At 39.1% G+C, this 138,565-nt stretch overlaps 12 protein-coding genes and 1 pseudogene across 23 annotated transcripts; 2 read left to right on the forward strand and 11 right to left on the reverse strand.

The window, feature by feature from the left end:
• The first annotated feature begins 1,915 nt into the window (after window positions 1–1,915).
• Window positions 1,916–17,131, forward strand: LOC309712833 (immunoglobulin kappa light chain-like). Its single transcript, XM_082543980.1, has 6 exons — window positions 1,916–1,992; window positions 14,488–14,820; window positions 14,937–15,281; window positions 15,627–15,749; window positions 16,412–16,482; window positions 16,630–17,131. The coding sequence occupies exons 1-6, from the start codon at window positions 1,950–1,952 to the stop codon at window positions 16,744–16,746; spliced, it is 1,032 nt and encodes a 343-aa protein (XP_082400106.1). The 5' UTR covers window positions 1,916–1,949; the 3' UTR covers window positions 16,747–17,131.
• LOC309715663 lies at window positions 3,023–8,377 on the reverse strand (annotated as a pseudogene). The gene is made up of 6 exons (XR_014280895.1): window positions 8,335–8,377; window positions 7,462–7,782; window positions 7,024–7,382; window positions 6,766–6,894; window positions 6,632–6,675; window positions 3,023–3,067 (listed from the first exon to the last, which is right to left on the reverse strand). The product of XR_014280895.1 is annotated as an uncharacterized misc_RNA (transcript).
• A 2,963-nt stretch (window positions 17,132–20,094) lies between the features above and the next one.
• On the reverse strand, window positions 20,095–91,460 carry LOC309712848 (signal-regulatory protein beta-2-like). Of its 2 annotated transcripts, XM_082543996.1 has the most exons (6): window positions 91,148–91,460; window positions 90,681–91,001; window positions 90,243–90,602; window positions 89,938–90,054; window positions 89,355–89,404; window positions 87,721–88,289 (listed from the first exon to the last, which is right to left on the reverse strand). In XM_082543996.1, the coding sequence occupies exons 1-6, from the start codon at window positions 91,188–91,190 to the stop codon at window positions 88,173–88,175; spliced, it is 1,008 nt and encodes a 335-aa protein (XP_082400122.1). In that variant the 5' UTR covers window positions 91,191–91,460; the 3' UTR covers window positions 87,721–88,172. The 2 variants fall into 2 exon arrangements, with proteins under 2 accessions (XP_082400123.1, XP_082400122.1); XM_082543997.1 differs by lacking the exons at window positions 87,721–88,289; window positions 89,355–89,404; window positions 89,938–90,054; window positions 91,148–91,460 and adding exons at window positions 20,095–20,883; window positions 20,988–21,031; window positions 21,122–21,250 and having other exon boundaries at window positions 90,243–90,764.
• On the reverse strand, window positions 29,083–30,818 carry LOC309712838 (uncharacterized protein). 2 transcript variants are annotated; one of them, XM_082543982.1, is made up of 6 exons: window positions 30,767–30,818; window positions 30,319–30,627; window positions 29,765–30,112; window positions 29,468–29,608; window positions 29,322–29,377; window positions 29,083–29,243 (listed from the first exon to the last, which is right to left on the reverse strand). In XM_082543982.1, the coding sequence occupies exons 1-6, from the start codon at window positions 30,807–30,809 to the stop codon at window positions 29,115–29,117; spliced, it is 1,026 nt and encodes a 341-aa protein (XP_082400108.1). In that variant the 5' UTR covers window positions 30,810–30,818; the 3' UTR covers window positions 29,083–29,114. The 2 variants fall into 2 exon arrangements, with proteins under 2 accessions (XP_082400108.1, XP_082400109.1); XM_082543983.1 differs by lacking the exon at window positions 29,468–29,608.
• LOC309713716 (uncharacterized protein) lies at window positions 40,520–44,079 on the forward strand. 3 transcript variants are annotated; one of them, XR_014278653.1, is made up of 6 exons: window positions 40,520–40,678; window positions 40,839–41,171; window positions 41,280–41,624; window positions 42,499–42,527; window positions 42,933–42,997; window positions 43,705–44,079. XR_014278653.1 is itself a non-coding variant. In XM_082545524.1 (6 exons), exons 1-6 carry the CDS (start codon window positions 40,636–40,638, stop codon window positions 43,840–43,842), a joined length of 1,041 nt encoding a protein of 346 aa, XP_082401650.1. In that variant the 5' UTR covers window positions 40,520–40,635; the 3' UTR covers window positions 43,843–44,079. The 3 variants fall into 3 exon arrangements, 2 of the variants coding, with proteins under 2 accessions (XP_082401650.1, XP_082401651.1); XM_082545524.1 differs by having other exon boundaries at window positions 42,411–42,527; XM_082545525.1 differs by lacking the exon at window positions 42,499–42,527.
• Window positions 46,116–48,713, reverse strand: LOC309712920 (signal-regulatory protein beta-2-like). Of its 2 annotated transcripts, none has more exons than XM_082544127.1 (6): window positions 48,554–48,713; window positions 48,172–48,495; window positions 47,724–48,080; window positions 47,510–47,626; window positions 47,130–47,170; window positions 46,116–47,040 (listed from the first exon to the last, which is right to left on the reverse strand). In XM_082544127.1, the coding sequence occupies exons 1-6, from the start codon at window positions 48,594–48,596 to the stop codon at window positions 46,924–46,926; spliced, it is 999 nt and encodes a 332-aa protein (XP_082400253.1). In that variant the 5' UTR covers window positions 48,597–48,713; the 3' UTR covers window positions 46,116–46,923. The 2 variants fall into 2 exon arrangements, 1 of the variants encoding a protein (XP_082400253.1); XR_014278454.1 differs by having other exon boundaries at window positions 47,012–47,040; window positions 47,510–47,621.
• On the reverse strand, window positions 57,825–61,827 carry LOC309712777 (uncharacterized protein). The gene is made up of 6 exons (XM_082543844.1): window positions 60,952–61,827; window positions 60,487–60,819; window positions 59,869–60,222; window positions 59,666–59,791; window positions 59,366–59,421; window positions 57,825–59,277 (listed from the first exon to the last, which is right to left on the reverse strand). The coding sequence occupies exons 1-6, from the start codon at window positions 60,992–60,994 to the stop codon at window positions 59,092–59,094; spliced, it is 1,098 nt and encodes a 365-aa protein (XP_082399970.1). The 5' UTR covers window positions 60,995–61,827; the 3' UTR covers window positions 57,825–59,091.
• Window positions 69,543–71,453, reverse strand: LOC309713025 (uncharacterized protein). 2 transcript variants are annotated; one of them, XM_082544353.1, is made up of 5 exons: window positions 71,394–71,453; window positions 71,283–71,301; window positions 70,374–70,721; window positions 69,936–69,991; window positions 69,543–69,846 (listed from the first exon to the last, which is right to left on the reverse strand). In XM_082544353.1, the coding sequence occupies exons 2-5, from the start codon at window positions 71,296–71,298 to the stop codon at window positions 69,724–69,726; spliced, it is 543 nt and encodes a 180-aa protein (XP_082400479.1). In that variant the 5' UTR covers window positions 71,299–71,301; window positions 71,394–71,453; the 3' UTR covers window positions 69,543–69,723. The 2 variants fall into 2 exon arrangements, 1 of the variants encoding a protein (XP_082400479.1); XR_014278463.1 differs by lacking the exons at window positions 70,374–70,721; window positions 71,283–71,301; window positions 71,394–71,453 and adding an exon at window positions 70,082–70,176.
• Window positions 77,940–87,753, reverse strand: LOC309715671 (uncharacterized protein; the record flags this gene model as incomplete). Its single annotated transcript, XM_082548967.1, has 7 exons — window positions 77,940–78,585; window positions 78,677–78,714; window positions 78,816–78,947; window positions 79,074–79,427; window positions 79,547–79,876; window positions 86,730–86,823; window positions 87,679–87,753. The coding sequence occupies 7 exons, from the start codon at window positions 87,751–87,753 to the stop codon at window positions 78,451–78,453; spliced, it is 1,158 nt and encodes a 385-aa protein (XP_082405093.1). The 3' UTR covers window positions 77,940–78,450.
• Window positions 91,461–94,556: 3,096 nt separating the features above from the next.
• LOC309712893 (uncharacterized protein) lies at window positions 94,557–96,961 on the reverse strand. Of its 2 annotated transcripts, XM_082544061.1 has the most exons (6): window positions 96,739–96,961; window positions 96,293–96,613; window positions 95,855–96,214; window positions 95,145–95,261; window positions 94,834–94,883; window positions 94,557–94,741 (listed from the first exon to the last, which is right to left on the reverse strand). In XM_082544061.1, exons 1-6 carry the CDS (start codon window positions 96,779–96,781, stop codon window positions 94,625–94,627), a joined length of 1,008 nt encoding a protein of 335 aa, XP_082400187.1. In that variant the 5' UTR covers window positions 96,782–96,961; the 3' UTR covers window positions 94,557–94,624. The 2 variants fall into 2 exon arrangements, with proteins under 2 accessions (XP_082400187.1, XP_082400188.1); XM_082544062.1 differs by lacking the exon at window positions 95,145–95,261.
• A 3,603-nt stretch (window positions 96,962–100,564) lies between these two features.
• On the reverse strand, window positions 100,565–107,780 carry LOC309716084 (uncharacterized protein; the record flags this gene model as incomplete). Its single annotated transcript, XM_082549682.1, has 9 exons — window positions 100,565–100,711; window positions 100,792–100,847; window positions 101,116–101,241; window positions 101,323–101,655; window positions 101,920–102,249; window positions 102,371–102,423; window positions 105,853–105,931; window positions 106,500–106,863; window positions 107,703–107,780. 9 exons carry the CDS (start codon window positions 107,778–107,780, stop codon window positions 100,586–100,588), a joined length of 1,545 nt encoding a protein of 514 aa, XP_082405808.1. The 3' UTR covers window positions 100,565–100,585.
• Window positions 107,781–117,817: 10,037 nt separating this feature from the next.
• Window positions 117,818–119,625, reverse strand: LOC309712787 (uncharacterized protein). Of its 2 annotated transcripts, none has more exons than XM_082543875.1 (6): window positions 119,537–119,625; window positions 119,125–119,454; window positions 118,659–119,012; window positions 118,419–118,550; window positions 118,249–118,286; window positions 117,818–118,144 (listed from the first exon to the last, which is right to left on the reverse strand). In XM_082543875.1, the coding sequence occupies exons 1-6, from the start codon at window positions 119,577–119,579 to the stop codon at window positions 118,022–118,024; spliced, it is 1,020 nt and encodes a 339-aa protein (XP_082400001.1). In that variant the 5' UTR covers window positions 119,580–119,625; the 3' UTR covers window positions 117,818–118,021. The 2 variants fall into 2 exon arrangements, with proteins under 2 accessions (XP_082400001.1, XP_082400000.1); XM_082543874.1 differs by having other exon boundaries at window positions 118,249–118,331.
• Window positions 119,626–133,476: 13,851 nt separating this feature from the next.
• LOC309712900 (uncharacterized protein) lies at window positions 133,477–135,189 on the reverse strand. Of its 3 annotated transcripts, none has more exons than XM_082544087.1 (6): window positions 135,116–135,189; window positions 134,693–135,001; window positions 134,169–134,504; window positions 133,859–133,981; window positions 133,711–133,766; window positions 133,477–133,625 (listed from the first exon to the last, which is right to left on the reverse strand). In XM_082544087.1, exons 1-6 carry the CDS (start codon window positions 135,156–135,158, stop codon window positions 133,503–133,505), a joined length of 990 nt encoding a protein of 329 aa, XP_082400213.1. In that variant the 5' UTR covers window positions 135,159–135,189; the 3' UTR covers window positions 133,477–133,502. The 3 variants fall into 3 exon arrangements, with proteins under 3 accessions (XP_082400213.1, XP_082400212.1, XP_082400211.1); XM_082544086.1 differs by having other exon boundaries at window positions 133,859–133,984; XM_082544085.1 differs by having other exon boundaries at window positions 134,157–134,504.
• Between the last annotated feature and the right edge of the window lie 3,376 nt (window positions 135,190–138,565).

The raw sequence follows: 138,565 nt of genomic DNA on the forward strand, positions 1-138,565 counted from the left end.
GGAGGGCCTTTAGAAAGTGCTGTGAGACCAGCAAGAACCTTTATTCATCCTTTTTAAAATCAAGAGATCGGCTGTTTTAGTGTAATAAAAACCCATTTATCCATCTAAGGTCGTGGCGGACACATGTACAATTGTAATATATACAGTTCTTTAACAGAACTGCAGTCTGTCATCAAGTTCCTGTCTTTATCTTCTAGCACTTTACCTTTGCTTGATACCATATCCAAATGATAGCAGAATTAGGACATGGTATGCAGCCAAAGATAAAGAGGCTAGTTTCACAGAAGATATTTAAGACGGTAAAACCTTAAATATAATGCTGTCTCACATTACTAATTGCAGTAATGTTTCCATTGTGCTTATAATGCTATGACAAAGCATGTAAAAGATTGGTAGCTATAACTTGGGATACTATGAGTGATTAAGTGCTAAGTATTGAGACAGATTGGTGTCCAAAATATGATAAATTCTGTCAAGCATTTGGAATCAGTATTATTATAGTACAATAATCTTTTGTGTGTGAAAACTGACACAAATTTCCATTTTTCCCCCCAAATTTAAAGGGACAATGCTGTTTAGGCTACTGGTACTGGCTCTAGTCTAGTTCTAACAACACAGGGACACAAGAAAAAAACGTGTGCATATTCAACCAATGTGAAATTGTTAATTTGTTTGCTGCATTTTGAAGATGTATTAAGATGTGAAATCAGAAGACTGGATTGAGCTTAACTGTCACTGTGAAAAGTACCCCACACCAGTCTGCATATAAGTAACCTAAGCAGGAAGAGACACACAAAACCAGCATACAGAGTTGGGGAGGTGGTTGAAATAACACCCTTCATTCTCCTTAGTCACCTCAGAGGACTGTTTCATGGTGTCACAAACAAATACAATGACTTGAAAAAGCTGAGAAGTTTCTTACTTCTTAGGTCTGTTCTGAGGAAACCGCTTCAGAGGTTGGTCAGAGGCCTTCCACACCCTTCATTTGTGAGTGTGGCAGTTGAATGTATCTTTGAATCACTGAAATGTTAGATGAAAACACTTTCACATCAGACATTCAGACTATAAGCACGGATTGTATTTCTAACATGATTCGGTTAAACATGAGAAAGCTGTCATACACTTTGGCAACCTAATACTTGTACAGTTAGAATACAGTGATGTATATTATTGGCAGTTGACACATATAAAGCTCTGTTTCTACTGTGCCTACAAGCCTTCCCTAAAACCCACAGGTGGTGTAGCTCTCAAAATATCTCTTTTCTGTATCATTTGAAATTAAAAATGTTCCTAAATATTTATAATATTTAAAGTTAGGTCATTACTATTTTAATTGATCAACCTAATTTTCTAAACTCTGGTAAACTGGAACATTTTAGTTTATGACATAAAATAGCTTGCATCATAAGAGTGAGGTCTGTCTGATTTACAAACACGATGAAGCTAAAACAAATTCCCAGAGCTTGTGCTGGGATTATGATTGTTCTAGGATGCCCTCTGGATCCAGTGGAGGTGGTGAATGTCAGGAGATCGCTGGCTAAGCTGTCATCGCTGTTGGACCACATCTCCCACCCCATGCAGGAGATTCTGACAGCACTGAGCAGCTCCTTCAGTGGCTGCAGCACCCACGATGTGGGATGGAGGGATTCTGCAGGTTCTTTCTTCCAACTGCTGTCATCTTATCGTATCTTATCAACAAGAATTTCAGTCATACTTTAAATATTCAGAATAAATAAACTGATAATTGCTTTCACACGTCTACCAAACGCTACTAAGAAACAAATACATCTGTTACCAAATGAAAAGATAAAACATGTTTCCTAAACAGGAGGAAGGTCATTTCCTATATTTTCACTGACTTCTGCTCTGAAAATATTCATCACCTTGCGACTAAAACTTCCATTTGGGCAAGAGGAGCTCATAGTGTGCGATAAGAGCGCTGCACCACAATGACCGCACAACTGACTGCTTTGATTCTTCTTTGTACACCATGTAAGTACATTTCTTTGCTAGAGAGAAAAGCATGATAGTAAACTGTTGTTTGTACTGCACTGCGCATCTTTACTAAGGCTGTTTATTAATGTTTGTAACAATAATTGCTTTGATTTGTCATTTTGTTAACTGTAATTTTTCTTTCTTTAGTCCTGATTCTGGCTGCTGACCTTCTTCCACCGATTTCTTTGACTGCTGTTGAACCTGGTGACAATGTCACTTTAGTGTGTAATGTCTCTGGGATGGAATTTAAATTTTTCTACTGGCATAAACAGCCTCTTGGACATATGGTCCAAAATGTTGCCAAAGTCATCCGTGGCCAAAGCACTATTTCTGAGGAATTCAAGGATTCACGTTTCACAGTTATAAAAAAGGCATCTCAGTATTTTTTAACTATCAGAAATGTCAGTAAAGAGGATGAAGCAACATATTTCTGTCACACTGGAACAGATTATGCTCCTAAATTCAGTGGTGGCACATTCTTGGCTGTGAATGGTAAAATGTTTTTCTTTTTCTGCCGATCTCACAGATCACACTCAAAGTTTTAATGAATTTAAAATAGTTTACATTGTGAATGTGTCTTAATTGAGGGCGACCATGGCTCAGGGGGTTGGGAAGCGTATCTGTAATCGGAAGGTCGCCGGTTCGATCCCCGGGCTCTCTGTCCTGGTCGTTGTGTCCTTGGGCAAGACACTTTACCCTGCCACCTACTGGTGTTGGCCAGAGGGGCCGATGGCGCGATATGGCAACCTCGCTTCTGTCAGTCTGCAGCTGTGGCTACAACCGTAGCTGCCTCCACCAGTGTGTGTGAATGCGAGAGTGAATGAATAGTGGCATTGTAAAGTGCTTTGGGTGCCTTGAAAAGCGCTATATAAATCCAATCCATTATTATTATTAATTCACAGATCACATTCACCATTCATCTGTCTATGTGAAACAAAGTCAACAGAAGGCATCAGTTCATCTGGGAGACTCAGTAACATTAAATTGTTCTCTTTTCTCTAACAACAATGAAAAATCAGTCCAATGTTTAGATGAGCACAGAGTGTACTGGTTCAGAGTTCAGAGTTTCAACCTGTTGACAAGGCAACGTTGGATCAATCAAATAATTTGGTAAATGTGTGCCACTTTAAAATTAATCGAGCTGTGTACTATAGTTTTTTTTTAAATGCCATATTAGAGATGGTCTCAAATGATACATTTAGACAAAAACAAAAGCTCTAATCTATAAAATATAAATAACACTTAGGTATGTGAACATTTTGCAGAATGACAAAGACAGGACAACCAACTTTGCAGCACTGCGTTTCTCCACAAAAAGAAAGAACAGAAGAGTGTACACAGTGTGTACTCTGTTCTCAAAGCAGATAATTACACCTAATGCCCTTTCTAATGTATGAGCAGTCCTTGAGTACCAGACATAGTATATTTATAAGTTATTAGCATTTAATAATAGCTGCAGCCTCACAGAAATAGAAAATAATTTTGTTTTTGTTTTCTTGTGAGAGAGCGCTAGCCTTTCAGTTTGGTAATTAATCACCCCAACTTACTTGGTACATTTATGCATGTCATTAATATTTATATTTTGTGTTTGTATTGTATTTGTAAATGTGTATTTTTGTATTACTTTCTCATATAGGAAAACTGATTGTAGGCTACTTCAGTGTGTCTGTATGTGAGTTACATTTTTGTTGAACTTCTATTGAGTTTTATGTTTCTGGATTGATTTGATTTCTAGCTTTCCACAGTGTTTCACTGACTTCTCCTCCTGTTTTGACTCTGTGTTAATGTCTTGGTACTACTGTATCCCCAAGTCTGTTAATGTCTGTTTTCTCTAAAGGTGGGTTTTGCTTTTTGCTGTGTGATTGTCCCATTATTTTCACCTGCAATTCTTCTTACCTGTATCCTGGCCCTTTTTGATAATAACATGGTGATAGCAGAGCTCAGTAACAAAGGGTTAATAATTATTGTCTTTACAACATTAATGAATCCAAGTGTTGTACAGGGCCAAAAACAAGAGCAATAATCACTAAATAGCAAATGCATTTAGAAATATAGTAATATTTTAATATAGTAACAATTTAGTTAAAAGAAGAGTAATACAACAACATTATAGCTTTATTTTTTCACATTTCAAGCTTTTTCAGCTGCTTATAATTAGCATCGTATAATGTTTTGATATGCTGAACTGAAAAGTCTTTAGGTAAGATGTGAAAAATATAGTGAAATCTCATGTTCCTGGGGAGTTTGAGGCGTAAGCAAGAAGTCTATTTTAAACTGTTCCAATGACGTTGGTTTACAGTTTCTTAGATTTATTTAATAAATGTAAGCAATCTTCTGCTCCTGAGAGCAGTCAGGAGCCAGGTCAAATGACAATATGAGAGCCGCTTATTCTGTTCCTCAGTTCAAAGTAAGGTTGCATTGGTGCCGCCCTATAAACGACAATAGTGACAAATATAGTGCTGGACTGGTGGGGCAGACAGTTTGGTCTCTTGACTCAAGAGCAGTGGTTGATACCCCAGGGAAGCCTCAAACTGGGTACAAACCAGTGGCAAAGGAGGTCAGGGAATTACGGGCATGCTCAACCCTGGCCAGGTGCAAGCTCCAGGTGCACAGATAAGTCTAGCTTCTGGTTCACCGTCTCCTCTCGGTCTGCCCTTTAGTCTACCTGTGGAAACCAGAAGTGAAGACCATCATTCCACCTCTCTTCTCAGGTGGAGAGCTGGCCTAGCTTTTCCTTACTATCCCACCTTTGGGTGGAGTTCATGCTTTCTTAAGCTTCTTGACTTTTAGACATCACACATATTCAGCATTCACTCATCAGCTTGCAATATTTAAAGACTGGCTCATGCTTCCACTTTATGGCAGATTGTTGCATTCTCTAGTGATCGGTGGGTCCTCTGATGTTTTCTTCTTGTATCCATTTATTTTAAAATATTTTGAAATACATCTTGAATACCGTTGCTGGTCTTTCTGATTCAAAACATTTCAGTGGACTTTTGTCCATAGAAACTAAATGTCAAGCTGAAATCGGGTCCTTTGTATACCATGTAAGTGGATTTGTTTTCTAGTAGAAAAATCATGATGTTCTTTGTACTGTGCTAAGATGTACTGCTATGTATTAATCCTTGTATTATTTGTCTCTTATTGGTCCTCTTATTTGTCTTTCCTCTGAAGCACTGATTCACACTGCAGAGGTTCCTTAGACGATCTTTTTGACTTGGCAAAATTATTGTATCTGATGAATTCATTCACATTTCAGAATGAGAAAAGAAGCATCTCAATATTTTTTACTATCATAAAAATCAGTAAAGAGAATAAAGCAGAATATTTCTGTCAAATGGGGGTTGGGTATTCACATGTATTTAGCAATGACACATTCTTGACTGTGAAAGTTAATATTTATCTTTTTTGAACATCTTTTTTAAATTAATTAAAAAAGAGATGTTAATACAATTATCTTAATTCACAGATCAAACAATTTCTGTGCCCAAGTTTGATTCATGTTGCCTCAGTCTGGTTTTTGCTGCACTCCTGCAACAGACCTTCATCTTTTGTTCATTCATTCTGAGTCTGTATTTGGGTCCTAACTCCACTACATTGTTCACTATGACTATTTCAATGTTAATGACATAGATTCTAAAATATCCAGCCCTGGTGATGACAAATGTTTAGAAAACTGCCAAATGAAGTTGGACAATACTGTATTTGCACTAGAAGGTGTTCTATTTATTAATTACATTTAAATTACATTTATTAATTGTGTTAATGTTGAGAAATACAATAACCATAAGAATAAGGACATTATGTTACAACAAAGTCCCAAAAATATAGTAAAGACAATGATGCCAAATGATAAATTACATCCACTGTTGATTATTGCTTTATCCTGTCTATACCAGACAGTGCAATGATCAAAATCACTTATTTTACGGATGTTGGAATCTTTAATCTTCTCTGATGTTTCCCCTGTTTGAATACATCAGTAATTTCCAGTTACTCTTTGATTGTGGTTACAATACTTTTCTTTCTTTTTTACTTATTCATGGTGATATCATCATGTAAATCATAAAATAGAAACAGAAAAATACAGTTGGGGTAGATTGCATATTCACTATATAATAACAAACAATAATAATCCCCTGATTTCATAGCTTTCTGTTTTTGACATTTTAACTTCAATGGGTATGTGCCAGTGTAGTATGCACCCTAATTACCTGAGTATCCAGGCAAAACTAGGAATGTTGGTATTCAGGACTGATCTTGACATGTATGCAAGTATGTACATTTTCAATTTAAATACATCTAGACATTAATAATAATGCCTATGGAAAGACAATACATAAAAACCTATTAGCTCCAAATTAACAGCAAAAAAAGTTTATTTCATTCCAAAGGATGGTAAATAGACCTAATCGAGCCCAAAAGCCTTGACAGCCATGTAGATCTGCCGCTGTTTTGCTGCCTTTGGATCTGTTCTTTTACTTCTTTCAGCTTCCATCATGGTAAAGACAACAGCAGAGAAAATCCATGTGTCTTTATTTAGGGAAAATACAGCCATTAAAATATTAGATATATCATAACTTAAAAAATAAACAGAAAAAAATTATGAAAATAATTTTAGCTTTAAGTACTGTACCTGTTGCCCTTTCTGACAACTAAAGTTTTTCTGCAGGACTGCAACTTAATTATGAAACACAGAGGAAACAGTTAATAAAAATGTAAGATTTATATGCTTTTATTACACAAAGAACTACAACCAATTTAAATTACCTTTGGAATGATCACTGTTGTTTATCTTGATTGTGTATATGAGGACAGCAGTAACAATCAGACTTACAACCAAGACAGCAAAGATCAAAAAAAGAGCTCTACTGGCTTTCTGTGACCACACACTGCTTTCTGCAGTCACATTAAAATAAAAGATAAAAGGAAAATATGAGATTAGTGTGTAATAAAAAGGCTCATGGTTACTTGTAAAAGTGCAAGTTCACATATATTTTACATTTGATAGACCAATGATAACGTTACCTCGAGTATCCAGTGTAATTCCATTTCCAAATAATATCTCCCCACATGTGGCCACAGCACAGTAGTAAGTCCCAGCATCAGAGGAGCTGACATTCTTAGAGAAGTGATAAGACACCTCTCCTGTGAGTCAGATTTTTTCTCACATTCATTATAGCTATTTGTGTCAGTGTAGATGATGTTTGGATAAATATTATTTAATCCAGTTCTGAACCAGAGAATATTGAGACCTCCTGGACATGTCTTGTTCTCAGAGTCAGAGAAGACTGAACACTGAAGAGTCATTGTGTCTCCTGGATGGACTGGATTCGATTCTATCAGCAACTGACTGACTGCATAGTTTGATGTCCTCTGAGTGTTTCCTGTGCAATTACAAAGACATTCTTCAAAACATGCTTAGAAAAAAATGCCAAAGTTTGTCAAAATAGGTTGGCCTATTACCTTTTACTAACAAATACGTCCCACTCCATGTAGTTCCAATCCATTCTGTGTTTGTACAGTGATAGAGTCCCTCATCCTCTTGAACTGTCTTTAAAATGGTCAAGCTGGTAAAATTCTTACCATCGTATACTCCAAATCTTAAGCTCGAAAATCCAGGACCAAAATCAGCTGTAGATTTATACAGTGCAACTATTAATTTAAGAGTATCCCCGACACTCTGCTTGTACCAGTTGACTCCTCTAATGCTGAGCTCTTTGGGAATAGCACATGTTAAGGTTGCTGGTTCACCAAGCTGAACAGTTTCAACTGGAACCAGAGAATCTGAATTAAGGAAAAGATAGAAAGATAGAAAGAATTACAAGCTTTGTAAAAGTAGGGCTTTTTTTTCCTTCTATAAACAAACTCCATTTAACTCCAATCCTTTCTGTGTTTGCACAGTGATAGATTCCCTCATCATCTTGATCTGCTTTCAAAATGGTCAGGCTGGCAAAATCATCACCTATGTCAAATTTCAAACTAGTAAATTCAGGACCAAAAGTAGGTTCTGTAGATTTGAATACTGTCACTATTAACGTCAGTTTTCCCAAAGCTCTGCTTGTACCAGTGGACTCCTCTACTGCTGAGCTCTTTGGGTATAGCACATGTTATAGTCGCTGGTTCACCAAGCTGAACAGTTTTCACTGGAACTACAGTATCTGAATTAAGAGAAAGCAGAAAAAAAAGTAACTTGAAGAGAAAAAAAGAAAAAAACAAATATTGTTTGATGTGGTAACCTATTAGTGCAAAACTACTTTAACAACAATTTATACATACCTATTTGACAGGTAAATACTTAAGAACATTTTTGACATTTTTTTTTTAAAAAGCACTTACATCCTTGGTGAAGAAAAAACAATGTAATCCATAAGATGATCATCGTGACAGTGTTTTCTCTTGGGGACCTTACCCGTATTTCAGTGAATGGAGGAGGTAAGATGATTGTTTTAAGTCAGACAGTATCTGATTGGTTAACACACAATAGATTCAAAAGTACATTTCCTGTCACATTTGTCACCTCTCTTTCATCTTTTGTTACAACTGTCCGTTTTTGTAACAATAGCGCTGTTGCCTCTATGGGATTGTTATTCTTGTCCTTAACCCTTAGGCACTCAAACAGGACTAAGCTCAGTCACTACTGCTATTTGTGGCATGAAGTGCAAGGTACACATATACAGACCCTTTCCAAAAAATTTGAATATCATGGAAAAGTTTATTTATTTCCATACTTCTATTCAAAATGTTAAACTTTCATAAATTATAGATTCAGGGCCCACAACTTAAATGATTTCAAGTATTTAGTTGTGTATTTGTACATAATCTGGGCTTCCAGTTTATAAAACCCACAAAAACAGGAATTCAAAAAATTAGAATACTGTAGAAAACATCAGCGCAGCGCATGAATGTTTTAAATTGAGTGTCACAAACAACTCATTTACTAAACTCAAAGCACCTGCACAGGTTTTCCCAGGTGTCATTAAATTGCTTCACTTTGGTTCAGTTGTCTCAGTTAGGTTCAATATATGGGGAAGACTGCAGACTTGACAACTGTCCAGAGGAGCATCATTGATACCCTCCATAGGATGGGTAAGCTACAAAAGTTCATAGCTAAAGAGGCTGGCTGTGCACAGAGTGCTGTGTCCAAGCATATCAATGGAAAGTCTAGTGGAAGGGCAAAATGTGGCAGGAGAAGATGCACCAGAAGAAGAGATGACTGTGGCCTTCAGTGGATTTTCAAACAGAGAAGATTCAAGAATCTGGCAGAGATCCAGAAAGAGTGGAATGAGGCTGGAGTCACAGCTTCAAAAGCCACCACATTCAGACGGCTCTTGGAGATGGACTACAATTGTATTGTTCCTCAGGTCAAACCACTTCTGAGACTGAGCCAATGTTGGTAGCAACTCAACTGGGCCAAGGAGAAAGACTGGACTGTTGGCCAGTGGTCCAAGGTCCTCTTTCCTGATTAAAGTGTGCCTTTCATTTGGCAATCAAGGTCCAAGGGTTTGGAGGAAGACGGGTGAGGAACAGAAACCAAGCTGGTGGAGGTCCAGTGTGAAATATCCACAGTCAGTCATGATTTGGGGTGCAATGTATAGTGCAGGTGTTGGTAAACTCTGCTTTCTTAAATCAAAGGTAAGCCAAGGTAAGCCATACAGACTTGGTGTAGGTTCCCCTGGGTATAGCCTGCGTTATGAAGTCTGGTTAGTAGCATTGTCTTGTTCTAACTGCTTTAGACAATATATCACCTTCTTCCTGTAAACACTTCCTGGGTCTCATTTCAGGGGCTCATAAGTATTTTTGTTACTGAGCAGTGACAAAATTTTCTCATGATAGTCTTTCTGGTTTAGCAAAACTGTGCACCTATCCTTGTCTGCCAGAAGGACAGTGTTGGGGAGTAACGGAATACACGTACCGCCGTTAAGTATTTAAAATACAAAATATGAGTAACTGTATTTCGCTACAGTTACTGTTTAACAGGTGGTGTTCAGAATACAGTTAATTTGTTGAAATATAGGGATTACACAGCGGTCTTTTCCTGTTTCATATGTTAAGCTGTCCCCTCTTTTTTTTGGTAATTCCACGCCGGTGGAAACCCACAAAACACACATTAAGAGGCTCAAATGCCTGGGTCTCAATCTGGCGTCCCATGTCACCCCTACTTGCGGCCCGCATAATAAAGTGAAGAAATATCTTTAAAAGATTATTTTTCAAAAAAATTTTTAATATGAGGGCAATAGGTAGAGTGTTACAGGCATTTCCCTAAAGAATGTAGCCTAATGGGCAGTGTAGCCCAGTTGTAAGTAAGCTATTATGACTCGACTGTACACTGTGTTTGTGTTTTTCTCTAAACAATAAGTTCCGTTGGAGCAGCCTCTCAACGCCTCTCTCTGTCTCTCGCAAGAAAAGTCAACCCAGACAACAAAGTGAAGTTAGTTTTCGGCTACGAGCCGACACAAACCTGACGGATTAGCCAGAGGTCCCTTTACTACCGTTCGGAGCCGCAGACCTGTTTTATATATGCACAGAATAGTTTTCTATACGAGATCGCTGCAAAAAGTGCAGCTTTACCCAATGTCCACCTACTGTTACTCATTTTATATTAAGATTTAAAAATCTAGTTGGTATTGGTATGGCAAGTATCTTTCAGTAATATTAATAATCACTCAGCAATAGTACATTCATGTAGTGGTAAAAAATTCGATAATATATTAAGTAATCCAAAGTATTCAGAATACGTTACTCTCACTGAGTACCGCAACGGAATACGTTACAAAATACATTTTGGGGCATGCAATCTGTAATCTGTAGTGGAATACATTTTAAAAGTAACCTTCCCAACACTGGTCGTCTGGAAGATTTTTTTTGGTTGGAGGCCCTTAATTGAAGAGCTCATTTGCACACTCATACCACAAACTATACTTAGGGAATCTACGCTAAGTCACAACACCTTGGATTTTGTTGGGAAGGTGAGAGATGTCATTATATAGGCAGATCAAACAATGGTCTCGTACAATGTTACATCTCGCTTCACTTGTGTTCCAGTCACTGAAGCTTTGGAGGTAGTTCATAACCGATACAGATGACCCTAACCCAGGGGTCGGCAACCTGCGGCTCCGGAGCCGCATGCGGCTCTTTAGTCCTTATAGTGCAGCTCCGCGTGGTTTGGGAAAATAAATTAGAAGCATTTAGCTGAAGTTTATTTTATTTATGTTAGTTCTTTTTTAACTTGTAGTTCTAAATTGGAAGATTATTGTGATATTGAAATACAAAAAATAAAATTATATTCTATTATTTTTTCATCGCTCAAAGTAAGCGTCACACTCGCGGAAGCCGGTATACCTGCCGAAACGCCGTGCATTTATCGAGACTTTCAACCCCAGGTAGGTCAATTATGGATCTTCGGATCCATATTATGTCAGCAGCTGTTCTCCACCGTGAACTATGTTAGAAACAAACACCGCTCACGCCTCACAGACGACAGCTTACAGTCCTGCGTAAAGATGAAAGTGACTTCGTACAGACCCGATCTGCAGACGCTGTGCGCAGAGGTTCAGGAGCAGAAGTTCCATTGTAAACACATCACGGCAGACCCGACGATGTTTCCATGAACACGGTTGCTGACGCATACAGCCGGCTGTAGCTTTTCAGCTCACAGCCTGACACATACCAACACAACAGCACAGACGTAAAGGCGGCGAGGCATGATTGCGGGTGCCGCTCAGGTGTGTCCCCCTCCCCTGCAGCGGCGCTGCAGACCACGCCCCGCCACACCCATTAACCAGGTAAAATACATATTTAGGCAGAATTTTGTAAATATCTATTTTTCATTTTTTAGCAGAATAGAGCTTTTTTTCAAATTATTTTTTTTAAAAGTCAGGTCAAGGCTCCAAAAGCCCAAAGGCGATATAAGGGTGGCGGCTCACAACAGTTTTTGTTTGCTACGTGGATCATTTTAGTTCAGCTGGGTGTCTTTCCTTTTGTTATATTTCTTTAAGAGTTCAAAAAGTGTTAATTGCATAAATAAAATGTAATTTTCTCTGTAGCACTTCATGGATTTCATAAGCAACACACCTTAGTTGTTCAAACAAGGCATAAAGGTAAAAAACAATATATACAGTGTTATCTTCATATTAGATGTCAAAAAGTATTTGCGGCTCCCAGTGTTTTCTTTTGCGTGGAAACCGGGTCCAAATGGTTCTTTCGATGTTAAAGGTTGCTGACCCCTGCCCTAACCCTGGATCCAACTCCATCATCAAGTTTGCAGATGACACCACGGTGATTGGTCTCATCAGTGACAATGCTGAGTCTGGCTACAGGGAAGAAGTAATGCAACTAGCTATGTGGTGTGCTGACAATGACCTGCTTCTGAATACCAGCAAAATCAAAGAGATCATTGTGGACTTGAGGAGAGAGAAGAGAGACACCCATCCCATGCCCCCATCTACGTAAATGGCACAGCTGTTGAAACGGGTCTCCAGCTTCAAGTTCTTGGGGACGCACATCTCTGAGAATCTGTCCTGGTCAACTAACACCTCCAGCCTGGTCGAGAAGGCACATCAGTGCCTGTTTTTTCTTGAGAGCACTGAAGAAGAACCACCTGTCTACTGACATACTGGGTAACGTCTACCACTGTGCGATAGAAAGCATCCTGACCAGCTGTGTTGCTGACTGCAAGGCACTGCAGCGGGTGGTGAAAACATCTACAACAACCTGCATGACCTGTGGCAAATAAATAGGTCGTATAGTTTAATCAAATAGTTCGCTGTAATTTCCTAGTACAGTTCTGTGTCTGGCCTGTGGTCAGATCTTACACAAACAGCTACAAGCAAGAAAGCTAACGATTGTAAAATATCTTTTCAAACAGGACACCGATAACTTGATTATTCTTTTCACATGTTCTTCATCTCCTTTTAGTACTTCGTACATCCTTTTTGTGCACAACATTACTTGCACCTGAAACACACAAAGACAAAAATAGCCATGGTTGATGCATGATGGAAACTTAAGCATTGCTGTGGTTGGGCTTTCAAACAGGGGTGTGAATACAAACAGGGTTTCTTCTTGTCTCTTTCAATCTCAGGTATCTGATCTTGAAACACTGTGTCATTTGTTTGTTTGTTTTGTTTGCTGTTGTTTTTAAAGGGAAATGATAATACTATAGTTTTAATGTGACTAGTTTTTATATCAGAACAAACATCTGGAGTTGTTAAAGCCTATGTGAGAAACAGACACCAACACTCAGACCTGTTCAGTCATGCTGTGACTGATTTCAGTAACACTGTGGTTTGTTTTTGTTTGTTTTCATTGGTAATTGCAAGGAAACCAGGGGAGGTGCTCATGATTCACTTGTACTACTCTGGTCTCTCTTTTTTTTCTTTTTTTCACAAGATTACAAGAGTATATTTGTTTTGACCGCCTCCCCTAAGATTGTCAGAATGTGTTAACTTAGTACAATAATAGATTTTTAGCCCATTCAAATTAACGGTACATAAAACTTCATGATGTGTCCTGTTCTGAGGAAACAGCTTCAGTAGGGTTGGTCAAAGGCCCACCACAGCCTTCATCTATGAGTGTTGCAGCTGAATGTGACTTCCTTGTTGTTCTCTCTTTTTTATGTAGCCATTATTTTATATTATTATCATAAAAAGCCAATGAAAAGACACCTGTATTCCATGTTTTGATGTTATTTTTAAGAAAAAACTAAATTCTAAGTTTCAATGGTAAAAAATCTTGTATCTTGCACCTTGGTGACAAATACACAGTTAGTGTCCTCTGTCTCTCAAATACTGTACATGCTTTCTTTGTGGTTTTTCCCTAAAACCTACAGAATGTACGATGTAGCTCTCAATTTCCCCTAAATACTCAGGAAAAGTCAGCTCTACCTATATTGATACACTTCATTTTCTAAATCCTGGTTAACCAGAAAGATATTAAGCTATGATCAAATAAAAAGTTTGCATCATAAATCTGATGTGTATCTGATTTACAAAGAAACATCATGAAGCTACTACTCTAAGTAAAATACTGCTATAAAAAGATTCCCAGAGCTTGTGCTGAGAATGGCACATAAGACTTTCTGACACATTTTAAGTGGTTATCAAAGTAGTTACTCCGAAAGAAAAACCTCTTAGATCCAGTGATAATATACACAATGTTCCCGAAATGGGAGAAAGGCCATTTCCTACATTTCAGCCAATCATTGATTTCTGCTTGTCAAACCTTCGTCACCTTGTGATGGCTGTACGCCTCCTATTTGAGCAAGAGAAGATCAGTAGAGAGCAACAAGAGTGCTGCACCACAATGATCATAACACTGGCTGCTTTGATTCTTCTTTGTACACCATGGAAGTGCAATTCATTGCTCGTGAGAAAAACATGAAGAGCATGTTTGTACTACACCGTGGTACACATTTACTGTTGCTGGATATTTATCTAACAGTATTTACATCGATTTTGTCATTTTGTTAATTGCATTTTTTTTCTTCTTCAGCTGTGACTCAAACTTCAGAGGTTCCTCAGTTGATCTCTTTGACTGTTGTTGACCTTGGTGACAATGTTACTTTTGGCTGTGAAGTCTCTGAGAAGGAGTTAAAATCCTTACACTGGTATAAACAGTCTCTGGGACACTTGCCCCAAAGTGTTGCTTCTGTTATTCTGGACAAAATAACTTCAACTGATGCATTTAAAGATTCACGTTTCACATTGAACAAAGATATATTTACTATCAGAAATGTCAGCAAAGAGGATGAAGCAACATATTTCTGTCAAATGCGAACCACATATTCACAGATGTTCAGCAGTGGCACATTCTTGGCTGTGAAAGGTAAGATGCTACCAATGGCACTAAAACTGTTATGTTCAGTGAACAGTTAAATCACTCGCACAAAGAATAAAATCTATTATTAATTGTTTAGGTTACAAATCTGACTTAATTTACAGATTACAACCAGCAGGAATCAATCTACATGAAACAAGTTCCAAAGAAAGAGTCTGTTCTGATCGGAGACTCGTTGGCTCTCCAGTGTTCACTTCTCTCCACGAGCAAAGAAAAAGCATTCCAATGTCCAGATGAACACAGAGTGTACTGGTTGAGAGCTGGATCTGAAAGTTTTACTCCAAGCATCATTTACACTCACATGGACAGCAGGGATGAGGCTCTGAAGAGAAACTGTGTCTACAGTCTATCAAAAACGATACAGGACTACTCTGATGCTGGGACTTATTACTGTGCTGTGGTCACATGTGGAAAGATCCTGTTTGGTGAAGGAACTAAAGTAGAGATAAGTATGTATTAACATTTGTATTTAATTCCATCTCGCATTGAACCATTTAGCCTGGCTAATGGGAAGAGCTGAAGTCAAAACAACAATGTTTTATTGAGATATTTTCTGTCTTAATCATGTTTTATGCAAACCACTGAACATAAATGACACTATGCAAAATAAATAGACTTGTTTTCCTTATATAATGATTCATTTATAATTGCGATAATTAAAATCTGACAACTTTTCATTGGCTAAAATCAATGAACTTTGACTTTTGTAGCTATTGACTACTTATAATTTATGTGTTTTAATTTATCCTATTGATCCTAAATGTACATAATGCTTTATTTTATTGTTTTTCCAGAGTCAGTATCAGGATTTGGGTTGTTTGTTCTTGTGCTTGCAGTATTCTTGACCAGCAGCATGATTTTGATCCCCATTCTTGTTTTCTACAGCAATCAAAGGAATGCTTGTCAACGCTGCACAGGTTGGAAATGTTAACAAATACTGATAAATTAGTGCTTTTTTGAATTTTTTTGAATGATTACCATATGTAGTATGTGTGACAGAGCAGCTACTTCACTGACTGTGTGCAGCAAACATAGATACTCAGACATGTGCATATACAAATACAAGCACAACACAGACTTTGCAACTTAATTTCCATGTGCATTAGAGTGTTTGGCATCATTATCATGCTGGAGAAAAATTATATATTCATTGCAAATCAGATTTTTTCCAGATGATATTTTATGGTTTATTCTTAATTCCTTTTAATTTTGACGAGAGCCTCAATAACACTGCCTTAAGTGTGTCAGGCCTTTTATTTATTAAGGATGTGACTTGCAGATGCTGTCAATCTGCTGTACACATGTTTTAGGCCTCTCACTTCATCTTTTGAAGTTAGTTAAACTAGATTAAGTTAAAACAATCTACAGTTCACTCCCCTTTCTCCTACGTATTTCCATACTCTACAGCTGACATCTGGACCAAACACCTTCATTTGAACATGCTTTACATAAGTTAACCTCTTTTTTGATTAGCTCTTTAATTTTTCTTTATATTTTCTGTCATACTGTCACAATTTCAGTACATTAATTGCAGTTATTATATGTACACATACTGAGAATGGATTTCTTTTTTTGAAAGGAAAAATGACTGGCTCCCATCATATTGGCAAGTCAACAGTGGATCAATCAAATTCCATACATACGTTTCTGGTAAATATGTGGCACAATAAAGCAATTAACCTTTTATTTTAATAATGTCATATCATGCAGCGATAAATAATAAATAATAAAAAATGAAAAGAACATCAACTCTGACCTCCAAAATTTCAGCAACACTAACATATGAATATTTTGCAGAATGACAAAGACACTGCAACCAGCTGTGCAGAACTGGGTTTCTCCAGAAAAATAAAAATGAGAAGAGCAAACACAGAGTGTGTGTACTCTGTACTCAAAGCAGATAATCACACCTAACACCCTCTCCAGGGCAGCGCAGGGCCGATGCAGCGACACACTCATTTCAAAGTTATCAGCATTTATTTCCTTGCTGCTTCGTTTTTTCTTAGCAACATACTTTCTTGTGGGAAACTCAATTTGTTAAGAAATCACCGCAGCTTGCTTGTCACTATTTTTGCCATCACCATATCTCCGTTATCATAGTTATTGATTTTATTTTGCTGCCATAAAAAATATATTTTTTGTATTAGTTACATAGAACAGCTTCTGCAGGCTACTTCAGTCTGTCTGTGAAATCAGTTTTTGCTTATCGTGGTCCGAGAGTTTTCGAGTATAGTTTTAAATATATCATAGGAGTTTATGTTTTGATTTAACTTTTAGATTCCTTTTTTGAATTCTTTATAATTCCAACAGTGGCTTTGATTTCTTGTAATATTGTTGAATTGTTTTTTTCTAACTTCAAATATTACGTTTTTGTTTTGCAATTATGTTTTTTGGTTCAGATTTTCATTGTTATTCTATGGATTTTAAATTTGGGGGATATATTTGGCGAAGCTTTTATGTTTCTTTTTTTATTTGATTTATTATAATTTTCAACAGTGGATTAATTTCTCTTCCTGTCTTGTTTTTATGCCAATGTCTTGGTTCTTCTGTATCAACTAGTCTGACCTGATTAAACTGATAATCACCATCTTATAATATTCGTCTTATATTATTTCCCCTTAAGCTTGAATCATACTTGGTTAGTTCGAAGTAATGAGGATGTCTAAAGTTTCTGTATAGCAACAATATTTTCTGGCACAACTTCACCTACTTTTAAGGTGCATGGAGAAGAAAAGGACCTGATGAGAAGACTCCAGTGGAAACGCGTTGGTCACTTAATAACGCTTTTCCTTTATACTTTAAGTGTCTCTAAAGTTTCTGTATATGCAGCTCTGACTGAGTGAATTTAATCATAGGTTGTGGTATCTAAAATTTTAATATTTTTAACAGCTGAAGAACAACTTGAAATGACAGAATGTGAATCATCTGTTAAACTTAAAAGAGGTACTGTGCATTGATCAAAAACAGTAGTTTTGCTAATACAGTGGTAAATGGCCTGTATTTATATAGCGCCTTACTAGTCCCTAAGGACCCCAAAGCGCTTTACATATCCAGTCATCCACCCATTCACGCACACATTCACACACTGGTGAATGTGTTGGGGAGTAGTGGAATACATGTACTGGCATTACCTGTATAAAATACAAAATATGAGTAACTGTATTCTGTTACAGTTACTGCTTAAATAGTTAATAACTAGAATACAGTCACTTTGTTAAAATAAATGCATTACACTGCGGTCTTTTCCTGTTTCATATGTTAGGCTATCCCATCTCTATCCCCTCTCTGATTTTGGTAATTCCACGCTTTGCTGGAAACCCAAACATCAAATCCTATGTTTTGACCCTGTGCGACCCACAACCGATCATGGTGTGACAGTGTGAACGGCACAAATCCGATATTTTCAAATCCGATCTGGGTCACTTTCGTATGTGGTACTGAATCCGATACATATCCGATGTTTTAGAAAGCGACTGCTGTTTGAATGATCATGTCGCATTAAATCCGTCTTTTACGTCACCGACACAAGACAGACGCCAATTATCAGCGCCGGAGAAGCGTCCGAGAAGACATCATGAACGCTTCCTGGCCATCCAGTGAAACTGTTGGGAAGACAACGTTGGAGAAACGTGAACATTTTATTTGTACTGTATAATCTGCAGATTCTGACAGAAACCTGAAGCTATCCTTTGAAGCAGCGCTCCTCTTACACAGCAATAAGGATCATTATTAGGTTATTTACATTATTATTTAAATAACAAAATAATTTAAAGCAAAAATTGGGAAACGTAAAGTCCGAAGTCTTTATATTAAGGTCCATCAGTCAAACAATACTGTTGCTCTGGGTCTAAACAGAGCGCGTTGTGTGTGACGTCTTCTTTTGCGCATGCGGCCGCTTTGAGCGTTCACACTAGAGCGCGTTGCATGGGCACTGATTGGTTTTCTATTGCCTATTTGCAGGGAGTAAAGGTGCCCTTTATTTGCAAGGTGCGCCTGCTGCTTGCCACACAGGGAGGAGAGGGGCGGGACGGCGGGAGATTTTCTGGCTGAAGCAGCAATTACTCCATCTGGAGAGCAGAATGTCGTAAAATCGCTGAAATCTCTCTCTCAACGCATTTCGGGCAGTTTGTCTGAAGTTTGTCCGTTCTGCGCTCCGGATAGGTTGATTCCGTTAAAAATTTTAATCGCATTAATCGTGATGACGCCGTTAACGCGTTAACACTGACTGCCCTAAAACAAACACAAAAACTTAAGAAATGATGATATAGACTTATAATTTGCACACATGTGTTTTCTAAATTCTATCACACACATCTATGCAAAAAGTGAGCGCGAGGGGCCCTCGGTGCGCCTGCTGCTGTGCTGAAGTCTCACACACAACCTGTCGAAAGGGGAGGGGGCGGGCTGCTTCCAAGTAGTGCACATTTCATTCATAATATTGTCACTCCAAGCCCATTTTGTATTAATTATTTTTCCTGGGTTGTGTGAAATCCCAGAAAAAAACCTTATACAAGGTATATGTCTATTAGTCTATTAGTCCATGTTGTGGGGTTGGGTGATACTAGAGTGCAAAATTACTGATGGAAAATTGACAGAGGGAGAGGGAGTGTTCGCCCAGGGTACCAAACATGCTAGGACTGTCCCTGAATGTAAGAAATGCAAATGTAAAGATTGTGAAATGTAAGTCATTACAGGTCATGATGTAATCACCGGGGATTGCTATGCAATGAGAGTTTTAAAAAAAAGGAAAACGAGAAAATGACCACAAGATTGTATGTACGCTGCTGTTGGATGAGACTCTTATAGTGAGCAGGAAAATGTAATGATCTGTCCTTCATCTGTCCATTTTAATATTAAGGAGAGCATTACTCATGAAATGTACACAAATAATGAATACAGCAGTTAGTTAGCCCTGAGTCAGTGTGGCGACCTCTCCAGAGTGTACCACACCTCTTGCTCTGTGATAGCTGCGATAGGCTTCAGCCCCCCAGTAACCTTAATATGGATAAGAGAAAGAGAATGGACAGATAGTAGTATTTTTCAAAGGAACAAATGATTAACATCTTAAATCACTGTAAGAAAAATATTATAAAACCTCATTAACTCCTATCTTTTACTTTCAAATGCTAAAGGAATTTTAGTGATGAAAAATGTTTACAAAGCTGCAAAGCGAAGTTGAACAATAACAAGATTTGATAGAAGGTGTTTTATTTAATAATGTTGACAAACACAGTAACATTGAGAATAGGATTTTAGGACAATTCATTACAACTAGACTGCAAAATGATAAAGACAATGATGTACTATGATGCTTTCCTTTTAACCCTCATTGTTCTACATTTCTTTCTTCTGAGACACAAATCAACACTATGCACTGATCACAATCACCTTTTTTCTTAGCTTGAAATCTGTAAACTTCTCTCATGTGTGGTTTCCCTGTTTGAATACATCAGCACCTTCCTGTTAGTCTTTAGTTTCAGCTACAGTACTTTTCTTATACGTATTCACCCTTTACTTATTTCTCCAAGATTTTATCATCATACATCATAAAAATGAAATTTAAAAAATGCAGTTGGTACAGATTTAATTTGCATATTTACTACATAATTACCAAGAATGATAATCCCTTGCTTTCACAGATGTCTGTTTGTTTTTATTTTAATGGGTATGTGCTTATTTGGTATGCACCCTAACTATCTGAACCTCATACACTCCAGACTAAACCAGGAACGCTGCTGTTCAGGGCGGATCTTTACATGCATACAAACATGTACATTTTAATTATTAAGTTGCGATCAATCAAAGTGCATTTAAACATGCTGATAATAATATGTACACAAAGCCACATTATAAAAAGAAACAATTAGCTCTAAGCAAACATAAAGAAGATTATTTCATACCAAGGCATCATATATAGACCTAATCCAGCCCAAGATTCTTGGCAGCCATATAGATCTGCTGCCTCGTCACTGCGTTTGCACTCTTTGTTATACTTCTGTCAACTTCTATCGTGGTAAAGACAACAGCAGAAAACATCCATGTGTCCTCATTCTGGGAAAATGCAGTGCATAAAAAAAATTAGAAACATTAAAAAGAAACTTAAATAAGAAACATGTTATATTTTTTAAGAATATTCTCAGCTTTAATTGCTTTACCTGCTGTTTTTTCTCATCACTAAAGATTTTCTGCAGGTCAGCAGCTTGATTGTGGAAAATACGGATAACAATGGATAAAACTCAAGATTTATATGCTTTTAATTAAAAAGAGAATTATGATTAACTTCAATTACCTTTGGGATGATCACTGTTGTTTATCTTGATTGTGTAAATGAGGACAGCAATAACAATCAGACTTATAACCACGACAGCGCAGAGCAAGAAAACAACTCTACTAGCTGTCTGTGACCACACACTGCTGTCTGCAATCATATTAAAAAGAAAAGGAAAAGATGAGATGAGATGAATGCCAAAGTGCCATTTGTGACATTTTTTCTAATTAATAGAGTAATGATAACATTACCTTGAATAACCACAGTAGTTCCACTTCCAAATAATATCTCCCCACATGTGGCCACAGCACAGTAGTAAGTCCCAGCATCAGAGGAGCTGACGTTCTTAGAGAAGTGAAAAACACATGTCTTCTGATGGTCAGATCTTTTCTCACATTCATTACTTCTGTTTTTGTCAGTGTAGATGATGTTTGGAAGAGATTTATCTGATCCCTCTCTGACCCAGAGAATATTGAGATCTCCTGGACATGTCTTGTTGTCAGAGTCAGAGAAGACTGAACACTGGAGCGTCATTGTGTCTCCTGGATTTGATTCTATCAGTAACTGACTGACTGCATAGTTTGATGTCCTCTGAGCTTTTCCTGTGTAATACAAATCACATTCTCCAAAACATGCACAGAAAAATGTGAACATTTTTAAAAGTAGATTGGCTTATTACCTGTAACTAACAAATATATTCCACCCCATGTAGTTCCAATCCATTCTGTGTTTGTACAATGATAGTGACCCTCATCCTCTTGAACTGTCTCCAAAATGATCAGGCTGCTAAAATTTGCATCATTATTTATCCGAAATCTTGAGCTCAAAAATCCAGGACTAAAATCAGCTTCAGACTGAATCAGAGTAACTATTAATTTAAGAGTATCCCCGACGCTCTGCTTGTACCATTTGAGTCCCCTAACGCTGAGCTCTTTGGGAATAGTGCATGTCAAGGTTGCTGGTTCACCAAGCTGAACAGTTTTAACTGGAACCAGAGAATCTGAAATAAGAGAAATAACATTTTGTTTGACATTGTAACTTTCCAATGTAAAACTCTTTTATTCTGTATATGTCTATTTGACATGAAAATCCTTAACTAAGAACATTTTTAGACAAAATAAAAATGCACTTACATCCTTGGTGAAAAAAAAACAATGTAACCCAAAAGACGATCATCTTGGCTCTGCTTTTTGTTGGGGACCGTACTGGTATTTCAATGAGTGAAGGAGGTGGAATGATCGTTTTAGGTCAGTAAAATGCACCTGATTGGCTAACACAGAATAGATTCAAAAGTACATTTCCTGTTACATCTACGTCTGTGCTTTGTAAAACATATCACCTCTCTTTCATCTTCTATTGTGTTGGACTCTGGTTTTTAACACTGCCAACATGGTAACTATTTGTGTTCTTCGATCTTGAAATAGCTATAATGTGTCACACTGTACATTTCAGGGAAAATTTGTAGATTGAATATTGGCCAGGGGGACACGACATTTTACCACCTGTAGAGCTAAAGAGCAGGCTGAACAATGGAGATTTATAGTCTTCAAAAAACAGAATATTTGGCCATTTTTGTAGCAAATTTCATGAGAAACAATCCAGGATTATTCACATATTTTTACTCTGTATTCACAACGTCAATTTTTTGTTGTTGTTGTTTGTTATTAATGTATTTGAAATGATATACCACTTTTCTCAGCTTACTGACCAACACACTTTTAACCACACATTCATAAAGCACAGAATATACAGTTCTGCTCTCAGCATCACTCCTGACACTGTAGTAATCCATTTGTATGTGTGCTGCTCCACTCCTCCCCAATTTAAAAGGAAGACACAAGAAGCAACTTATCCTAAAACAGAGAATGGGCATCTTTCAGTGTAGAACCACCACCACTCGTAATTTTCATTCATACCCAATTACCCTTGGCTTCAATCCTAGGTGTGTAAAGATTTAAAGGCCACTAACCTTGAAACCTTCTATCATTTAGCTGTAACGTGAAATTTTGTCCTTACAGTTTATAAACAGAATAATTGACAAATAGCAGCCGAGTCCAAATCCTAACTGAAACTAGGCTGGAATTTATTTATTTCTTGTAATGAAAGCCCTGGTCTTTTACACAGACCAGGCGTTGGTTGTTTAACAAAAACCAAGCCATAATAAAATGGCTGGCATAATATGCAAGAACAATACAGTCTGGAAGTCCAGAGGTCAAAATGGGACATGCCCCTGATAATGACCAAGCTAGGATTCTGTGGGACTTCCAATTAAAGACAGACAAGCTGTTGATGGCTAACCAACTGGAACAGGAGTGGTGGACAAGCAGAGGAAGACGGCCGTAGCGATAGCTGTAGCTGCACCGAATGACAGCAACATCAGGAAAAAGGAACATGAGTAGTACCGAGAGTTGGGAGGAGAACTCCAGAAGATGTGGAGGGTAAAGGTAACAGTGGTCCCAGTGGTAATCTGAGCACTTGGTGCAGTGATCCCCCAAGCTAGGCAAGTGGCTCCAGTAGATCCTACGAACACCGTCCGAAATCTCTGTCTAGAAGAGCGCAGTCGTAGGAACAGCAAAGATACTGCGCAGGACCCTCAAGCACCCAGGCCTCTGTTAGAGGAGTCAAAGGGCAAGACCGCCCACAGGAGCGAGAGGGTAATTGTTTTATATATATATGTTTGTAAGTGTGTTAATAGAGGGTTTATAAATACATGTTTCATATTGTAATTCATGTTTAATTCAGTTGTTAGTATTTTATGTGACCTCACCAAAGTGATAAGAATTTTTTGCCTTATGAAGCATTTATAAATAAAATTAAAATGACTCAAGACTCAAAAAAAGCCTCAGCCATCTTCACATCAGAAAAATGACACTAAAATGACAATACAGAACAGACAAATATTTATTTCCAGATGCAAACATGACCAATCTCAGGTTTGCAAATTATTAAATGTATGTAGGACCAGAGTCGAAGTCTTTAAGAAGAGTTTAAGAGAGAACAGTACACCGAGCAAGTGGAGCCACAGAGTAGCTTCACTTAAATGTACGGCAGCTTCTTCATTTATAATAAAATATGAATGTTATCACAAAACAACAGTGGACATTTCAAAGATCTTCATAAATAACTGCAAATACCATAAACAAAGTTGCCACCATATTTAAATGATAATTGAGGAAATAAATGTTAGTTCATTCATGAGGTTCAACTTTCCTCTCATTTGTAATCTGTTAGGTAGCTTTAGTAAGATGAACGTGGCTTTATGACCAAGCAGAGGCACGATATTTGTTGTCCTGCAGTGAGTTCTGTTGTCAGATGGAGCCAGTCTACAGAGCATATGGTACAACTGGTCTGTGGGCTACTCTTGTCTGTGGTTTTGCTGGTAAGTCAGCAAGCCACAGAGAAGCGCAAAATTATAACAAATACAGAGGTGAAACTGAGTGTTAAAACCTATGAAAAGTGTCCCCTCTCTGCTCTATTCCAGACCACTTGTCTGGAATATTCGGCAGTCACTTACGTAATCCGCTTCCAGTAACATTCAGTCAGGATCCTGGAGGAATCACTGCACGCGCACGGTGGGTGAACCCCCTGTCCGACCGGAATCACAGGATTCTGGTCAGACAGGACTATAAAACCACCATGTCAGTAACCAGTAAGGTTCAGTTCTAAAGTGCTTCTGAAATAAACTAAGTAGTCAGGCTGTGTTTTCAAATAGGTGAACTCTACTGGGTGATCTTCTCCTCCGTACAATGAAAACTCAGAGCAGTTTGTCGGGATAAGGAGGTGATCAGATTAATTAAATATTATTAAAATAAATATTATTCATATCAATCTTAATATTACTATTAATAATACAATTTTATGAAGTCATCCAGATTCACAAGGTTGAGGTGGTTCTGGCATTTGACAAGGATGCCTGCTGGGCACCTCCTGGGTGAGTTGTTCCAGGCATGTCCCATCGGGAGAGGCCCCAGGGCAGACCCAGGACACGCTGGAGAGATTATATCTCTCGGCTGGCCTGAAAATGCCTTGGTGTCCCCCCGGACAAGCTGGGGAAGGTGGCTGGGGAGATGCTGCTGCCCCTGCGACCCGGCCCCGGATAAGCGAAAGAAGACAGATGGATGGATGGATAGATGCTGATTAATCTAAAGAAATGGAAACAAATTATGTGTTTTTGAGACAGACTGCTAGTAACAAAATGTCTAAAGACACAATTTAATTTTAAATACACTTAGTCATTGAGGGCTAGCAGGAGGGACTATGCGCTTACCTGCTGCTCCTTGGCAGGTAGCTCCATGCCCTCCTGGGTTTTAAATGCACCTTAGAACACATATGCATCAACACTACAATGAGCGGGTGGAGGGAGGTTTGGAGTCTTCTCCCACCCCCATTCTCTGCGGCCTGCTGGAGCGGGGGGGCTAGTAGGAGGAGTTGGCCGTCCGACTGCGGTCTGGGGTGTGGGGCCTCCCTGCTGCTGCGGAGTCGGGGTGGTCTGCCTCTCCCCACCGCAGGGAAAAGGGTAACACCACCTGGGTCTGGGTGCAATTCCCCCCTCCAGGGGCAAGGGTACCTAGACCCGGTTTGTAGAGTACGCTTGGGGAGTGTGATTGTGTGTACAGCGTCTCTTTATGTCTGTCTCCACGTTGGTTGAGTGTGGAGTGAGTGCATATGAGAGCATGAGGGTGGGAATGGATGTTTGTGTCTGTGTGTGCCTGTATGTCTGTGTCTATATGTCAGGTTGGGTATCAGACGCCACCTCTCTGGGGACACCTCAGGCCCTCCAAGGTTTGGAGGCCTATCTCCACCCACCACCACTTCCCCTGCCGGTGGCGGACTCCCTCAGGTGTCGGTGTGTTGGTGGTTCTTTGTGTCTGGGGGTGGGCGTCCGGGTACACACCGGCTCACTCCTTGGCGGCCGCTTGTCGGGGCCTGGGGCCTGGGGCTCGCTCGGGCCCCTTTGGAGGTGGGGTGCCCCCGGCCTCTCGGCCTAGGGCTCGGTCACTCAGGCGCAGCTGGGGGCCGGCGGAGCTCACGGGCGCGTCACTGCAACCCCCCCTGGCTTCTGCTCCGCGGCTGCTGAGTGAGCCCTCATCTGGGACTCTCCTCAGCTCTTACTGGAACAGTGGCGCGGCTGCCCCTCTGTTGGTCTTCCATGGTCTCTTGTGTTCTGGGGGCCTCTGGATGTCTGGAGTTTTGATCTCCTCCATACCCGCTTCACACCCTGGAGGATGGGGCTGTGGCCCCCCCACACTCCCTAGCAGATCATTACATGGAGAAACCTTTGGAATGCAAGCATGCTGATCCACACAGGTATGCACACATGGGTATTCACAGACGCGGACTAAAGCTTTCTTGGCTGCTGCCTCAAAGCACACTGTGCGCTGTCTATCTTGCGTGCTGCACAATATCGTTTATTACTTAGTAAATACTGATATCTATGACTAGCTAGTTTATTGTGATGGTGCTTTGTTTTCTCTATTATTATGTTGCTCTTTGTTGTTTGCTGTCTCCTCTGTTTGTTTGTTTGTTTGTTTGTTTGTTTGTTTTTTCTCCATACAGGTGACCCAGGAGTTTTTTTTTTTTTTTTTTTGTCTCTTCCCCCCCCTTCTCACCGTCTCTTCTCCCCTTGGGTTTTCTTTCTTTCTCTCCCCCTCTCTCTCTCATTCATTCCCCCTGTCCTATTTATTAAAAAAAAAAAAAAAAAAAAATGACAAAGGATGAACTGAAGCTCTGCCATCACGTAATGTCGCATACTGCTGTTTCTGATGTCATTTAAAAAAAAGAAAAAAAAAAAAAAAAAAAAAAAAAAAAGACACAATTTAAAATTCATTCATCAAAATAATATTTTATTGTTTATCAGTAAGTATTGTATTTGCAAAGGTGGGGTAATGGGTGGCATTACTGGAGGCATTACATAGTTAATTAGCTTTTTGCTCTATAGAGTATAGATTGCTGAGCAGAAGTCAAAATAACCACATGCCCCAGAACCAACAAGTACCTGCATCCCAGGAAGGGGTAGAACTGTCCAGTGGAGAGTGGTGACCAGAGATGGGCAGTAACGCGTTACGCGTTACTGTAATCTGATTACTTTTTTCAAGTAACGAGTAAAGTAAGGGATTACTATTGCAAAAACGGTAATTAGATTACTTTCCCGTAGGAACGCTGCATTACTGTTTTACTAAAACCATGATTTTTTGCGAGAATGTCTCACGACAGTGACGTAAGCGAGTGCGCCGTTAGTGACAACAGCTGTGTGCAGATCAACAATGGATCACATATCGATTGTGGGAGAGAGTATGAGCGTGCAGCGTTTAAAGCGTGGAAGTACTGACCTTACTTTGAGTTTGATTCCATAAAAAGTGACAAAAACATTAGTGTCCGCTGTGCGTGGGAAGAAAACTTCTTTTTACAGCGAAAAAACCCCTAAACTTCCAAACAAGCACCGAGTAGCTACGACGTAATGGGAAACTCACAGAGAAACTCGCGGATTCTTCCACTGACCGCGGCACACCTGCACCAGGGTAAACCTCCGCCTACCGCAGTCCTGCTTTACAGGTGAAAATAGAGCAACAGGACCGCTGAGTCTTTGACTTTATTTATTTTCTGCTGTGTTTTACTTGCATCTATTTGAAAGACTGAGTGTAAACACAAAAAATATTTTATTTTATGTGCTGGAATGTGCAGAAAATAGGTTTAAATGTTAAACTAATTTATTCAAGTCAGAGAATGTTGCATATAATTAAATTTTTGCTTGATGCATAAAGTTAAAAGATTAAAACTGATAAAACAAGTTAAAAAAAGAGACTTTTCCATTTGATTACATTTTGTATGATGGATTATGTAGAAAAAGTAGAACTGGGCTGAAAGATCTATCGCTTTATCACCTATTCAGGTTGTAAATCGTGTTTTTAAAAAGTAACTAAGTATCTAAGTAATTAATTACTTTTGAAAATAAGTAATCAGTAAAGTAACAGGATTACTTTTTTGGGGAAGTAATCAGTAATTAGTTACTGATTACTTTTTTCAAGTAACTTGACCAACACTGGTGGTGACCATCTCCCACAAGGATCAAGGTTCAACAAGCCCCAGACTGGGACTCATTCTTCCCTTTTTGTCACTATGTAACAAAACTTGGTTTATATCACTTTATGGAATTCCAGTTATTTTGACTGTTGTCGAAGTCTGATTACTGTGATTTTAAAATTGGGTATAACCATAATGACTGACAGAAACTTAAATAAAACCATCAGGCCCCACCTCTGACTGATACTGTACTTGTAGCTGCTGCCTTTTTCCCCCAAGGTACAGCCACAGCATCCAGCACAGATGGGTCACACACTTGATTTTGCGTAGTTTTTATATTGGATACCCTTCCTGACAAAATGCTCCCATTTATCAGGGTTTAGAACAAGCAGAAAGGGTACACTAGCTTATGACCCATGAAGCGTTTTTGTTTCTTGAATTATTATACTATGAAGCCACTAGGCCTTACCTCTGGAGTAAGGAAAGTCGGCAAGTTTTTACTTATTTCAGAGTAGCCTAGACTAACTGAGTTATTGTCAAAATTTAAGTTTATTAAATTAAATTTAAGTTCATAGCTAAAAATATACACATACAAGAAAAAATGCCACACTGACTCTGTTTTAAGAAATTTAATTAAATAATTAGTGACTTTCTTGTACTGTTGATATTTTGTGTTATATTTTTGTATTAAACTTTATTTACTATCAAACAGGAAACTGTATATCCACTGTAACCACTTTTATATTCGTGAAAATAATGTATTCATGTGGATTACAGAGAAACACATCAATATACTAAATAATATTAAAGAACACAACAACACAGACTAAAACCATTCATAGATGGGATTCATACTGTTTTCATCTCTAAAATAGCTTAATAATATACTTTTTAGTCTTTGCACATAAACTGGAAATACAGTGTCAAAAATATACAAATAATTACATTTCTAACAAAAGTGAAATATATGTCCACATCCATGATGCTATAGAGCTTAATCCAGCTCAAGAGCCTTGACATCAGTGTAGATGCTCTCTTCCTCTGCAGGTTTTGTATCCTTTGTCCCCGATTTGCTCGCTTTTTTAAAAGTTGGTGCCGAATAAAACAACAAGTCCTCATCTGTCTGAGGAAGCAGCACATGTTAATATTTACACAGGTAAACATGCTGGAAGCTTATGGCTCTGTTTGTCCTTATAATTACCTGCTGATTTTCCTGGTCACCACTTGAAATTACATTTGTTTGCAGGGCAACTGCATCTGTATTGTCATTAAAAAAAAAAAGCAGTAAAATTAGGTTATATTTTCCTAGTATTGATTGCTTGATGTGATGGGAGTGACTTTGCTTACCATTAGAATATACATATGAACTCTTCTTTAGCTTCTTGATTGAATAAACTAGACAGGCTATAACAATCAGGCTTATTGCCAAAGCGACACACAACAGATAGAGAATTGTATTGTCCTTCTTTGAGCAGCTTTTCTTGACTGCTGACATAAAAAAAAGAAATAATGAAAGTTAACAGTAATTAAAATTGTTACCAAAAGTATTTTTTTAGGCATTATAGAATAGATAAAAAAACTAAAATGTAACAAAATGCACAAATCCTCTAATTGCTCCATTATATAAAAATACTACTCAATTACCTTCAGCATCGCCTGTTGTTTTATTTCGAGAAAAAGATTCCACACATGTGGCCACAGCACAGTAATACGTCTGAGAATCAGAAGAGCTGAAGTTTCTGAAGTAGCTGTAGAAACATGTTTTTGTGGAGAGTGCCTCTGAGTTCCTTTCATATTCATCTCCACCATTCACATGAGTATAATTAGAGCCCGGGTTAGATTGATGTGGTTCTGCGCTCAAACAGAACACGTTGTCATCTACTGGACATGTTTTATTCTGGAAGTCATGGAGGACCAAACACTGAAGATTGACTGTGTGTTCCTGATGGACAGAATCAGGTGGAGGAGCTGTAGTGAAAGGAGGCTCAGGTCCTAAGTAATTATAAAGAATGTGCAAAATCACTTGTTATTTTAGCAAAATTCAATAAAAAGCTTTGCCTTTTTTTTATATTAACTATTTGGTGTTCGCATGGTGGTACGCCTATTCATACCTCCATGCACAAATGAGCAAACAATCAATGTAAATTTACAAATTTTACAGGAATCTACAAACATTCTTCAGGTTTTTGTCTACTTACCTTCAACTTTTAAGTAGGTTCCATTCAAAAATGTTAGTTCTCTATTTGCTGTTTTCATACAGATGTAAACTCCTGTATCACTCTGCTGTGCTTTTGTAATATACAGATCAAATATTCCAGGATCTGTTACAGTTCTAATGCGCTGATCAGCACTCTGAGAGCTAAATGATCTTCCTAAGATTTTAGGAAAGTCTCCAGAAACAAGCTTGATCCAAAACAAGGTTCCTATATCTCTACGGGGGCATGTCAGGTTAATATTCTCCCCAACGTAAACAGTCTTTGTCTCGAAAGTCTGTTCATCTGAGCAACCTGACCAAAAACAAAAAACAAAAAGGGAAAAAAATCAGTCCACTCAGTCATCATTAATTTTGTTTGTCCTTTTAAATTTCTTAAATTTCATTACTTTAAATATATATTTGCAGTAAATATTATCTCTCCATATACTTACGACCAACATTGAGTATCAGGAATAAATAAAACATAACCCTCATTTCTGGTGTTTTGACTTGATACTGCTGTAATAAAAACGTAATTTAAATGATCCATCTAAATATAATCATATGAAGTGGGAGGAAACACTTTCAGTGCAGTCTGATTGGCTTCTCGTTTCGTTGGTTTTTCACTGCATTACCGTAGTGGAAACAATATGAACCATCTTTCCAACCTAAGCACATGAAACAACACCAAATGTAGGTTGTGTCATTTCATATTTAAGACTTGTTGTGGGTTTCTCAAAATGAAACTTACAGAAAGAATACATGAAAGCATAATTTTGACTCTCAGCTGGAAAGAAATGTGCAAAAACATTTTTTATAACTTTCATATTGAAATTCACATTGATATTGAAACTAAAGAGCCACAATTATATTTCCAAGTGAAACACATGAACATTTTAAGACCCAAAGACTAAAAATTAACAACATTTTAAATCATTAATAAAAGTTATTGTTTGATTATTGATTACAGGTTTTGCAGATTGAAATTGTCTGCAAAAAACATGTTTTCTAGTCTAATTAAGGTTAACAATACATGTTGATTATGCCTAGCTAAACAGCCAAATAAAGTTGTGATCCATTGGAATTTGATCAATATTGCACCTGATTGTTGTGGTAATTAACATTCACATGTTATTTAAGAAACCAACAGAAGAAAACTAATTACAGAAAACGGTTTAGTCTACTTGCTAGATTGTTTGAGAGGTGTATCCCTGCTGCATAAAGAAATTGAAATATCACACAAATAACATGGAAAATAATTTCATGATGCAGGCTCGGTCATCCAGTTAAGGAAGTGGTAGTGAAGGACATAATGTTTTCAGTGGGAGAAACGGTGAAACATTTCTCATTTAAATTTAAAATATTTTGAAAATACTGCATAAGTGTAATTTTTGATCATATGAAAAATGACACTTAAAAAGGGAAACTACAAATTCCTACAAATTCCTGAGAACTCCCAAAGAAAAGACAGATCTAATGAACATTTTAAGCACCTATTTAAAGCTTAAAAAACTACTGAAAAGAGTTCGTGATAAGCTTGTTTTAATTTTCAGAACAAAAAAAGTTCTTTCCATTGTTGTAATGGAAAAAACATTAAGAAATATAACTTTATGTTTTCAACTATCATTGAACAGCATAACCAGAATCAGTGACACAGAATCTCATCTGCATCCTGATCGTCAAAGTTCATAGTTTATTGTAATGTGTGAACTACAGAAAGAACGCCCCGCCTTCCTAATGTGTGAGCCAACCAATAAGACCACACCCTCCACAATGATGACAGGATATAAGTGCAATGCAACGTGTGGTGTTACGTCTCATCTAGGGGGTTGTGACCCATGAAAAAGCATCAATTTTTCCCAAGTTTCAGGCAGCAATAGAACCAACTTATCAACAATAAATATATGTTATATTTATTATCAACAGATTTAAAACCACAGGCATTTAGCATAATGTTAGAGTGAACTAAGGCCAAACTTACAAACAAATACTGATATAAAAAATAAGATACTTATGAGAAATGGCCTAGTGAGCCGTGCCAAGCTTGAAGTCAAAGTTTTCTTTGCAACAAAAATATCTATATTTTATGGTTATGTTACAAGTTTTGATTCACATTGGCTGGACGTACCACATTTTCATTAATTTTCCTGTTTATTTACAGCATGTTTTAAACAAGATATAGATTCTCTGTTTGGGGAATATGTTATCTCCAACTGGGGTTTTCGATCTTGGCTCCTTATGTAGGGTATGGTCTTCAGGCTACACCCTACATAAGGAGCCTTTTAATAATCTGCAAGTTGTAGATTGACCACACCTCTTCACACACCCCCGTTCTCTGTTAGCTATTGTGGTGGAGGGGCTGGGAGGAGGAGTTGGCCATCCGATTGGGGTCTGGGATGCAGGGCCTTCGTGCTACTATCTGGTCTCCACCCCAGGGAAAAGGGTAACAACTCCTCGGTCTAGGTCTGGGGGTGGCCGTGCCTGGACCTGGGGTCTAGAGTAAGTTTGGGGACTGTGATTTTGTGTACAGTGTCCATTTGTGTCTGTCTCTACGTAGGGTGAGTGCCGAGTGTTTGTTTTCTGTGTGTGCCTGCTTGTCTGTGTCTGTATGTCAGGTCAGGTCTTAGACTCCTAGATCTCCCCTCACCACACTCCCTGTGTTGGTGGTTCTTGGTGTCCGGGGCTGGGCGCTCAGGTATGTACTGGCTCACTCCCGGTGGCTGCTTGGCAGGGCCTGGCACCTGTTGCTTGGTCAGTCCACTCTGGCACAGCTGGCTGCCAGCAGAGCCTGTGGGCACATCGCTGCAGTCCGCTCAGGCTTCTGCTCCATGGCTGCTGGCTGACCCATCGTCTGGGGCTCTCCTCAGCTCTTTCCAAGAGGGTGTCACGGATGCCCCTCCGATGGTTGTCCTTGGGTTCTCGCACTCTGGGGTTCTGAATGTCTGGGGCTCCTCCATACCTGCTTCATGCCCTGGGGGACAAGGCCATTGCTCCCCACACCCTCAGACCATTACCTGAAGAAACCTTTTGAATGCAAGCACGCTCATCCACACAGGTGTGCACACAGGTGTACACATGCATGGGTGTTCACAAACACAAACTACACCTTTCTTGGCTGCTATCTCAAAGCACATTGTGCGCTGTCGGTCTTGCGTGCTGCACAAAAATGTTCAATATTTAGTATTTACTGTTATTTACACTTAGCTAGATTTTTGCAATGGTTTTGTGTTTATTATGTTGCTCTCTTCTTTGCTTGTTTTCTCTTTTTTTCTTCTTCTTCTCTCAACAGTTGATCCAGGTGATTTTTTTTGGTAAGTGCTTCTCACTGTCCCTCTTTCCCTCTGTTTTTCTTTCCCCCCCCTCTCTGTCTTTCTTTCTCCCTTTCCTATACCCCAGTCATGTCTGGCCCGTCTGTAACAACTGAAAATAAAATAAAATAAACAAATAATAATAACAAAGGTCAAACAAAAGGACCAATACGGCAAGACTGTGATGATCCACTTGGTAAAGTAAATCTGTTGGGTATCTTTGTTGGCCTACAGATAATAATTCTGACTGCTAAAGAACCAAATGGGAAGGCAAAAAAAAAAAGATTGACAACACCAATCACAGCTGGGCAGCTGCACGTTTTACTTCTCTTACTACACAGGTCTTTGCGTAAAAGAAGGGAAACACCTGTTGCACAAAATGACAAATATGACAGCTGTGGCAAAGCAATATTTCAAGACATTACATTAATTTCATTTTGTGCCTAAAACAAGCTATAAACATCAAGAACAGGTAGGGAAGAGTAAGGGTTGACTTGGCTGCTAGGGGTCAGCTAATATGAGTAATACTGAAAAATATTGAATTGAACCTTTTGTTTTTAACTGAAAATAGACTGATGTTGCACTGGCTAACAACTCTGATTAGTGAGACTTTAACACAAGTCGCTTGTGTGTTAAACCAAAAATAAAAATTGTAAGACACCTGAACCCACTGTAGTCTGTCTTACCTTCTCTTTAATGTGTCAGAGAAATGAAAGCAACAGGGTTAAAACTACCACTGAAAAGCAGTCCACTAAAAATAGCATTAAAATGACCCAAATTGTGTGTGTCAGTTTCAAGCAGAACTATTGTACACCTAGTGACAAAAAAAAAGTCAAAATTGCTGCAGTCTGTGTCAGAGTAGGATATTGTGCTCAGTGTTCTGGTCTGTTAGTGGTCTAATCAGGGTCAACGTATTGTGGACCACAAGCCAATACATGTTGGTCTGACAAAGATGTTCTTAATATGGTAGCACAAAACCACAATGTCACTGGTTCAAGTTCAGCCTGGGCTAGAGATCAATGTGTTGCATGTCACAGCCCCCTCTCTGAGGCCACATTTCCTGTCTGTTGCTTCACTGTTCATGCCTGCAACGAGAGAAAAAAAACTGCACAGTGCAAGCAGCGCTGGAGTTTTGTCAAGCAATAAATGAGTAATTCCCTGAAACAATGCTGTGCCCAGCTTCTGTACATGTGATATATTCATGTGTATATACTAAAGGGTAAGGATTTGAGAAGTAAATATTACCTTTTAAAGTTAAATAGCTGTGTTTTTTTCTCTAGAAATGTTTTGTCGCTCTTTGCATAACCTGCATAACATAACCTGCCTGGTGTTTGCCTTTGTGTGCAAACACAAAGGCAAACACAAAGTCACAGTAGTTACTGACAAACAAACAAAGCATGGAAACTTGAGCATTTCTGTGGTCGGGCTTTCAAAGACAGGTGTGAATGCGAAGGGGCTTTTCTTCCTGTGTCACTCTCTTGGTTTTGCAGCACTGTTTTATCAATTTGATGTATAACAAAAGCAGCTCTTGTTGGAAGAGTTAAAGAGGAAAGGACACACACTTACCTGGTCAAACTATGACTGTTCTAATCACACTTTTGTGTTGTGTGTTTCTTAAGGCTATCAATGAAAGATGGGAGGTGATAATGAATTGTCCCTGCCCTTTATAGCAAGGGCAGGACTTTTTAAATGTTTCGCAAATCATTACCTATAGGTTGAAACCCTTGATACATCATCAGAATCAGAATAATTTATTAATCCCAGAGGAAATTATGTAAACGTGTGTAAAGTGTGTATAAAGTGTGTACTACATGCATAGATGACAGCTTGTTCAAATTAATGATGAATGAAGTTAGTTAAACATTTAAATGCAGTTGTATGAACAGTGCATATAGATTGTATTTTATGATAGATCAGTAAGGTTGCAATTGTGTGTGGTTTTAAAGCACAAACAATGTTTGCAATTTAAAAGGCAAGAAAGAAAATAAAATCAAGTCAGATGTTTAAGCTAAGAGTACCCTGCTGAAGCCTTGCAGCTCTCCTCTCACTTCACATCCTGTTGAAACTCACATTGAGGGGATTGTTCTGAGTAAACAGCTTCAGGTTGGTCAAAGGGTGGAGAAATGGCCCACCACAACCTTTATCGGTGTAGCTGTTGCGTGGAGCTTTGCTTTGCTTGCTCTTCTCATGAGAAAAACGAAGGCTTTCTATCTTTATGCTGTTAGACCAGTGAGAACAACTGGATTGCTTCAACAATGTATAATACTGTGCTTTTATTTCCAATTTTTAGAAGGTTTTGGTGGACACATACATAACATTATGACATTTGCATATGGCAAGAAACCAAAAATAAAAAAGGTTATTTTCATAATACTGGTGAGGCAGGTGTTACAAAGACCAAGTCTTTATTTTCCTTACAGTCTAACAATGGACGACACAAAAAGATCAGCACCACTTTGTAAAAAGAGAGAAGCAAGTATACACATTCATTGACGAGGTAAAGTTAAATTGTTGGAATTTTTATGGTATTGTCAAGGTTCTGGGTCATTTTGACCCAGCGTTTTCACTTTCCGTACCCGGACCGTGACAGGTATACTGTAACAGAAAGAAGTGATAGCAGGATAGGGTTGCAAGTGGAGGAGTGAGCAGAGGAAAATCTGACAATTATGCAATTTTATGTTTAAAATCATAATAATAATAATAATAATAAAAACAGTTCAAAAGGTTTTGCTTTGTATGTCAAATGTCTTTTATGAATTCATAGTTGATTTCTCTAGTAAAAGAAAAGGGTGAAGTAGATTCAGAGTAGCAGCCGCCAGGCCTATCAGAAGTCCTGTTGTCAAGGCACCAATCAGCTCCTGAGTCAACCAATGTCAAGCACTCCCCAGAGACTTCTGTTCCTCTGCCTGAGCCTACCTTCTTGGTTACTGCCTCTTTTGCATGAGCTAGTCACCCCTGAAACTGGCTATCTTCCAGTCTGCTAGTGGAGCTCTGTATCTGCTGGTCCCCTGTCTAACCTCCAGAGAGGCCCTGCATCATTCATTGCTGGCCACCTTCTCATCCACAAAAGGGTTTCTGCTTCCAGCTGTCCACCTTGCTTCATCTTCGGAAACCTCTTTAACCTCTTCAGGATTTAATTTATGTTAATACAAGTAAATATACTGTCCTAGGAAAAATGTGTGTAGGATAAGAAATACAGAAAGTGTTGTGTTTGCAACATTTCAGAGATGCATAACGATAAAAGAGCCAATTCAGAAGATTAGATTCAACGTTATTGTCAAAGAACAGTTACAAACTTCATATTATCAATGATAACCCGCCCAGTCTGCTTAAGCAGGAAGAAACACATGCAGCAACGTACAGAGTTGGGGAGGTGGTTGTGGTCTCCATCCACTATACTCACTTCACAACACTATTCTCAGTGTTACAAAACTACGTTTACTGAAAGTGATGAGAACTTTTGACTCAAGTGAGGCACATGTACCAGTGTAACACACAAATGTTATATGAACTTGGGTGAAAAAAACAAAACAAACCTAAAAATAAATAAGACAGCTGGTCTTAAGTCTGCTGATGATTAGACCTTTGACACATAAATATTCCATGCAATTCAATCAATTAGTTTACTGTAATTTTCCTGTCAGCATGTGGTCACATCGTGTACAGCTGCATACAGAAAAAAAACTTTTGCATATTTTAAAGCATAGCACCAATAATCAATTATTATTTTGTTTTGTTAGCTAAGACAAGTAGATTTTATACATGGAAACTTAAGCACTGCTGTGGTTGGGCTTTCAAACAAGGTCATGAATGCAAAGGGGCTTTCCTTCCAGCTACTTTTATCTATTTTAGGAAGCTGCCATAACACTACACCATGTATAACTCATATTCATATCAAAACAGGAGCTGTCAGATGTTATGAGATAAAGGGACATGTGCACACATTCAGATCTGCTTGGTCATTCTGTGATCTAACTGTGGTAGGGTGTTTTTCATTGGCAGTTATAAAGAAGTGAGGGGAGGCGCTCATCATTCACTGGTCCCAGAGCAGGCTTTTCAAATGATTTGATAAATTAAAAACAAAAAAGTACGTTTGACATCCTTACCAATTTACCAATGCCCATCACGTAACACAGTGATGGACGTTCAGCCTGTCTAAATCAACAGCTACTGAAACAGTTATATTACATGAATAAAATTTGTATTAAAATCATACTATATATTACTTTATTGCAGATGCAGCAGGTGCTGGTTTTGATTTTGTTTAATCATTAGAAAGACAGACACAGTTTTTCAGTGTACATAGGCAGGATAACAAGTTTAAACTAACATAACATAAAATCAGCCCTGCTTAAGTGCTTTGTAGCTCTTCTCTCACTTTATGTCTCATAGTGGCTCATAGAGAGATCTGTGCTGGGTAAACAGCTTCAGTGATTGGCCACTGAAGAAATGGCCTATCACAAGTGTTGTTTTTGTCAGTGAAGCTGTTGAATGTTACTTTGCTTTTTGTTGTCTTGACTTGTGGAGACAACTGAAGCCATAGCTGGAAAATATTGTCACAAAGAAATTCAGACTTAAAACAAATTAGTCTTTAACATTAATTATAGTTAAAAGCTGAAAATGTGCCATGCTCTTGAATTTACTGACAAATTAGCAAGGGGACGTTGTGCCTCTGCATGAATTTCTTGTTAGCTGTTACCTTAAGATTTGACATGGGCATTTCAGAAAATAATGAGGATGTGAGAAAAAAGTTCTGATATGTACATATGAAGCTCTAGCTCAGTGACTAATAACACTTTTATGTGTGCTTTTTTAATATGACAAAGAGCTTTTTTTTCTAATAGTTAGCAGAAATAATTACAAAATCAAGAAATTAAAGAAATTACTTTGTTTAAAAGTCAGGCAAAATTACTCTATGGTTGATCTATGATTTAAGTAAATACTTACTTATTATATTCCAAGAAAACCATAAAGCATTATTTACGCTACCGTTTAGGTGTGCAGACCTGACAACGTTTCTCGTTTGTCAGGTCTGGTTTAAAAACACCAAACTGCTGACAGCAACCCACTCCACTCATAGAATTTTAATGACACTTAAACAATCAAAACGCTAATGTTACAGTAGTTTGATCCATCTGTTGGGGTCATACTCAAAATAAAGTAATGTATTATATATTAATTGTTACTTTTATTAAAAGTAATGCAGTACTTTATTTAATATCTAATATAATATCTAAGAATGCTATTCATTACACATTACTTTTGTGTTACACCATAACATGTATATCAGGGGTCCCCAACCCCCGGCTACAGATGTGTCGTTTGGTACAGTTGAGGCTCGGGTGTGAAATTTATGGTTTTCAGGGTTTTTATCGTTAACTGGGTTTACCTGGGTCTTTTCACGTGCTGTAGTTGTGTGTCTTATTTTGAAAGAAATGTTTACGTGTTACCATGGTGACCAGAGAGCATTAAGAAACAGAGAGGAAATGCTTCTCCTGAAATGTGCCAACTCTCAATGTTGTTGGTGCAACATTTTAAAAAGGTTTTGCAGCTTGAATTCGTGTTTATTATAATATTTACAAAATACCACAGTTCTTGTCTTGGTCGTATCATTTTATTTTGTTGTATTTATCCGTGACACCTTAAAGGCCGGTCCATGAAAATACTGTCTGTCATTAAACCGGATCGGTGCCGCAAAAAGGACCGCTGATGTATATGACATGAAATACCACAGACCCACCCATTAACAGCAGCAATAGGGTGAGGGATACCTCATAGGGACATGGATAGAATGTTTATTTTAGTGTTTATGTAGGAACAAGAGACTAAGAACACAAAGCAAAGTTGAAAACCAGTCCAAAAAGAAGAAAAAGAAGTGATCACCATAGTTACTCTATAATAGAAACATACAGGAGAAATGGAGGCTACAATTCTAGAAGCTTTAATGCTCACCACTGTTTCCTTTACCTGCTAGAGCGAATGACTGAGCTTAGTAATCCAAGAAGGCTCAAATCATTGATTTCAATCCAAGAAATCAGTGAAGTTTTGTTTAGAGAAGCAAGCATACTGTGAAAAAGTGGTTGCTCCTCACTTTTTCACATAGGGCCAAGTAGGTTTCGATTTTTTTCTCCACTTAAATAATGAACGCCTTCATTTAGAAACTGCATTTTGTGTTTAATATCGTTGAATATTTCAAGTTTTTTTTACTGATCTGAAACACATAAGTTTGACAAACATAAAAACAATTGGAAATCCGGAAGGGTGACAAGAACTTTTTCCACCCTACTGTATCTCAGTTTGTGGTGTCTAATAAAATTGTTTGATCACAGGTGGATATCTGGCCTAATTGAGCAAATATAGTCAGAAAGCTTCTTGTTTAGGGCTTAACACAGGTACAACAGGGTTGTGTGTACCTTAAGAAGTGAAACTAAAGTAAGAAAACTCACCGTGAACTAATTCTAATCTGTTTTTAAGTGATCATAAACAGTTTGCACGGTCAGACATGACCCTACATCAACTGCAGGTATATTCATGATTTTTATAGAAAAATCGTGAAATTAAAGAAGTGAAAATGATTTTGTGAAACTTTTGCATCTTTGTATCCTTATATTTGTGCTGGTAGACACAACAAAAATCATCATTTAAATACTAATACAAAGTGGCAAAGTAGTATCTTCTGATGTTAAAGATTTACAGAGCTTGTGACTAACAATAATCAACTAATAATTACAGAAACAATAACTTCCTTAATAAGTGCCTTAATAAACACACTGAGAACTGATAACACACTGCTACCAGAAGGTACTAAGAAAGACATACTTTTATGTCATTTGATATAAGACGTCTTTTATCAAATGAAAATTGATCAAAGGTTTGCTGAATGGGGGAGGGGTAATTTCCTACATTTCAGCCAATCACTGATTTCTGCTTTGGAAACCTTTATAACCTTGTGACTAAACCTTCCATATGGGCAAGATGAGATCAGTAGCGTGAGACTAGAGTGCTGCACCACGATGATTGTGAGAATAACAGCTTTGGTTCTTCTTTGCGCACCAGGTAAGTGCAAAATATGATGGGAGACATCTGCTTGCACTGCACTGTTCGTGAAACCCATCGTGCATCTCAGTGATGGCTGTGTAACAACCTTTCTAATGTAATAGCATTGATTATGTCCATTTGTGTTGTAACTCTGTTGTTATTTGTCTTTCTTCTTCAGCTGTGATTCAAACTACAGAGGTTCCTCAGTTGATCTCTTTGACTGTTGTTGACCTTGGTGACAATGTTACTTTTGGCTGTGAGGTCTCTGAGAAGGAGTTCAAATCCTTACACTGGTATAAACAGTCTCTGGGACACTTGCCCCAAAGTGTTGCTTCTGTTATTCTTGACAAAATAACTTTATCTGATGCATTTAAAGATTCACGTTTCACATTGAACAAAGATATATTTACTATCAGAAATGTCAGCAAAGAGGATGAAGCAACATATTTCTGTCAAACGCGGACCACATATACACAGATGTTCAGCAATGGCACATTCTTGGCTGTGAAAGGTAATATGTTTCCCTTTTTGTACCAATGTCTGAACAGTTCAGTGATACTGACGCAAATCAGTTTAATCAATTACAAAAAGTTTATATTACATCTGCCTTAATTCACAGATCACAATCATCAGAAATCTGTCTACGTGAAACAAAATCCAGAGAAAGAGTCTGTTCGTCTGGGAGACTCTGTGACACTCGAATGTTCAGTTCTCTCCAAGAACAAAGAAAAAGCACTCCAATGTCCAGATGACCACAGAGCGTACTGGTTCAGAGCTGGATCTGAAAGTTTTGCTCCAAACATCATTTACCCTCTCGTGAACAACAGTGATGAAGCTCTTAAGAGACGATGTGTCTACAGCCTGACCAAAACGATACAGAACTCCTCCGATATCGGGACTTACTACTGTGCTGTTGTGACATGTGGGGAGATCCTGCTGGGTGAAGGAACTAAGGTGGAGACACGTATGTATCTGTATTTGTCTTTAAATCTTAAATTATCTTGCATTAAAGTATAAAACACTTACTAAGAGATCAGAAACATCAGACTAAGTACTGTAATGCAATGTTATTAATTCCATGCAGCACAATGCTTGGGATATTCTCTAAATATCACACTTTATTCAAGTTACATAGTACAGACAAATGTAATGCACCACTGCTCGTTTCATCTAGCCTTCCAGAACTCTAATCTTTGAGTTATCTAAGATTAATGGTTTAATCTTAATAGTTATCATTTCACTTTAATTGCCACAAGTACATAAAACAAAAAAACAAAGCACACTCCATGCAGTGTGCCTTCATAAACATTTGTGAAACACCAGATTGTTCTTACAAACTTGTTGAATTCAAGCATGGTACTGTAATAGGATGCCACAGTGACAACAGTTCGTGAAATTTCTTTCCTCCTACATGCTCCAGTATAAATGTTTTTATTGCAGTGGAAGTAACAAAGCCTCAAAGTGGCAAACCACATAAAGTTACAGTGTGGGGTTGTTGAGTGTTGAGAAGCATAGTGCATAGTGCATAAAAGTCACCAATGCTTTGCAGACTCAATAGATGTTCCAAACTTCCGCAAGCACTAACAGTAGCACAAATACTGTGCTATGAATACAAATACTCATCATAAGCTGTCTCTAGCTCTACAAAAATAGAATATTGTTCGTTATAAGAACGTTTCTGCAACAACTGATAAATTCCATGATCACATATTAAATTAAACAGTCTCTCTCTCTCTTTTAACTAATGTAGGACCAGGATTGGGCCCTGTTGTCCTTATTCTTGGAGTTCTGCTAGGTTGTTGCATTTCTGTGATTGTGCTTCTTCTTTTGTACCCCAGAGGGATAAATGTTTGTCAGCATTGCACAGGTGGGTTTATCATAACTGCGTGTGTGTGCGTGTGTGTGTGTGTGTGTAAAGATATATTTTTAAACTAAAATTATGTTTAAGATCCAAATATTTGTTTCACTTTATCATACCAGGAAGACAACAAGAACACAGGATTACAATAAAAATAAATCACTGCATTTATATAACCTTGTTACACAATTCTTGTGTGAGTAAACACTCAGTGGAACACTTGTAGTCATCTTCTTCCCTTTGTGTTTTCCTATGTTTCACTTTGTAGTAGTAGATGTGTGTTTGAAATGCAAAAGTTGTCATATCACAACATTGTATTGCAAAAATAAATACTAAAGATCCACTGCTTAAAACTTCTGTTTTAATGTTACCACACTATTATTCCAATCATATCCCCAAATCGTATTGCTTTAGGGGAAATACGTGGGACCAATCATGCTGGATGTGATGTGTCAAATGTGGGCCAATCAAATGATTTGGTAAATATGCTTTTACTATATATTCTGCAGCATGGTTTTGGAAAAGAGATTAGCAATTTCATACCCACAACATATAATAAAGATATCACAATGTCTTGTTAAATTTGTTACAATACAAAGTGCTGGAATAAAGTTAATTGGTGCACATACAGTTAGTTTTACAAATGAAATTGTAGAATTATTTACGGGATTAATAGAACAAACCAAACCCGTACCATTAGAGATGGAGGCTTTAGAACTGAACATCTTAACTGTGTTGACTGTATTTTTAATCTAGTGTCACCTGAAGACCTGAAAATCACCAGCCTCCAATATTGATTTTCTGACTCGTCCCTTTACATTGAGAAACATTATTTGGAAGTTATTCCACAATTTGTAGACCTATTTCTTTTGCAGATTGGTGAAACTGCCCATCTTTACTTCTGAGAGACTTTAATTAAAGCTGAAAATATGCACTTACTTGATTTAAAATCCACTTTGATGGAAGTAAAATTACTGAAAAATTTCATTGCCCAAAAACTTATTGACCCAACCAAATATAAATGCTGATTAAAAATTCGAAGATATATTGCAAAATATTAGAATAATCTTACACGTTTTTTTTAAATAATAGTAGATATATTGCACATATGTAATTTCTGACTATTCCAATAATCTTACTTGAGTTGAAGTTGATGACATAAATTCTAAAATACCTGTAATTTCAGATGATGACTGATGCTACAGTCCATTACTCCTCAGTGAGAGTAAACAGAGTGAACAGGAAGAGGAGAGAGTCAACACAAGACTGTGTGTATGCTGCTGTTAGACAAGATTCCCACACTCAGCGGCAACCATCAGCATAAGCCAAGAAGGGCAGGAGTTGTAGTCCTTTAATAGACGCTGTGGCCTTTCAAATATGTGTTAAAATAAACAATTCCAATAAAAGTGTTTTTTTTTTCTAAAAAACAAACAAACATGTTGTTCAGCTGATTCTATGGAAACACAACCTCTGGTTACTTTTATTGACTGCAACATAAGCTATGGTAGTATTTTTGGGCCCAACAAAACATGTTGTATAATTCACATTTGGTATACCCAAATAATTGTGTAAAAATATCAAACTAAATAAATTCCATTGGCGCATTAAAGTGTTGAGTGGATTTCTATGATTCTGAAATCACGTTTTTTCTGATCGGGGGGCGGCCATCTGCTGCGACCGGTTGGGGTGACAGAAGGAAAACAGGATAAGACATGCTGTGGAAGAGAGACGGAGAATTATAACAGGTGTGATTCAATGCGGAGAGGTTTATTAACACATAGTGAGTGAGAAAGGTGACTGGAAGGAAAAACTCAATGCATCATGGCCAGTAGCAGCTTTTGATACGGGTGACACGGGCGGTTTCCCGGAGTGGCATCGTGGTTCGCTGCCCCGACATCAGCCAGCGCATTTTGGGAATGGCATAGGCACCGATCGGTTTTCTATCGCCCATGCTGGGAGTAAGGGCGCCCTCCGTTTGCCAAACTGGAAGCTGGTTCCACAGAAGAGGAGCCTGAAAACTGAAGGCTCTGCCTCCCATTCTACTTTTAAATACTCTAGGAACAACAAGTAGGCCTGCAGTGTGAGAGCGAAGTGCTCTAATAGGGTGATATGGTACCACAAGGTCATTAAGATAAGATGGGGCCTGATTATTTAAGACCTTGTATGTGAGGAGCAGGATTTTGAATTCAATTCTAGATTAAACAGGAAGCCAATGAAGAAGAAATATGCTCTCTCTTTCTAGTCTTTATCTGAATTAAGAAGCAGAAAGTTAGCGGCCATCCAGGTCTTTATGTCTTTAAGACATTCCTGCAGTTTAACTAATTGGTGTGTGTTATCTGGCTTCATAGACAGATAGAGTTGGGTGTCATCTGCATATCAGTGAAATTATACCTATACTATCAGTGAAATTGTATATGTCTTCTAATGATACTGCCTAAGGGAAGCATGTATAATGTAAACAGAATTGGTCCTAGCACTGAACCCTGTGGAACTCCATAATTAACCTCAGTGTGTGAAGAGGACTCCCCATTTACATGTACAAATTGGAGTCTATTAGATAGATATGATACAAACCACTGCAGCGCAGTACCTGTAATACCTACAGCATGTTCTAATCGCTCTAATAGGATATTATGGTCGACAGTATCGAACGCTGCACTGAGGTCTAGCAGGACAAGCACAGAGATGAGTCCACTGTCAGAGGCCATAAGAAGATCATTTGTAACCTTCACTAAAGCTGTTTCTGTGCTGTGCTGAGCTCTGAAACCTGACTGAAACTCTTCAAATAAGCCATTCCTCTGCAGATGATCTGTTCACTGTTTGACAACTATTCTTTCAAGGATGTTTGATATGAAAGGAAGGTTGGAGATTGGCCTATAATTAGCTAAGACAGCTGGGTCTAGAGATGCTTTTTGAGTAAAGGTTTAACTACAGCCAGCTTGAAGGCCTGTGGTACATAGCCGATTATTAGAGATAGGTTGATCATATTTAAGATCGAAGCATTAATTAATGGCAGGACTTCTTTGAGCAGTTTTGTAGGAATGGGGTCTAAAAGACACGTTGATGGTTTGGAGAGTGTTTTCACATGGACAGGTGTACAAACAGATACTCACAGACACGCACTAAGCAGATTCTTAGTGTTTCTTCTCTCTCTCCCTTTCTCTATCCCTCTCTTTCTCCTCTATTTTTCTCTCCCTCTCCTTTTGTTGACTGGCCTGCAGGATTCCCCAACCTTATAAACAATATTTTGGCATACTGACCGAAACTAGCACCATTGATTAACTGATTGACAATGAGCTATGAGATCAGTTTTGCTGAAATGCAAACTCATTATCATCGATCAGCTGTCGTGAGTACCATTCACAGAGTGTTGGGGAATGGCTACAGTCACAGCATTGTAAGATAGTGAAAGCTGTACCCTGGGCCTCCTCCTCCTGTTTCATAGGAATGAAACAAAAATCATGTCAGGGGTAACCAAATTGTTGTGTTCAGAATTTTTGGAAGGAATCTCAGGAGAAAGGTTGGTCTTTTAAAAAAATAATTTACTTTGCTTTTGGCAGTTGAAATTACAAGTTTACACGGCACTGTGGACCTCTATGTGAACCAGCAGCATGTTTTACAAAAAGGATGACCCTCAAGTGGGCTGTACAACATTATATAGTGAGACAAAAACATAGATTATAGCAGCCATCTTCCTCCCGCACGGAGATGGCAGTCTTGGTGTCTGCTCCAAATCATCCTCGTATTTCCGTGACCTCATCTGGTATCTGCTCTCTCGTCTGTAAGAGAAAGAAAAGCAAAACACCTCTCTGCCTAGCCTTGTTAATCTAATGTTAATATCCATTGTTCTTCTAGCGATTCAAAGTTGGTTTAGAATATCATGTTCGGGACTCTCTGACCCAGAGTCTTATTCTAATCATAATCTATGTGTGTAAGCATATTTGCAGTTACCTCTCCGCACTGTAAGTAATTCCCTACAATATATAAGTCCGGAAAGTCACGCCGTATGAAGATTTTGACCTTCAAAAGACTAACTGACACATTTAGAAATTCATTCCTTGCCTGTAGTGGCCCAACACACACACACACACACACACACACACACACACACACACACACACACACACAAACAAAAAACACCTGCATCAATCAACATAGTATTTTAATCACAGAAAGCATGACTAGCTATTACAGTCAAAAATCACATATGCAAAGTAGAAATGAAAAAAAAAAATCTAAATTTCCGGTCTTTAAAGGCCATATACTGTCACTGATGAAACAATTCAACTGTTCACAAGGAATATTTTGTAAGAAAAAAAAATAACAACACAAAAGAATCACAAATATAGGGTCTGATGTCAGGTTCAATTTAAATTTCGGGAAATCCTAAACACTGTCATTGGCATCAGCGTTTAACTTGAGAGTAAACACTATCCTCAGCAAACTCAGTCTTCCTCTTTCCCCTTGTTTTTCTTTCAGAGAAATGCAGTGCAGCATAGTTTAGTTCTTCATCAGCTTCACTCTGTGTATTATTTTAAAAAGTAGTGATATAGTGATATCAAGTTGTTTTTGACAAATATTAACTGAATAACAATAATTTTAATTACTTACACAATCATGTACTGCTCGCTTTGAGGTCTTTTTTGCAGTATCTGATATAGCAAAGCAAATTACATGTATTACATAAACAACAAAAAAATAGAGTAGTGAAGTGCACCTAATGTGGCATTTAACTCACAAATTATTGTCAATGATCACTGACAACAATTATTTATTCACATAAATTTGTTTTTATGAATGAAGTACACAAAGGAACACAAATCACAATGCTACACCTCAATCGTCATTGAAAACATGTACAGTAATTGACTCTTTATAGTTTTACAGTATAACGTCTGTCATGTTTGTATAATCCATAGATTTTGGGTCTGGAAAATGTGACTGAAATAATTTTAGCCTTTTAAATAATTTCAGCTTTTTATAACACTTACCTTTAAATGGTTTACATACTCTTCGGTTGCAGATCAGGACAACATTTCCAAAGAGAGAAATGGCCAAGCAAACTATTAATATTGCCGTTAAAATGAATCCTGATTGTGTTGGCTGCACTACAAAAAACAAACCAAGAATCAATTCTCAAAAACTGTTATCAGCTTGGAATATATATTATATACAGTATAGATTAAAGTACTTAAGACCAAATACCTTCGATGTCCAGTTTAGTTCCATTTCCAAATAATATCTCCCCACATGTGGCCACAGCACAGTAGTAAGTCCCAGCATCAGAGGAGCTGACGTTCTTAGAGAAGCGATAAACACACCTCTCCTCTGAGTCTGATATTCTCTCACTTTCACTGTGTCTGTTTCCATCAGTGTAGATGATGCTTGGGTGTAATGGATCTGATCCAGCTCTGAACCAGAACACATTATAATCTCTGGGACACATCTTGTCAGAGTCAGAATAGACTGAACACTGGAGAGTCATTGAATTTCCTGAGCGCAGTGGATTTAACACTGTTGGCCATTGAACAACAGTATAATCTGATGCTGTCTCATTATTTCCTGCAGAATACAAAACACAAATACATTCTTTATAACATGACCTGAAACACTTTAAAGTTTATAAAAGTAGGACAGTCTATGACTAACTTACCTTTTACTAACAAATATGTTCCAGTCCATTCAAGATTAATCCACTCTAACATTCCACAGTGATAGATTCCCTCATCGTCTTGGACTGCTTTCAAAATGGTCAGGTTGCTAAATTTCTTATCATAATTTGCTTGAAATCTTGATTTAAATATTTCTTGACCATACTGAGGTGTTGCAGTTTTTAACAGTGACATTATTAATTTGAGAGTATCTCCGACACTCTGCTTGTACCAGTGGACTCCTTTACTGCTGACCCCATCGGGCAAAGCACATGTTATGTTCGCTGGTTCACCAAGCTGAACAGTTTTCACTGGAACTAGAGTATCTGAATTAGAATATAGAAAAGTTATAGTTTTCTCTAGTAAAGTAAAATGCTCACTTACATCCTTGATGAAGAAAAAGCAATACAATCCATAACATGACCATCGTGACACTGCTCCTTGTTGAGGACTTTGCTGGTATTTCACAGAATGAAGGAGGTGAAATCACTGTATTCGGTAAGACAGTAAGATGCTTCTGATTGGTCAGTACGGAATAGATTCAAATGTAGACTTCCTGTCACATTTGCCTCCTCCTGGGCTTTGCAAAAGCTCTCATTTTCTTTCATCTTGTATTGTAACTGCTCATTTTGTTAACTCGAACACTGTTCCCTACATGTTATAGTTATTCTTGTTAAAAACTATTCTTGATAAAACTTAAGCCCTAAAAGTGTAATCAGCACAGTTCTAACTGCTGTTTGTAGTATTTACTGCAAGAAATACCTCAGAAAAACATCACTTTTTTCATTTCAAAGGAAAGTTGGTAAGTTTAATGTTCATTTTGACTTATCATTGCATTTTGTACCTTTAAAGAGCTGACGAGAAGGCCTGAACTCATGTTGCTTCACTGAAGCAAATGATTTAGCCTTTTCAAAAACCAAAGCTCATGGGCATTTTTGGGAGCAAATTACATAGCAAACAGCTTAGTAGTTATTTAAATACTTAAAACACACAAACACACACACACACACGAACCCCATGGTGAAGTTAGAGGCTTGAAAACTTACAATGATTTCATGATTTCGGCAGTTTCACAACAGGTATCATGTCAATAGTTATGATATCACATCTATACATGTATGGCAAGAAAATTTTCCCTCTGTATAAGGCTCTGTATAAACTCTCATCAAGTGGGTGTTTGAGCATCAAATGAATTTTGTTCTGCATGATACATGCTTTATCCATGCCCCCATTTGAAGTAAGAAATGAAAAAAAAAAGTTAAAATTGTACAATGTGTCATTCATGAAGATTTCGCACACACACACACATATATGCACACACACACACACACACACACACACACACACACACATATATATATATATATACAGGGAGTGCAGAATTATTAGGCAAGTTGTATTTTTGAGGAATAATGTTATTATTGAACAACAACCATGTTCTCAATGAACCCAAAAAACGCATTAATATCAAAGCTGAATGTTTTTGGAAGTAGTTTTTAGTTTGTTTTTAGTTTTAGCTATTTTAGGGGGATATCTGTGTGTGCAGGTGACTATTACTGTGCATAATTATTAGGCAACTTAACAAAAAACAAATATATACCCATTTCAATTATTTATTTTTACCAGTGACACCAATATAACATCTCCACATTCACAAATATACATTTCTGACATTCAAAAACAAAACAAAAACAAATCAGCGACCAATATAGCCACCTTTCTTTGCAAGGACACTCAAAAGCCTGCCATCCATGGATTCTGTCAGTGTTTTGATCTGTTCACCATCAACATTGCGTGCAGCAGCAACCACAGCCTCCCAGACACTGTTCAGAGAGGTGTACTGTTTTCCCTCCTTGTAAATCTCACATTTGATGATGGACCACAGGTTCTCAATGGGGTTCAGATCAGGTGAACAAGGTGGCCATGTCATTAGTTTTTCTTCTTTTATACCCTTTCTTGCCAGCCACGCTGTAGAGTACTTGGACGCGTGTGATGGAGCATTGTCCTGCATGAAAATCATGTTTTTCTTGAAGGATGCAGACTGCTTGAAGAAGGTGTCTTCCAGAAACTGGCAGTAGGACTGGGAGTTGAGCTTGACTCCATCCTCAACCCGAAAAGGCCCCACAAGCTCATCTTTGATGATACCAGCCCAAACCAGTACTCCACCTCCACCTTGCTGGCATCTGAGTCGGACTGGAGCTCTCTGCCCTTTACCAATCCAGCCACGGGCCCATCCATCTGGCCCATCAAGACTCACTCTCATTTCATCAGTCCATAAAACCTTAGAAAAACCAGTCTTGAGATATTTCTTGGCCCAGTCTTGACGTTTCAGCTTGTGTGTCTTGTTCAGTGGTGGTCGTCTTTCAGCCTTTCTTACCTTGGCCATGTCTCTGAGTATTGCACACCTTGTGCTTTTGGGCACTCCAGTGATGTTGCAGCTCTGAAATATGGCCAAACTGGTGGCAAGTGGCATCTTGGCAGCTGCACGCTTGACTTTTCTCAGTTCATGGGCAGTTATTTGGTGCCTTGGTTTTTCCACACGCTTCTTGCGACCCTGTTGACTATTTTGAATGAAACGCTTGATTGTTCGATGATCACGCTTCAGAAGCTTTGCAATTTTGAGACTGCTGCATCCCTCTGCAAGATATCTCACTATTTTTGACTTTTCTGAGCCTGTCAAGTCCTTCTTTTGACCCGTTTTGCCAAAGGAAAGGACGTTGCCTAATAATTATGCACACCTGATATAGGGTGTTGATGTCATTAGACCACACTCCTTCTCATTACAGAGATGCACATCACCTAATATGCTTAATTGGTAGTAGGCTTTCGAGCCTATACAGCTTGGAGTAAGACAACATGCATGAAGAGGATGATGTGGACAAAATACTCATTTGCCTAATAATTCTGCACTCCCTGTATATATGAACACCCAGCACGCCCCTGCGGGCGGTTTATCCTTCAAGCTCGGGTCCTCTACCAGAGGCCTGGGAGCTTGAGGGTCCTGCGCAGTATCTTAGCTGTTCCCAGGACTGTGCTCTTCTGGACAGAGCTCTCCGATGTTATTCCCGGGATCTGCTGGAGCCACTCGCCTAGCTTGGGAGTCACCGCACCTAGTGCTCCGATTACCACGGGGACCACCGTTACCTTCACCCTCCACATCCTCTCGAGCTCTTCTCTGAGCCCTTGGTATTTCTCCAGCTTCTCGTGTTCCTTCTTCCTGATATTGCTGTCATTCGGAACCGCTACATCGATCACTACGGCCGTCTTCTTCTAGGATATACATATATATATATATATATATATATATATATATATTAGGGGTGCAACGATACACAAAATCCACAGTTCGGTTCGATACTTTGGTGTCACGGTTCAATATTTTTTCGATACAAAAAAAATGTTCATGCCTTTTTAATTTGTCATTTATTAAAATTATAAATATATGTTTTAACTCAAAAGTACAGTTTTTAAATTTAACCCTAACTCTTGTGCGTGTTTTTTATTTTGACAGCGAATGCGCACCTGCGGACCACTTATGTGCAGCCCTGGTTATTTAGCTCGTCATATTGCAGCCACAGAAATTCTTTTGTCCATGAAACCATAAAGCTGCACTTTCTTTTTGCCTTATAGTCTGATTTGTCATAACTTCTCCGTTTTGTGGTAAGCTTTTCTTTGGCTGTCACTTCTTCACCCTGACCTGTCTTATTTGGCTCAGCAGAACTGAAATGCTTTTACACACGGACTCACATAACGCTCAGCGATTCTCTGCGCGATCAACCTCTCACATGTTTAAGCTGCGGGAGATTTCACTTGTCATGTTTGCATAGTAAGCTAACGATTGATAAGACGATGTCAGAGGAATTGGTGCACAAATTATCATCACTCACCAATCAGTACTGTCGCTCTCTATACACAGTTTGCGTGATTGCAAAGTGAAAGCAAAAAACAAGCACAAATTCAAACGCGATTTCAATATGTCACATATTGACAGTGGCTCACCGATGCCAATGACATAATTACCCAGCTACATTTCCGAAAGAATGCAAAAGCATTGACATATATTTTTCCTTCCTACGATAGGCCGACGGGCAGGGCAGAGATAGATTTTGGTAGCCCGACTGGAAAAATCGCTAGCCCCAGGACGTCACATGAAAACCAAAATAGTTCCAAACGCCAGATCTGAATGAGGGTGGGGGAGGTTCAATTTGCCATGTTGCAAGGAGAGCTTAACTTCTGTCTCGATAGCTTGCCCTGCGCTCTTCCTTCTGACGATGCTGTCTGTGTTGAGCGCTCAGTGGATCTGCGCTCGACAGTGCAGCCTAGGCAGAGTAGTCGAACGCAGATTCACTGAGCGCTCAACACAGACAGCATCGTCAGAAGGAAAGTTGATAAAATAACTTTCAAATTTTGTATTGTCCGATACATATGCATACCGAACCGAAAGCACTGTATCGAACGGTTCAATATCGATACGAATATCGTTGCACCCCTAATGTGTATATATATATATATATATATATATATATATATATATATATATATATATATACATAAATAAATAAATAAATAAATGTACTTAATTATATTTTATTAGCCTTTTTCTGGGACTGTGTTGCCTTGACTGGAGTCCACCCCGGGGTAAAACATGTGTGAAACACCCCAAATAGAAGGTGTCAAACAGGCGTCCACGTCAGATACCCACACACAACCTTGTTGACTCCTTCTAATGTCGCAAAAGCAGAAATTGTACCTCTACTCTGATCCCCTATCGAATAATTCACTTCACACAGTCACTAAAACTTAGTTTAAAAGTCTTGAGATGTTTTTTTTATTTACTACTAGGATGTCATGGTCATAAATAAAGGAACAAATTTAGAAAGGTAATTCTCAGCTGTCTCTTCAACACAACACAACTGTCCAGGTTACCCTCCATGACACTGAGCCTTTTATGCAAATATCGACATGTGTTATATTGTAATTTGTAATTGTAACTGTTTTAAACAGTTTCCTGCAAAATTATTAGCTATTATTTCACATCTATTTGAAATTATATCCTAAGTACATTTCCTGTCGAGAACATTTTTAGACACTACACTAAAGACCATTTATATCCTAGGAGAAGAAAAGGCAATGTAATCCTTAGCTGCTTATTGATTGACGTGGTTATTTGAAATCTGTGAAAGACACTTATGATTGGAACATCAAATAGTGCAAAAGTACAGTTATTTCATATGTCTAAGCGGCTAGTTACTAGTCTAGTAACTACTAGTTGTTATGTACTGCAAGAAATAATTAACATTCACATTACAGAGTAAACTTACAGGTTGAACCTGTTATTTGTCTGGGTGTGTGATGTTTTGTCCTTCAAAGGTGTCAAAGAGCAGTCTGAATGACTGCCCTTCACAAAGTGAGCTACATTAGCCCCTTCATGAGCCAGAAAAAAATTTACATTTTGTTAAGCTAATTCTGTGTCTTTTAAGAACTTTTGAGTTAAGTTGACAGTTTTCAGTAAAATTAGGAATACGTTCTTTATATTTTTCCATTTTCAATGAAAGAAATAAGTGTTAAAAGACACACTTTTAGTTTCCAGTGCGTTCTAATTTCTTCCTTCCTCCTGTAGTTTTACTTCCTGACAAATGCAGTGCAGCATAGTTCAGCTAATGTCCACCTTCCACCTTCAGTCTATACAAAATAGTAAAAATCATACTGTTATATAAAGCTACTGGAAATCTTTTCCCTGAATTAACAAATATGATTTAGTCTTATCACTTACATGTTCATTGACAATTCTTTGCCTGACAATTTTACTTTCTTTAGTTTAAAATGAACTTTTTGACTTTTGTTTCTCTTTTAGGATGTGGGGAAAGAGACAAGGGGATCAACCACTGTAAGAGGTGAGCCCGGATAAATCTGAAAACGGCATTTGTGTATACACAATCACTTTCACAGAGTTTTGCATCCACACTGAAACTGTCAGGTGTTGCTGTGTGCAGGCAGGAATAGGACCCAAAGTGCAGACAGTCATAGGTTGTGTCCCAATTCAGGGTCTGCACGCTTGAAGTACGCATTTTAAGTGCGGTTACGTCACCGCCACGCGACGACGGCTGTCCCAATTCGAAGTGTACTTCAAATGCATACTCCAAATGCGCCGTCGATTTCCCAAATATCAAGCGTGGTCCGGTGCACGCTTCGTGGTCCCATATATCCCACAATTCATAGCGCGGCGGTGGGTGTGGATAATTTTGCCGCAAAATACGGCAGAAGGGAGCGGCCGAAGAGTTTTTTTTTTTCCAAACTTTATTGAAATTATAAAGCGAACAGTCAGTCATTCTAGTTCAGTTTGCACAGTAGGCATACAAGGCAAATAAGAGTAACAATATACAGTACAATGAAATAAGGATAAATAAATAAAGGATAAAAAAAAGAAAAAAAAAAGGGGGGGGGGGGGGGGAATGTGACAGACTTCAAAACAACTTTGTACTTGAAAGTTGTGACAGCTCATTCCTTAAAATTTCTGAATGAATTTCAATCAATGATAAACCTTTTTTATTGGAAGTTAATTTAAGAGAGTTTAAGTAATATTCAATTTCAATCAAAAACAAATTAAATGATGGGGTTAAGTCTTGAAATTGACATGTATGTATATGGAATTTCCCTAATAAGATGGAGCGGCCGAAGAGTGAACTGTCAAAAGTATTGAATATGACGTCACTTATTTATGTGCGAATTTTTAATAATTAAAGTCAGTCATATATCCACAAACACAACAAGCTGAAAGTCAGTGATTGATATATATCTCTATATCTATCTATATCATAATAATCTGACAATACCATAATATTGGCCATATTATATTTACATTACCACAGTGAGATGATTTTAGTCTCATGAACAACATTAACTAATTGTTATTTACTAACTAATCTTAAAAGACTGTTCAGCACAGAAATGAAGCCCAACAATCATGTTTTACAGTCCCGTGGTCTCAGCCTCAGATACTCAACTAATCAAAGTGATGTCATGACAAAAATGTATGACTAACAAAACATTTTTCTCCTTCATTTCTGTCAAACAAAGCTGTATGTAACGTGTCTCGCGGTTAGTATTATGGTTGCTAGGCAACCTGAACAGCGCGACGAAGCGTATACCGTCCCATTTCACAAGCCTCTCACTTCCGCACTTCTCGTACTTATAGTACGCACCGTACGTAGTACGCGTACTTCAAGCGTGCAGACCCTGAATTGGGACACAGCCTTAGACAAAAGGTGAACTTAAACTCAGACTTATTGCTTGATGGCAAACAGAACTAGCAACACTGGGAATACAAATAATAAACTGAAGACAACAAATAATAAACTGAAGACAACAAATAATAAACTGAAGACAACAAATAATAAACTGAAGACAACAAATAAACTGAAGACAACAAATAAACTGAAGACAACAAATAAACTGAAACGGCAAACAGACAGACCACACAGCAAGATGAGCGTAGATCACGACACGGACACAGAGAAACACAGGGCTTAAATACACAGAGGGAGCAATCAGGGAATGGGTAACAGGAGGGAAACACAGCTGGGGCAAATCAGGCCTAACGAGACAAGGGGAAGCAAAACCAGATACATTAACATCAAAATAAAATAAAAAATAAAACAGAAAACATAACACAGACTGAACTAAAGATACAGACTCACATGCAGGCACTGCAACAGAGGGAACAGAGACATGGGACCAGGGCAGACAGACACTGACTGGACACGGGGATATAGCAACTAAGGATTACACAGAGACATAAACCATAAGACATAAGTCTAACGAAGAAACCAAAGAATAGAAATGATAAATAATACAATAAACTCAAAACCCTGGGTCAACAACCCAGACATCCTAACAGAAACGGCCGAAAACACTTCCAGTACTGCGCATATGTGAAATGCAAGATGATTCGACCTGTGTCATTTCTGTCTGCCAAAATTAAGAGCAAACAAAACAACTACTGTATAATGCCTTCCGCTATCTTAGTTTAAGTGGTCACATGACTGCATCACATGACTAAAATGTGTCATCGTTTTTGAAAAGGCTCCGGGTTCGCTGTCCACACTGCGACACGAAAACGGCGTTTTCAAATGTATCAGCTTTGGAGAGCGTTTTCAAAACGCTGCGTTTTCCTTGACCGAAAACACCGTCTCAGTGTGGACAGAAGGCCAAAATGGAGAGAAAAAGATGCGTTTTCATACAAAAACGTATTAGTGTGGACACGGCCCTAGTCAGTGCCCCGCGATGGCTGCTCTCTCTCACTTAAGCTTGGGTTTTGTTAAAAGATGTTAGCTACTGCTCATCGTTGTCTGCAGGCTTTATTAGATGAAAATGTCCACAGCCTCTGCAAAAAACAAGGCTTATGAGCAGTTTCTTTGAGCAAATTACACCAGAAACAAGCCAGTAGTTGTTTAAACACTTTGAAAGAAAAAAAAGGCACACACACATATTAACCCCTTGGTGAAACAATAGGAAAAGCTACAATAATGCCAGATTTTGACTATATGATTTAAGCTTTGATTTACATTAGGTTGCTCTATCTGAATCTGTAGCACATTTTCTACCACTGATAGTGGTCTACAGTCCAGAGCAATCGATTTGCGGGAGAATTTGTAAGTTTGTCCGATGTTGACCTAATAATTTTGGTCCTGAAGCCAGTCATTTTATCAAGTTTGGGCAGCCAACATCTTTTGTTGGTACTCAAACTGCTAGCGCTAACAGCTCCCACAGTTTCTTTGCTCGCTGCAACATGTTTTGCATTTAGATGGTACCGTAAGGTTGAAGTGCTTCAGTGGTATGCAAACTCCTTTTTTCCACAGTTTGCACAAAACCACAATTTTTTTAATTGGGTAGTCTTTTGAATGGAATGCAAAGTGCAATTGAATGCGTAAATTTTTTTTAACGCATCATTTTTTCAAATTAATTAATCACAATTAATGCATTAAGTCCCATATGTGTGTGTGTGGGTGTGTAATTTACTTAATGCATGCTCAGTGCACATTGCTTATTCCTAACCTGTGAGCTGCTACCTATTCTTCTATCCAAACTTTCATCCATTTTTCTACCCTTTGTCTGTGTTGCACAGGCTGGAGTCTGCACTGGGGTAGGACATGTTAGAAACAAACAGTCATCCAACTAAGATACTCACACCACCTTTTGATGTTGCAAAAGCAGAAGTAGTAGCTCTACTCTGATCCCCTACTGAATGACTGTGCTCTTAACCTAGTTACTAATAGTCTTGAGTGGAAACACATTTCTTCCACCTTTAATCTAAGTCTTTTTCTTTTAGTCGTTACTTACACCTCATGGTCATTATAGTAAAGGCACAAGACAAGTGAATCCCAGCTGTCCCATCAACTCAACACAACAGACAAGGACAGTGTCTGCATCACTACAGATGTTGACTAATCCCTATGATAGTGTCCTACTCTATTCATTTTCTGCACAATGTGCGTTTCTGAGATTTGCAAATCATTGTATGCTATTTTTATTTACAGTTCACAATCTGCACAAAGCTCAGTCATTTTTCACATATTTATTAACTCTCATTGTCGATACCCTGCTGCTAATCGCAGTAATTTTAAAAGTTTCTTCCTTTTCCTTTTCTGAAGTTTATGCCCTTCAGATGAAGTCAGTCATTAAAAGCTTACTGTTTTCTAAGTCTGATATGTAAGAATTTACTGTGGTGAAATATTTATTTATTATTCTTTGAAATTCACAGCATTTTGTGCTGTTGAAATTTTAGAGTAATTCAAATCCGATACTTCAGTCAAATAGCACTAATAGCCAAGTGGAAGGAGATTTAATTCTGGTGTGTTAAAACATGTATTTGGTTACATTTTATTGGACAATCTTAAGAATACGTCAAAATATTCTTTAAAGAATCTGGTTATATTTTGGCAAAGTCTTTCAGTGGACAACTGGTACATGAGCATTATCTCTACTGGACTGTGACTAGAGTTTATGTTAAAGCACAGAAGGGATGTCAGCAATGGGCAAGGAAGGGCTGCTAAATCTTTACTAGATTTATGATGGCAGTGTGAAATCGCACTTGTTGTGTCCTTGAACCAGAGCTTTGGAGTGGCTGTTAGCAGGCAGGCTGGATTCCTAGTTACAACATAATTGATTAGAGAGAGGCCAGGTAGGTATTTTGCAGGTAAATTTATTTGCAGCAGGTAAATCCAGCTGTTATACTGTAGATTTGTTTGAGTCGTGATCGTTGTTGCCAACTCCCATGTTTTGGCCAAGCTCAAGCTGTTGGACAAACCCAAACCATTTTATTTTCACCACTGTGCTTGACAGTTAGTGTTAGGTGTTTGTCTATAAGCTAATGATGGATGAGTGACGAAATGTTTCTCCCACTGAAAACGCTACGTCCAGATAAACAGAATCAACCTTTTGGGAAGTGCAGGTCAGGTCATCTCTCATTCAATTGTAGAATCCCACCATAGTGTCTCCTATGTAGGAATGCGTGATATTTTTCCCCCCAAAAAAGTCAAAGAGCAATTTGGACAAGTGCCCCTTGCAACCTTGTTTGATTCTTTAGCCCTTTCCAAAGCCAGGAATAACATCTATTTTATGTCGCAAATTCAATGGCAAATCATGTTGGTGCAAGACTAAAGTCAGAATAATTAAATTTATAGTGAAAAAAATTTCTAATCTCAATCAATTTGAAAGTGGATGCAGACAGACTGAACTGACTTAAGCTAGTCACGATTAACACTGTGAGCCAATATTGATATCGTGAGTCATGTTGTTAATTTAAGCATTTGTAAAATCACACAGAAACAAAACAAGAACAGGCAAACACAATAATATGTAAATAACAGTATATGCAAAACATCATGTTTTCAGCAAAATCAGGAATAAGTTCTTTGTATTTTCTATTTCCAATTAAACAAATCAGTATTAAAAGACAGGTTTTGTATAGACACACTTTCACACTCTGCTTTTATATGAGAATACACCGTTTCCTCAGTTTCCAGTTCATTCTTCTTCTTCCTTCCTCTTGCACTTTTATTTCCAGAGAAATGCAGTGCAGCATAATTTAGATCATGTCCACTTTCAGTCTATGCAAAATAAAATTCATATTGTTATATAAAACTACAGTAAATCGTTTCCCTGAAATAACAATTATGACTTAGTCTTATTACTTACATGTTCATTCATTGTTTGGCTCAAGGCATCTTGTCTTGCTTGTGAAGAGCTGTTTTCTGGGCATAATGTTGATTTAAAGAAATAAAAATCCACATTACCTCATGCTTTCAATTGTGGACTTGACAATTTTACTTTTTTAAAAATTAAAATTATGTTCTTGAACTTGATGTGTTCAAATGTAATAGGGTGTGCACTCAGCAGCTAATATCAAGTGTAAAAGTGTATATAACATATGTACCAAATACAATTTATTGAAAATGATTTAGTATGATTTTTTAAGAGTCAGTGAATAACACTTACCTTTAAATTGTTTACATGCTACTCTTGGAGTTCGGCAACAGATGCAAACAATAGTGAGAATCACAGAAATAAACAAGCAGATTACTGTTATAACCAGCACAGTAAATTCAGAACCTGCCTTTTGCTCTAGAAAAAAAGGAAAGAAATGATTAATGATTCTGAAAGACACAGAAAACTAGCTGTCATATTATTCAAAGTCCTACCTATTTGAAGTTTAGTTCCATTTCCAAAGAATAATTCCCAACACGTGGCCACAGCACAGTAGTAAGTCCCTTCATCAGACGAGCTGACAATTTTAGAAAAAGTATAATTGCAACTCTTCTGGGGGTCAGATCTCTTATCACATTCTTTACTTTTGTTTCTGTCAGTGTAGATTAATTTTGGATAACTTTTATGTGATCCAGCTCTGAACCAGAGCACGGTGAGATCTCTGGGACATGTCTTTTTGTCAGAGTCAGAGAAGACTGAGCACAGAAAAGTCACTGAGTTTCCTGGTTCCTGGACTGTTATCAGCGGTGTCTGAACAACAGTATAGTCTGATGTTCTTTGAGTGCGTCCTGGATTAAATAAAACAGTGTTAGCAAATGTGACTTTAGGTGTTACACAGTTGTGTGCCTTGCATTGAAATATTTCACTTGGAATATCTTATGAAATCACTAAAATTAGTTTAAAAAAATAGATAAAATGTATCTTAGATTTTATGAAATGTAAATTATTATGTCAGTTTTCAAAACATGTTTATTAATGATGTTATTTTTTCTTAACACTGCTGCTTTATTGGTTAAAGTTAGGGAAAACTTATAATTAGATCGCATTATTACCTTTGACTAACAAATATGTGCTGCTCCATTCAGTATTCTTGAACCACTCGGTGATTCCACAGTGGTAGATTCCCTCGTCCTCTTGGTTTGCCCTCAAAATGGTCAGATTGGTGGAATTTTCATTGTAATTAACCTTCCATCTTGATTGATTAAACTCAGCAGAAAACTCAGGTTGTGCAGATTCCTTCAGTGTCCATATTAATTTTAGAGAGTCCCCGGTACTCTGCTTGTACCAGTCGACTTCTCTACGGTTGAACTGTGAATTCTTACGCAGATCACATGTGAAGGTTACAGTTTCACCAAGTTGAACTGAAGTTATCGGGATAAGTGTATCTAAATTGAAAGAAAACATACAGAATCTACAATATTAAGTCACAATGATTATTAAAAACCATGAAAACAATATGAATATGAACATGAATACAGAATACACGGAATACGAAATAAAATAAAGAAAAAACTTACATCCTTGATGGAGATAAAGCAGTGTAACCAATAACACGATCATCTTGACAGTGTCTCTTTTCTTGAGCTTGAAGGTATTTCATTGACTGTAGGAGGTATTACAGCATGTCACACTGTCAAATGAATCTGATTGGTTACCACAGAATAAAGGTTCAAGTGCACTTCCTGTCACACATTTCTGTTGTCCAGGGCAGGTCATCTCTTCCTTATAGTGATGGGTTGTTCGCGAACGAAATGGCTCTTAGAGCCGACTCTTTGACGTGAACGACGCGAGCCGGCTCCTTATCGCGAGCCGTCACGTGGGTTTTTTTTTTTCTTTCTCTCAGCCTCTCTCTCGCACTTTTTTTCCGCTTCACTTCGCACCTGAGCCTTGTGCTTTATGCTGGGCAGAGGGGGGAGGGGCGGTAGTTACACTCAGTAGCACAGGAACAGAGCCAGAGAGAGAGAAAGAGAGAGCAGGGACAACAACGTCACATTAGAAAGGTGTAGTAATCATCCACAACTATTTTTGGTTGCAGATGATAAAGGATTCAGAAAGTTTATTCATGCAGGCCCATATGACAGAGAATATGCATCTTCTTTTTGTTTTCATATTATAATTTATATTTAATTGTGTTGTGGTTTGCAGTGTTTTGTGTTGTTTTCACTTTAAATTTGTAAAAGGAAAAAGCTGAAAATTTAAATAGTTAAAAGTTGAAATGTGAATAGTTGATTTTTGTATTAGATGATTTATTTATTACATTTTATGTGGAGTGAAAAAACAAAAGTATATTTACAGTGGCCCCTACAGACAAAGCACATACAAACTTCAAATCACGTACGAACTCTGAAGCATGTACAAACTCCAAAACACGTAAAAACACGTACAAACTTCAAAACACGTAAAAACTCCAAAACACGTAAAAACACGTACAAAAAACAGAAGCACATAAAAACTCAAAACACGTACAAAAGACAACAGAAGTGCTCCAGGATGCTGGGCGCAGTGTTGAGCCTTTGTTATCTTGTGGCTACACAAGCCAGCAAGTACCAATGACTGGATTTGGTGTGTGGTAGTAACAGGTAAATGAACTTTTTTTTAAATTATTTGAATATATATGAGTGCCTGTGTATAAATACACAAACAATACACACATGCTTTCAATTGTGTAATTTAAGTGATCTAGTAGCTCTGCTTTGGAAGTTCAGTTCATGCTAGAAATGTGTTTTGGAGTTTGTACGTGTTTTGTCTCTAGGGGCCACCGCATATATTTATATATAAACATATACAAATAAAACCACTTTTTTTTAACGTTAGTAATTCCTTTTGTGCATAATTTTATATTATTGTTAATAATGAATTAATTAAAGCAACAAAACAACCTGAAGAGCCGGTTCGGAGCCGAAAGAGCCGGCTCTTTTTAGTGAGCCGAACCGAAAGAGCCGGATCTCTAAAAAGAGCCGGAAATCCCATCACTACTTCCTTATATATTTAGCCATTTTAATTATAAGGTAAATTCCTTTTCTAATTAATGTTAGGGGTTCATCTTGTAGTTGTTTCGTCTTTACTTTCGAATATTTACTCTCTGTCCTCATTGTGTGTCAGCAGGTTCTTCTACGAAGTGATTGTATTGGTCAGTTGTTCATATCATTTCAAACAACCCTTTTAAGTGTTCAGTGTTTCTCAATAGACATGATGGATCCTTACCAGTCTAAAATGTTCATCTTTAAAATGTAAAAAATAAAATAAAATTAAAATGTTAATGTAATGATACAGGGAGTGCAGAATTATTAGGCAAATGAGTATTTTGTCCACATCATCCTCTTCATGCATGTTGTCTTACTCCAAGCTGTATAGGCTCGAAAGCCTACTACCAATTAAGCATATTAGGTGATGTGCATCTCTGTAATGAGAAGGAGTGTGGTCTAATGACATCAACACCCTATATCAGGTGTGCATAATTATTAGGCAACGTCCTTTCCTTTGGCAAAATGGGTCAAAAGAAGGACTTGACAGGCTCAGAAAAGTCAAAAATAGTGAGATATCTTGCAGAGGGATGCAGCAGTCTCAAAATTGCAAAGCTTCTGAAGCGTGATCATCGAACAATCAAGCGTTTCATTCAAAATAGTCAACAGGGTCGCAAGAAGCGTGTGGAAAAACCAAGGCGCCAAATAACTGCCCATGAACTGAGAAAAGTCAAGCGTGCAGCTGCCAAGATGCCACTTGCCACCAGTTTGGCCATATTTCAGAGCTGCAACATCACTGGAGTGCCCAAAAGCACAAGGTGTGCAATACTCAGAGACATGGCCAAGGTAAGAAAGGCTGAAAGACGACCACCACTGAACAAGACACACAAGCTGAAACGTCAAGACTGGGCCAAGAAATATCTCAAGACTGGTTTTTCTAAGGTTTTATGGACTGATGAAATGAGAGTGAGTCTTGATGGGCCAGATGGATGGGCCCGTGGCTGGATTGGTAAAGGGCAGAGAGCTCCAGTCCGACTCAGACGCCAGCAAGGTGGAGGTGGAGTACTGGTTTGGGCTGGTGTCATCAAAGATGAGCTTGTGGGGCCTTTTCGGGTTGAGGATGGAGTCAAGCTCAACTCCCAGTCCTACTGCCAGTTTCTGGAAGACACCTTCTTCAAGCAGTGGTACAGGAAGAAGTCTGCATCCTTCAAGAAAAACATGATTTTCATGCAGGACAATGCTCCATCACACGCGTCCAAGTACTCCACAGCGTGGCTGGCAAGAAAGGGTATAAAAGAAGAAAAACTAATGACATGGCCTCCTTGTTCACCTGATCTGAACCCCATTGAGAACCTGTGGTCCATCATCAAATGTGAGATTTACAAGGAGGGAAAACAGTACACCTCTCTGAACAGTGTCTGGGAGGCTGTGGTTGCTGCTGCACGCAATGTTGATGGTGAACAGATCAAAACACTGACAGAATCCATGGATGGCAGGCTTTTGAGTGTCCTTGCAAAGAAAGGTGGCTATATTGGTCGCTGATTTGTTTTTGTTTTGTTTTTGAATGTCAGAAATGTATATTTGTGAATGTGGAGATGTTATATTGGTTTCACTGGTAAAAATAAATAATTGAAATGGGAATATATTTGTTTTTTGTTAAGTTGCCTAATAATTCTGCACAGTAATAGTCACCTGCACACACAGATATCCCCCTAAAATAGCTAAAACTAAAAACAAACTAAAAACTACTTCCAAAAACATTCAGCTTTGATATTAATGAGTTTTTTGGGTTCATTGAGAACATGGTTGTTGTTCAATAATAAAATTATTCCTCAAAAATACAACTTGCCTAATAATTCTGCACTCCCTGTATAGGCGTGTTAGGGGTTTAAGTCCTGTCTGGGACCATGTTTAAACTTTCCTTTCAGTCATTGATTATTATCATTTTCACATCCTGCCCGGTTAGGTTTAGGCAATACATCTAGGTTAGATCTCGAGTGTTATCTGATTTACAGTGCTCTGTCATATCTAAGAGTGAAGACCCCAGCATAAATTTTACATGCATTTATCTCTATGTCCAATAGAGGTTGCTTAAGTCTAAAACTTAAATAGTCATAATTGCAGCTTGCCCAATGGAACTATGGGGTCCATTTGTGGTGTGTGGACCATTTTTGTGTTTGCTGCACAGCTATTTAGTGAGCCAAACACACTTCCAGCAACTTCAGATAGAAGAGTTATAATGGGGGGGGGGTGTTGTCCCTTTTGAAAATTAGGGAAGATCATAATGTTTTAATGTAGCTTTGAAACAACAAACAGTTTCACCATAGTTTACCACTTCAGAAACAGCTTTTCCCTATCGGAAGAATTATTAAGTATCAGAAATGTATATCAACAAAGTCAACACAAAACTAATCTGGAAGACTGGCTCTGTGATCGGCTTGAAGCTGGACACTCTGGCAGAGAAGAGGACAATAAAGAAACTGATAGACAATATGGACAATGTTGGGCATCCTCTGCATATGTACATAAATAACCAGCGGAGTCTGCTCAGCGACAGGTTGCTTCTCCCTAGGTCTAGAACCAACAGACTTAAAAACTCCTTTGTCCCACACACTATCAGACTGTTTGACTCCTTCCTGAAGGGGAGGGGGAAGTAGAAACATCTATCTATCTATCTATCTAGGCTCAAATACAGTGTTAATAAAGACTTTGTGTACAGTGTCCAAAATTAACTGCCTTACTGATCATTGTATTTAGATGCCATCATCTGCACTGTTTCATTCTAAATCCCATTCTTTACGAGAGTATAACACTGAGCTACACATAGCAATAAAATAAGGTACTGTGCAAAATGTTGTGCCACCTCTCATTTCTTTATATTTATTACCAAAATAGGAAATAGGAGAGTGATTTACTGAAAGTTGCACAAATAGAGGAAAACAGTACATATAACAAAAAAAATCTTATACAATTCTAATGACTTTCAAAGTCAATATTTGGTATGTAAATACTTTTTTTTAGGCAAACCACTTTTTTAGCATCCTCTGCTTCTGCAGTTTACTTAAGTTTCCCACACAGCATGCTACTATTCACTAAGTTTTCAGCTAATTGCTTTTGGGAAATGCCTTGTTGCCCGTCAAACTGCAACAGCCTGTTTGTAACAAAACATTTCAAATTACAATTAAAAACTGGTTCTGTGCTAATTCATCTGTTATGACTATAAATGAGTGAAAAAACAGCCAAATGTCCAAAGTAAAACTTTTGAAAGACCTTTAGAAAGCCTGGGGAACTACTGCCCAAGAGCACTAAAAAATTACAAGAAAGTTGCTCCTTGTGAAAGTTACTTAAGCTACTTAAAATTTTGTTCAGCTGCAACACAATCCCACAATATAGTTTCTAAGACTTTGACAAACCCCATCTTAACATACACCAGACAAAGATAAATATGAGTGAGACAAAACATTGTTTTGGGCCTGCAATTTATTGAAAACACAGCTTAAAATGAAACAGGCTGTTTTACAGCTAATCAAAAGTTTACGACCACACCTCCACAAAAATACGTATACCCCCCCAAAAAAGAAATCAAAGTTCCAAATATGAATTTAGTAATGAGTAGTTCCACCGTTGTTGTTGATCACTTCAAAAAATTATTGGGGCGTGCTTGATGCAAGCGTTTCCATGAGGTGAGTGGGAACATTTATCCAAGAGGTGAAGACGGCCGCACGAAGGGCATCTACTGTCTGGAACTGTTTTCTATTCTTGTAAACTTTCCTTGCCATCCATCCCCAAAGGTTCTCAACTGGATTTAGATCAGGGGAACACACAGAATGCTCCAAAAGAGGTGATGTCATTCTCCTGGAAGAAGTCACTTGTCCTGCAGGCATTGTGTACTGTAGCGATGTCTTTTTGAAAACACCCAGTAGTTACCACACAGACGGGGGCCCTCAGTCATGAGGGATGCTCTCTGCAACATCTGGACATAGCCAGCGGCCATTTGGCACCCCTGCACCTCCTGAAGCCCCATTTTTCCACAGAAGGAAAAAGCACCCCAGACCATTATGGCGCCCCCTCCACTGTGGCAAGTAGAAAACATTTCAGGTGGGATCTGCTTTTCATGCCAATAATGTTAGAAACCATCAGGACCATCAAGGTTACATTGTTTCTCATCAGAGAATAAAACTTTGTTCCACCTTTCAGCGTCCCATGTTTGGAGCTCTCTTACAAAGCCCAAATGGTCAGTTCTTTGCAGTTCAAGGAGACGAGGCCTTTAAAGATGTTTTTTGTTTTTGAAGCCCTTCAGTCTCAGATGCCACCAGTAATGGCCTTAATTTAGGTCAAGGATCGTCCAGTGTCTTGACGGATAGTAAGTAAGTAAAATTTATTTATATAGCGCTTTTCACAGATAAAAATCACAAAGTCCTTTACAACACAGGAAATGGGAATATAAAAACAATATAACAGTAAATAAAACAATGTAAAACAATAAAACTATAAAAACAGCATAAGAAGAAATTAATCAAATGCTTTTCTAAATAAAAATGTCTTCAGTTGTTTCTTAAAAGAATCAATGCAGTCCGTGCAGCGAAGAGACAGTGGCAGAGAATTCCACAACCGTGGTGCCACAGTCTGAAAGGCCCGATCACCACGAGTTTTAAAACGAGTGCGCGGTACCACCAGCAGTCTCTGATCTAATGACCTTAAAGCCCGAGAAGATGTATGTGGTTTCAGCAGGTCAGATAAATATTGAGAAGCCTGACCATGTAGGGCCCTAAAGGTTAGAACTAAAATTTTAAAATGAAACCTAAAATTTACAGGCAACCAATTGGATCCTCCAGTTCAGTGCTGGTGAAATTTTTGGGGGTCTTCCACTAGACTTTTTTGTTTCATAACCCTCAGGATCATTTAGGAAATTGTCGTACTACGTCTTACTTCAGCATCGCTGCTAGAGTGAGACACACTGCTTATGCAGTTCAACAACATGACCACGTTCAAAACGGGAAAGTTTTTTTGTCTTTGCCATCAGAACGTCATGACAGTGTGACTACCGGACAGAGGATAACGAATAATAATAACACAATTTAACACAGAGTTGGCCTTTTAAAGGAATGTGCTCCTAAACTTTTGAGCAGCTGTAAAACAGCCTGTTTCAGTCTAAGCATTGTTTTCAATAAATTGCACGGTAAAAAAAAATGTTTTGTCTCATTCCAATTTCTTCTTGTTATCTGATGAAGCTCTACTTGGAACCTTGTTAGAGAGATAACAAGGTGTGTCAACACTAGTGATGTGCGGATTGATCTTGAAATATCGATTCCTCCGATACCAATCATTTATGTTCTAGAATCGATTCTCATATTAAAATATCGATATTTTAGTAACTTAGGGTAAATTTGTAGTTTATAATTAACAGGAACACAGTGGAAAGAAACTATATCATTCGGATTGTCTACATTCAAAGGAACTACTTCCTCTTCCGCCTTTCATAGTCATGTGCGAAATACGGCTGTATAAATGTCTCGCAGCCCCTTGGCGTGCGCACTCACAACAATGGCTGAGCGTAATTGTGCGGACGTATTTTACCTCCACAAACTGCTGAGACGTGGTTTGCGATACATGTGGCAAAAAAGTGCTCCAAGAGTGAGGTGTTGTGGCCATACTAGGGAGACATTCAAAAGGGCTGTTGGGGGGGTAAATACATTTTACAGGGTTTATTTATCGGATAAAATACGTTAAATATCACCGTTCTTATTGGCCGGCTCGGAAACAGCGGGGGTGTCCAAATTAAGAGGCTGCTTCCACCTGAGGACCCGGCCTTCGCAGTCTAAAGAAAGCCGGGTAGTACGTCACGAGCTCCCTCGGTGGAGTGAAACTCTGCTGTCTGCTCCTTGCTATCTAAAATATAACTGGGCACTGACGTAAACTCTCGACCGTCTCACACTTTGTTTAATCAGTTTTCTGTTTGACGTTCATTCAGCTTTGTGAAAACACCGGAGTAACCCTCCCAAGGGATTAATAAAGTTAAATTTAATTTAATCTAATCTAATAACTTTAATCTCAGCCAAACCGATTTACTCACGAACAAATAAAACACTGAAAAAACCAAACAATAACATTTTTAGGTTATCAAAGCGACTTATATCACGTTTAACCCGAGTAGCGAAAGTCCGCGGGGGTTTGAAGACGATGTGTCGATCGGCTCAGATATTTGAAGTTTACACATTCTCACCTGAAAATATGTTAAAAAGTTTTTTTGCGACCCAGAAAGAGAAATAAGAGTAATATTAAAACTAAGCAGCTGCCGCCATTGTTGGAAACTGTGAAACTATGAATTCTGCGATATGGTTTTTCAATTTTGTTGTCCAGGTGGAAAATCGATAGAAATTCGGGAGAATGGTGGCTCCGGGAGATTTTCGGGAGGGGCACTGAAATTCGGGATTCTCTCGGAAAAATCGGGAGGGTTGGCATGTATGGTTGTGGCAACATCACTAACCTTGTCAAACACCTCAGAGTAAATCATATCACAGAATATGACGAGCGTATGTTGAGGCGAACTGAAGAGGAGGAGAGGAGAGGGACAGGGACGACGCTGCTAGGGGGAGACAGACGTCTCTCACGGAGTCCTTTAGTGCTGCAGGCAGGCAAGGTGTTCAAATAGCACAACTTCAGTTTTTTTATTTCTATATGATGAACTCTGCATTATTAAGTGATAAGAACAAGAAATCTGATGTCCTGTTATCATTATGACGCTATAATTTGAGATACAATAAATAAAATAAGTTTTTGTACAAAGTATTGGTATCGGATCAGTATCGTCGATACCACCCTGAATATTACTTGATATCGGATCGGAAAGAAAATCAGTGGTATCACACATCACTAGTCAACACAGAGCAATTCGCTTGTTGTAGGAAGCAGTCCATTTAATAAACAAGACATAGTTCAGTAACTTTCTATTTATTTCAAACCAACCTATATTGACATAGATATTTACAAAACATCAAGGGCAAAACATCATGTTTCATCTAAATTAAATTAATGCAAAAAAAATAAATAAAAAATACATCAACATAAGAAAAATGGGTCATGAAGAAATAGATACAGATACATTAATATCTAGAAACATATCACAACATCAGAAAAAAGAAAAGTTCCACAATGAAAAAACTAATTCATAGATGAAAATTCATACCATTTACATTGAAAATTATCATTGTAATTATTTATTTTTGTCTATAAAACTATTAATAAAATGTGGAAAAGAACATTAGGTTAGTACATTTCTAACCCAATGTAAAAGGCAAGAGTTATGTGTCCAGATATTAATCCAGTTTACGAGCCTTCAAATAAGCATAGATGTTCTTGTCCTCTGCAGGTTCTGTAGTCCTTGTTCCTGGATCTTATCTTTCCACAAGTGAAAATTGCTACAGAATAAGCCAATGAGTCTTCATCTGTCTGAGGAAACAGAAAAATGGTGAGACTTAGTTACACAGGCAGACTTTAAAACATACGGAAAGCTTGCTCCTGATGTTTTTCACAGTTACCTGTGGAATTTCCTGATCTCCTTTTGCTGTTACATTTGCCTGGAAATCAACTGCATCTGTATTGATAGATAAATTCACAACACTGATGTGAGTCCAATTTTGTTAAATATTGTTTGGTAAATTAATGTATGATTGACTCTGCATACCATTGCCACCCACACATGAGCTATTGTTCTTGACTGAATAGATTAGAGAGGCTATAACAATCAGGGTTACAGCCAAAGCAACACATAACAGATAGAGAAGTTGAATTAGTCTTGTTGACTGCTGATATAAAACAAAAGAAAATGAATTATGTTAGCAATGATTAAGTGTTGTCAGATATATTTTTTATATAGATTGATTTAGCATTACAGAATATTAGGTAAAAAACTAGAATCTAATCAAATGGACAAATATTCCAATTTTCCCCATTGCATAAAAACATGATTCAGTTACCGTCAGTATCGGCTTTTGTTTTGTCTCCAGAAAAAGACTCCACACATGTGGCCACAGCACAGTAATACGTCTGAGAATCAGAGGAGCTGGAGTTTCTGAAGTAGCTGTAGAAACATGTTTTTGTGGAGAGTCCCTCTGAGTTCCTTTCATATTCATCTCCAGCATTCACATGAGCATAATTAGAAGCCGGGTGAGATTGATGTGGTTCTGCACTCAAACAGAACACGTTGTCATCTACTGGACATGTTTTATTCTGGAAGTCATGGAGGACCAAACACTGAAGATTGACTGTGTGTTTCTGATGGACAGAATCAGATGGAGGAGTTGTAGTGAAAGGAGGCTCTGGTCCTACAAAAATGAAACAAAATTATGTGAAAAATTCACTTGTTATTTTAAAGACCAATTTAAATAGAAAAGGGAAAAAGAAAGAAAAAAAGACAGAAAGAAAAGCTTGTAAAAACTTGACTTAAATAAATGCCATATATGCCTCTGTTCATGAATATAGAAACAACCTATATAATTTCAGAGGAAAATGTTTTTCTATTCTTACCTTCAATTTTCAAATAGGTTCCATTCAAAAATGTTAGTTCTCGATTTGCTGTTTTCATACAGATGTAAACTCCTGTATCACTCTGCTGTGCTTTTGTAATATACAGATCAAATATTCCAGGATCTGTTACAGTTCTAATGCGCTGATCAGCACTCTGAGAGCTAAATGATCTTCCTAAGATTTTAGGAAAGTCTCCAGAAACAAGCTTGATCCAAAACAAGGTTCCTACATCTCTACGGGGGCACGTCAGGTTAATATTCTCCCCAACGTAAACAGTCTTTGTCTCGAAAGTCTGTTCATCTGAGCAATCTGAAAAATATTATTCAAGTCAGACATGAACAAGAGACAGAATCATTTACCTTGTCTTCTCTTCATTATCTATATAAAAATGGCAATAATTGAAATATATTATTATATATTTATATATAAATATATTTATATGTAAATCTGATGTCTCTACAAATACTTACATCCAAAACTGAGCGTCAGCAACAAATAAAATACAACCATTTCTGGATTTTGTTTGTTTGTTTGTTGTATTACCTTCCTGATACTGTTGTAAAAATAACTTAATATAAAAGAATCATCCAGATATAAGTATTGGTAGTGGGAGGGAACTATTTCAGAGCAGTCTGATTGGCTACTTGTTATGTTGGTGTATCACTCCATTACTGGAGTGGAAACAGTATCAACCATTGTTCCTACTAAAGCACATAAAGCAACACCAAATGTAAACCCTGTCGTCTCATATTTGATTCTTGTGGGTTTCTCAAACTGAAAGTTAGAAAAAAGAACACAACAAAGCTGAAGCACATTTTATATTAATGCCAATATGACAGTTATCGAGCCATTGTAAACAATTAACCCCAAATGCTTTGAAAGAACTCAACTTGAAATTGTAATTCTGGTTAAATGTAGGGTTATTTAAGTGATATTTAATTCATTTTAATTGTTTAAAAATTAAAATCTTATTGATCAATGAACGCTGCAAAAACCATGTGTTTCAGTCTGGTTAAGGCATCGTCAAAGTTAGACAACAAGAATGTCTTTGCATAACCCTAGATAATGACTGTAGCCATTGTAAACAACTCATAATGACAGGATGCTACATGGCAGGGACTACTGCCACTGAACACCAGGAGGTTTGTTCAGTGTTTTAACATTTTCAATAGTTGTGAAACACACATTTTATCATAGTAATACGGGGGTTAAAACCGTTGCCTCACAGCAAGAAGGCCTGAGTTTGACTCCACAATCCAGGCGGTTGTCTTTCTCTGTGGCGCTTGCATGTTCTTCCCATGTTTGTGTGGGTTCTCTCTCCCTCCCACAGTCCATAGAAATGCAGTTAGTGGGTTTAGGTTAATTGGTGATTCTAAATTAGCCAAAGGTGTGAATGTGAGTGCAAATGGATATCTGACTCTCTGTGTTAGCCCTGTGAAAGACTGGTGACCTGTCCAGGGGCTAAATGGCCTCTGGCTCTACGGTTGCTGAAAAAAGCTTTAGTGCCTTACAACCCTGATGAGTGAAAGAGAATAGATGGGTGGATATTTTATCTCATGTCAGTTATGTCATTAACATCCATTGGTATAAATTGAAGAACTAAACTTTACAGTAAACAGTTTAAGGGTAAACTTTGACTAGTTGCTAGATAATTTCACAAGTGTTTTGATTGCTACGTGTCATGATCCTGGGCCATGTTGGCCCAGCATTCTTAGTTTTCGTGTATTTTTGTATTTTGTTCTTTATTTAGGCCATGGTTCCTGGGTTGCTCTGTTAAGTTGTTCCTTATTTTGATTTCCCCTTGTGACTTTTCCCCCTGTGTGCCTCTCTGTGTATCTGTGAGCCCTTGTCTCCCCTCCTTGTGTTTTATTCCATGTTTCCCCAGCCCGCCATGCCTGTGCTCTCTCTCTCTCCTCCTGTCTGCACCTCTGTACATCCTGTTTTACTTTGACAGTCTCCCGTCAGTGTTGTGTTTACTACTGCTGTGTCTCGTTATGATTATCTGTGTCAGCTGTGTTCCCCGTGTGCTCCCACTTCCCTCGTTAACCCTCTGTGTCAATGACAAGGTCAATGAATGTGGCAATATGAATCATAATACGTAAATGTACAGAAATATACAGTTAACAGTTGGTTTAAATAATAATGGATTGCATGCCCTGGGACAGAGGCAAGGCTGCCATATCGCACCATCGGCCCCTCTGGCCATCACTTGTAGGTAGGTGAAGAGTCTTGACCACGGACACAATACCGGGTCTCGAACTGGCAACCTTCTGATCACAAGGCAAACTGCCAACTCTTGAGCCACGATCGCCCTAAATAGCAATAATAATAATACTTATGTGATGTAACACAAGCTTATAGGAATCATGTTATATACTTTTCCATAGCATTACATTTGAATTCAACAGTTCGATCTTTCAAATAACGGACAGATATTTGTGAAATCATGATACATTTGTGAATGTATTTTAACAATCCAAATATGCATATGTACAGACAGATACATTTAATAATCATGAAAATCATGTTTTATTACATTACAGTGATTTAACGTTAATGTACATTTGAAATGTGAAATCAGTCTATTTACGTAACTTTAATGATATTCTAGAAGAACAGAACAAAACTGTAAAATGCAGTAAAATACTTTTATATTAGGATTTTCCTACAGTACAGCCATACCCACGACCTTGTGGTTGTTAGTTCACATTCATTGGCCGATGCTTAGCGTCATGTTATTATGTGTCCCAACATCCAATGGCATGTCACATTGTTTTCATGGCCACACCTTCACCCCAGGTGCAGAGGCCTATTTCTGTTCAGGAATGTTGTGAATACTTTGAGATTCATATTAATTGCAATTCCTACCTCTACATTTATTTTTTAAAATATATAATTATCACAGTGTGGCCGTGCAATGTTTTATATGTTTTTTTTTTAGTTTTTATCCCTATTAATTATATTTTCACTTGTTACCTCTGAATTATTGAATCAGACCTAGATGACATGAAATTTTCAGCACAATTATAATTCAAATACTGTTTAATTATTGATTATTCTCATTAACTTTCTATCATTTTATATATTTTTCCATAGTATTACATTTGAATTTAACAGATCATTCTCTCAAATAACAGACAAATATTTGTGAAATTATGATACATTTCTGGATGTATTTTTACAATCTAAATATGTATATGTACAAAAAATATATATTTAAAAAACAAGTAAATTGTTTTGTACTATATTTACAGTGATGTTGTGCTATTTTACCTTTGACATGTAAAATCACAGTCTACTTATGTAGATTCCATGATATTCTAGAAAGACAGTACAAAACTGTAAAATATACAGTAAGATACTTTGACATTACTATTTTTTGGAACAGTGTAAGTCATTACAAGTACAGAAGTGTGGGGGTTAATTAGGCTGCAACCTGTGTGCTAACAACTTACTAAACTCCACCTATCAACACACAAACACTGATACACACATAAAACTGAAAACAGATCCTGTTTTCAGCCCTAATCATGATTAGGGCAAGTTTACCAAAAATAGAAAAAGTTTGGTATGTGTAACCAAAACAGTAACTAGGAAGACATTCACACATTCACCTGTTATATTGTATGTCAGGAAAATGAAAGCACCTACATTAAAATCTGGCCCTAAAAAGCAGTGGACTACAGTCAACCAAATCACGTGTGTCTGTTCCTGGCAGAAAAATCTATAGTAGCACGAAACCACAATCTCAGTTTTGGTCAAGCTAGAGATTTGTGTGTTACATGACAGCCTCCCGTCTAAGACTACTTTCAGTTCTGCCACTTCACTGCTTACAATAATAATAATTTAAAAAAAATTCTTCACATTAATAATGTGCATGATGATTTACACATAACAATATAGCAAGCATTTAAGAAGTAAATGTGAAGTTTAGAGGGTGAACATGAAAAGCTTTTTCTTAAAAAGTTGTTTTACTTTGCATATTCTGCCTTTTCTTAATGTCTGCACACAAAGACAACTAAACCTAAAGTCAAAGTCATCGCTGACAAACAAACAGTGCATGGAAACTTAAGCATTTCTGTGGTTGGGCTTTCAAAGAAAGGTGTAAATACAAAGCGGCTTTTCTTCCTGTTTCACTCTATACTTCAGTTTCAGGAAGCTGCTCTTGTTTTTTTTTCATCCATATGAGAAGTCTAGCAGATTGACACAATATAAAAGTAAAAATATTATCAGAACACATTTAAAAGAGTATTTGAAGGGTACACCAACAAGGACACTAACTAGACTATTTTTTTTAATTATACACTTTTACATGTTTTTATAGCTGCTTCCAGAAGAGGGGAGGTGCTAATCAATTGTCCCTCCCTGTCCTTTGTGGCAGTGAAATTATTTAATGGCAAATTATTTGACTATAGGTTTGAAACCTTGGTAAAGTGTGTTCATATGTGCCTCTCTTAGCACAGTGATGGATAAGTACTTTAATTTGAAAGATCAAATTAAGTATGCATTTAAATACAGTTGTATGAATATTGCATACATGTAACACTTTATGAGAGATGCATAAAGTTGTAGACGCTTGGTGTTTGAAGGGAGCTTGCTGACGTCTTTGCTCACTTCATATCCTGTTAAAGCACACAGTGAGTTCTGTTCTGAGTAAACAGCTTCAGTAGTTGGTCAAGGGGTGGAGAAATGGCCCACCACAACTTTAGTTTGTCAGTATAGTTGTTGCTTGTGGCTTTGCTTGTTGTTCTCATGACTAAAACGCAGAAGGCCCTTTCAAAGTCATTTGAGAGTATAAAGAAAGTTTTTATCATATGTATAAATATTATTGCATATTTTTAAACATAGACATTGTTTTAACAATATAAAATAGTTGTGGAAAGGCTTGGTAGACAAATATCGCCATTCTAGCAAAACCACTGCCTCTCTGCAAGTTGTCTCACTCACTTTCTGTCTCCATTTGCATACAGCAAGAAACCAAAGACAAGAACCTGGTTAAACACAGAATTTTCTTATTTCATTAGCAATTATAGTAATCCTTCCCCTGTTCTTTGTATGCTTTATAAAGGACTGAAAAAAGTGTTAGGACTTTTATTTTTTTGTTGATTCCAAGTAAATTACTGGGTTTTGCTTTTGGGTTAGTTATGATTATAACACGTGTCTTGTTTTCATGTGAAAACGGGCAGTCTGAAGATCTGGCTGACCCTTGGATCTCTTGGAGTGCATCGGTGACTCATCTAGGGGGTGGTAGTGGGAGGTGATTGGTTGATTGCACAAAAGACTGAATGATTCAATGATGACTCAGCAGATATGTCCTTGGACTGGAACAGATGGGTCAAATGTCACATAGCAATGCTTGGTCAGCAGGTGTTCATCCAGTGTACTTCCTCGTTCAGCTGGATGAGTACACTGTTGCCTTTATGGAGCCTTTGGGGTTCCAGTCCCATCCAAAAAGGTGCCTACTGAGCTAAATTCTATCGACATATTTTCACAACTATATATGAGTATTAAAAAGACTTGCTCATTTAAAAAAAATAAAATAAATAGGAGGTAAGAGGTGAGACAAATGCCTCCCTGTCAAGTTGCCCATCCAGTCCATATGCTCTGGCTCAGACACTGAGGAAGTATCTCAACTGACAAAAGTCTGTCTAAGGCAGGGGTGTCACGCTCATTTTACAAATGTAGTTGTAAAAAAACTGGCATTTCTGGAGTATAAAATGAAAAACAGAAACTTTTCTGTGTTTCACAAAGTTGCACACTAGGGTTTATTAGAGACATTGCCATAATGCTGCATAATCTGTGAAAGTTGAAATCTCTTTGGTATTGAACAGCATAAATTAGGTTTTTGTGTCAGCAGTCATTGGGGGGGAAACTAAATCAGTGGCTGACAACACTGTGCTCAACAGTTGACAGCTGCATAATAAGCGAGCAAATAAGGCAGAAAATAGAGTTTTGATGAGAAACTGGTCTCGAAGCATAATGAGACATAGTCGTGGTGGAAGTAAGACAGACAAGTAGGAATTCATTACTATGCTTTTGTTAAATGTGAAGTGTAGTTTTGGTCTTCTTTTGCTGTTGGTTCAGTGAATTTTGGTCAGAGAGAGACAAAACCTTCAGTTTCTGAATCTTTGAGATGTCTGTTTTCAGCATCCAATGGCATATTTGTGTACATACTGTTGGGTGAACAGGATTTGCTGCTTTGTGTTTACATGTTTTTATGGAAGCTGTTTGCCTGCGCTTTTGTTGTTTTAGCAGTTTGGAGGTTGTTGAAATGGTTTTGTGAGTTTTAGCTGAGATTCTGACGTTTCACTAGTTTCCACACATGTCTATGTATGAAAACAGATCTGGGGATGCATCTGTTTTACTTTGTGTTGTATGAATGGTCATAAGGGGGCTTTTCAATAGGAAAAGCTATAAAACTTATAAAAAAAATACAGTTAAAAGTTCAAAAGTGATACTTGTGCTTGTTTTTGGTGAGCATCAGATCAAGAAAGTTAAAAATTTGCCATTCAAAGACACTTTCCTTATGAAAAGTAATTTTTTTTTCACTGTTTTCATAAAAGCCTTATTTTTATGCATTTACTACTAAAGAAAACCTCCTTGAGGTTTGAGGCCCCGAGAGGTTTGAAACCTTTTGTCCACCACAATGGAAAATGGTTGAAAATTAGAACGGGTATCACTTTAGCCAGCTTCTAAGTTTATAAATTATGGACTCAGCTTTGGAGGCTCCAGTGTCACTGAAATGCAGCCAGATGCTGCTCATTTTGCTTGTATCTCCACTTTTTCCTGACATGCTTGCATTTGAATCTACTTCATCATCTCTGTGTACATGGGCTGTACAACAACACTTGCTGTCTTGTCTGCCCCACTTCCTTCTCTCACGTAATGTTGAGTCAAGTAATCACACAATTTTCCTCAATTAGACAATTTTAGACTTTAATTTTTGACTGTGTACATGTGGTTGACTGTCTACCTTTTCTAAAAAAAAAAAAAAAAAAAAAAAAAACCACCACAGAAATTGGAAAATAACATGGTAAATGGCCTGTATTTGTATAGCGCTTTACTAGTCCCTAAGGACCCCAAAGCGCATTCAGTCATCCACACATTCACACACTGGTGATGGCAGCTACATTGTAGCCACAGCCACCCTGGGGCGCACTGACAGAGGCGAGGCTGCCGGACACTGGCGCCACCGGGACCTCTGACCACCACCAGTAGGCAATGGGTGAAGTGTCTTGCCCAAGGACACAACGACCGAGACTGTCCAAGCCGGGGCTCGAACCAGCAACCTTCCAATTACAACACGAACTGCCAACTCTTGAGCCACGATCGCCCCATATAACAGATATGGGGCAAACAACAGAACATGATAACATTAAAATATATAATTTTATTATAATATGTTATTTATTATTTCAATAAATATATTATAACCGTGTAGGTCTAAATAAAAGCCACAATGAAGCTTGACATGCATTTCACACAGTTTGTCATAAAAAAAAAAATAGTAAACCCTAATAACAGTAGTTACTCGACCGCAGAAGCACTGACATCAGTGTAGACTGTCCCCCCCTCTGCTGCTTTTTCACTCCTTTGTGGTAATTTGCCGCTTTTCCTCCTGGTGATGTTTGGTGCAGAGTAAATCAATGGGTTCTCAACTGTCTGAGGAAGTTAAATTAATTTAAATTAAAAAAACATGCAAGAGTTTAATGTACCATTGACTTTATATTTTTCTTTATTAAATTTACCTTACCTGCTGACTCTGCTGATCACCACTTCCTGGCATGCTATCTGTTTGAAAGACAAAGAAATTTATTATGAAAGATGCTTTCCACATGGTTAATTTGCACCAAAGCTGATAGATATACTAATGTGAGTATAACTTTTATTACCACACCAACAACTGGATGTTTTCTTCTTGATGGTATAAATCAGGAAGGCTATAACAATCAGACTTGTAGCCAAAGCAGCACATAATATAAATAGAACTGTATTGGCCTTTTGCAAGTCCCACATGTTGAGTCCTGGAAAAATAAAAGCACCCAGTAATAATTATTACTTTTAGTGACATTATAAACTGGGGAAAAAAAACTTTTATGCTGATGTTAAACTAGCCTATTCTAAATTAATATAGCATTCTTCAAATTTACCTTTAACATCCAGTTTTATTCCATTTCCAAAAATTATATGTCCACATGTGGCCACAGCGCAGTAGTACGACCCGGCATCAGAGGAGCTGACATTCTTGGAGAAGCTGTAGACACATTTCTGTGTGGAGGAAACCTCTGGACTCCTCTCACATTTATCACTGTTTCCATCAGCATAAATCAAGTTGGGGTGAGAGTTATCCGATCTAGTGCTGAACCAAAACACACTGTCATTTCCAGGACATGCACTGTTCTCTGGGTTAGAGAGGACTGAACACTGCAGAGTCACTGGGTTTCCCGGATGGAGGGGACCAGATTGAGGAACCTGAATGATGTCAGTGATAGCCGTCTCTGGCCCTTAGAAAATAATTAAGTAACTGTTAATATAAATACATAAATCAGTAAGGTCATGTTTTACTCGTTTTAGTTAGCTATTGATTTGTAAACATGGGTAAGAAATAATCAGTTCTGTTTACCTTTAATTTTTAAAAATGTTGCATTTAAAAATTCCATGTCCAGTTGGTCCACTTTTATGCAGTAATAAAGACCAGTGTCACTTAGCCTAGTTTGACTTATTTCCAGAATAAATGTTCCAGGTTCTTGCTTTGCTGTAATGTGAGGAGTGGTGTTAACACCGTCATAATCAAAGGTAAATGTTCCTCCCAAGAATTCAGGCCAGCTTCCAGAAACAATCCTGATCCAATACAAGGTTGCTTCATATTCAGATGTCGGGCGCTCACATGTCAGGGTCACATTTTCTCCAACACCAATAGTCTTCGTTCCAAAAAACACATAATCAGTGCATCCTGAAAGTCAAATTAAACAGAGCAGTTAGATATAGAGTTCTATATTCCACATGTTAAATTGGAGAAATATATATGGAAAAAAGCCGACTCTAAACTTACGACCAGCTCTGAAGCCCAGCAGCATATAAAATACAATCAGCATTTTCTGATGGATTTACTTGTGACTCATTTACATTTAGGCATACTAAGATGATGCTCCTTAATATAATCACATCAAGTGGGAGGGAACAATTTCAGAACAATCTGATTGGCTGTTTGTTATGTTGGTGCTCCGTTCTACTACCACAATGGAAATAATATCAATCATCTTTCCGGCGTAAACAACCGAAACAACACCAAGAGCACAGTTTTCTTTTACAGTGGGTTTCTTTAACACACAGAAAGTAAACAAAAGAGGCGTTACGGTAAACCAAAACACTCTCACAAAAACACCTTTAAATTTCCATCATTGTCTTTATGCTAACTGGTCGTGCTGTTTATGCATCATACAAACAACATCTTTATCAACTACAATAACATAAATTGTGTGAGATCGTGTATATATATATATATATATATATATATATATATATATATATATATATATATATATATATATATACACATGATGCCACAGCATTTCAGTCAAGTTTGTGTGCCTGGGGCATTGCAGCACCTTTACTGCTGGTGTGCGCGAGATCATTGTTCTGTAGGCTGTCTCACTTTTCTTCACACTTCAGCTGTCTTACAGATGGCTTCAAACTTTACACTATAATACTTTGATATTAAGAGGATTTCATAGTTGATTAAATGATGGAAAGGAAACGAAGCCTGTGACTGCAAAAACAGCCTAATTTATCCATTTCACCAGTTTGGTATGAGGTGCTTTCAAACAAACCATACTTGATTAGTGTTTTAATAATTGAGCTATCACAAACATTAATATTGAGACCGATGTCTGCTGAGTGTGAGATATAGCTCTCTCTTTTTTTTGGTGGGGGTGGGGCACAACTATGCATAAAGATTTGAACTTAGGTCATAGAGTGTATACAGGGAGTGCAGAATTATTAGGCAAGTTGTATTTTTGAGGAATAATTTTATTATTGAACAACAACCATGTTCTCAATGAACCCAAAAATCTCATTAATATCAAAGCTGAATGTTTTTGGAAGTAGTTTTTAGTTTGTTTTTAGTTTCAGCTATTTTAGGGGGATATCTGTGTGTGCAGGTGACTATTACTGTGCAGAATTATTAGGCAACTTAACAAAAAACAAATATATACCCATTTCAATCATTTATTTTTACCAGTGAAACCAATATAACATCTCCACATTCACAAATATACATTTCTGACATTCAAAAACAAAACAAAAACAAATCAGCGACCAATATAGCCACCTTTCTTTGCAAGGACACTCAAAAGCCTGCCATCCATGGATTCTGTCAGTGTTTTGATCTGTTCACCATCAACATTGCGTGCAGCAGCAACCACAGCCTCCCAGACACTGTTCAGAGAGGTGTACTGTTTTCCCTCCTTGTAAATCTCACATTTGATGATGGACCACAGGTTCTCAATGGGGTTCAGATCAGGTGAACAAGGTGGCCATGTCATTAGTTTTTCTTCTTTTATACCCTTTCTTGCCAGCCACGCTGTGGAGTACTTGGACGCGTGTGATGGAGCATTGTCCTGCATGAAAATCATGTTTTTCTTGAAGGATGCAGACTTCTTCCTGTACCACTGCTTGAAGAAGGTGTCTTCCAGAAACTGGCAGTAGGACTGGGAGTTGAGCTTGACTCCATCCTCAACCCGAAAAGGCCCCACAAGCTCATCTTGGATGATACCAGCCCAAACCAGTACTCCACCTCCACCTTGCTGGCGTCTGAGTCGGACTGGAGCTCTCCTGCCCTTTACCAATCCAGCCACGGGCCCATCCATCTGGCCCATCAAGACTCACTCTCATTTCATCAGTCCATAAAACCTTAGAAAAACCAGTCTTGAGATATTTCTTGGCCCAGTCTTGACGTTTCAGCTTATGTGTCTTGTTCAGTGGTGGTCGTCTTTCAGCCTTTCTTACCTTGGCCATGTCTCTGAGTATTGCACACCTTGTGCTTTTGGGCACTCCAGTGATGTTGCAGCTCTGAAATATGGCCAAACTGGTGGCAAGTGGCATCTTGGCAGCTGCACGCTTGACTTTTCTCAGTTCATGGGCAGTTATTTTGCGCCTTGGTTTTTCCACACGCTTCTTGCGACCCTGTTGACTATTTTGAATGAAACGCTTGATTGTTCGATGATCACGCTTCAGAAGCTTTGCAATTTTGAGACTGCTGCATCCCTCTGCAAGATATCTCACTATTTTTGACTTTTCTGAGCCTGTCAAGTCCTTCTTTTGACCCATTTTGCCAAAGGAAAGGACGTTGCCTAATAATTATGCACACCTGATATAGGGTGTTGATGTCATTAGACCACACCCCTTCTCATTACAGAGATGCACATCACCTAATATGCTTAATTGGTAGTAGGCTTTCCAGCCTATACAGCTTGGAGTAAGACAACATGCATGAAGAGGATGATGTGGACAAAATACTCATTTGCCTAATAATCCTGCACTCCCTGTATAAAACATCAATGTAGCTTCCAATCCAGAAAATTAAAGCTAATGAACGAGTACCTTAGACCCAAAATATTTCCTTTGACAGTCTGGGGGTGATTCAATATTTTTATGTTGAGTTGATGACTAGATTAACCTGTTTCAAGCCTAATTGTGTCAATGTTCTGGGCCATTTGACCCAGCCTTTTGAGTTTATGGCGCTTTTATGTATGTTGTAATACCCACTGTTGAGATGTCTCGTCTCCCCTTCCTGTGTGTCATTCCATGTCTCCCCTGCCGGTCATGTTTATTCCATAATTCCCCAGCCCATCATGTCTCTCTCTCTGGTGCTCTCTTGTCCTCTCTCTCTCGTGATCCCTTGCTCCCTCTCCCATCTGCATTTCCTCCTGTTTCACGCTCATGTGTCACTCTACGTCTCTGTGTTTCCTGTTTTATTTTAATAGTGTCGTGGTCCATGTTCAGTATGTTCAGTTCCCCTGTGGCGTCACATCCATTTGTATCAGTTTTGTTCCCCATGTGTTTCCACTTCCTTCACTGTCCTTCTATGGATTTAAGTCTTCTGTTTTCCTTGGTTCGTTCGCAGGTCGTCTGTTTGTCTCCCCCATGTTCTCGGTCCGTAGTTTTTCCATGTTCCCTGCGCTTTGCTGTTAGTTTAGTTTTTCCCAGTTTAGAGTCAGCCTTTGGTTTTGGTCTCTCCTATTTTGTATCTTTGTGTTTCACCTTAATAAACAGCTCGTCTTTTGTTAAATATGATTTCTGTCTTCAGCGTTTGGGTCCTCTTAAATAAACCCTTTGACATACTGAATGCAATCTGATGTAGCTTCTGTTGTGGAAGTTTTCCATTAAATAAAGCCTGCAGAAAAGCGGTGAGCGGTAGCTAACATTCTTTAATCAAATCACAAAGAACAGAAAACCCAAGCTTGGTGGAGAGCCTGCATGATCGTGGGACAGACGGTCAGCAGAGTCTCCCTGAGCCTAGCATGGCTCTCAGTTAAATACCTTCTCCAGGAACAAAAGGCAGTACACAGCTGTTTCACACCTTAAGGTTCACACTCCCTTGCTACCTCCCAGAGTCCCAGAAGACACAAAAGACTCTTCCTGTGGAGTTGTCTGCTCCCCCCAACTTCCTTACTACACCCCCACCATTTGTCTTACTGTATGAGTGTGAGACATGCTAAAATCCAGTGGCACCAAGGTATCATACAATAAAATAATGTGATTAATACATAAATAAAAGAAATTCCTATACACTGCTGATCCCTATTACAGTCTAAAATAACAAAAAGGAAATTGTGCTTTAGGGTCTGGTGACTTTGTAATTGACATGTTATAATCATATGGGTTTCCAGTATCCTTTGGTTTTCCTGCCAGCTCCACCACTCACTTATCATGTCTGGTTACATCAACATGGTAACACCTAAGAGTGGTAACACTCTCTTCCACAGCATGTCTTTTATCCTGTCTTCCTTCTCTCACCCCAACCGGTCGCAGCACATGGCGCCGCCCCTCCCTGAGCCTGGTTCTGCTGGAGGTTTCTTCCTGTTAAAAGGGACTTTTTCCTTCCCACTGTCGCCAAAGTGCTTGCTCATAGGGGGTCATATGATTGTTGGGTTTTTCTCTGTATCTATGAAGCGCCTTGAGGCGACTTTTGTTGTGATTTGGCGCTATATAAATAAAATCGAATTGAATTGAATTAAGACACTTCATAAATTCACAACAAGACTTCACAAAACAATTGCAGATCTTACGCTATGTTTTCCATCTTTTAAATACAGTCTATGTCTGAGTTTAGCTTAACACGAGCAGAATTTTTTTTTAAAACGTGTTTACCCAAGTGTGTTTTAGTACCCACTCCACCAGTACCTTTTATATATGTCTAACATAGTCACTAATAAAGTCAAATAAATCAGTGCAATTTTGGTACAATACACTAGCATACATCCAGCTGACATCAGACTAGGCTTATGGTTAGGAAATGTGTCGATGTGCTTAGCAAATATGCTAAAAATGTTGCTTTTTGAGACAACATGGAGAAAATGCTGCGAGTGTAGGACTCAACACAATGACCGTATCAAAGATAGACAATGTGGCTCCAACGTGATTCCTCCCACTGTACAAAAATGAAGCTCTGTTTATCATGGCTACTGTGTTTTGCATGTTTGGAGCCTGAGCTGCACAGTAGTGACTCTGGGGTGGAGTTGCTGCTTTGAACTCCACCCACTCACCCGCTGGAGGTGACTGGGAACATGCCCCTCTGCACTTTTTACAGCTTTTAACAGTTTTAACAATGTCCGCTGTTGGTTTTACAGCAACTGACTATTAAACTAATGTAAATGCAGCCACATGACTGCTTTTAAAAAGCAACACAGCTCACATCATTCTGTAGCCTCTACTGATTAATTCATTAGCTAGAATAGCCATTAGCATCTAGCTAGTGCTACACTGTGTTCGAGGCTTTTTAGCAATTCTACACACCTGTCTTGCTGTTAGGGCTGCTCGATTATGGCAAAAATGATAATCACGATTATTTTCACTGAAATTGAGATCTCGATTATTTGACGATATTTATTTAACCCTTTAAGACCTACCATAGAACCAAGTCCGCCAGAGCTTATATATTTTTTTTTTTACATGTTGTAGTGCCATTTTTGGGAGCATTTCAAGTTGCTATACATCAATACAACTGTTATAGCCCATATTTTAATGATATGTATGTATTAAGTCCATAGTCACTACATTAATTGCAAAAAAGTGCAATAAACTACAAAAAAATTGAAAATCTTTTTTGTTTTGTTTTTTACATATATTTCTACTTGGAGAATTTTAAGAGGCTTATCCCTCTAAACTTTAAATACAAAAAAGTTGCAAAAAATAGTTTACAACAACAGGAAATTTATCTTGAGTGTCTTCATAGTTTTATTTTGGAGATACAGCAATTTTTATATACTGCAGGGAAAACAAAAAACAATCCTATGATGCAAATTTGCAAAGAAAACAGCACGTGCATCAAAATAAACTATTTCCAGCAGTGCAATTCGAGTTCTAAGCATCCCAGAAACTATTCAGAAAAGTATAGAGTCAAACATAACTTATAAAAACACCAGTATAGGCTTTTAAGGCCTTCAAGTAAAAAACGACGGTTTCGGACAGGAAATGGCGGACATGCGATAGTTCGCGTTGACAACTTTTTCAATGTCGGAAGTGTTACGAACAGCTGATCGGATCGGCAAAGCGTGTTTCTGGAATATTATGTTTTTGTTCCTGCAAGTGCTTTCTATGCAATTTTTGCAAAGGAAGGAAACCGTGACCTAGGACAAGCTGATGGCATAAGATGTAAGTACAACTCCTCCGGTTTCATATGCAAAACAAATTATTGTGCTAGCTTACGCGGTTCCGGTTCTACAGGGATTTAAAGGGTTAACAATAACATAGTGTGCAAATACTGATAACAGTGCAAATGTTTGCAATATAAAAAATAAATGAAAAATGTAAACATCTATGTTTAGTGAACTTTGCAGTGTTGCTCTGTGGTGCAGCTACGACACCGTAGCAAAGTTTACACACTGTCTATTTGATCCACGTCTGACTCCGCGAACCCACAATGTTTCCAGACCACTGAAGTTTTTTTTACCTCTCTTTTCAACCAACGGCAGTCACTCTCCTCTCCAAATAACTTCTGCTTAGCTTTCCGAGCTTCCCTCGGGTCCTCTTAATTGTTGTGAGGCGTGTTCGAAATGCAGAGAGGTGCGCTCGATTTGCCACACGGAGCAGCGCGAGAGTAAAGCACGAGGGAGGGGCTAATAATCGGCTCACTAATTTTTAATGATCGTTGAAAGCCCAGATCGTAATCGTGATTAAAATTCGATTAATTGAGCAGCCCTAGTTGCTGTCATAGTTAATATGTTTGAATGATAATCCCTTATTATTTTTTGTTATCCTCAATTTAGACAAAGAGATTATATCAAGCATTACACATTACACAGGCCTATAGTGTTGTAATTATCACAACTTAAAATTAAATGCTGTCCTTTGATACTTTACCATATGAATGAGGATGATAGAAAACAAGCTCATTCAGTTTGACAGCTTGACATCCATCACACACTCACAGAGCTCTCTCCTGCCTGATAGCATGAAGATAGAAAAGTTTAAATGGAATGTTTTATAGGAATGTAATTTGTCTTTTTATTTAACAGCAGATTTTCCCCCAGACCCTGGGGAAAATGTTGGAAGAAGACCATCAGAGCCAGGCTGAGTGTGGTTACCTGGTTCCAGAAATTTGGAGACAATTCCTCCCCTTCTTTCATCACCGCTGTCCTGTGCCAGATGTTCCGTTGACCCACTGAGGCCATGTCCACACTAATACGTTTTTTTGTTTGAAAATGCATCTTTTTCTTTCCATTTTGGCGTTTTTGGTCAAGGAAAACTGAGCTTTTTGAAAATGATCTCCAAAGTGGATACATTTGAAAACGCTGTTTTCGTATCGCAGTGTGGACAGCGAAAACGGAGGCTTTTGAAAACGATTGCACATTTTAGTCATATGATGCAGTCATGTGATCAATTCTACTAAGATGGCGGACAACATTGTACAGCAGTTGTTTTGTTTGCTCTCAATTTTGACAGCCCCATTAAAGATTATCAGTTTGTACATGCTCCAGATAGCTCCAGATAAAACTCGGCACTTTTTGCCACAACATTTCAAAGAGCCGGAAAGTGAATAAACGGCAGGTCTTAGGTTTCATGCATGCACGGTACGGGAACGTAGCATGTGTGTGGATGAAAATGATTGAAAACAATAGTGTGGATACGGAGCGTTTTTAGATGAAAACGCCGTTTTCAGATTTGATGATAAATAATCAGATGATGTTTCTGACATATTTTCAGAAACATCATCAGCAGGAAAAACAACAGGACTCAAAAACTTTCTGAGCTCTCAATGAGGGAAATATTCTTTGGACCTCCAGTTTAGGCAGATAAAGACAGATAAACCCAGCACTTTTTGAACAGTACAATAGCAAACTTTGTGTAGCGTTAGAAGCACTGCACAGAGGCTCTGGACTTTTATATGATGATGTTGTACTCAGTCTTGGAAAAAATTTAAAAAAAGCACTATAATTAAAATCTGGTTACTCTGATAGGAATGCCTCTCAATTAACTTATGGCAAATAACACACACTATTAGCAAAATCCTTTTACACTCACATCCACACTTACGGGCAATTTATAATCTCTGATGTATCCCACTAAGTGCTTGTCTTTTGGACTGCAGGAGGAAGCTATAGTACCCATGTATACATGGGGAGAACATGCAAAGGTCTATCTGTCTAGCTATCAGATCTGCTTGCACCATTTGACCCATCTATTGCTGAGCTCTTTCACATGTTAAGGTCTCTAAGCTGTACTGTAGCTTTTTATTTTTTTTTCTGTGTACTCACTGAAAATAATGTTCTTGGCCATATGATTGTTTCTTTATTGCAAAAAGGAGAACAAACAGTTAATACAGTTAAAAATCAAGGATGTAATACAACACAAGTATGTTGCTATGAGACATTGCCAGTGATGGTGTCTGTTGACTGTAAATATTAATTAAGATTAAAAAAGACACAAAAACAAAGAAAAGACCAAAGAGTCCAATATACAGCATGTTTAACAAGGAAAAAATCAGGATCAATTTAAATTTGAGGAGATGCTTAAAATTATCATTGACATCAGCATTTAACTTGAGAGTAGACACTGTCTTCAGCACACTCTCTCTTCTTTCTTCCTCTTGTTTTTCTTTCAGAGAAATTCAGCGCAGCGTAGTTTAGTTCTTCATCAACTACAGTCTGGGTAGTAATTAAAAAAATGTTATCTATGTAGGTCTGTGAAGGTTCTCAGTCATCCAGGTCATCGTAGTCAAAGGAGCTTGCAAAGAAAAGCGTCTGGACTTCTTTAAGTTGCTTGAAGGCGTTTCACCTCTCATCCGAGAAGCTTCTTCAGTTCTAAGGTCAAATGGTGGAGAGTCCCAGATATAAACCTAGTGGGAGTAATCCCCCACAGAGGGACCAGACACCAGCGAGGGAGGATAAGAAGGACAGACGCAACAACATTGTCATCCCCTATGTAGCCGGTGTATCAGAAAAACTCAGGAGAGTTTTCTCCAAGCATGACATCCCGGTGCATTTCAGACCCAGCAACACGCTCAGACAAAAACTGGTTCACCCGAAAGATAAAACGCCAAAACACAGACTTAACAATGTGGTGTATGCTGTACAGTGCAGCGAGGAATGCCCAGACCTCTACATCGGAGAGACCAAACAGCCACTTCACAAGCGCATGGCACAACACAGAAGAGCCACCTCCACAGGACAAGACTCAGCAGTCCGTCTGCATCTTAAGGATAAAGGACACTCTTTCGAGGATGCCAATGTTCACATTTTGAAAGAAGCATCTATGTCCACTGTGAGCGACCATCTTTGAACAGAGGCGGGGGTTTACGACACCAACTGTCTGCCATCTATAATCCAGTTTTGAGATCCCTTCCCAGACGCCTTAACGCCCACTCACATCCTGGGCCATCTGACCTCAGGAATTCGCATGATAAGGTGGGGCCAGGTTTCACAATGAGCTCACCCGAAACTCTGGCTGATTGGGACCCACACCCAGTTTCACACCTTGGCTCAGGCGATTAGAGGATCGTCAGGGGTTCCTTTTGTCCCTCTGTGGGGGGTCACTCCCACTAGGTTTATATCTGGGACTCTCCACCATTTGACTTTAGAACTGAAGAAGCTTCTCGGATGAGAGGTGAAACGTCTTCAAGCAACTTAAAGAAGTCCAGACGTTATCTATGTAGCTATATAGATATATTCTGACATATTTTAAGTAAATAATGATGCATTTTCATCACTTACTGGTTGGCGTGAGGCGCCAGTTTGTGCATCTGATATAGCATTTTCTTTTCCTAAGAACAAGATAAATAATAAAGACAAATACGAAATATTTTCAGAACTTAATATTTATTGACTAATGAAGGCTACAAAAAATCATTATGGAGGCCTCAGTATTGCAAGAATTATTAATGATGTGTACAGTGGTTACAGTAGTTCTTGTAATGTGATTATCTATATATAATAAATACATATTTAGTATTTCCATCATTTAAGCCCATATGGAAAAGATCTTATAATGTTTGTATCTGTCTTGTGTGAAACTTGTATGAAAAGCATACAAGAGTAAAAACAGATATAAGATCCCTAGAAAAATTATATAAATGAAACTTGAATGTTTTGGATACTTACTAAAACAATATATGAAAGTAATGAGAAAGTGGCCACTTTCATGAGTAAATCATATAAGCCTTATATGATTCACTATATGAAGTAGGCCACATCTGATGCAAGTCTTTTATAAGTTTTTACTATTTCTTTTCCATATGGGAGTATAACTGAAATACACTTAGCCTTTCAAATATTTGTAGTTTCTTTCATTTCTTACCTTTAAATTGTTTACCTGCTGTTCGGTTGCACATGAGGAAAACATTTCCAATGACAGAAATGCCCAAACAAACAATTAATACTCCCAGGTGAATAAATGCTGATTTTGTGGATGACTCTGCAAAAGATCAAAGAAAATGAATTCTGAAAAAAAAAACATTATCATTGCTGATATTATTGGTTGTATAACTAAAGAATTGGACAGTAATGTCACGTAATAACACATAAAATTACTAATAATTCTGACTGGCTGTTTAAAACTGAAATTCACATTTTTTCTAATTAATTTATAAATCATAAACTTACCTTGAATAACCAGTGTAGTTCCACTTCCAAATAATATCTCCCCACATGTGGCCACAGCACAGTAGTAAGTCCCAGCATCAGAGGAGCTGACGTTCTTAGAGAAGTGATAAACACATGTCTTCTGATGGTCAGATCTTTTCTCACATTCATTACTTCTGTTTTTGTCAGTGTAGATGATGTTTGGAAGAGATTTATCTGATCCCTCTCTGACCCAGAGAATATTGAGACCTCCTGGACATGTCTTGTTGTCAGAGTCAGAGAAGACTGAACACTGGAGCGTCATTGTGTCTCCTGGACGGACTGGATTTGATTCTATCAGTAACTGACTGACTGCAAAGTTTGATGTCCTCTGAGCTTTTCCTGTGTAATACAAATCACATTTTTCCAAACATGCACAGAAAAATTTTCAATGTTTGTAAAAGTAGGTTGGCTTATTACCTTTTACTAACAAATATGTCCCACCCCATGTAGTTCCAATCCATTCTGTGTTTGTACAATGATAGTGACCCTCATCCTCTTGAACTGTCTCCAAAATGGTCAAGCTGCTAAAATTTGCATCACTATTTATCCGAAATCTTGAGCTCGAAAATCCAGGACCAAAATCAGCTTTAGACTGAATCAGAGTAACTATTAATTTAAGAGTATCCCCGATGCTCTGCTTGTACCATTTGAGTCCCCTAACGCTGAGCTCTTTGGGAATAGCACATGTCAAGGTTGCTGGTTCACCAAGCTGAACAGTTTCAACTGGAACCAGAGAATCTGAAATAAGAGAAAACAGAAAAAATTAACTTTTTTTGCTGTGGTAACTTTCCATTGTAAAGCTAGTTTAGTTTGTGCAAATGTATTTGACATATAAATTCTTAACCGAGAACATTTTTAGACAATTTTTTTTAAAAGGCACTTACATCCTTTGTGAAGACAAAATAATGTAATCCATAGGACAAGCATTTTGACAGTGTTTCTTGTTGGGGACCTTACTGGTATTTTAGTGAGTGAAGGCGGTGAGATGTATTCAGATGACAAAAATGTATCTGATTGGCTAAGAGAATAGATTCAAACGTACACTTAAAGTACCTCCTCCTGCGCTTTGTAACACCACCTCTCTTTCATGTTCTATTGCAATTTTCCAGATATTCAGTTTTTACGTTTGACTACTTTTGAACGCTGTTTATTTGATGTTTATTCTTGTTCTTGGATCTTATGTAAAAAAATACCTCAAACATTTCACACTCTGCATTTCAGAGGAAATGTGCAGGTTGGGTATTTTATAGTTCAGAGGTCATGACACCCCGAAGTGCTGAAGAGCAGGGTGAACCAATGTTTCTTGGCCTAAGGAGATGGTTTAAGCTCCTATAAAAAATAATAACCAATTGGTAATTTTTGTAGCGAATTTAATTAGCATTAATGAGATATGTCAAGTCTCACTCGATAACCCCACGGTGGAGCTAGAGGTAAATCCAGAATGATGCTGAGCATAAGCTACATGATTTTTTAAATTAGAATATGCATGTTTTCTTTGCATCAGCTGGCTTGACAAAACCTATGAACTTAATAATGGGTATTATAATGAGATAATATCAACTCTTTATTGGTCAAGACAGCCTTTTTTCCTGACCTATTAAAAACATCCCATCTATTTCATGAGCTGAGATGATGAACAGGTGATGCAGACCAATAAAAGATTTTTTTAAAAATATATTTCAACTCATGGAGAGAAAGAGAAATATTAAAATAGTAAATATATATCAGTAAATCTCAATTTTTCACTCAGTGTATTGTCAATACCTGCTGTTCATTTTTAGGTGAGTAATTGGTCAGTAAGACAAGGAAGTGTCTTACTGAATCCCAGATTCATCCCAGATTAATACCGGATCTCCGAACCACCTCTGCTGTCTCCTTATGATGGAGAAAGGTTCTAGGATTGAGTTCTGATATGCTCTGGGAGCTCTTTTCTGCTCTCTATATCTGTGATCTAACTGTTTTAGTCATTACCCAAAATTTGTGCCAATAAATAATCCACAGAATCCAGAATCCACAGTTTTGCTTTCATGGCCAGCTCTCTATTTACCAAAAACTACTAACACAGGGTCACTGCAGGATCATCTCATCACTGCAGATGCTTCCCGTACTACTCCCCTACTGCTGAACTCTTTATTAGGTAAACTGTGAGATCATAATGATATTATGAGTGATGCTGTTAATTGCATAATCTACAACATCACACAAACAGGAACACAATAACAGGCAAACACAATCTTATTCAATTCAATTTTATTTATATAGTGCCAAATCACAACAACAGTTGCCTAAAGGCACTTCATACAGAGAAACTCCAACTATAATAAGACCCCCTTTGAGTAAACCCTTCTGCGACAGTGGGAAGGAAAAACTTCCTTTTAATAGAAAGAAACCTCCTGCAAATCTAGGCTCAAAGAGGAGCAGCCATCTGCCTTGACCAGTTAGGGGTGACGTGAAGGAGATAAGACAAATAGCACATGTTTTACGAAGCTGTTTGTTGTGCCCTGTGTTACCTCTGCCCTCAGTCTCCTCGCGTTTCAGGTTTGGTTTCTTGTTTCTTAGTTCCCAGTTTAGGTTTTCCTTAGTTTTTGTTCATGCCATCCCCGCTTCTGTTTGTATCCCCACACCTGTAAATAAACTCACTCACAGTAACCAGTGCCTGCTCTTGGGTCCACTTCTCTTTCTTGCCGCACAATTTGCCTCTGCAAATCGGGACCAAATTTCAGGTAAGAAAGGCCATAGAATCAAATGCATATGATATGGAAACAGTCTAATGCAAAATTATTTTATATTATTCTTCACATGACATGTTTTCTGCGTACACCAATTTTTTGACAACATATTTAAAGAGCACTTACATCCTTGATGAAGAAAATCCTTAAGACTGCTTGTTGTTGGTGATCTCGCTTGTATTTTAGTGATTAAAAGAGGTGAAATAATTGTATTACCTAAGACAGTAAAATGCATGTGATTGGTTAACACAGAATAGATGCTTAAGGTTGTGGATACAAGCACCTGAAATGAGCTTCCTCTAAAGGGTAGAGCCATGAGGAGCCAGTTGAGGTGGTTCAGGCATTTGATTAGGATGCTTCCTGGGAGAGGTATTTCAGGAATGTTCGACTAGGAGGAGGCATCAGGGCACACCTGTGCCTCTCCCCTTGACCAGTCTCTTCCAAGATGAGGTGGTTGGGGAGAAGATTGGGTTATATAAGATAAGGAGCAGAAGATGGATGGGGGGGATGACAGATTCGAAATTCTTCTTCCTGGGCTTTGTAAAACCTTTCACTTCAATTTCATCTTCTCTTGCATTTGTCCAAATTATGAACTACAATTTTATCCGTCTCTAAGTGATTGTTATTTTTGCCCTTAAACCTTAAGCAAGCAGAAAGCTAACACTATAGTCACACTCTGCATTTTAGAGAACATTTGCAGGACTTTTTTGATACAATTTTTATGCTTTAAACACACCTTACATTTTCACTTTTTAATTTAATAGGTGTTCCACACTCAGCCCCATCTAAAAGTTTAGTCTCCATATGTGCTTAATTATATGTACATTAGAGGCCATGTACCTTGTAAACATAAATATAGCGCATAATAACAACTTGTACAAATTAATATCCAAATTAATGAGCTAAACATACTTACCGGAACCAGTTAAGCATTGCTCTACTCAAATGGTTGAAGAATTACAGTAATTTGATCAGGAATTTCCATGGTACACATGTCTTCTTTGTCCAGGAATGTAATTACTATGCCCTTGATTTGTGGTCGTGATCACTACTTTTAAGACAGTTTGATGTTCATTTTGTAAATTATTTAGGTTGTGGTTGCTACATGCATGCAGTGTCTTCTCAGTCAGATTTAACCATCATCTGTTACACTCAGTTAAAAAAATCAAACAAAGAAGCCAAAAAAACAAGTAAAGAAGACAGATAAAAACTGAACTGGAGGCTTTACCCTACAAACCAATGGTTCCATTTCATCACTGCAGTGGATGTTCATGACTCCATGTATTTGCTAAACCTGTCCACTTAGTATACTGAGTACTGAAATGATCGTTTTTGTTCTTTCAGGGTTCTTTTTTGCCTGCATTGTCTTGCTTTAAACATAAAAGACACTTTTGAGGCAAATGTATATTTATTTATTCCAGAAAGCATGACTACAAAACAGTTCATACAATTAAAACTCAAGAATGCCAGAAATGCAACACAACTAAGTTTAAGGTTTTGGCAGTCCAAGTATTTTCAGCAAGATTGAAAATTAACTGTCAACCTTTAAATATTAATAAAAAAAAACCCAAACAAAAACAAGATGTCAGGATCAATTTTAATTTCAGGAGATGCTAAACATCGTTATTAACATCAGCATTTAACATGAGAGTAGACACTGTCTTCAGCACACTCTCGCTTCCTTCTTCCTCTTGTTTTTCTTTCAGAGAAATTCAGTGCAGCGTAGTTTAGTTCTTCATCAACGACAGTCTGTGTGGTAACATAAAACATGTTATCTATGAAGTGGCATTTAACATTTTCTGACATATTTGAAGTGAATAACACCAATTTTCATCACTTACTGGTTGGCATGAGGTGTCAGTTTGTGCATATGCTATAGCACTTTCTTTTCCTAAGGATAAACAAAATAATAAATATATTTATATATTAGTGAAATTAACTTAATATTGCATGTCCCTGAGAACGTTTTGTCATTGATAAAAATCTCATTTAAAGAAATAAGTTATTTGCAGAACTTAAGCACTGCTAGGGCCTTTTACAGTATATTTTACATTATAATTCTGTATATAAGACGGATCAGTCTTTTCATCATTTAAATATAATTTGCACAAGTTTCATCTTTTAAATATTTTCAGTTTCGCGTAACACTTACTTTGAAGTTTTTTACATACTCTTCGGTTGCAGATGAGGAACACGTTTCCAATGACAGAAATTGCCAAAAATACTATTAATATTGTCAGCTGAATAAATGCTGACTGTGTGGGTAACACTACAAAAAACAAACAGAAAAATAATTTTCAGCCTTGCTCCTGTTGTTCACAATCTGTCACATTATTACATTACAAACAAAAGACATATTTTTGGGTGACAGAAAAATATGTAAAAGAAAAGAATTAAAAGTCCACATACAAAAGGCAAACAGAACTCCAACAGACAGTTTGACAAAGGACAAGAGAAGACATCACTATTTATACTCACAGACGCACCGAACACTAATCAGGGGAATGAGACACAGAAATGGAAAACAAGGAAGAGGTGAACGTAGCAAGACAGTAAATAACATTTAGCTATAACTACACAGTGGGAACACAAAGGGAACAAATAAACACTAACTATTAACAGAGAATATAAACAAAACATACAAAGAATAGACTAATCATGAAAAATTTAAAATATATACAATAAACACATCTAAGTGTCAAAAAATTAAAAAGAAAATTAACAAATATTTACACATTACATTATCAACATATTTGGCATATAACTTCTAATACTCAACAGCAATGTCACCCAATAATGACATTGCTGTGAACGTTCACTAAAAATTGGTAATAGTTAATTATGATTGATTGATAGAGCTACCTTGAATATCTAGTTTAGCTCCACTTCCAAATAATATCTCCCCACATGTGGCCACAGCACAGTAGTAGGTCCCAGCATCAGAGGAGCTGACGTTCTTAGAGAAGCGATAAACACATGTCTTCTGATGGTCAGACCTTTTCTCACATCCATTACTTCTGTTTCTGTCAGTGTAGATGATGTTTGGTTGAGATTTATTTGATCCCTCTCTGACCCAGAGAATATTGAGACCTCCTGGACATGTCTTGTTGTCAGAGTCAGAGAAGACTGAACACTGGAGCGTCATTGTGTCTCCTGGACGGACTGGATTTGATTCTATCAGCAACTGACTGACTGCATAGTTTGATGTCCTCTGAGTGTTTCCTGTGCAATTACAAAGACATTCTTCAAAACATGCTTGGACAAATTTTCAAAGTTTGTAAAAGTAGGTTGGCTTATTACCTTTTACTAACAAATACATCCCACTCCATGTAGTTCCAATCCATTCTGTGTTTGCACAGTGATAGAGTCCCTCATCCTCTTGAACTGTCTTTAAAATGGTCAAGCTGGTGAAATTCTTACCATCGTATACTCCAAATCTTAAGCTCGAAAATCCAGGACCAAAATCAGCTGTAGATTTATACAGTGTAACTATTAATTTAAGAGTATCCCCAACACTCTGCTTGTACCAGTTGACTCCTCTAATGCTGAGCTCTTTGGGAATAGCACATGTCAAGGTTGCTGGTTCACCAAGCTGAACAGTTTCAACTGGAACCAGAGAATCTGAATTAAGGAAAAGAGATGGAAAAGTAAAACATTTTTTTTACATGGTAACTGTCAATCGCAAATCTATTGGTGTGTAAATTGTTAACAGATACATTTTTAGATAAAATAAAAAAAACACTTACATCCTTCATGAAGACAAAACAATGTAACCCAGAAGACGATCATCCTGACACTGCTTCTTGTCGTGGACCTTACTGGTATTTCACTGAGTGAAGGAGGTGAGATGATTGTTTCAGGTCAGATGGAAAATTGTATCTGACTGGTTAAGCCAGAATACATTCAGATGTACACTTCCTGTCACATTTAACTCCTCCGGTGCTTTGTAAAATGTATTACCTCTCTTTCATCTTCTATTGCAATTGATTGTTCAATTTTTACTTTTCACTCAATTTATGTCAATAAAAAAGATATTATATTGGGTCTTATGTTACTAATTCTTCAAATTTGCATTTCAGAGTCAGAACTCTACATTTTGTCTCCTGTAGAGCTCAAAAGCATCTTGAACCAATGCCCCGTACCCAAAGAAGATCAGAATGAATTAATATGGGTATTTTTATGTAGCAAATTTAATCAGCATTAATGAGATATGTTAATAGAAATCACACATGTCAACTCCGTAGTGGAGCCAGAGGTAAATCCAGAATGATGGCGAACTACAAAATTTTAGACATGATTTGCTTTCTAATTAGAAATAGGCATTCTTTCTTTGCATCCGCTAGCTTGGCAAAACCTAAAATCCCAATCAGGGATAATGGGTATATATTTAATGGTCAAGACAGGCCTTCTTTATCTGACTTGTTGAAAAATTTGATGCATTGTTTTAAAATCTGAGTCACAGTGAAATGAAAGATTGAAATTTTGTTTTAAGATTTCTAAATACAAAGAAAAGAGAAATGCCATTTAAGCAGAGTGTGTAATATCTCACCGCTAGATGTCAATAGACTGCAGTGAATTGAATGTTGTTTTCTTACTCCTATGAATTCAAGTGCATAATCTAAGCTAGAGTGGCCACAATAGGACAAACACATTTTAGTGAGGCAATAAAGATCAAACTCTTAAACTGTTCTCCATAACACCCACACTTGGTAGGCCCCCCCTTTAGGTGTGGTGGTCCGCAATTGCCCCTGCCGACCTACATAAGGGGAATTGGGGTTGTTGTGAGTTAGTTTTGTGGTGTGATGTGGTGCGGCTGACAGCCGAGAGCTGGAGCCAGAATAAATAAAATGGCTCTAACACCGAATCTGTGGTCCCGCCGTGTCTCAGTTACGCCACATTGGTGCTGAAATCCATGAGGCAGACGGCAGGCCCATGAGAGAGCCAGAAAAGGGAGGAGCTGGCCCAGCTGGTGGCCAATATGACGGTCATGCATTGTGAAGATTTGTGAAGAAGAAACGGTACTTTTACTCCGCTACATTTGCAAAATTTGATTTGTTACTTTTTAAAAAAATGATTAGTTTAACACATTAGATAACATGCCGCCAGTGGAGTTTCTGGTACATTTTTTACCAATCAGATGTATGACCAGTTTGAAATTGTGGCGGGCAGAGCGGCCCAAGCGTTTCAAAGTAGCGGACACACGGAAAGAAGAAACACATGAAAACATGGCAGAGTCTACGCTAGAGCTGAAGAGGATGAACACCCTCGGACTCATATACTAAGAATGTTTCTCTTAAAAGCAGTACAAAAGAACAGCTATGTCTTCAGCGTCGGTGTCTTCAGTGAGAGCCAAAACCAACCAACTTTTCAGCATGAAACAACTCAACTCGTGTAACCTGAGGAAACGGTCTCTAAATATATTTTTAGCTGTGGTTAGCTGGATGTCAGTCTTACGTTACAGACGCTGTGTCGAGCTCGAGCTGCGAGTCATATTTTCGGTGCTACGTTGTAGTGAGATAAGTTTGTGGGTGTTTTGTGCAGCTTCGGCTGACCTTTTAACTGCTCGCTGGTTAGCTAGCGTGAGCTATAAGCTAACAGCTAGCCTGGTTAAACAAGCTAGAGTTCCACGCACATGTAAACAGCTCGTCTCTACTGCTTTAACTGTTAAAACAGAAGGCAATACTGCGGCTGACAGGGTTTAATATGTGAAACAGCAGCTTGTTTAGTTTAAACAGTCTGCATTAAGCTGGGAAAACACTGCGATTTTTTTCAGTCACATTATTCAGCTCCTGCTCAAACTGTACAATTACATCTCAGGGGTTAGAAGTTCATAGGTCACGATGCAGGTCTCACACTATACGGCCTGATGCTCTGATGCGACCTGAGTGCTCAAACCGTGCGTCCATAACATGAAGCTTATCATACAAAATCTCTCTCGCTCTCCCTCTCTGTCTTTCACTCACACCGACACACACACCACCATCAACTTTGCTAAATTACTGATGAAAAACATTGTCCAGGCAGCTGTGATTGAGCAGCAATGTCCATCCAACTCTTTTCATGGTTGTTGTAGTCGTGATAATTTTGTGAGACCACACTGAAAAGATTTTCAGTGGAAGATTTTCCAAGCTTCAACAGTCGTGGGTCGAGCTTTATTTAATTTTGCTGTGGTATGTTCAAAATTAATAACACGGATAAGACATCGTATCAAGAATGATTCCATACAAATGTCAGGACTGAACCATTGCTTTATAATAGTCTTCTTTGCAGATGTGAATCCAGCGAACAACATTTTGCATTGTAGGCAAAACTCAGGCCAATCCCCAAAATGGTTGCGCGACTGAAAAATCGTCTCAAAATGGGCCAAAAAGCACACAGTGTATGCCCAGCTTTTGGAGGCTAGCTCCAAACAAACATTTGCAGCTTGGCAGTGTATACAGCACTATAATGACCAGACCTAATTCTTTTGAAAACCATACATCTTTCCATAGGTCTCAATTTCATCAGACATCACTGACGCACAGCTGGATGAGGCCAGCACAAACAGCGGCCTATTCGACGAAGATGATGGATCCATGGGGTCAGGAAAGCCAGAAGTAGGGCTGGAGAGGTACCTTTCATGTCCATTCACTGGAGGTGTGGATCTGTTGCATGGCATTCCTCACATCAAGAAGCTGTCGATCAAAATCAGTACAGCTCTTCCTGCATCTGGCGCTTGTGAAGGAAAGCTCCAGCTGAAAGTCATGCAGGACTCCTGTTCACTCCTAAACAGTTAAAGCTTCACAGAAAGAACCTTGAGAGCAAACTGCTGCTGAAGCTTAACCATCACCTCACTGAGTGAAGAAATGGCACATTTTTGCTAAATATGCAGAAATAAATGCACACCCATACAATTTATGGTAACCGAGCTGCCTTGTATGAACATATGTTGAAGATGCCTCGCTCTAATGTTTTCTCTGAGGGTGCGGTTCCATTTGGAGCAAAAATGAATATCAAGTTTACAGCATATCGTGTCACTGGAAATTGTTTGCACTGTTTATATATTTATATTATTTACTGTAGGTATTAGTGAGAAAAGCTCTATGTTGTGAAAAACTGAAATCTGGAAATTAGAATTGTGCCTTATTTTGTTGATAATCTGTTGAAAATACTAAAATGTATATATTTATTTATTTTTGTTTGTCTGATAGCATTTATTTAAAAAATAAATTGGACATTTCAAACAGTTACTCACTACTTGAGTAGTCTTTTTGCCAAGTACTTTTTTACTCTTACTTGAGTAACTTTTTTGACGACTACTCTTCACTTTTACTTGAGTAATAATATTTTAAAGTAATGCTACTCTTACTTGAGTATAATTTTTGGATACTCGACCCACCTCTCATGTATACTATGTATGTAATACAATGTATTACTATTCATTTAATTTGATTCATCATATTATAAATAAATAACCTGGAAAGCAAGAACAGGAAAACACAATAGGTACAATGAATGTAAAGCATCATGTTTTTAGTAAAATTACTAACAAATTCTTTGTATTTGTTTATTTTCAATATAAAAGATCAGTACTATAACCCAACCGACACACTTTCACATCCTGCATTTTACTTGAGAGTACACACTTTCTTCAGTTTCCAGTTCATCCTTCTTCTTCTTTCCTCTTGTCGTTTTCCTTCCAGAGAATTGCAGTGCAGCATAGTTCAGTTCACCTTCAATCTATGCGAAATAATAAAATTCTTATAATTACATCAAGTTGTTAGAAATCACTAAAAATATGATGCCATATTATTACTTACACTGTCATCCACAGCTTGGCTCAAGTCATCTCGCCTTGCTTGTGACGAGCTGTTTTCTGTGCATAACGGTGATGAAAGAGGAATATTATCTACTTGATTTTTATTTTTTAAAATTGGGTTTCTAACCTGGCTAATTCAATAATAACTTATTGACCTTGATAGAGTCCTACATAATGAGATGTGCAAGATGTCAGCAATATTAATAATAAAATGTATAGAAAGATATGTAAATTTACTTTTACTAATCCTATTTCTTTGAAAGTTCCTTTTAATGTTAAGAAGAGCGATATTATTATGATTTTTCATTTATTTTAAACGACTTACTTTTAATTTGTTCACATGCTGCTCCTGGAGTTCGGCAACAGATGAAAATAACATTAAGAATAAGAGAAATAACCAAGCAGATTATTGCTATCACCAGTGCAATAAATGCAGAACCTGCTGTTTGCACTGCAAAAAAAAGAAAACATCTAAGGAGTGATTCTAAAAGAGATGAATATTTATCTGATATGATATATTTCATAGTCATACCCATTTCTTGTTTAGTTCCATTTCCAAATAATATCAGCCCACATGTGGCCACAGCACAATAGTAAGTCGCAGCGTTAGAGGAGCTGACATTTTTAGAAGAGCGAAAAACACAGCTCCGCTGAGCCTCAGATCTTTTCCCACATTCATGATGTCTGTTTCCTTCAGTGTAAATGATATCAGGATGAGATCCTTCTCTGAACCAGAACACGTGGTGACCTCCTGGACATGTCTTATTTTCAGCGTCAGAAAATAGTGAACAGTGAAGAGTCACTGAATTTCCTGCATGGACTGTCTTCTCCTGAACAACAGTGTAGTTTGCTGTCTGGGTGTTTCCTGTTTAATACAAATGTGTTGACAAATGTGACAATAAAGCACCTTTTGAAAGCCTGAGAAAAATGGGTGTAATGCATGCTAGTCATAAAATTCTTAAGAATATATTTCACTTAAAACAATCATTAAGATCACTGCAAACATCTTCAATATAAATTGAAAGTTTAGTAGGTTTTCCAAAAATGCTTATTCACATTTTAATTGTTTTTTTTTTCACATTTACATGAGACAGCTTTAGCTGCTGAGAAAAAAAAATCACAATATTACCTTTTACTAACAAATACGTTCCGCTCCATGTAGTATCTTGGAGCCACTCTGTAAACCCACAGTGATAGATTCCCTCGTCGTCTTGATTTGTTTTCAAAATGGTCAGGTTGCTGACATTTTTATCATAATTTGCTTCCCATCTTGAGTTATCAAATGCAGGTGCAAACTTAGGTGTTGCCGATTCTTTCAGTGTCCAGATAATTTTCAGTGTGTCACCAGCTCTCTGATGGTACCAGTGGATATCTCTACGGCCGGTCTCAGTTTTGGGCAGAACACATGTAAAGTTGACAGGTCCCCCAAGTTGAGCTGTAGTTATTGGAATGAGTGCAGCTAAATTGAAACAAAAAATATAAAAACAGTCAATAACAATAAAAAAACTGAAAAAAGAAATGTAAGACCAACCGACATATATGGAAAAAATACTTGATAGAATAAGAAAGCACTTACATACTCGATGAAGAAGAATCAGTGTAACCCAGAACAAAAACATTTTGACAGTGTCCTCTGTTAGGGATCGAATAAGTATTTCATTGAGTGTGTAGGAGGTGGAGGAGGTAACATGGACCCGCCATGTTATACTGTCACATACATCTGATTGGTTATCACAAAACATAGACTCAGAAGGCCACTTCCTGTGACATTGATCTTGCACAACAAGTCCTCAAACTAAGCTGATGCATTGCCCATTTCTTCCTATTATTGGAAACAATTCATTAAAATGCTCCTGAATTGCCAGATTGAGCAAAAATGTTTACTTTAGAAAGTGAATGTAGGATGGTGGCACAAACATCCATAACTACACCAGGGATGGCTGTTTGAGTCTTCGTTGAAACAAATTTTATGCTTTAAACACATTTTGAAAAGTTCCACTTTCTAGGTCATTAGGTGTTCCACATCCTGCACCATCTCAAAGCAAAGACTCAATGTTTATTTACAATGGCATTCAAGGGCATTAACTTTCAAACATAAATGGAGCTCTTAATAACCACTTGTCCAAGCAGACAAGCAAATAGTGACTCATCGCACACATAGCAAACAAACTAAAGTGACAAATCGGGATCTCTAACACTGGTTAAAACATTATTATTGAATTATTTCTAAAAGTTTTAATATATTTACCATTTATATTATATTTTGGTGTAGTCTTGGTTTGTGGAGATGTGTAGCGTGTCATTTGGTCTTGTTACCCCAAGAGTTAAGCTACTCCAGGTACTCATCCATGGCAGGTGTAAAAGAAGGTAGCTGATGAGTGTTGCTGTGTTCAGTCCTGCTGTAACAATTAAGGATGCAAATAGGTAGATTAGTTTTAGGTTACCCTTATATCTTTTGTTTAAACCTGATACCACCACCGGTCAAAGTGACATCTTGAAATGTGGTTTTTGGGAAAAGCTACAAACATTTTGCAGATTTGTCAAACACATCTTCAGCCCATCAGCACAGAACATCTAAATAATCGTCACAGGTTAGGTGGACTAGATTAAAATCTGATCAAATCTGTACTTTGATTCCAATATTAGCAAAGATAAATAAAATAAATTATACTTGCATGTAATTATACTTGCCAAAATGTGTTTAGCTGTAAACATACTTTTGCAAAGACAGTGGTATAAACCTATATTCATTTACATGCGGATATTCATTTCATTCATACAACTGAAGGAAAGACAGAAGTGGTGAGCATGATCACGGTGCATATGTTAAATGCTTTAACATTTTAGGAAACATAAAGTTACAAATGTAACTTTTGTGAATTTAGCTTGGTTTTTGCTGTGTCACATTTGTATTAAATTTGTCTGAATTTTTTTGTTGAAAGAAGTTTTAACTTTTCAACCGATGATTAAAAAAAAATCACATTTCAGCTTCTTCTCAGCCAGTCTTATATTTTCAGTTCTTCAAGTTTCTTATACTTCTTTAACTGCCTCTATAAAGTTACAACAGCAATTCAGCCTCCAGCTGTCCATCAAACAGAATAGAATAGAATAGCCTTTATTGTCATTGTACAGAGTACAACGAAATTGGAGTGCCACTCCCTTGGTGCAAGTTTCAATAATAAATATAAATGTAAAATATAAAAAGTACAAAAAAAACAATCGTAAGTACTCAAACAATAGTATGTACAATATATACAGGATAGCAGCATTAATATAATGACAGTGACGGTATGGAATAGGTTCAATTGTTTTTGTGCTTATTTACTACGGTGATAGCTCTGGGAAAGAAGCTATCCCTGAATCTGTTTGTCCTGGTTTTATGTGACCTGTACCGTCGGCCTGACGGTAATAGTTCAAACAGTTGGTTGCTGGGGTGAGAGTGGTCCTTGATGATATTGCCAGCTCTGCTGAGGTACCGAGAGTTTGCAGTGACCTCCAGGCTGGGCAGAGAGCAGCCAGTGATCTTCTGGGCTGTGTTGATGACCCTCTGCAGTACTTTCCTGTCTGCAGCTGAGCACCCTGCATACCATGTTGTTATGCCGTACGTTAGGATGCTCTCTATGGTGGCTCTGTAAAATGTCACCAGCAGCCTCTCCTCCAGGTTGTTCCTCCTGAGCACTCTCAGAAAGTGGAGACGCTGCTGGGCCTTTTTAACCACCGCTGTAGTATTTGCAGTCCAGGAGAGGTCATCAGATATCTGCACGCCCAGAAACCTCATGGAGTGTACCCTCTCCACACAGCTCCCGTGAATGTAAAGTGGGGCCGGGTCTGCTCTGCCCTTCCTGAAGTCCAAGATAAGTTCTTTAGTTTTCGTGGTGTTCAGTTGGAGGTTGTTAACTGAACACCACTCAGTCAGTCTGTTGACCTCATCTCTGTAGTCCGACTCATCCCCCCTTGAGATGAGTCCAACCACTGTGGTGTCATCCGCGAACTTTATGATGGTGTTTGAGAGATGGGTAGGGGAGCAGTCGGATGTGTAGAGCGTAAACAGGAGGGGACTCAAAACACATCCTTGTGGAGACCCGGTGCTGAGTGTGATGGTGCTGGACCGGTGGGGGCCGAGTCTGACAGACTGTGGTCTATTTGTCAGGAAGTCCTTGATCCAGAGGCAGATGGGGGTGGAGAGTCCCAGGTGAGACAGTTTCTGGACCAGGATCTCCGGGATGATATGATTGAATGCTGAGCTGAAGTCCAGAAAGAGCATTCTCACATAGCTTCCTCGGTGCTCCAGGTGACTCAGCGCAGTGTGGAGCGCTATGGTGATAGCGTCCTCGGTGGAACGATTTGTCCTGTAGGCAAATTGGTGGGGGTCCAGAGTGGGAGGCAGACCGGCCCTGATGTGCTGACAGACCAGTCTCTCAAAGCACTTCATCACTACAGGCGTAAGTGCAACAGGCCTGTAGTCATTTGGGCTGGCCACAGCTGTCTTCTTGGCGATGGGGATGATGGTGGAGGTTTTGAGGCAGGGCGGGACGGTGTTTGATGACAAGGAAAGGTTGAAGATTTTAGTGAAGACTCCAGTCAGTTCGTCAGCACATGCTCTGAGAACCTTTCCATGTATTCCATCAGGACCTGCCGCCTTCCTGGGATTCACTGACCTTAGAACACACCTCACTTGGTGCTCCCTAAGTGTTAGTGTGCCAGTGCTGGGGGCGGGTGGAAGTGGTGTGGCAGCTGAGGGCTTGGTCGTCTCAAAGCGGGCGAAGAAACGGTTTAGATCCTCAGCCAGTGAGGCATCAGTCCTAGATGTTGCCTGGTTATTGCTTCTGTAGTTGGTAATGTGATTGATCCCCTGCCACATTTTTCTGGGGTCGTTGTCAGCAAAGTGATCTTCAATCCTCCTCCTATAGGCAGCCTTAGCTTTCCTGATGCCTCTACTCAGGTCTGCCCTGGCCGCCCTATACGCAGCCCTGTCCCCTGACTTGAAGGCAGTGTTGCGGCTTTTTAGGAGGGATTGCACTTCGCTATTCATCCAGGGTTTTTGATTTGGAAACACCCTGACCCTTTTGTTGACGGTGACATTGTCAACACAGTTCCTGATGTACGAGAGTACAGTGTCCGTGTACTCCTGGAGGTTGTGGCTGGAGAATAAATCCCATACAGTTGTTGAGAAGCAGTCCTGCAGTTGAGAAAGGGCTCCTTCAGGCCAGGTTTTTATTGTCTTTGTCTGGGGCTTTGTTTTTCTCAGCAGGGGGGTGTAGGTGGGGGTGAGGGACATGCAGAGGTGGTCAGATCCAGCCAGGTGGGGGAGGGGTGTCGCTCTGAAAGCATGCCTGATGTTTGAATAGACATGGTCCAAAGTGTGTTCTCCTCTCGTAGCAAAGTCCACAAACTGGATAAATTTAGGAAGCACAGTCTTTAGGCACGCTTTGTTAAAGTCGCCGGCGACAATAAAAACCCCATCGGGGTGGGCAAGCTGTTGTTTGTTTATGGTGTTGAGCAAGAGGCTGAGAGCCGTGCTAACGTTAGCATCCGGCGGTATATAAACAGCTATCACAATAACTACTGTAAACTCCCTCGGGATGTAAAAAGGTCTGCACGAGACTGCCAGAACCTCCAAATCAGGAGAACAGTGTGTGTGAATGATCCTGCTGTTACAACACCACTCGTTATGCACGTAAACACATAGCCCCCCTCCTCTGCTTTTACCTGAGTTGCTGTTTCTGTCATCCCGGTGTAGCGTGCGGCCTGCTAACTCGACTGCAGCGTCGGGAATCAGCGGGTGAAGCCACGTCTCCGTAATAAGAATAATGCTGCAGTTACGTGCAAAGCTTGTGTTGGCTATCTGTAGCTCCAATTCGTCAAGTTTGTGGGTGATGGATCTGGCGTTCGATAGGAAAAGGCTCGGAAGTGCTGGCCGGTGTGGATGTTTGCGTAGCCTAGCGTCTGAGCCCGACCGGCATCCCCTCTTCTGCTTTCTTTCCCTCCGTCGCCTTCTATGCTTGCTGGGCGGGCAGACCATCCACGGTGACCCTGGCGGTCTCGCTATCTCCACCAGGATGTTGTGTGTTCGCTGATAGTCGCCAGAAACAGACAAACTATATTTAAAACCTAGGTCAATTAGGTTCTGGCGACTGTAAGAGATGGCGGCGTTGCAAACATTCAAAAATATCCACATTAAAAGTAAAAACGAGCACCAAACTGGAGAGCTAAGAGCCGCTGCACCCGTGCGCGCCGCCATCTTGTACATCTCTAAGCTATACAGGATATCAAGCAATATATTTCAGCAGTTTTGTTCACTTGTTGTATGTCTTCTTTGATCTGACCCAGCCATCAGGTGCATGGCAGTCTTGGCCACAGAATCTTCACCCTGAATCACGTGTCTGTACCATCAGAGTCTGGCTTTGCACTTTTGTGTATGAACCTGGATTCTGGATAGGACTCTGGAAACTGTGGGTTTTATGACAAAAGGGAACCTCAATTCAGAAAGGCCTGACTGGTATAAGTCACAAATGCACATTTCAGAACTGATAACCCATAAGCTGGACAGAAAATGGGGGAACACCAAGGTGTTTCCAGGCCAGCCGAGAGATATAATCTCTCCAGCATGTCCTGGGTCTGCCCCGGGGCCTCCTCCCGGTGGGACATGCCCAGAACACCTCACCCAGGAGGCATCCTTATCAGATGACCGAACCACCTCAACTGGCTCCTTTTGATGTGGAGGAGCAGCGGCTCTACTCTGAGCCCCTCCCAGATGGCTGAACTTCTCACCCTATTTCTAAGGGAGAGACCAGCCACCCTTCGGAGGAAGCCCATTTCCACTGCTTGTATCCGCGATCTCATTCTTTCACTACCCACAGCTCGTGACGATAGGTGAGGGTAGGGAGGGTAAATTGAGAGCTTCCCTTTTACTCTCAGCTCTCTCTTCACTACAACAGACCAGTACAGCGTCCGCATGATGGCAGCCACAGCACCAATCTTTTTGTCCATCTCCGACTCCCTTCTCCCGTCACTCGTGAACAAGACCCCAAGATGCTTAAACTCCTCCACTTGGGGCAAGAACTCATCCCCAACCCGGAGTGAGCACTCCACCCTTTTCCGGCTGAGGATCATGGCCTCAGATTTGGAGATGCTGATTATCATTCCTTCACACTCAGCTGCAAACCGTTCCAAGGTGAGCTGGAGGCCATCACCCAAGTGAAAGCCTTCTGCCACTTGGCTATGTCTAGAAATTCTGTCCATAAAAACCATACCATTTGTGTGGTTGTCAAACTTCACATAATCCATCCTTGTGATGACTTTTATGGCAAGTGTTACGTTCTGTGAGGCTGTGGGAGTGTGTGGGTGGGGTGTTTGCCCACTCTCCCCGCCTCCACCCCTCTTGCCACTCCTACCCCTCTCTGTCTCTCTCACTCTCCTCTCTCCCCAGGACACAGCTGCTGCTGATTGGCCTCGTTTGCCACCTGACTCCAGTCAGCAATCATCCTCTGAGGCTATTTAAACTGGGGATGAGCTGTGAGCAGGGTGGCTTTTTCCTCGGTGGCTCTACGCGGTTCTGTGCTAGATTTTGGACAGACAGCCTCTTTCTGACCAGTGAGCAGACGGGCTTGTGGGCCCTGAGAGTGTCTCCCCGTGGTGGGGAGTAGGGTAGGAAGTGTGGGAAGTGCCTCCTTTTTTTATTGTGTTTGTTTGGTAGTCCTCCTGCCTTTCGTGGCTGCGAGCGTTTTCTTTGTTTCTTTGGCGTTATTGGTAAGACGGCGTTGCCGGCCCTTTAAGTTAATGGTAACCTGTACCGTTTTGTAATAAAGTTTTATCGATGCAGAACAACTCTGTTTGTTTTCCTTTTTCATTCTGATTCCAGACTCATTTGTTACTGGTCCCCTCTCTCACATGCCTAGACCCCTTCGGGGGGAACGTAACAATGTGGGGGCTCGTCCGGGATTTGAATGGAAGGAATAACAATTGAGTTTTAGTGAGTTGTTTGCCGGTGGCTTGTTTAGTTGTATGGTATCTGCTGCGCTCTCTCTCCAGTTAGCAAAGGGGAGTGTCTAGCTGAGCGTAAGCTCCTCCTTCAGGCACTCATTTTTTATTTTTCCTTTATTATTTTCGGAGTAATCCCGGGTGGGGATTAGTTCCCTGTCGGGGGTAGGCTTGTCGGTGCTTTGTGCACTTGATGCTTAGCCTTTAAAGTTGCCTCGAGCCTGGTACACTCCAGAAGCTAACTAGGCTAAGATTTTAGTAGGCAGGTCTGGGGAGAGGGTCGGCGGTACTTTTATTTATTGGTTAACCTCTGGCCACACTTTTCCCGCCTGTTTTCTCATTTGTGTATTGGAGGTGGTGCTTCTTTGTTGTTATTGTTAGCCTCAGGTAGTTTTTTTGTTTTTAGAGTTGATGGCTACCTTTGATATTGCCGTGTTTAATAAAAACCCCTCGCTTGTCCAACTGGACGCCTGTAGGAAGAGGGATTTGCATGAGGTGGCATCAGGTTATAGCATTTCTGTTTCCACAGCTCTGCGTAAGGCTGAGCTGAAAGCTGCTCTTGTGGCTGGCTTGGTGGAGAAAGGGATAGTGGCCTTGCCAGTATCTGCCAGTCCACTTGAGCATGGTGCAGCGTCTCAGCCTGTTCCGCAGGCGTCAGCTCAAGCTGTAGGTCCATTGGTGTCGACACCTGTTGGTCAGGGGCTGCCTGTGGACAAACCCATGACATTGCCTCGCTTCGAACCCCTCTCCATTGAATCAAGTGAAGGCTCGAAGCAGGATGCTAAGCTCCGTGTACGCCTGGCTCGTCTCCAGTTAGAAAAGGAGGACCGTGAGAGGGAGTTCCAGCTAAAGAAAGAGCTGGAGCTTAGGCGTTTAGACGCAGAGCTTGCTAGAGCCAGAGAGGTCGAATTGAGGAAGGTGGAGGTGGAGGCAGAGACAGCTGTGAGGTTGCGACAGCTGGAACTCCGGCAGGTTTCCCTTCCTCCGACCGCCTCCATTCGCCAGGCGGACACCCCGTTTGACGTAGGGAAAAACAGTCGTCTGGTTCCGATGTTCCGTGACACTGAGGTCGACAGCTACTTTGAGTCGTTTGAACGAATAGCCACAGCCTTGCACTGGCCACGGGATTCATGGGCCATTTTGCTCCAATGTAAGCTGGCGGGTAAGGCTCAAGAAGTTTGTTCCTCGTTGTCAGCTGAGGACAGCTTGGACTATGACAAGCTGAAAAGGGCTATCCTGCTGGCCTATGAGCTGGTCCCAGAAGCCTATAGGCAGCGTTTCCGGGGGTTGAGAAGAGGTCAGGGTCAGTCCTATCTTGATTTCGCCAGGGAAAAAGGTGTTCTTTTCGATCGGTGGTGTGCAGCCTGCAAAGCCACTGACCTGGCTTCGATCCGGGAACTAATGCTCATAGAGGAATTTAAGAACTGCATTGCTGAGCGCATCGCGGTATATATTAATGAACAGAAGATTTCCTCGCTACAGCAGGCTGCGACGCTGGCTGATGAGTTCGCGCTCGTCCATAAAACCAGTGTCAGTAGGTATAACCGGCGCGATGCCCCAGTGAAGGCTAGCGAGGTACCAGTTGCACAGCACCCAAAGAGTGAGGTACTTGTGTTTCGTCCCAAGGCAGACCGAAAGTGTTTTTTCTGTTTTAAGTCTGGCCACCTGATCGCAGATTGTGAAGCTTACAGACGGAAACAATCAGTCTCGTCTTCACGTAAACCAAAAGGGGTTGGGCTGATTAAAACCATGCCTCCTGTCAGTAGGCCCCCTTCCCCTGAGACCCCGGATGAGTGTTTTAAGCCTTTCATTTTTAAGGGGATAGTTTCGCTTTCTGGTAAGACCGAGGATAAGCGTGAAGTGACCATTCTGCGTGATACTGGTGGCTCACAGTCCCTCATACTAGCTAGTGTGCTTGAATTTAATGAGAAGTCTGACTGTGACTCTAGCATCATTGTAAGAGGTGTTGGGATGAGTTTTGTGCCTGCTCCCCTCCATCGTATCTGGGTACAGAGTGAGCTGGTGAGTGGTTTCTTCTCAGTGGGTGTGCGGCCTTCTCTCCCGATTAATGGGGTGGATTTTATAATGGGAAATGATATCGCGGGTGGGAAAGTTTACCCTACCCCTGAGGTGACCAACAATCCTGTTATAGAGCCTGTGTTAGATGCCCTCAGCCTGCAGCACCCGGATGTGTTCCCGGTGAGCGTTCTGACTCGTTCACGTGCCCAGCAACAAGGTGGGGGGGTTGATTTGTCAGATTCAGTGATCGGCTCTATTCTAGAGAAGGATGTGATGCCCTGCACCGATGAGGGAGATAATGGAGCCTTAGAGTTAGCTCACAGTGTGGTTGAGCCAGCTCCTGTGTCTGGAGCTCCTTTTCTGCTCACCCGGGAAGCACTTGTGAAGGCTCAGAAAGAAGACCCTTCATTAGTTCAGTGTTTTACCGCAGCAGCTCAGGATAAGGGAGGTGAGGGGAGCAAACGGCAGACATTTTTCGTCTGGGAAGGTTTATTGATGCGCAAGTGGACCCCAAGGCCTGGAGAAGACTGGAGCGTAGTGCGGCAGTTGGTGGTTCCGACCAGTCTGCGGTGGCATGTGCTGCAGTTAGCACATGATCACGCATGGTCAGGTCATTTGGGTGTCACTAAAACATATGACCGTATACTGCAGCATTTCTTTTGGCCGGCAATGAAAGCAGATGTAGTGCAGTTTTGTAACACCTGTCACACTTGCCAGCTTGTGGGTAAACCGAACCAGGCGGTGCCCCCCGCCCCCCTACGTCCTATCCCTGCTGTCGGTGAACCTTTTGAGCATATCCTGGTAGACTGTGTTGGCCCCTTACCAAAGACGCGGGCAGGGAATCAGTTCTTGTTAACCATAATGTGTGTGTCCACTCGATACCCAGAGGCGATTCCTCTGCGGAAAATCACGACAGCAAGCATTACCAAAGCACTAGTCAAATTCTTTACCACCTTTGGTCTCCCGAAAACCGTGCAGACAGATCAGGGTACCAATTTCATGTCCAGGGATTTTAATCGGACTCTACGGTCCCTTGGAGTTTCTCATTCTGTGTCTAGTGCTTACCACCCAGAGTCACAAGGTGCACTGGAGCGGTGGCATCAAACTCTCAAGGCGATGTTGAGTAAGTATTGCCACGACACCGGAAAAAGCTGGGATGACGGGGTCCCGTTTGTATTGTTCGCTATACGTGATGTGAAGCAGGAGTCTTTGGGGTTCAGCCCAGCTACCCTGGTGTTTGGACACGACGTGCGGGGTCCGCTAAAGGTGTTGAAGGAGAGTTTTCTCAGTGGTTGTGTGCCTAAAACTACTGTGATGGAGTTTGTAAAAACATGCAAGGACAGGTGGCAACGGGCTACTTTGTTAGCAAAAGAGGCTCTCTGTGTATCCCAGGCAAACATGAAAAAACGATGTGATCAAAAAGCAGTGGAAAGACAGTTCCAGCCTGGGGACAAAGTTCTTGTGTTGTTGCCCGTGCCCAGTTCTGCCCTCATGGCTCGTTTCTCAGGCCCCTATGTGATAGTGAAAAAAGTGTCTGACACCAACTATGTTCTCAACACCCCAGAACGCAGAAGGAAGACTCGCCTATGCCATGTCAACATGTTGAAACCATACCATACCAGAGACACCAGCATGACAGAATCATCAGACACTGCTGGGACGGCTGTCCCCGGTTCAGTCCCTGTTGCCCTCCTAAGTGTTGAAGTTAAGGGTGATGATGATCTGGGTACCCTTTCTGAGGGACAGCAATGTGGGCGGTTGTCAAATTCCGTTTTTTTAGCTAAGGCCGAGGCCAACCTATCTCACCTTCCTCCGTCCCAGTGTAAAGAGGTACTTGACTTGCTGCACTCTTACCTGTCTCTTTTTAGTGACGTACCCTCGCGTACCCACGTTTGTGAGCATGACATTGACGTTGGAGACGCAGTCCCAATCAAGCAGCATGCATATCGTTGCCCCTTCGCCAAACGTGAGGTCATGAAAGAAGAAGTTGAGTACTTAGTAGAAAACGGCTTGGCACAACCTAGTTGTAGCCCCTGGAGCTCCCCATGTCTACTAACACCTAAGTCTGATGGCACACCCCGTTTCTGCACAGATTATCGGAAGGTAAACGCTGTAACGGTCTCTGACTCTTTTCCGCTTCCTCGTATGGAAGACTGCATTGACAGCATCGGCCCTGCCAAATTCATCACCAAACTCGATCTCCTTAAAGGCTACTGGCAGGTGCCTCTCACTCCCAGAGCTTCAGAGATTTCCGCATTTGTCACCCCTGACCACTTCATGCAATACACAGTAATGGCCTTTGGCATGAAAAATGCCCCAGCTACTTTTCAACGACTGATGCAGTTGGTGTTGGGAGATGTGCCCCAGTGCAATGTGTATCTAGATGACGTGGTGCTATACACAGACACATGGGCAGATCATATGTCCCTTCTGAGGACAGTGTTTCAGCGGCTAGCCGAGGCCTCGTTGACCCTCAATCTCGCTAAGTGTGAGTTTGGTAAGGCAACCGTCACTTACCTAGGTAAGCAGGTGGGGTTTGGGCAGGTCCGCCCAGTGGAGGCGAAGGTTGCTGCAATCCTGGACTACCCGAGTCCAGCCACCAGACGGGAACTAAGGCGGTTCCTAGGGATGACCGGATATTACCGGTGTTTCTGTAAGAACTTTTCTGTGGTCGTGACCCCGCTAACCAAACTGTGTAGCCCAAAGGTGCCTTTTGAATGGTCAGTTGAATGCCAGCATGCCTTTGAGTCGGCAAAATCTCTTCTGTGCAGCACCCCTGTATTGGCAGCTCCAAACTTCTCTCGCCCCTTTAAGCTAGAGGTCGATGCCAGTGCCACCGGAGCCGGGGCAGTCCTGCTGCAGGATGATGAGGAAGGTGTGTGCCATCCGGTCTGTTATTTCTCTGCAAAGTTCAAACCCCATCAACTGAACTACTCTACCATAGAGAAGGAAGCCTTAGCTCTGCTTCTAGCTCTGCAGCACTTTGAAGTGTATGTGGGCTCCAGCGCTTCCCCGGTGACCGTGTTCACAGACCACAACCCCCTTGTTTTTCTGAACCGGATGTACAATCACAACCAGCGACTGATGCGCTGGGCACTCCTGGCCCAGGATTACAATCTGATGATCATACACAAGAAAGGTACTGACAATATAGTGGCTGATGCGCTCTCACGCAGCTCGCAATAGGTTGTTGTTGTTGTTATTTTGGTAGGGCTTCAATGTAAGGGGGGGGGAATGTTACGTTCTGTGAGGCTGTGGGAGTGTGTGGGTGGGGTGTTTGCCCACTCTCCCCGCCTCCACCCCTCTTGCCACTCCTACCCCTCTCTGTCTCTCTCACTCTCCTCTCTCCCCAGGACACAGCTGCTGCTGATTGGCCTCGTTTGCCACCTGACTCCAGTCAGCAATCATCCTCTGAGGCTATTTAAACTGGGGATGAGCTGTGAGCAGGGTGGCTTTTTCCTCGGTGGCTCTACGCGGTTCTGTGCTAGATTTTGGACAGACAGCCTCTTTCTGACCAGTGAGCAGACGGGCTTGTGGGCCCTGAGAGTGTCTCCCCGTGGTGGGGAGTAGGGTAGGAAGTGTGGGAAGTGCCTCCTTTTTTTATTGTGTTTGTTTGGTAGTCCTCCTGCCTTTCGTGGCTGCGAGCGTTTTCTTTGTTTCTTTGGCGTTATTGGTAAGACGGCGTTGCCGGCCCTTTAAGTTAATGGTAACCTGTACCGTTTTGTAATAAAGTTTTATTGATGCAGAACAACTCTGTTTGTTTTCCTTTTTCATTCTGATTCCAGACTCATTTGTTACTGGTCCCCTCTCTCACATGCCTAGACCCCTTCGGGGGGAACGTAACAGCAAGTAATCAGAGTACTATAGAGTACAAGGGTGGGGCACCTGCAGGTCAGCCATTGCTGTATTGATGTACAGAATGAACTGTAGGTAAAATCAGGCTGTTCCTTGGTGCACGCCTATGATGATGGGGAAAGCCAGCAAGATCCCCACAGGAAATTTTACTGATGGGTAAAATAATTGTACTCACAGATATTTAGTCATAGCTGAAATTGTCAACACCCAGGGATTTTTCTAGAAAATGCACCTTTTCTGCCAGAAAATCGTTACAATTACAAATGTCTTCGTATATACATTTTTATTTCCTTTATGTGCAGTGTATCAACACAAAAACAGACAAAAAAAAGTTTCACACACAAACTAAAAAACTGGGCTGGACAAAATTATGGGCACCCTCAACTTAATATTTGGTTGGGTGCTCTTTGGAAAAAAAAAATAACTGCAATCAATCACTTCCAATAACCATCAACAAGCTTGCTCCATGTCTCAACTGGAATTTTCGACCATTCTTTTTTGCAAACTACTCAAGGTCTCTCAGATTTGAAGGGTGCCTTCTCCCAACAGCAAGTTTAAGATCTCTCCACACTGTAAAATCTAATATTGTGTTTAACCTCCTAGGACCTGGTGTCCACATATGTGGACATCACATTTTGGGTTATTTAGACCAAAATACTCAATTTTGCTCTATAATGGCTTGATATCCACTTAGGACATTATACTGCTACTGTTCTATTGAAATTTTAAACGAATATCCTCATATATGGCTCTTATTTTTTCTTAAAAACAAAGATAAGGTAAAAAAAAAATCTGGTAATTCTTTGTTTTTACATTCATCGGGCCCCAATGTGACCAAATATCAAAGAGAAATTTAAAATGCATGCCGTGGAAAAGTTTGGGTCTTAGGAGGTTAATTAAAAATATTAAATAGGCTGAACTCAATTTTATCCATTTGTTATTAGAACTAGATTTAAATAAGTTACCAGTACTTTTTATGCAAAAACGCTGATAAACTCAATTTATTTGAGTTTTCTTAACATAGAAAAACTAAGTAACCTGCCTGATTTTGTTTAAACAATTATTGCACACAATGAAATCCAATAAACTTAATTTCACTTCCTAAAAATCACTGTGTGTGTCTCCTATATGATATATTTAACTGACATTTTTATTGTAACAACCAACGATTTATACAGAAAAATAATGACTATTAACAAGGTTGCCCAAACTTTTGCATCCCACTGTAGCTGCTTTGTTTCTGTTTCACTCTCTTCTGCAGGAAGTTGGTCTTGCAGTACTTTTTTTTTTATCTACTTTAAAGAGACAAGTGGAATAAAACTATATAACTGTTGTAATAATATAACTGAACAGCTTATAAGAGCTGTGGAACAGGAAGGAACAAGTGCACATCACACTGTGACAGTTTTTCCTTTTCTGTGGTTTTTCTTAGCTGCTGGCAGAAGCAGGGAGATGCTAATCATGTATCCCTTCCTGGTATCCATGGCAATGTCTTCAAATGTTTGTTATATTATTAACCATACTTCTGAAGTCTTATTTTCCTACACACCTCAATTGTATAGTTGGTGATAGTTGGTTGTAAATGCTTGTTGCTTAAAATCACAAAAAAGAAACAATATTTGTGCTCTGCATTAAAGTAAAACTAAATCATTTTGGTTTGTCTATATAAAAAGAGTCTTGTAGCTGCTTTGTCATATGATATCCTGTTAAAGGGCACAGTGAGCTCTGCTCTCAGTAAACAGCTTCAGTGGTTGGTCAACGAGTGGAGAAATGGCCCACCAAAGCCTTTGTCTGTCAGTGTAGTTGTTGCATGTGGCTTTGCTTGTTTTGTTTTTTTGTCAAGAGAACAATGCAGAGGGCCTTTAGAAAGTGCTTTTAGATAGATAAAAGATCAAATGTTATTCATTTGATTTTATATTTTTAAACATTTCTAAACAATGACATTAACTTTTTTAACCACATTAAATATCAAACTCAAAAATATCTCATGTGTGGAAAGTTGTGGCGGACCAAACACATTCGTCTGCCAGGAGCTGCACCCTGTTACTGCAACACTGCCACTTCATTAGGTACACTTGTTCACTCTAGCTGCGCTCCGAAAGAAATTTGTCATGCAGACTTAGGCAGCCAGGGATCTGATCACCAAGCTATTGATTATTAGATCTCCTGACTACAACCACCTCTAAGAATTCCCACTTTGTGATAAGGCTTTTGGATGGTGGCGTCAGAATTTGTCTTTAAAAAACAGGCGTGGATCCATCCTGCCTTGTATCATTGGTTCTGGTTGTTGGTGGTAATGTTGTGAAGGATGTTTTCTTAGAACTCCTAGTAATAATTGAGCATTGCTTAAACACCACACAGCCTACTTAAATATTGTTGCTGATCATGCCCATCTCTTTATGACCAGCATATCCATTTTATGATGGATGCTTCTGGCAGAATAATCTGCTATATTCAAACAATCTCAAAAACCTGTCTCTTGAAACTGTCAATGAGTTTGCTGTGCTCAGATGGTCGTGACTGTCACCAGATCTTAATCCAATGAGTACCTGTGGGATGGAACTGCTTCATGCTGTAATGTTAATAAGCACCAAAGTCTATGAGGAATGCCTGCAACAGCATCTATACGGGGTAATTAATAATAATAACTGGAATAAAGACAGTTTGGAAAGCAACTTAGTGCTAGTAAGGTGTAACTATTTAAACTATTTAAGTCCTTTGGCAAAACGACTGTCTGTCTGCAAGTTTCTGTTTCTCTTACGTTGTCTCTAACTGGACATGGTATGATGCCAAAAATATAAAGACTGTTCTCACAACAATTGGATCTCTTTAGCATCAGTTGTTGCACTGATATATCTCATGTGCTCTCTATACTATGACAAAAACAATGCACATGAGAATTAGTAAAACTGCTAAGATTTATGTTAAGATTAAGAAGGCTCTACGACTTCCACTATGGGCCATGCTTAAAGCTGTGGTTAAGAGGAAGTTACGTAACAGTCTGCTCATCTTCAATAATATATCAAAATAAAATCAAAGAAATTAAAACGGTGCTCTTTTAAGAGAGAGCGTGAGAGAGAGAATGAAAAACATGGAGGACAATGTGGAAATGACGAGAAGGAGCATAGTTTTATTATTATTCATTTTATTATTAAAATGACTGCCTAACTTTTCAGAGTTTTCTGAGATTAAAACTAAATTTAAATCACAATACTAAATACAAGGCAAAAACTGCATATTACACAATATATTGTTATAATATATTGTTCAGATATTACATGAACATTTTCAGAAGTGCAACAGAGGCCCTGTGGTGTTTATGGTGCTACACTGTCCCACATATTTTCAGCAATTTCCACAGGTGAATTGTTGATCTGCTACAAATCTCTCACACCAGTGTAGACTGTCTCCTCTGCTTTCCTGGAACTCATTTGCTCCACTTTGTCAGTTTTTCTCCAGGTGAAAGTTGTTGATGAATAAACCACTGAATCTTCAACTGTCTGTAGAAAAATCGAACATTCATCAACACTAAAGGTCTTGACTATAAATGATTAGAAGTATTTACCTATTAATTTCCCCATTACTTTTCTGACATACACCCTACCTGCTGACTCTGCTCCTCACCACTGACTGTTCCAACATCTGTTTGAAACACAGAAGTTTTAGCTAAAAGATGCTTTAGGCTGACTGAAACAAACCAATGATATGAAACGTGACGTTAGCTTTTGCTAAATACCTTTAGATCTGACTGACGAAAGGGGAAAGTTGTATTACCTTTACAACAATTACATGTTTTCTTCTTGATGGTATAAATGAGGTAGGCGATAACAACCAGACTTGTAACCAAAACAGCACATAACAGAAAGATGGCTGTAGTGGCCTTCTGCAAATTCCATGTGGTGAGTTCTAGAAAAATACATGCACCATGGAATGTGAATTTTGGTATCATTAAAAACTGATATCAATGCATAATAATCTATTCTAAATAATAAATAATAAAATGTTAAAATTTACCTTTAACATCCAGTCTTATTCCATTACCAAAAATGATCTGTCCACATGTGGCCACAGCACAGTAGTACGTCCCGGCATCAGAGGAGCTGACGTTCTTGGAGAAGCTGTAGACACATTTCTGTGTGGAGGAAGCCTCTTGAATCTTCTCACATTTATCACTGTTTTCATTTGGATAAATTGCATTAGGATGAGATTTATCAGATCTAACATTGAACCAAAACACACTGTGATTTCGAGGACATGTTTTGTTCTCGGAGTTAGAGAAAACTGAACACTGCAGAGTCACTGGGTTTCCTGGATGGACATGATCAGAAGGAAACACTTGAATGGTATCATTGATAGTTGGTTCTAGTCCTGGAAAATATAAAAGAAGAAATAATTAACATGTTCTACCCACTTTTTAACTAACAAAAAAAGAAAAACAAAATTTCACGTTGAAAAAAACCCCCAAAGTAATTCAATTCACCTTTAATCCTCAGAAATGTTCCCTTTAAAAATGTCATAGCAAGCTGCCTGACTTTTATGCAGTAATAAAGACCAGTATCACTTTGATTAACTTCAATTATTTCCAGAATAAATGTTCCAGGTTCTTGTTTTGTCGTAATATGAGGAGTCTTGTTAACACCAGCATAATCAAAGGCAAATGTTCCTCCCAAGAATTCAGGCCAGCTTCCAGAAACAATCCTGATCCAATACAAGGTTGCTTCATATTCAGACGTCGGGCGTGCACATGTCAGGGTCGCATTTTCTCCAACACCAATAGTCTTTGTTCCAAAGAACACATAATCAGTGCATCCTGAAGATAAAATGAAGCAGATGAGTTAACAATAAATTTCTGGAGTTAAATTGGGAAAAAAGAAAGCTGACTCTAAACTTACGACAAACTTTGAAGCTCAATAGTGTGCAAAATATGATCAGCATTTTCTGATTAATCCACTTCTAGTTCATTTCCATTTAAGCATACTATAGCAAGGGGTATCTTAATATAATCACATTAAATGGGAGGGAACAATTTCAGAACAATTTGATTGGCTGTTCGTCAAGTTGGTGCTTTGCTGTACTACCACAGTGGAAATAATATCAACCATCTTTCCGGTCTAAACAACTGAAACAACACCAACAGCACAGTTTTCTTCATGGTGGGTTTCTGTAACTCACACAAAGTGAACATGAGAGATGATATGGTGACTAAAACATTATAAAACTGCCTGTAAATTTCCAAAATACTAATATGGTTAAACTGTGTACCATAGATCACCTTTATTAACTTTGATAACATAAATTAGAGACCGTAGTGTTCTCAGCTTCCAAAATTTACTTTAAGGTTGAGTCGTGATTGGCATTAATCTTAAAGCTATGAAACTACTACTTACGGTACTTTTACATTTATCATAATTTTATTATTTATCATTGACTTCAGGACTTAGTCATGCAAAATAAGTCATAGAAATAATTGTCAAAAACACTGGATTACATATTTTCAAAAAACCATCTCAAATGCCAATTATGCTCATTTCTTTCATAAATTACATCCGCATACGTATATATTTGAGTGCAATTAAGTTCAGTGTGAATGGATTACCAATGATGACCAGTTTAATTCCACTTACACATGTAGTGCAAAAGTAGATGTCCATGCTACAGTATTGCTTCATGCTGTTGTTAAAGCCATATGCTCAATCACCATGAGAAATGGCAAGAAACAGTGGTGGTGGATGGTCGTTATTTGATGAACATAAGTTACTCAGGTGGCATGTATAATTCAAATTTATGGCTATGAATGAGACTTTATCATTAAATAAAATTGACATGCTGTTTCATGAGGGGCATAAAGGCTGAAAACAGGTCAGTTTTGCCCTTTGGTAAGTGGTTTCCAAGCAAAGAGAGAGTTTCATAATATATCATGCATAATTTACCTTTAACAATGACAAATTAGATGTTATTTTTGTGAAAGAAAAATGATAGCATGCTTTAAATGGTACTAAAGGTGCATAAATGCTAAAACAATGGTCATCTTAACAAGTTGCTAGGTAAATGGCCTGTATCTGTATAGCGCTTTACTAGTCCGTAAGGACCCCAAAGTGCTTTACACATCCAGTCACCCACCCATTCACACACACATTCACACACTGCTGATGGCAGCTACATTGTAGCCACAGCCACCCTGGGGCGCACTGACAGAGGCGGTAGTTGCTAGGCAACATAATGATATCATAATTTCTGATATAGTTAGGAATCTTCATGGGCAAAAGATTGTGAAGTTTAATTGCTGAACTCTGGATGGTCTGAGAGAAGTTGCTTACCACTTACCCAGTTCACTTTGATAAAAATACAAATAATTATTACCTAAATATTAGGGGTGCAACGATACACAAAATTCACGGTTCGGTTCGGTTCGATACTTTGGTGTCACGGTTCGATATTTTTTCGATACAAAAAAATGTTCATGCCTTTTTAATTTGTCATTTATTAAAATTATAAATATATATTTTAACTCAAAAGTACAGTTTTTAAATTTAACCCTGACCCTTGTGCGTGTTTTTTATTTTGACAGCGAATGCGCACCTGCGGACCACTTATGTGCAGCCCTGGTTATTTAGCTCGTCATATTGCAGCCACAGAAATTCTTTTGTCCATGAAACCATAAAGCTGCACTTTCTTTTTGCCTTATAGTCTGATTTGTCATAACTTCTCCGTTTTGTGGTAAGCTTTTCTTTGGCTGTCACTTCTTCACCCTGACCTGTCTTATTTGGCTCAGCAGAACTGAAATGCTTTTACACGCACTCACATAAGCTCAGCGATTCTCTGCGCGATCAACCTCTCACATGTGTAAGCTGCGGGAGATTTCACTTGTCATGTCTGCATAGTAAGCTAACGATTAATAAGACGATGTCAGAGGAATTGGTGCACAAATTATCATCACTCACAGATCAGTGCTGTCGCTCTCTATACACAGTTCGCACGATTGCAAAGTGAAAGCAAAAAAACAAGCGCAAATTCAAACGCGACTTCAATATGTCACATATTGACAGTGGCTCACCGATGCCAATGACATAATTACCCAGCTACATTTCTGAAAGAATGCAAAAGCATTGACATATATTTTTCCTACGATAGCCCGACGGGCAGGGCAGAGATAGATTTTGGTAGCCGACTGAAAAAATCTCTAGCCCCGGGACGTCGGGCTAGCGATATTGTGAGCCCTGTATCTGATTGAGGAATCGCTCATCTTTGGAAAAGAGAGTTTATTACAGAGAAATGTCTCTTTCCAAAATAAAAGCTATACTATCCGCTTCTTCTGGGCTATATTCTCAGCAGCATAAGGAGAATCATGTGCTAACAGCTGTCTAAATGACTCGGCTAAAGTTAGTAGCATGCTTGTTGTTTTTGTCTTTGCACTAGGATGATGTCGGCGTAAATGTGCAGTCATATTCGTTGTGTTCCCACTAGTGCTTTCAGGTTAATCTCGTTGAAATGACCTTAACGCCACAACACGGCAAATCTCCGTTAACGAGCTACCGCCGATCACTCCGTGCATGGGGCTAGACGGCCAACACGTTAACGAGCTAACTGCGCTAACACACTAGTTCACACCAATGTAATTGAGCATTGCATGGCACATCCAACATACTGTTTTACTTTAGTCCATGACTCGCTTACCTTCAGGGTCATACGTCACATGAAAACCAAAATAATTCCAAACGCCAGATCTGAATGAGGTTCAATTTGCCTGTTGCAAGGAGAGCTTAACTTCTGTCTCGCTAGCTTGCCCTGCGCTCTTCCTTCTGACTATGCTGTCTGTGTTGAACGCTCAGTGGATCTGCGCTGGACAGTGCAGCCTAGGCGGAGTAGTCGAACACAGATTCACTGAGCGCTCAACACAGACAGCATCGTCAGAAGGAAAATTGATAAAATAAATTAAAAATTTTGTATTGTTCGATACATATGCGTACCGAACCGAAAGCACTGTATCGAACGGTTCAATATCGATACGAATATCGTTGCACCCCTGCTAAATACCTAAACTGCTATTTGATCTTTGGCACAAACAGTTCAGTCAGTTAGCTCCCTGTAATTTTCTGAGACAATCCTGTGGTCACATCTTCTATGTACACATAGTCATATGTATATTGACTGCTACAAACACATAAGGTAATAACTTACAATTATAGATTGTGACTTTTTCATGCCTTACATCTTTTGCATGTTCTCATAACAGTACTTGCACCGGAAACTCACAACGATACCAATAAACAGGAGTGCTGATGAAACACTTCTGTGTTTGAGAGTTCAAACAAGGCCATGAATACAAAGGGGTTTTTCATCTCATCTCTGTTTGAGTCTCAAGTAACTGATCTTGTACCACTGGTGGAAGGTTGACTACAACTGTATAATTAATATGAATAATTATTTCAAAACAAGCGGCCAAAGGGTATGTGAGAAAGGGAAATACATAGAGACCTGCTCAGTCATGCTGTGATCACTCTTAATCACATGTCACTGTGGGCAATGGGGAAGGTGTTCATCATTCACTTCTCTTAACTTTGTCTTTCCTTTTCTTTCTTTTAGAAATTGATTTTTAATTGGTTGCCAAACTGTAAACTATACAACTATAAAGCCTCACCAGAGATCATTGCAGTGTGTTTAACCCAGAGCTGTAACAGACATCCATCCAGTTTAAATCAATTATCAATTAAAAATAAAACTAACATCACATTTGGACAGTTGAATGTGTTTTTTAAACAATGTTCCAACTAAACAAACATGTACAGCTGAAATGATCTATTCCAACTGTTCAACTCAACCTGACCTGCTGAAGTGCAGCTCTTCCCTCACTTCATGTCTTGTGAAAGATCATACTGAGATCTGTTCTGAGTAAACAACTTCAGCAGTCAAAGAGCACAGAAACAGCCCACCACAACTTTTGTCTGTCAGTGTAGCTGCTGACTGTGTATCTGCTCATTGTTCTCTAAACTTGTAGGAGAGAAATCAAAGAAACCATAGCTGAACAATATTTATATGGAAGATATCAGATAGTGGCATTATTATAGAATAGAATAAATACAATAGAATAGCCCTTTATTGTCATTGTTAATGTACAACAAAATTGTGTGTGCAACTGTGCAAGAATAAAATATAAATAGTAAGCTGGCAGGAATGAATAACAAACGGGAGAAATACATACAATCAAGAGGAATATGCACAAAACAAGAAAGGCACACGAGAGACAGCAGGTTGCAAAGTGCTTGGAGGTAGTGCAAAGGACTAAAGGCTTTGTGTGAATGGCCTGAATGATGAGGTTACTTAGACCATGGCTCAGATTGGTCAGGTGGGTGGGAAGGGGTGGGGTGTATATGTGGAGGGAGGATGGGGTGGGTTGGGTGGATAGTGTTTGGTGGGTCTGAATGTTTGTAAATCTGGAGGTGTGGGACCTGATTGACCTTAGGTGCCTACCCAAAGGCACTTAGTCAAACAGGTGGTGAAGGATCACCTGTGATGGCTCAGGTTGTCCGGAGACAGATCTGAGCGTGTCCTCCAGGGAGACCAGTTCTCTATTGAGTGGCGTTAATTACCTTCTGCCAGGCTTCCTGGTCTCAGTTGCGGCCCTGTGTACCAAGCACCCAGGCAGAAGGAGAGCACGCTCTCCACCAGCGACTTCTGGGCCAGGTTATTCTTCCACAGGACAGGGAGGATGAGTAGCTGCTGCTGGGCCTTCTTAATTAGAGCTTTGGTTGTTGTGGGTCCAGGTGAAATAATTGGAGATGTGGTTGGATTGGTGTACAGTCATATGTGTACAACACGTAGAGGAGGGGGCTGAGAACAGAGCCGTGTGGTTATCCGGTGCTGAGTAACAGTGGGGCAAGAGATGTGGGGTCCTGGGAGTCTGACTGATTGAGACCAGTGAGTAGGAAATCTTTGACCCAGGAGGAGATGCAGGGAGAATCTGAAGCTGGTCCCGTTTGGTGGTAAGGAAGTCTGGGATTAAAGTGTTGAATGCTGAGCTGTCATCCATGAAGAGCATCCTTACATAGCTCTTCGTGTTCTCCAGATGGCTCAGTGATCTGTGAAGGGTGATGGAGACAGTGACAGCATCCTCTGTGGGCCCGTTTGCTCTGTAAGCAAGTAAGGGAGGGGGCTAGGCAGGCTCTGATGTGCTGAGCAGTATCCGTTTAAAACATTTCATAACTAATCTTCTCCAGACTTCATGTTTGTAGAGGGAGAGTGGGTTGAGCTGAAGGTGTGTGTGTGTGTGTGTGTGTGTGTGTGTGTGTTGGATGAATGTCTACACCTGATAGGGCTGGTTGTCTGTGAGGAAGCTCTCGATGCTCATCTCGTAGGCCTCTTTTAGTTAATTAAAGAAAATGCATCACACTTAAGTTGACAGTCAAAAACCTGCACTGTATGTTGCTCTGTCCATCACCATCACTCAGATTGTGAGAAAAATGTTTTAAGAAATTCACAAAAGTTGACACTCTGGACCTTTAGGAGGAGAACGCTACTCTTAATCGAGTGTAACTACTGGCAAGGATGACAACAAAAAAGCCAATGTAATGTAATGTAAATCATTTTTCTCCTGGTTTGCTGTTAATATTTAACTGTAAAATAGTTTTTAATAAACAAGACAATGTGTTATTTATTTCAAAGCAGCTTACATTGACTGAGAGGTTTCCAAAATGCAAACTTCATAGCTAATTAACATCAAAAATAACATCTATATCAACTTTTAAAAAATTAACCACAATCAATATTAAGTAAAATCTTCACGAAATAATTAGTGAGTTGAATTTTGGGTTTAATATGGCTTTAATATCATTGCATAACAGTATGTTTGTCTGTTAAGAAAGAATAGAAGCTTTCTAGTCACTAATTTCTAATCTGAAGAAGAAGCAAATTAGGAAAGACTTTTTTCCATGGACAATAAGGAGATTAATCTGTGTCTGTGATTTTAACACCATGACTATTTATAACTGTTTATTACTTTGTACAAAAACATGCATACATATAGAAATGATTATTGTGAAACATCACAATAAAAACATTTTATTTTTCAAACTTAAAAACATTCAGTGGTTTGCATCTGTTGTTTATTTATTATCTTTGCATGTAAGCTATGACAAAAACCTAAAAAATACAATTCATATTTTCTTTCAGTTTGTCCAAATGATAAATTAAATTTATACAAAACACTTTGTATAAACATTTGTGTTAGGTATTTTGATACCATAGTAGCATTTACAGGATATTGTTTTATACAGGAAAACTGTTACTCAATAAGGCCCAACTACTAGTTGTTTTTCTCTTTCTCTGTGACCCAAGAATTAATGTGTAGGACTCACAAGCTGGTACCCCAAGGTCGAAAACACCACAGAGATGAGACCACTTCCTTACTCCCATCCTCCCTTTTTCTTTATCTCCTGGAAAAGGCTCGTTAAAGGCTAGGTGGTTTGTTTCAGAATTCACTAATGAAAGAACTCTGTATTTTATGTCTAGGAGTGTATTTTGCTGGGATGATCATAAATTGTGGCTGAACTGATAAACTACACACAGGATACTTCTTTGCTCACAAGGCAGGAAGACGTTTCCTTATTTAGTCTGTACCGGTTTGAACTGGGAAAGCTGACACACGAACCTTTTTTTTCATCTATATAAACTGCTGTGTATCAAATAAACCTTTGAGTCGATTGGGAAGGCAACCTAAAGCAGTCTCTGTTTTCTTGTTCTCCCAAGCTGCTCCCGAGCTCGTACTAACACGCTGAATGGCACACCTGAGTGTTACTTTAAATAATTAGGAATCTTAGAAGGAAAGGACAGAACTCTGCTTATCGCTCACGCCACGGAGGAAACCCGGGAAGGCAATTTCCTTCAATTTTGGTGTCAGAAGTGGGATTACTGACAGAAGGTAAATATGCGTCTTTCATATTTATATAAAGACCTATTATACCTCTCTCAGTGATCGATCCATAAAAAAAACGGGATATGCTGACGAAGTTTCACTTAGTGATCCAGAGAGATACACTGACTGACTTCCTCAGTCCCCGAATAAAGTAAATTAACCCTTGTGTGGTGTTGGTGGACACAGGAAGTTGCCTGTTGTCTTGAATATTTTAATTTTGTTTAAGTTGCTCACTCAGAAAGAGTGACACAGGAAGTTGCCTGTTGTCTTAAATACTTCTCGTTAAGTGAGAAGTTGCTCACCAAAGAGTGACACAGGAAGTTGCCTGTTGTCTTAAATACTTCTCGTTAAGTGAGAAGTTGCTCACCAAAGAGTGACACAGGGAGAAGTTGAACGGGTCTCACAGACCCGATTACCATACAAGGGTTAAAAGCAGTAAATTAAAAGCAGAAAGACACAGGAAGTTGCCTGTTGTTTTACGAGAAGTTGCTCGTTAAGCGAGAAGTTGCTCGCTAAGTGAGAGTTGCTCACACAAACAAAAAATTGCTAGCAATAAATTTAGAGTGACCTCAGCTGTGCCGCAGCGAAAATACTAACCTAAATCCTCCTAGCGTGTAAACCCCTCTGGAAATCACTGAACATGGGTCAGAATAATTCAAAGACCACAGACAGGTCCGATAAAAAATCTAAAGTACCTGTAAAACCAAAAATTAATAAAATACAAAATAAAGTCTCAAATAACGGCTCAGTATAACTCCCATTTCCGGTTACGTGTAACCTACGTCCGCGAATCGGTGAAGACGTCCATGATCACGTATCCAGAACATGCGGGAGTGCTTATGTGACTGACTTTGTTTACAACTTAAGAAGTTCAATGCATTCTAATTTATTTCCGGAGCCTTATCCCGAACGATTATCGCCAGAAAACAGGTCAGTAGAAATGTTGAATATCATTTGTGATAAGAAAAGTAGTCTGCTTAAAAAGTCCTGTAGAAAATATATGATAGAATGCCGCGACGTGATGCATCAAATGTTACCGCTATGGACAAAAGGAGGGTAAATAATGACAAAGTCGCCGATTTCTTTAAGAATCTAAAGAAATTCCTGCTAACAATGTCCAGAGACAAAATTGACTTAAATGCAGTAACTATGTGTAAACAGAAGCCTGATGAATCTATCCTAGTATTCATAAAACGCTTTATGCACTGTTGGACAAGCTAGAGGTGCAAATTTAGCTCAGTTTTCCAGCAGCCGCAGACACCCAAAGCAAAAATGAATTTGTGTATTTAATTTAACACAAAGGGTGAAATGTTTGCTGACACTGATAACAGCTTATGTTTTCTCTGCCCTATGTACCGACATGATGGAGAAGGAACATCCTCTGTGTCAGCTGGACCCTCAGCAGAGAATGAACTCAACATCCTTTTTGTCCGGTACTCTATGTCACACACTGTGCCAAAAAAACGTGTACAGACGCCACTAACAGGTAATCCCATGACTGGGAGCCACACTTTTGTTTCTCTCACACTGTTCAACAACATGATAACTGTTCACACAAGTGAAGGTCAAACAGTGATTTTGTTACATAACTCAGACATAGGTTACGAAATATGTCGTCACATAGATATAACCTACCCTATCCACTGTACTATTTCTGCAGTTACATTGCCAGCTGAATACCAGAATATGACATTATGGTCAAAAAGTGAGAATGATATAGGATTTATTGACTGTACACTTTATCACGTACACCTATTAAAACACAACAAGCAGTATATGTCAAGCAGCATCCCATTTCCACGGAAAAAGCCGCAGCCCTAGATGTCATGATAGGAGATTTATTGACTACAGGAGCAATAAAGCCCACACTCCTGTCAATCCTGTGCCAAAGCCTAACAAACCTGGCGTATGGCGTTTCATACAAGACTTAAGGCAAATTAATGCAGTCAACATTCCTCTGCCACCTCTCGTTTCAGATGTTCACAGCATATTGACATGCATTGCATACACATTTTCCCGTGGTGGATTTATGCTCCGCTCCTTTTTCTCATGAAGACACACAGCCGTTATTTGCATTCACACATAGAAATAAGCAGTACACTTGGACTCGTTTGCCCCAAGGCATGATAGACAGCTCTGCTGCTTTCTCAATGGTGCTCCACTCCTCCAGGGCTGCACCCTGATCCACATGTGGATGACCTCCTCCTCTGTGCTGAAAGTGAAAAAACTGTGTCAAACTGCTACACACATGCTTCTCCAGCACCTCCAAAAGACTGGCCACAAAGCATCTGCAAAGAAAATGCAGTACTGTCAGACTTCTGTTCAATATTTGGGATTCACACTGTCTCACGGAAAACGTTCCATGACTGCAGACAGGGTCAAAGCTGTGACCTCCGTCCCTCGGCCCACTACACAGAAGGAAATGTTGTCCTTCCTGGGCATGGTGAACTATTGCAGACAGTGGATACCAGACTGTTCTTTTCATGACCACATTCTGCGTGACTGTTGTAAAAAAGACAAGCCTCCTCGAATACTGTGGTCCACAGAAATGACTGCCTCTTTCAATGCATTACAGGGAGTGCTGACCTCCGCCACTCAAAGGTGCTGCCTGAATTGTTCAGGAATGCCGGCCTGCCTGAGGGCAGTAGCAGCTTGCTCTATCATGATAAGGGACTGCGAGAAGCTTACACTCTCACATGACACTATTCTACACACCAATCACCAGGTCACGACCATTCTAGCAAACATAACTACACAACATATGCAAATCTCACTATAAAAGCGAGCAGCACACCTGATTCGCCAGCACATTTATTGATCCTATGCTGTGTTCTTCTGACCGACAGGATGGCTCAGACAGGCTTGACGATCATGACTGCATGACACGTATACAGGCATCCACAGCACCACGTCCAGATTTAGAGCAAACACCTATCCCAGACTCAGCCACGGTTTATGTGGACGGGTCCTGTTCAAGGCCGAGTGACAACTCATTTCTTTGTGGCTATTCAGTGGTGACATTGCCTGACATCATACTAGAGGCTCACTCATTACCATTTCACTCAGCACAAAAAGCAGAGCTCATGGCTTTAATACGCGCCTGTGAGCTACATTTGGATAAGCATGTGACGATTTGCGCAGACAGCCGCTATGCATTTGGCGTTGTGCATGACTTTGGCACATTGTGGAGACAAAGAGGATTTAGATCTACTGATGGAAAATAAATTGCTAAATTCTGATTTTGTTCAAAGACTTTTTCAGACTATACAGCTACCATCGGCCGTTGCAGTTGTAAAAACGAAAGGACACAGTACAGCTGACACAGACGAAGCAACAGGTAATGCCTTAGCAGACGTGACAGCCAAGGCTGCAGCTGCATCACAGCTCCCACCTCCGCAGGAAGTATTATCTGTGCCCCTACAGCTGCCACTTGTTACACTCCCAGACTATTTAGACACAAATGTTGATTTAAAATTCATACAAGAGCAAGCCTCTGCATCTGATTACACCTATTGGGAGAATAATGACTGTACCTTAGATGACAGAGATGGCTTATACAAAATCTTAAGGGTTTGATTGCCCTCCCATATTCCCTGATGCCAGTCCTTGTCCGACATTTTCACGGTGTGAGTCATGTCGGACAAAGAGGGGTAATAGGGGCAATAAAATCAAGATTTGTAATTGAGAAAACATCACATGCAGTAAAAAGCATATTAGCAACCTGTCTAACATGTGCACGAACTAATGTAGGTAGCTCAAAAGCAAAACATCAGCATTTACCACAACCAGATTTTCCATTTCATACATTACAAATTGATTTTACACACATGCCAGCGCAAGGAAGCATCAAGTACTTACTGGTAATAGTGGATCAATTTAGTAAATGAGTAGAAGCTTATCCAACCTCAAAAGAAACTGCAGAAGTAGTCTGTCAAAAGTTGAGCAATGAAATAATACCCAGATTCGGAATACCTCACCAGATTAACAGTGATAGAGGATCTTCATTCACATTAGAAGTAATTCAAAAGTGTGCTAAAACTTTAATGACCTGGGTCAAATTACTTCCTCAAGTCCTCTGTGAGATTAGAATGACTCCATCTGCAGTAACCAAATTATCTCCATTTGAAATAAGACTATTCCCAACACCATGGTCAGCTTCCAGAGGGGCACCGCTAGTAGAAGGTGATGTATATTGCATTGTCCACTGATGTTCACAACCTGGTAGAAAAACTGAATAATAACTATCAGAAAGTTTGTCTCTCTCAGCCTTTCCCCTCCACAGTTCCACCAGTGGAGACAAGGAGATGCATGTTGGAGAAGCCACTAAAACCAAGGACACTCTGGGAGGCCGCGCGTGTTCCAGCCCCCAGGCTTTACTGGCAGTGACGAAGAACCAGCATCCTCACGGACGGACAACCTCAGTGGATTCATGCCAGCAGGGTTAAGACCAGCCCAATCGGACCATCTCAGGCGTCGGATCAAGCAGACGACATCTCCGGCGAGCCAGCGCCCGGAACTAGAGCAAATAAACACACACGGGTAGATGACATCTCCGGCGAGCCAGCGCCAGGATCCAGTGCACACACGCAATCACTGATTAACACACAACGTCTGAAAGAACAACAACAAGGTACTCAAACATCCAGCAGGAACAGAAAGCCAAAAGTACCACATGATGTCTAACCTGATAAAGCTAGACTCATTCCATCCTGATCATGGAGAAAATGAAATGCCCATTGTCATCACACGACGCTTATTCTGTGTCTCTCGAACCTGGGACCAGGCCAGAAGACGACTGAAGAACTGTTTTTCTTATATACTTTCTTATATATTTAGGTTATTTATCATATCTATCGCATTAACCTTAGGATTTCTCTTTGCTATTTTGTATTGTAAACTGCAACCATGTTCACATTTCTGCAGGTCATATTTTGCTGACTATACCTCATGCCCCATTTTGCAAGACACCTACTTAATGCACTCCTCACGTTCCCTAAAATCAGTAAATAGCAACATAGACGCCACTAATAAACCATTTTATGCACCCTCTAGAACAGGAGCTAACGCCTGGTATGAAGATGCCAGAACAGCCGCTCGTGATTTAGGAAACAGTAACTGTTATGTCTGTTCAAAGGCTAATCCAGAACAGGTAATAGTAGGATACCCCATATCCGGTTTCCCCCTCACTGAGGGACTAGAGAAAATCGGCGGAGATAATGCTCTCTTTAAAGACACTTTACAGTTGACTCTGAGCCCTCTCGACTGCCTACTTAGACACACACCAACTAACCCTGAGACTCCATTAGGCGAATTATTGAAGTTATCTAATGACACCGCAGGGACCTGCGCCCCAATGAAACGCCCTGAGAATAGGTTAAAGCCCTCACTGCCCTTAGGACAGATCCCTCTCCATTTTAATACTAGTATGATATGTCTGCGCAGACTAAAGTTAACTGGCCCAGACACACACATAGATTATACAAAGGATAACTATACATTCTTCTCTGACTCCCCAGGTGCACGCTGTAATGAGACATGGCTAGCTGTCTCTGTGGCTGAAGTTGTATCATATCTGGAGGAACACACACACAGTTCAAGTTCGAGCAGAGAATCGATCATTGTTCCCCCAGACGGTGTCTTAAATGATACTGACTGGGGGGAGTTAGTTAAATCACACATGGTCACGCGCCTGACCAGACCAATCCCACATGCTTATTGGTTGTGCAATAATACCCTTAGATTAGCTTTACCTGTTAATTGGACCGGTACCTGTGGTTTAGTAACCGTTGATGTATGCTGTACTTTCATTCCCAATAATACCGCTCCTAACGGTTCATTCACACAAGCTATGAATAAACTTGAAGCATTGCAGATAGAACTAATTGCCAATACAAGTCACGGTCAGTGGCTACATAAGTGGCTACAGGACACGTTTGGAAGATGGAAGGAACTAATTGTAGCCTTTGTAACCGTTGCAGCATGTTTTTGATGATTATTGTCTGTTGTGTGGTACCCTGTGTACGTTCAATGATAACCCGTATAGCTACTAGTACAGCTACTTCAATGTATTTGCAATTGGCACAAATTGACCCAGATTATGTGTCAGATGTCATCAATGATGTTCCTGATGTGTATATTGAACATTAGGTTGTGAACTATTACATTTTATGATTTGTTTTTATATTATGTTATTACATTTGTGATTTTTCCTTTCTATTTGAGTTATTATTTTTAAAAAATAATAAAAGAGGGGAACTGTTAGGTATTTTGATACCATAGTAGCATTTACAGGATATTGTTTTATACAGGAAAACTGTTACTCAATAAGGCCCAACTACTAGTTGTTTTTCTCTTTCTCTGTGACCCAAGAATTAATGTGTAGGACTCACAAGCTGGTACCCCAAGGTCGAAAACACCACAGAGATGAGACCACTTCCTTACTCCCATCCTCCCTTTTTCTTTATCTCCTGGAAAAGGCTCGTTAAAGGCTAGGTGGTTTGTTTCAGAATTCACTAATGAAAGAACTCTGTATTTTATGTCTAGGAGTGTATTTTGCTGGGATGATCATAAATTGTGGCTGAACTGATAAACTACACACAGGATACTTCTTTGCTCACAAGGCAGGAAGACGTTTCCTTATTTAGTCTGTACCGGTTTGAACTGGGAAAGCTGACACACGAACCTTTTTTTTCATCTATATAAACTGCTGTGTATCAAATAAACCTTTGAGTCGATTGGGAAGGCAACCTAAAGCAGTCTCTGTTTTCTTGTTCTCCCAAGCTGCTCCCGAGCTCGTACTAACACGCTGAATGGCACACCTGAGTGTTACTTTAAATAATTAGGAATCTTAGAAGGAAAGGACAGAACTCTGCTTATCGCTCACGCCACGGAGGAAACCCGGGAAGGCAATTTCCTTCAATTTGTATCCACATTGATGAGTTTGATAGATGTCAATCCAGTACAAGGGCCCTGGCATCGGTGTAGATGCAGCCTGCAGGTTTTGTATCTGTTGTCCTTGATTTGCTCACTTTTTTAAAAGTTGCTAGAGAATAAACCACAGAGTCCTCATCCACCTGAGGAAGCATCACATATTAATATTTACACATACAGACATTAAAATATTCTTATAGCTCAGAGTTATATTTTATGTATCTTTACCTGCAGATTTTCTTGACCACCATTTCCAATGACATTTGTTTGCAGGCCAACAGCAGCTATATTGTCACATAAAAGCAGAGAACTGAAATTAGTTTACTTTTGCAAGTATTATTTGATACATTGATGCACAGTATGAGTGACTGCTTACCATTACAATCCATATATGGTTGCGTCTTCAGGTTCTTGATTGAATAAATTAGAGAGGCTATAACAATCAGACTTATAGCCAAAGCAGCACATAAAAGATAGAGAACGGTATTGTTCCTGTTGACTGCTGACACAAAATGAAAATAATTAGCCTTAAACATTATTAAAATGGTTGTTAAAAGTATTTTTTAGTTATTTGATTAATCATGTTTAGATTAATATTAGATTCAAAACTAAAATCAAATCAAATGCACAAATATTATAATTTTCTCCATTATATAAAAATATGATGTACTCGCCTTCAGTATCACCTTTTGTTGTATCTTCAGAAAATGGCTCCACACATGTGGCCGTGGCACAGTAATACGTCTGAGAATCAAAGGTGCTGAAGTTTCTCAAGTAGCTGGAGAAGCATTTCGTTGTTGATAGTCCATCCAAGTTCTTTTCATATTCAGCTCCACCATTTGTATGAGTATGATTCAAACTGGAGTGAAATTTATGTGATTTAGCATTCAAACAAAACACAGTATCAGCTGCTGGACATGCTTTATCCTGGCAGTCATGGAGGACTGAACACTGCAGCATGAATGTAGGTTTCTCATGGACGGGATCAGATGGAGGAGCTGTAGTGAAAGCTGGTTTTGGTCCTGAGAAACACATCAATCATTCAATTATTAAAAAACAAATTACAAATGTAATTATTTAAACAGTCCTTTTATTTACACATGAATAAATGTGTAAACACAAGCAAAAACTTTATACATGTTTTTTAAATTAGTAAACTATGTAAAGTCCCAAATTTTTGTAGGACCTAAAGGCGTTCTTGTGTACTTACCTTCAACTTTCAGGAATATTCCATTCAAAATTTTAAAGTCTTGTTTTCCTGTTTTCATACAGAAGTAAACTCCTGTATCACTTTGCCGTGCTTTTGTAATATACAGAACAAATGCTCCAGTTTCTGTTGCAGTTCTAATGCGCTGATCAACACTCTCAAAGCTAAATGACCTTCCTAAGATTTTAGCAAAGTCTCCAGAAACAAGCTTAATCCAAAACAAGGTTCCTACATCTCTACGGGGGCACGTCAGTTTCATCTCCTTTCCAACAGGAACAATCTTTGTCTTGAAAATCTGTTCATCTGAGCCACCTGAGGAAAAAATCATACCTGTCAGTATGATCCAACACACAGAATCACCCGAATCCTCTTCTAAGTTTTCTGACTGTAAGACATTTTTAGTACAGGCAATCTACATATACTTACGTCCAATACTAAGCATCAGATATAAATAAAATATATTCCTCATTTCTGGTCTTTCCTCTTGGTACTGCTGTATTAAAAACCTGGTGAAATGATTTGTCTAAATATAATCACATGAAGTGGGAGGAAACTATTTCAGAGGAACCTGATTGGCTTCTCATTGTGTTGGTATTCCACTGCGTCGTGGAAACAACATCAACCACCTTTCCAACCTAAGCACATGAAACAACACCAATCGTAGGCTCTGTCATCTTATGTTTGGTTCTTGTTGCGGGTTTCTCAAACTGAAACTTATAGAAAGATAAGAGATAGCAGATTTGTTTATATTGTATCACCTGGAAAGAAATGTACAAAAAACATTTTTTTCAGGTCATTTATGCTGATCTACACAGTGGTGCAAGTGCAATGTTGACATACTTCAAGGGGGAACTAGACCCTGTCTTAAAGAACTGCCTGTGTTCCCACCACATTTGTCCAGGTTTCCTCACAGACAGGTACTTGATGTTCTTTGAAAGACTGAAATGGTAAAATCACATACAAGTGATTATAAGGAACAGAGGTCATACAAAGGTCACAATGTATCCAGTCTGAGGTTACCTTGACACAGACATTAAATCTGCACCCACAACCACACTGCACTGTAAGGCAACAAAAGAATCTATAAACTACCCTCATGGCCGGACCTTAATCCACGAGGCCTGGCTGGGCCTACACAACCTGGGCCTACAGCTTGCAGAGATGGTTAGGGGTCTGGTGCTTTGTAGATCAGGAAGGAGTCAAGGGCGGAGGACCTGGTGGTCCAATCCCCAATTGACAAATATGGCTATGCTGACAATAAACATAGATGAACAAGTTAGAATCCATTTATTCTAAAATAGATAACTCTAAACTAACTGCAAAGTTAACTCAAACAGATATCAGAAGTTGGGTGTCATAAGCTTATAAAAGCACTGGGCGTGTCAATTCAGTGGGTGCAGAAAACACAGTCCAAGGTCCACTCACACCCACTTGATCATCTTAGGTTGTAAGGGTTAACCCTAAACAATAAATTCCAACATTCCAGAATATTCCTGCCATTTTTAGTTTCAATAAAATATCATGAAATTGTGATGGCTGTAAGGTTCTCATGACGTAGATAAAAGAGGAGAAGATATTGTGCAATAGTAAATATTTTTCTCCAGAAATAAGTACTGTAAAACTTGAAAGAAGGCCCAGGTCTAAATTGACCTGCATCTTATTATGAAGGCATGGAATATGAATAGTATGTAATGTCTAATGAATTATTGCAAAAGTAAAAATTGGAAGTTTAACATCTCATTTACATATGCATCGTCTTCAGCAAGCTTCTTGCCATTTCTCATCCACTGTCCACTCTGCTCAGACTGCAGCTCTCTTCACCCCTGCTTCTTAGACCTGAAAGCCATTTCAGCTGCTCTGCTTCAGATTTGATTCTTTATTCATTTGGATTAGCAAGTCACACTCTGGACTCTATGCTCAACTTTCTTTTGAACAGCCAGAAAACTGCACTGATCTGCATGTCCAGCTACAAGCTCTGCTATGCTCAGCCCTATTCTGTCCTGGATAAACATCACATTCAACACCAGCAGCCCAGTAGAAGTTATTATCTTTTATGCAACTGCAGTCTCCCTTTTATTTATCTGCAAGTGCATTCACAACATTTTCAGAAAACCTGACCCCCAACCTTGAGGTCAAGGTCACTGAGATTTAAAGTCATCCAAGATTTGTGGTAGAAAAATCTAAAGTATTAATTTGAAAATCCTACATCACTTCATTCTCGAGTCATCGCATTCACAAGATTTTCAAAATAATTTGACCTTTGACCTTGAGGTTGAGGTCGACATTTGAACTCATTCAAAATTTTCAGTAGATACACCTATGTTATCTATTGGTTCATTATTGAATTATCGCATTCTCAGACTTGGGTGTCCACATTGCCCGCTTGGACAGCAGGGTAATGTCAATACCCCCATCAGCCTTTTGCAGCTGAGGGGTAAAAACAAAAAATACATTTTCCCTTATTTTTTTTTGCATAATTTGCCTTTTCTTTGTGTGACAAACACAATTCATAGTCTTCATTGTCTTGCAATACATGAAAACTTAAGCATTTCTGTGGTTGGGCTTTCAAATAAAGGTGTGAATAGAAAAGCGACTTTTCTTTTCTTTAATCTCAGGAAGCTGAGCCTGCAGTACCGTTTTATCAATTCATAGCATAACAAACAGCTTACAAGAGCATCAAGGAGGTAGAACAGGAAAGAAAACATCTCCTTGTCACATTCTTCACTGGTCTCTGTGGCAATGTTTTAATTATTGCCAAAGAACTGGCTATGCTTTGCTTAGCACAAATATGGATGGGCAGTGTTAGATTTGTATTGTTGATTGTCATTTATGCTTAGAAATATTTACTTATATATGCTTAGAGTTTTGTAATTAGTTGTAGATTGGTAGAGGTTTTGATCCTTGATAGTCTGCAAACTTTGTGTGTATTAGACAGCACTTTGGGAGCATGAGAGGTCATACCGTGTTTTATTGTTTTATGGTAGGATTAACGTAGCTACGTCTGTTCTAGTCTAAGTGCTTTTTGTTTAGATGAACTGCAGGACTTCCTCACCGTGTTATCTAGGATGAACCATCTAGGGTGAGGGGGAGGCTACCCTCTTCCTGACCAAGGATGTTTGACCCTTTGATCAGCAACACACACACACACACACACACACACACACACACACACACACACACACACACACAGGCAAGGTACTCTTTGTTTGTATGTAGACGTCGTATGTTAATGAACCTATGCATATTCATGTAACCTCAATAAAAAGACAGTGTTACGGGAGGACGGAGAGAGCTACTGGGGTCAAGCGAAGGAACGGCGTTTGTCCGGTTCTCTCCCGTGCACGAGTACCATGAAGAAGTTTGCCTACTTGTGTCTTGCTTAGCAGTGTAATTATATTGTCTTCAACGTTCCAGCGGATGGGTTCAAGCTACAAACCTATCAGGCAGCTTGTCAAAATTAATAATCAGTGACCTAGTAATGCAGTTGCATGACTGTTGCATGCAACTGCATTACTTTGTGATATATATTGGTAAAAAAGACACCAGTGGTTTCAAAGTTTTTTTTGTAACAGGTTTGTAAGAAAGACTTTGACTTGGGAAATGGTGTTTGGGTGGATGTTTTTCATTTTTATTATAATGCACAAAGAATAGTCACCTGACATTGGATGGAAGACCAGGGCCCCATACTATGAAGCTTGTTCAGCATACCCAAGACATCTTTTCATCATCTGGATTCATTTATCCTAACACTGGCAGTCATGATAATCGGTCACACGAAGCTGGTTATCAGCTCGCTAATCTAACCCAGGGTTTCCCTTGTGCATTCACGTGAAAGTGGTGGTGGTTTGATGCTGCCAATTATCTATCAAAATTATG

This window comes from Aulonocara stuartgranti, assembly GCF_965226115.1.
Source record: "Aulonocara stuartgranti genome assembly, chromosome: 2".
Lineage (NCBI taxonomy): Eukaryota > Metazoa > Chordata > Actinopteri > Cichliformes > Cichlidae > Aulonocara > Aulonocara stuartgranti.

What these genes read in the sequence shown, in the direction of transcription:
- LOC309712833 (XM_082543980.1), top strand. Translation starts at nt 1,950, where the DNA reads ATGACCGCACAACTGACTGCTTTGATTCTTCTTTGTACACCAT. An exon ending in CACATTCTTGGCTGTGAAAG is followed by an intron (nt 14,821 to 14,936) that starts GTAAGATGCTAC and finishes CTTAATTTACAG; the next exon opens with ATTACAACCAGCAGGAATCA. An exon ending in TGCTTGTCAACGCTGCACAG is followed by an intron (nt 15,750 to 16,411) that starts GTTGGAAATGTT and finishes TTTTTTTGAAAG; the next exon opens with GAAAAATGACTGGCTCCCAT.
- LOC309712838 (XM_082543982.1), bottom strand. Translation starts at nt 30,809, where the DNA reads ATGAGGGTTATGTTTTATTTATTCCTGATACTCAATGTTGGTC. An exon ending in AACAACAGGCGATGCTGAAG is followed by an intron (nt 29,609 to 29,764) that starts GTAATTGAGTAG and finishes TTTTTATGTCAG; the next exon opens with CAGTCAAGAAAAGCTGCTCA. An exon ending in TTCATATGTATATTCTAATG is followed by an intron (nt 29,378 to 29,467) that starts GTAAGCAAAGTC and finishes ATGACAATACAG; the next exon opens with ATGCAGTTGCCCTGCAAACA.
- LOC309713716 (XM_082545524.1), top strand. Translation starts at nt 40,636, where the DNA reads ATGATTGTGAGAATAACAGCTTTGGTTCTTCTTTGCGCACCAG. An exon ending in CACATTCTTGGCTGTGAAAG is followed by an intron (nt 41,172 to 41,279) that starts GTAATATGTTTC and finishes CTTAATTCACAG; the next exon opens with ATCACAATCATCAGAAATCT. An exon ending in AGGAACTAAGGTGGAGACAC is followed by an intron (nt 41,625 to 42,410) that starts GTATGTATCTGT and finishes TAACTAATGTAG; the next exon opens with GACCAGGATTGGGCCCTGTT.
- LOC309712920 (XM_082544127.1), bottom strand. Translation starts at nt 48,596, where the DNA reads ATGGTCATGTTATGGATTGTATTGCTTTTTCTTCATCAAGGAT. An exon ending in AGTATGTAAACCATTTAAAG is followed by an intron (nt 47,171 to 47,509) that starts GTAAGTGTTATA and finishes TTGCTATATCAG; the next exon opens with ATACTGCAAAAAAGACCTCA. An exon ending in AGCGAGCAGTACATGATTGT is followed by an intron (nt 47,041 to 47,129) that starts GTAAGTAATTAA and finishes AATAATACACAG; the next exon opens with AGTGAAGCTGATGAAGAACT.
- LOC309712777 (XM_082543844.1), bottom strand. Translation starts at nt 60,994, where the DNA reads ATGATCGTGTTATTGGTTACACTGCTTTATCTCCATCAAGGAT. An exon ending in AGCATGTAAACAATTTAAAG is followed by an intron (nt 59,422 to 59,665) that starts GTAAGTGTTATT and finishes CATTATGCCCAG; the next exon opens with AAAACAGCTCTTCACAAGCA. An exon ending in GCCAAACAATGAATGAACAT is followed by an intron (nt 59,278 to 59,365) that starts GTAAGTAATAAG and finishes TATTTTGCATAG; the next exon opens with ACTGAAAGTGGACATGATCT.
- LOC309713025 (XM_082544353.1), bottom strand. An exon ending in AACAAAAGCCGATACTGACG is followed by an intron (nt 69,992 to 70,373) that starts GTAACTGAATCA and finishes CTATCAATACAG; the next exon opens with ATGCAGTTGATTTCCAGGCA. An exon ending in GAGATCAGGAAATTCCACAG is followed by an intron (nt 69,847 to 69,935) that starts GTAACTGTGAAA and finishes CTGTTTCCTCAG; the next exon opens with ACAGATGAAGACTCATTGGC.
- LOC309712848 (XM_082543996.1), bottom strand. Translation starts at nt 91,190, where the DNA reads ATGCTTGTCCTATGGATTACATTATTTTGTCTTCACAAAGGAT. An exon ending in AACTACACTGGTTATTCAAG is followed by an intron (nt 90,055 to 90,242) that starts GTAAGTTTATGA and finishes GATCTTTTGCAG; the next exon opens with AGTCATCCACAAAATCAGCA. An exon ending in AGCAGGTAAACAATTTAAAG is followed by an intron (nt 89,405 to 89,937) that starts GTAAGAAATGAA and finishes TCTTGTTCTTAG; the next exon opens with GAAAAGAAAATGCTATATCA.
- LOC309712893 (XM_082544061.1), bottom strand. Translation starts at nt 96,781, where the DNA reads ATGATCGTCTTCTGGGTTACATTGTTTTGTCTTCATGAAGGAT. An exon ending in GTTTTGTCTTCATGAAGGAT is followed by an intron (nt 96,614 to 96,738) that starts GTAAGTGTTTTT and finishes TCCTTAATTCAG; the next exon opens with ATTCTCTGGTTCCAGTTGAA. An exon ending in AGTATGTAAAAAACTTCAAA is followed by an intron (nt 94,884 to 95,144) that starts GTAAGTGTTACG and finishes GTTTATCCTTAG; the next exon opens with GAAAAGAAAGTGCTATAGCA.
- LOC309712787 (XM_082543874.1), bottom strand. Translation starts at nt 119,579, where the DNA reads ATGCTGATCATATTTTGCACACTATTGAGCTTCAAAGTTTGTC. An exon ending in AACATTTCTGAGGATTAAAG is followed by an intron (nt 119,013 to 119,124) that starts GTGAATTGAATT and finishes TATATTTTCCAG; the next exon opens with GACTAGAACCAACTATCAAT. An exon ending in AATAAGACTGGATGTTAAAG is followed by an intron (nt 118,551 to 118,658) that starts GTAAATTTTAAC and finishes GTATTTTTCTAG; the next exon opens with AACTCACCACATGGAATTTG.
- LOC309712900 (XM_082544085.1), bottom strand. Translation starts at nt 135,158, where the DNA reads ATGAGGAATATATTTTATTTATATCTGATGCTTAGTATTGGAC. An exon ending in TCTGATGCTTAGTATTGGAC is followed by an intron (nt 135,002 to 135,115) that starts GTAAGTATATGT and finishes TTTTTTCCTCAG; the next exon opens with GTGGCTCAGATGAACAGATT. An exon ending in GTGGTCAAGAAAATCTGCAG is followed by an intron (nt 133,626 to 133,710) that starts GTAAAGATACAT and finishes ATGCTTCCTCAG; the next exon opens with GTGGATGAGGACTCTGTGGT.